General features: G+C 37.7%; 1 protein-coding gene across 1 annotated transcript; it reads left to right on the top strand.

Annotated features, from left to right (window-relative positions):
* The first annotated feature begins 23,861 nt into the window (after positions 1–23,861).
* On the top strand, positions 23,862–136,632 carry LOC140543797 (cGMP-dependent protein kinase 1-like). Its single transcript, XM_072667044.1, has 18 exons — positions 23,862–24,393; positions 34,354–34,520; positions 51,088–51,201; positions 83,740–83,845; positions 86,761–86,824; positions 101,260–101,337; positions 103,543–103,637; positions 115,585–115,650; positions 121,190–121,264; positions 131,450–131,546; positions 132,655–132,794; positions 133,192–133,281; positions 133,373–133,514; positions 133,632–133,795; positions 133,907–134,029; positions 134,153–134,215; positions 134,351–134,417; positions 135,026–136,632. The coding sequence occupies exons 1-18, from the start codon at positions 24,086–24,088 to the stop codon at positions 135,122–135,124; spliced, it is 2,058 nt and encodes a 685-aa protein (XP_072523145.1). The 5' UTR covers positions 23,862–24,085; the 3' UTR covers positions 135,125–136,632.
* The last annotated feature ends 493 nt before the right edge of the window (positions 136,633–137,125 follow it).

Genomic DNA, 137,125 nt, shown 5'->3' with positions numbered 1-137,125 from the left:
TTTATAACCTGTGGACATAAAAGTTCATCTACTTTCATCCATATATCAGCACATATTTCTCCTACTTTTAATATTTTGTTTGCAAATGATTAATTTCTGCTGTATTCATTAGTTCTAGACCAACTGTATTTTATAGAAAGGAGTTTTCCCTTGTTTCACGAGTGGCCCCCTGAAAAAATGGATTCCAGTCCTCCAGATTCCAGAGCATAATTCTTACTCTAGTCATGGACAGATGAAAGAGAAGAGTCTGCTGAATAAAGGGCAAGAGAACAGTGCTTGTTTACAGTATCTAATTTAATGCCAGTGAAGGTCTTTGCCAGGGTGAGGACAGATAACTTGATTTGGATTCTAGCGCTCCTGTGTGGTAGAATAGTTCACCTACTTGGAAACTGGAGAAGACATGGGGTACAAAGGGCATTGATCTTGATGATGGAACACAGTCCATCAGTGATTCACTCAGTGGATCCTATAGCTTAGTCTTTTAAATGCAAATGTGTGTAGTGGCAATACAGCCTAGGAAGCCTAACATTATAAGGGAACTGAAAATTATCACTGATAGACACCTGTAAATGTGCTGGGTTCAAAAAGTATATTGTTTAGCACATTCTTCTGAAAGAAAGGATTGTACAGCCACAATATTTTGGTTCAGTTAGGAAGAGAAGTGAATGAAGATTTCTGAAGCATTGTAGCTGGTACAGCAGAGATGCACATGTACTCACACACTGAGCGGCTTAAAATAATCCCATCTGACTGAAGTTTCATGGAGTGTGTGTGTTTGTCTGTGCATCGTGTTATGCAACTATTTCTGAATTAATCAGGCAGTCCTCATGGAGTGTAGATTATATCTGGCTTAGAGTGTCCACTGTTTACCACAGGATATCTCTGAAGCTCCTGCTACTATTCTTTTGAATGAGCCCCTTTAATGCCGAAAGCATTAGGTTAGCTTTCACCAATGTTTGACAATGTTTTATAACTGAAATGTAATCCATAAGGTATTATTTTTGATGCCTTATTTCTATTTCTATTTCTATTGTAAAAATACCTGTGCAGGTCAGCAGCAGCTGTTTTAAGTGTTACCACAGTGCCATTCTGTTCACGGCAGTGTTTGACTGGTTTTCATAGTGGTGCTCCAATGCTAGGCACTGAGTTGGCATCTGCATCTTTGAGAAATGCTCCTTACACAAGACACTGCACTGATAAGCTGCAGAGCTGCAGTTATATTGCATGTAATTCAGAGATCATGAAAGGCAATTACCTTCACTATTGCTCTGGTTCATATCAGCGAGGAAATTCAGTTTTTCATTTATCTGATTCAGACTGAAATTTATCTGAACTGCACAACTGGCACAACTTGACCATTAGGTGAAGTGTCAGTGGTTCAGAAATGGAATATGATTAGATCAGATCCTTACACAAAATAAAGGCAGACTATAAAAATGTAATTGTAAAATGGTTGGCTTAATGGTTCAAACAAGATTAGACTGACCTACTAAGAGATACATGTTCAGATTCTAGCTGCTTTTTCTTAGCTAATCTTAAAATCTGATTTTGACTTCCAAAAAACAACTTTTTTAAAGAGTTTGATTCAGAATTACTGAATAGAAGTCAAGAACACTATGTATTTTGACTGGGATTTTGTTTGGGGAATTTTCACACATTCTTCCTTGGAAAAAGGTTCTAGTTTTATGGGATTCTTGGGTTTGTGTGCACTGCTCTTGTGAGGTTTATCCTAAAAAAATCTATTTCTACAAGCAGTCCTCTTGGAACGTTTCCTTGGTCTTCCAACCTCGAAGCTGACCTTTTCTTGACTGCCATTTCATAGTTACATTATGAACAGAGGAAATACCTACCTGAAAAGCTTTTTTTTACTTTATTGGTATCAATGATTTAAATGTCACGGACAAGGCCAGCGCCAGCATCACTAATTCTGCAATGCTGGGGGAATTTGGGAGAGTTCAATTCAGTTTGTTGGTTCCCTTAAATGTCCACCTTAAATGTGGGTCATTGTCCTGTTTAACCATTAGCTGATGGCTTGAGGTTATGCTGAAGAATTCTTAGTTAGTTTGTCTTCATTTATACCATTCACTTTGTGCAAAGTATCAGTTCTAAAACACTCCAAGAGCATGTTTCACCCACCACCATGCTTAACAGTTGATACACTGTTTTTGGGGTTGAATGCCTCACCTACACCTACTCCTCTAAACATCTTTGTTTAATCTGACCAACAACTCCCTCCTTTGTCCTCTAGAAGTTTTTCTCTTTGTCCATCTGGCCAGCTGTAACATTTAGCCAGCAACACTAATACTGGGATAGCGTTAGACTTTTTGGTCTTCTTCCAGATCAATGGCAAAGTAGCTACACCTCCGAATAACTTCCGAATCTGAATAATAAATTTTGAACTGATACAATTATCATTCTCTTGGACTTGGACTTCTCCATTGTACTGTGTGTTGAACATTGTGTTGTGTGTTTTTGTCAAATAAATCTTAATCAAATTTACATTACGAAAAAGATATAGATATACTTATATACATAGTTTGATATAAACATCAGAACCATCATGGAATACCACAAATTAAGTCTATTCTGCCACCCCAGACTAAACTCCAATGACCTTCCTTCACAGGCTTCTATTGCTGCAGCATTAGGCAACGGAGAATATTAATATGTCAGAAAGGTGAACGCAAGGCTTTCATGCAGTGTTTATTGATTGGATGAGGCTAGATGATGAAGCAGATTTCTCTTTCTCTCTCTCTTTCTCTCTCAATGACTGTCTCAGTATTTGTGCATGCCCCCATTCCCTGCCTCTTTAGCAAAACCACTGCTATGATGATTTATATACATATAAAATATAATTTTGTCAATAATTTGTCAAAATCATTTTGTAGTCTGCATCAGACCACTGAACATTATCTTTATTATAATAAAAACATTTTCCTCATTAATCAGCGCTGTAGAAACTGATGCATTAGATGATCTGTTTAAGATCAATGCCTTAATTTTTTATTGTATCATTTTGTTATCTGATTGTCCTATTACATAAATCTGATATATGGTCATATGTGCACATAAGTCATAAATGATTGGGCATATATTTTAGACTTGTTTACATAAATCGTCATTGTTGGACAAAAATCATTTGGAAGATTTTTGTGTGACAGCTGTGATATCTTAACATATGGTTGAAATATATGTCTCATATATGAAAGTACACTAAGCAAGTACACTGTACACATGAGGGGAACTGTAAACACGTGTTATAATTTCAACTTGGTGAAATGTATGCAAATACCCTTAAATTAAAGTCTGGAATTAGTACTTTAATCACATCTGAATTTAATGTAAAATGTTACACTTGGAGTAAAGAGGCTTGTCAAGGTCTTTGTCCCAAACATTATATTAGGGCACTGTAATTGACATGTATTTGAATATGTGACAAATTCCATAGAAAAAACATACTTATTATTCTCCTGGAGGTTACTGAACATCATTATTAAAAAAAAAAAATTACAGGAGAGCAGAACATTTTGGTATATCCTGACACCAAGCAAAGATCAAAAGAACAGTAAATAACAATCAGTAGAGGGCAATTTCACTGAGCTGCACCCTTCAATTTATCATGTAGTTTAGTGAGCATGTGCACTTTGAGGGCTTATTACACGAAATCCAAGCCATCTTTTCTCTCTCTCACTCACTCTCTTTGAGAAATTAGGCAGTTATGCAAAATCTCCTGGCTGTGTGCCCTGGAGGACAGTTTCCCATCCTCAGCCTCTCTTTTCTTTCAGAGGAACAGGGAGCAGCTTATCCCTTCTGACAGTTTATTATTGCCGTGTTGAAAATAGTATGATAAAAGTGCCTTGACCTTTTCATGTTCAGACTCCAAGAAAGGGAAAAGCGAGAGGGTACCTTAGACAGAGAAAGAAGGAGAGAGAAATAGCAGGAGAGAGTGAGAAAGCCAAGAGAGAAAGGAAAGCTCTATACACAGAATCATTCACTGCAGAAAGGTCTGATGGCTTGGTTTACATTGTGTTGCTGCAAGTGCTTGAGGAGTTTGGGTTACTGGACTCATCTGGAGCTCTGCCCTTATGTAGTCTGTCTATGCTGTCAGGCAGGAATTTGTGCAGAAAAGCTGTTCTAGTAGCAAGAACTTCACATTTGAAGCAGACAATGTACTGCATGCAGAGTGGGGGCAGTGGGCAGTGGGCAGGCCCAGATTTGATCCAGTATCTATTTTTGTGAATCCCACACCTTATTTATATACAAAATATATAAACTTATAAAACACAAAAATACTAATACTGGCCTCCTTTTGCTCTAAAAACAGCCTCAATTCTGCTTGACATACTGTATATTCCACAAAATACTGGAAACATTCCATTTAGATTCTGGTCCATGTTGACATGATTGCATCACACAATTCAGGAGCACTTTCATCTCCCGATCTACCACATGCCAAAGTGTACTTGTTAACCTTGTTAACATATGTTCCTGAGATTAGTGAATATGGTACAGTTTTGCACACAACTTTAATTAAATTAAATTAACCCACACTGTAACATGATTACTTATCTCCCGTTCTACCACATGCCAAAGAAGATCCGGTGACAGGAAACCCACTTCATGTTCATGTTTTTTTACATTTGTTTACATTTTTGTTTAGTTTTAAGAGACTTTCGCTATATGATATGATGCATTATTATGCTGGAAAGTAGACACTAGAAGACGGGTAAATTGTGTCCATGAAGGGATGCACACTAGCCTGTGGCATTCAAGTGATACTTAATTGGTATTAATGGGCCCAAAGTGGGTCAAGAGAGCATTCCCTCACACAACATTTCCCCCACAGGGCAGGTTGGGTCCATGGATACATGCTCTTGGTACCACATTCTGACCTTGCCATCTATGTATAATTGTAGAGTGGTTATCTCAGTTACCATGGCCTTTCTGTCAGCTCTAACCAGTCTGGCCATTCTCTGTCGACATCTGTGATCAATAAGGCATTTCAATTTGCATAATTGCTGCTTACAGGATGCATCAAGTTTATTACACCATACTGAGTAAACCCTAAAGATTGTTGTGCCTGAAATTCTCTAGGAGATAAGTCATAGAAATACTCAAACCAGCCCATCTGGCAGCAGCATTCATGCCATGCTCAAAATATATATTTTTCTAGTTTTGATGGTTGATCACCTGAAGCTGCTGGCTTATGAATGCATGTTTTTATCTATTGCACTGCTGCTATACGATTGACTGATTAGATCATTACAATTAATAAATTGCTCAATGAGTTTACATATGTAAGGAATTCACTTGCATGTCACAAAATGGTATGGCAGGTGCGTATAAAGCAGTTCATTTTTCCCTCTGTGAGAACATTTATTGTTTAACAACCTTGTTAACATATGTTCCTGAGATCGCTGAACATGGCACAGTTTTGTAACACAACTTATTAATAAACCCACACTGTGACATGATGCTTTGTTGTTGTATTTGGTTTATAAGTAGTTTTGTTATTTTACATTCTGAGATACATTTTGGTGAAGTTGGTTGGGTGTTCTTGGGATGTTTATCATGACTTCAACAATGCAGAGATGGAGCCTTATGTATGTCTAGCCTTATGTATGTTTTGCCATATCATTACTTATGTTTGGCCATAACTTGGAATGGTGAACCCTGGAATGGTGTGGCACAGTCTTAATAAGCATTTGGCCCTGCAGTGGAAAAAAGGCCATGTTGCGCTGTCATGGACCACTTTTTTCCATGTGCTGTGTTTCTAAATAAGGACTAGGAAGTGCACAGCGTCTTGTAATGATTATATGACAGTTGACAATGTTGTCAGATGTGTCCGTTCTCACATTTCCACCCCGATTTCAAAGAGTAATAGAGCATGGATTTGGTCATGGCCGACTACATTTCATAATTTTAGCTTGATCATCTGATGTTTGACATGCAGTATGAGAAGGGAAAGCAATACCTGAATAAGTGCCCAAATAAGCTCCAAGTGAGCAACTGAAATTTTAGTCACTTTCGTTTTGCTGAATGTGCAGACCAGTTGGCAGATGTTCTCACAGACATCTTCAGCGTCTCCCTGAACAGTAATCCCAACTTTTCTTAAGACCATTACCATCCTTGTGCTGATGAAGTCTCCAGTGTCCTGCCTCACTGACCACCTGTTGCACTCCCTCTGTAACTGGGTCCTGATTTTTTTGACTAAGAGACTTCAATCATTCATGATCTGAAACAGCATTTCCAGCACCATCATACTGTGCACTGGTGCCCCCCATGGCTGTGTGCTCAGTGCACTGCTGTGTACTCTGCTGACTCATGACTGTACTGCAAAGTACAGCTCAAACCATATCAAGTTTGCTGATGACACAACCGTGGTGGGTCTCTCTAGCAAGAAAGATGAGTCACCTTACAAACATGAGGTGCAGCAGCTAATGAACTGGTGCAGAACTAACAACCTGTCTCTGTATGTGGACAAAACTAAAGAGATATTTGTTGACTTCTGGAGAGTACAAGGTGAACACCCATGGTGAACATCAACGGCTCTGCTGTAGAAATCACCAGGAACACCAAGTTCCTCAGTGTTCACAGGGAGCACTGACCTGGTCCCTCAACACCAGCTCCATAGCTAAGAGAGCCCAGCAGCATCTCTATTTGTTGTGGACAACACTGATCTGGCCCCTTAACACCAGCTCCAACTTCCTGCTGAGACTAAGGAAAGCTATTCTTCTATCCTCACCATGTTCTACAAAGGGATCATACATTTTGGTCAGGCTGAGATACAGAACCGTCATTGAAAGTGAAAGAATCATTTAAACTCACATGGTAGAGTAATATAGCAGGAGTACATAGTACATAATGCACTAAGCAGCATGCTGTACTTATGCTGTGGCAATGATGAAGATAGATACAGATATTCCCTCTATTACAGGTCAGGTCAAAATTATTTTCCAGTTCTTTTAAGGTAATATGCTACATAATGTTGCTTTAAATTATCCAATTTCTATGTCAGAGAAATACCATACAATTGTACTGATGACAAGCTCTACCTATCACAAACACGTCTTGCAGTTTCTGGTGGAGAATATACTGCCAGTTGCTTCCTGTCTCTGGGTGTGAGCTGAGAGAACTCCTGGGAGAGGTAGTCAGGCATGTGGAAATTTCTTATTGTGGGACACACAAATGAGAGAGGCGTTCAAAATGCAAGCTTGATCCCCTGGTAATTACAGCAAGTGCAGAAGTAATCTGTGACAGTGAGGAGAGAACAAAGTGAGCAAGGTAGGATGAGTGAGAGAGAGTAGGCCTAAAAATAAACACATTCTCATCTCCTGAGTGTCTTTTAATGCATGCAAACAATGAAAACAGCAGTGGGATATAACAGTTGGGGTGCAATGATGCAGAATTTCTTGGCTGATAATGATAACCAGTAATTAACACCCTGCTGTTGCCGATACTGATGCAAATACCTCCCATCCGCTTCTTCCTGATTAGAGTCACGGTGGGTCCAGTGCCTATCTGGAATCATTGAATGCCAGACAATTTAGCATAGCCAGTTTTAATACTGAGTGTATTTGGGAGGTGGGAGAAAACCAGACTACGCAGGGGAAACCAACATAGACACACCTTAAAGATGGCAGTTAATAAAGCTTATCATTGGTTTTGTTCTGGCACAGTTCTGACTGAGTACTGGGCCCATATCTGGCCCAAGCACTGTAAAATGAGCATATTTAAAAGGTGTAGCCCAGGTCTGAGTCATGTATGTCACCCAGTTATGGCTGAGTACCCACCTAGGTCCCTGGCCCAGGTGTGGTCCTGAGGAAGCCACACAGACCTAAAATGTTATGTAAAAGAGGATATAAAAGAGGATTTGAATAAACTAATATACAAAACAATATTTACATTTACATTTAAGGCATCTTATCCAGAGCGACTTACAAAAGTGCTTTGATATTTACCCAAGAAAAACCTTAGCTAGTTAGAATAGATTAATAGTTCAAAGATACCTTTAAGCTTTAGACATTACTAAGCAGAAGTCAATAAGGTGACCATAGTACTCAGCTATTCGCCCAAGTATTCTCTGAAGAGGTGGGTCTTCAGTCTGCGTTTGAAGACAGCAAGTGACTTGGCCGTTCGGACACCCAGGGGAAGCTCGTTCCACCACTTTGGTGTCAGGACTGAAAAGAGCCTGGATGGCGGGTCGAGCCGAGGTGCAGATCGGCTTTTGAATCTGGGTTTTGAATCTGATGCGGGAAGCAGCTACAGGAAGCCATTGAAGAGAACGCAGCAGTGGAGTGACATGGCTAAATTTAGGGACATTGAAGATGACCTGTGTCGCTGCATTCTGGATAAGTTGCAGGGGCCTGATGGTGCGCGGAGGGAGACCAGCCAGAAGAGAGTTGCAGTAGTCAAGTCTGGAAGTGACAAGAGACTGAACAAGCACCTGGGTGGCTTCTCTAGGCAAAATGTAAATTCCTCCCCCAAACACTGTCTAAAGCGCACAATAACCACAATGACAGCTGTACAGTTTACTAAAAACCTCCCACCCCTATCCACCTTAGCTTACAGACCAAACGGAGCTAGTTAAATTAACAAACGGTCTAGAAAATACCCTTCGATCAACCTTTGACAAAGTACCACCGTTTAAAAATAAAATGTTGAGGCAAAAAAGGCTCGCACCGTGGTACAGTGATCATACTCGTACCTTAAAACAAACAGTGCGGAAACTAGAGAGTAAATGGCGGACGACCAAACTAGAGGTGTTCCACTCTGCGTTGAAGGACAGCCCTAATAAATATAGAAAGACACTCATTAAAGCTCGCTCAGTGTATTTGGCCTCGCTGATCGAGAAAAACAAAAACAATCCCAGAGTTCTTTTTAATGAGAAAAGCCAGGCAGATACTCAACCCCAGATTCCAACATCTTTAACCAGTCATGTTTTTATGGAATATTTTAATAATAAAATAGAAAATATTAGACAACAAATCCAACCCTGCTTATTAAATCAAACGTGGCCGTCACCTGATGTAGCTGCTTTAGAACAAAACTTAGTTGTAGAACAAAGGCTGGAAGCCTTCTACCCACTTCCACAGCCTGAACTAGAAAAAAATTATTTCCTCAGCTAATTGTACAACCTGTACACTCGACCCAATTCCCTCTAAATTGCTAAAAGAAATACTCCCAATTATAATCAGACCCCTTTTAACAATTGTAAATTCATCCCTTTGCCTTGGGCATGTACCCCAAACCCTTAAAATAGCAGTTATAAAACCTTTAATCAAGAAAACAAATCTTGATCCCAGCGTATTATCTAATTATAGACCCATCTCCAACTTAACATTCGTATCTAAGAAAAAGCTGTGGCCCAACAACTCTGCTTAAAAATTACATGTATGAGAAATTCCAATCTGGATTTAGACCAAATCACAGCACAGAGACAGCCCTAGTGAAGATTACAAATTATCTCCTTCTTGCCTCTGATCAAGGCTATGTATCTTTATTAGTCCTACTAGACCTTAGTGCAGCCTTTGATACAATAGATCATAGTATATTACTAGAAAGATTAGAGAAAATGGTTGGAATCACAGGGACAGCCCTATCATGGTTCCAATCTTATCTAACTGGACATTATCAATTCGTAAAGATAAAAGATTTATCTTCAAATTACACAGAAGTAAGATATGGAGTTCCGCAAGGCTCAATTTTAGGACCGCTATTATTTACATTATACATGTTACCACTGGGCTCAGTTATAAGCAGACATGGCGTTAATTTCCATTTTTATGCAGATGACACACAGCTCTATATTTCAGCCAAACCTGATGATAAATTTAGACTACAGAAAATGGAGGACTGTGTAAAGGATATAAAACTCTGGATGTCACATAACTTCCTTCTTCTTAACAGTGACAAAACCGAGGTTCTCCTTTTAGGTCCAAAAGACACTAGAAATAAACTGCCCGACTTAATGTTAGACTTGGCCGATGCTTCCATCATTCCTAGTTTAGCAGCTAAAAATCTTGGTGTCACATTCGACTCAGATTTATCATTTGAGCAACATATAGCTAATATTAATAGAACAGCCTTTATGCAGCTTAGGAACATCTCCAAACTAAGAAACTCCTTATCACTCCAACACGCAGAAAAGCTAGTACACGCTTTTATTACCTCAAGGCTAGATTACTGTAATGCACTACTGTCAGGTTGTTCCAGCAGGAACCTCAATAAACTTCAGCTGGTGCAAAATGCTGCAGCCAGGGTCCTTACTAAAACTAGAAAATTTGACCATATCAGTCCAGTTCTATCAGCACTTCATTGGCTCCCAGTTAAATTCCGCATTGAATACAAAATTATTCTATTAACATATAAGGCCCTATATGGCCTCGCTCCTGAGTACCTGCAGGACCTTATTGTATACTACGAACTATCAAGACTACTTAGATCTCAGGGTGCTGGCCTCTTATTCGTGCCCAAAATTCAGAAAACCTCAGCAGGGGGAAGAGCCTTTTCTTTTTAAAGCCCCCCAACTCTGGAATAACCTTCCAGATAATGTTCGGGACTCAGACACCGTCTCAATCTTTAAATCTAAGCTGAAAACTCATATGTTTAGTTTAGCTTTTGGTAATTAATGTTTCTTAGATAAAGGTTGAAGGTCCAGGGGTTCGCGGACCCAGGGAATTGTAGTACACTGAGATGCTGGAGCTGTCGTCTCGCTGCCTACACGCGATCACTCAGGTTTGTTGACGGTGGAGCAGATAGATGCTGGTGTTTTCAGGGTGCACCCGTGTCCGTGTTACCTTCTGGCTCTCTCCTTTTAATTAGGCTGTTATAATCAGACCTGCCGGAGTCATCAGACATACTCTAATGCTGATGCTCAACATTCTCCGCCCTCCATAAAATTCCTCTCAGAACTAACTTTCTCTTTCTTTTTTTACATTTTCCGAGTAAATGGCCACCCAGCCCGACCTGCTGGAAGACTGCCCGCTGAGGTCCCCTCTACCTGCGTCAAACCAGCTGCCACCTACCAGTCCAGCCAGCGGGCCCCCCCACCCGCCACCACCCATGGTGTATTATTAAATACTAATTATTAAAAGCTTTGTGACAACAACAGTTGTAAAAAGCGTTATACAAATAAATCTGACTTGACTTGACTTGACTTCTCTAGAGAGGAAGGGTCGAATTCTCCGGATATATACAACAGCACAGTCAGTATACTGGACATTGCTATGTGTGGTGAGATATGGAAGGCTGGATATAATAAAAAATACTTCCATACAACTACTGCTTACTCATCATTTGACTCTGTTCTCCTCCTTCCTGTTCTGTAGCCATCCGAAACCACAATTTCATTATGGATTTGATGCTGTTTTCCGAAGCCTTCAATGTGACAATGTCCTTTTCAGCTAATGAACATACGCTGACTCATTTATCCCAGCTAGGTAACTAGCTAACTCAAGGATTAAAAATGCTGCTAGTTAATATAGTTATTGCTAATTGCTGAGTCAGTAATGTACTAATTGAACTGAAAAAATATCAAATTTATCTTCTTCATAAATTCACATTTTAAAATAATGACAGGAAAATAGCTATGGTAAGTTAGCAAGCAGTAACTAAATTGCTAACTTTATATTATAAATTAAAAATTAAACATATTTGATGTACCTTTGTTGTTGTTATATATATATGTGTGTATGTGTTTGTGTTTGTGTTTGTGTGTGTTTGCACACAAAACGTTTTCATGATAGAAAATGTCTTTCTGCAAATGTTTTTTTCTATTGATGTATCCAGTTCTATCCAGTTTCCAATAGGGTTTTAACCCTTTAAATGGTGAGCATAACCTGTTCAACTTCAGTAGTGCGCCACTCTTGAGATGCTAGACTTGGGCATTCGCAGCACATTTCTCCAATATCCTATTTTGGCAGAATGTGCCATGGATGAAGCCAGTAAAAAAATTAACAGATTAAACATGCTGGTATTACTGGCCACAAATGTACACAACAGCTCACATTAACCTATAAAGGTTTTAATGACCAGGTTTGTGTAACGGGTCAGCAATCATTTTTTTTAGCATTCCTCTAAGATTGTACTGTAACTGGTGAATGTCACGTTTGGTGGCAGAGCTGCACTGCAGTGTTATTACCACACTATGGCGGTAATAACAAACTGTAGTAGAAGTGTAGTAGAAGTAGAACTGAGCCAGTAGCTCTTGAGACAGGTTGAAATTCTTCAGCTGGCACATGAACTGCACCCTCTGCTAGGGTTTCTTGACTATGGAGTTGTAGTACATGTCCTACTTTAGGTCCTTGGTGATTGTAATTCCCAGTAAGTTTATAGCTCCCAAGAACTCCAAAGCTATCACAGTTTTGTAGAGGGTGGTGAGTGAGGAGATGATGGTGCAGTCCAGTCTGGAAAGTTTTGATTTCTCCAAATAACCTGTTGTACACATTTGTTCTGGCTGACACTTATGACAGTAGTGTTGTTTACAAATGTTTGACTGGGGATCCATGAAGGTTCAGTCATTTGTGAGTTTTTTTCAGCCTCACCCGCTGCAGGAAAGCAGGCATGCTGAGTTCAGAGAGTTTATTATGGAACTAACCATGGGACAATGGCCTTTAGGGCCAATCTGACTAATAACAAAATAGGATTCGTTGAGATCGATGTTGAACGATAAGGTGAAGCACTGCATCATTTATGGACCTGTTGGCAAGTCTCTCACAGGATGTAGTCATAGTTATTTAATGCTGTGGCAGTTGATTCTTTTGTGGGTGGGTGTTATTGTGGAGTGTTTGAAGCAGAAAGGTGCTTCACAGAGCTCCAATATTCTGCAAGAAAGTGGGTGCAAATTGGTCTGCACAAACCTTCAGACAAGAGGGCACCAGACACCATTTCCAGGCATCATCAGGGATTGGAACCTTCTTGACCTTCTGTTGCTGGAAAAACTGGCAAACTTCATCTTTGCAGATCTACAGTGCATGTTGGGTGGATAGCTGGCTAGCCTCACAGCTTAAAATCAAATGATTGGACTTATTATTATAAATCATAAATCATAAAACAATTATAAATCAGTTATAAATACTAGGTTTTGTGATTTTGTGCATATAGTTTATTAGGGGGTGGTGTGGAAGGCATGGAAATGTTTTATTTAGCTGACCCAAAACAATCAGTAATATAGCCTATTTGCAGTCATGGCCAAATATACTGGCACCTCTACAATTAAAAAAACACATCTCTCAGAAATGTGTTGCAATTACAAATGCTTTGGTATTTATGCAACGCACACAAAATTGTTTGCATTAAAACAACACAAAAAATCAAATCTGGTAGCATTCCACACAGAACTCCAGAAATGGATGCGGCAAAATGACCATCACCTTTTCAAAATTGTAAGGAATAATTGGATTTCAATCCTGAGATGCTTCTTTGATTTGTATTAGTGGCAACAGTAACAGGTGCTGGTAATATAGAAAGCATATGTTCAACCAGTTTAGGTGGAGAAACAGTGTTTCAATATTAGTAAACCTCAATCAACTTCCAAACAAGCGAACATGCAGCACATTTCTAATTGTAACAATATTCTGGGACAAGTGGTGTATTTTCTGAAAGAAGCAAAGGGGTGACAAGATTATTGACTATGACTGCATAGTAACTTGTGCACATACTTGTAACACCTTCATGTTAACTTTAATATATAAATACAGTGCATGTATTCTGACATGCCTTTTTTTGCTGTATGGAAAACCAACATTTTTGCTTTATCAAGACATATTATTTTTTATCTATTTTATTATTTTGGGCATTATTATCTTGCACTTTTATATAAATATTATGGATTATTTATTATTGCTAACAGGAATATCCACAATTAGGGTTGCATATATTTCTTGTTTCTCTGTCTTCTGTCCATTCTTTAATGTCTGTAATGTATGGTCATGACCATGTAATCGAATGCTTCTCCATGGATACATATACATATACTATTGTCCCAGAGCTCCAAAGCTTGCCCTGAAAACACCCCACACACACACACACACAGCTCATCCTTTTAACAGAAATGGACCAGCTAATGACCACTCCCTCCTCTCTTTTCATCTGGATGGCTTTTGCTGGACAGGCGCATGAGATAAACACTTATCGATTTTGCAACATCCTGTCTTCGCATTAGAGACACTCTACAGTTTCGACGGGAGAAATTGTATGCATTACAGGAAGGCCGGTGACTAATGTCTGCCAAAGCTCCAGTGAAAGCTGAGCCTCCCCTTGAGAGAGCTGAATGGACATGCACGCGTGCACAGACACACTTTCATTGGATGTGAGAGACAAGCCACACTCAATTTTTGTGAATTGCAGCAGGATTGTCTCCATGTGAATCTAAGCAGGCCAGACCGATTAGGAGTCAAGGTGACCTACCTAATCAGATATCAGTAGTTATCTGACTAAATAAGGCCATGTCTTCATTAGAGCTGGGTGAAATTTTCTTTTACATTTTTTTAAATTATTAACAGGGATCATTCATCAGAAACCACATTAACAGTTCTACCTGACAATGCAGTTTGAGACATACACTATATGGACAAAAGTATTGGTACAACTGGGAAGCCTTTCTACAAGATTTTGGAGTCTGTCCATGAGAACTTTTGCCCATTCATCCAGAAGAGCATTTGAGAGGTCACATACTAATGCTGGACGACAGTGTCTGGCTTGCAATCTCTGTTTTAGATCATCCCAAAGGTTTTTGTTTGGTATGATTTTGGTATGCTGAAGTTTTAAGATTTCTCTTCACTGGAACTAAGGGGCCTTGGCCTGCCCCTAAAAAATAAAACATTTCTCTAGCATTAGCCCCATTTATTTACACACGTATTTGCTGTAACACTTAACACTTTGCTGTATATACTGTTGTATCATCATTTGACGGCAGTATAAATGCAATAATTTTATTTTCCCTAAAAGTTATTGTTTTGTAAAAGTTATTTTTATTGATGTATTTTTCTAGATATTAACAGAAATATTTTCACATTACAAATGGCATGACAACAAAATCTGTGGGTAACAGACATCCCACATATAATGTATCCAAGCCTAGGGCTTTACGTTTTTGGGCAGTCTGGTGGAACAAAGAGAGGGGGAAGTTTTCCATATTCCAGACCAGTGGCTTTGTAAAGATTAACTTTAGTTACTGTTGGATGGCCATCAGGCATTCAGATGAGCCTTCAGCTTTCACTCTATGAAATATAATACATTAATGTTCAAATAGTAAAAAATGGCAGTTTGTATAAAGACAAAACAACCTCATCATTGTGAGCTACCAGAAAATAGACAGAAATTGGAAATTATATGATAATCAGGTGGTTTTCTTGTCATCTGTGAAATTACAGTTGTGTTGAGACAGGCATTGGAGATGAGCTTATAATAACATGCTGCTCCTTCTCCTTGAATTGAACTGCCTGAATTGAACTGCCTGATCCTGACACTCTAAAATACCCCATCTACTGAACTGTCAGAATGTAGTGGCTGTTCAATAACACACAGGACGAGGTGGAATTTGCTTCAATGAGCTTCCCTCATATAAAACAATTATGCATGGGTCATGAATGTTTTCAAGGTCACCCCAGAAGCATTTATGTCGTTCTTTGGAATGTACTGAGTGTGTGTGAGCTTGGCAGGGTAGACCGCTGCTCTAAGTAGAATCTTCCATTGATTTCTTTAGACAGGACATATCTATACCAGCATTTCCCAGTCCTGGTCTTGGAGTCTTGGAGTCTAAAATAATAGTCCCCCTTAACTCTGAACTGTAAAGCCGGACGCATCAAATTTCATTTGACTTCTTTTGACATCTTGATGTGTGGATTATACCCTCAAAGGCTAACCTTTATAGCACAAACAACCACATAACCAATCATTACGACATCATTTTTCATTGGCAGCTATCTACTATCTAACGTTTTCAGCATTATTAGCTGGATTTGTCAAATTAATGTGTGTTTACAATCCTCTTTCTAGGGTGTGGCTAGTCAGTTGCTAGGTTGTTTAAAGAACATTTCTAGGCAGTTACTATGACGTTGTTAAGCCAACTTAATGACAAGAAAACAAAGAACAATAAGTTGGCTTTGTCAAGGCAAATGGGATAGTTGTTAAATAACCTTAGGCTTAGGCAGGCAACCCAAATTTGAGTTATAACAACTATAGAATACATAAACATAAGTAGGCAACATTTTATATTTGGGTCTATATTGCTTGCTTGAAACATCTGTTTTAAGCAACAAGATCTCATAATATATACCACTAAAGTGTACTCAGAGTAATTCATAATATCTGCACACATTTGTATATAGTTTACAATTTACACAGAACTCCAGTAGACTGGTGGTGCTGTTTTGCCAAATATGCTTGATTTGCATCTTAAACGGACAGAATTGTACATCATACTATGGTTATTTTTAAAATTAGAGTTAGAGTAAAGGTTAGGTTATGTTTAGTCTACATTTAGGTATGAATTAGGTTTTGTTGTAGTAGGTTATGTTTAGGTTGAGGTGTAGGTTCGGGTTAAACAAATTCACTGGTTGCTTTGTAACAGTCTTTGGTCAAATCTTTTGATTTCTGCATATCTGGGTTGTGTCAGTAACTCGTGTAGATGCACAACAGTCCATCTATATTTAGTACACATTATACGAATCCTGAAATAGTCTTTTAGTCAAACATGTACAATTTCCTTGTGAGAACAGACTAGTGTCTCACCTATTGTCTCATATTCATCTTTCATTTCAAAACAAATGTATACCAGACTCAGTGGCCTCAGTAACGTTAACTCCATTATGTTTGACTGATGATGTGGTATTCTTCGGTTCATGAAACCTTCCTTTCATTCTTCTTACTCTTTTATTCCCATCTTCTGGTAGAAGTTACTAATGATTTTATCTGAAAACTCGTTCTAGAACTAGGCAGGGTTTTTACGATGTTTTCTAGTTTTTAGCTAATCTGGTTGTACTGTTCTTAGTTTGGATCTTAAAGTAAACCCTCTGTATTTATTATAATAAGAGTATCTCTTGATTGACACATTTGACAATGATGCACCTATTTCCCCCTGTCTTCACTAAGGAAAGTATTCTACAGTCACTTACCTTAATTGCCTTTTACTTCCAGGTCTTTTGATGTTGCTGATCACGTCAGTGCACTCCTTTTTTAAGGAACGTAGCAAATTGTTGATTCAGCTATTTCAGAAATTTCTGCTATTTCTCTTTCTATTTTTTCAGCCTAATGGCAGCCAACTTAACTTGCATTAATATTACTATTACTATTAATGTTACAATAATTATGTCACTAAATAAATACTTATGGTATGTATATAATCTATACACCACCACATACCACCAAAATACATGTGATGTGTATCAGGCTTTGCACTGCAGAGATAAGGGGGTGAATAAATAATTACCAAAACTTCTACTCGAAATCCCTGTAGAACCTACAATAAAATGCATTTGAGGGTAATATCTAAACACAGAGACATGCCCACAAAATAAATGTAATATGTATCAGGATTTGCTTCTATAAAAACAGGGGTAAAAGATGATGACCAAGACATTTGGACCAGAAAAAGCTTAAATATTTAAAAATGATAATTCTCTGTATCTATCTCTTCCTGTTGCAGGGGGAGAGATAGATATTTTCTATTGTTGAGTTTATTTACAGTAAGATTAGCTCTTTAAAAAAAAGAATATCACATATCACATGATGATGAACATGCTGCATCACAGAGGTATCTTTGGTCGTTGTGCCACACATGGAAATTACAGTTGAGGACTGTATCCCGTTTCGAAAACGGTGTAACAAGAGTTATGAGTCTTCATAACTGAACAAGACCCAAAGTCTTGAGTACTACACCACCAGCCTTGTGAAATGAACTGAACTGAATGCTTTAGGCGTAGTCAACAACAGAACAGAAACAACAGAAATCGGGAGAATAATTTGCTGCGCCCACAGTGTTGCGTGAGGCGCGTAAACGCGAAAGGGATTCAGATTCTGCCCGTGAGTCGGAATTCGGCACAACACCGGTACTAGCATGGAGCAGCACTCATGTCATCAATCTCAGCATGGTCTTCAAGTGCTGGGTCGAGTTACATGGAGCGACGTCACCAATCATAATCATATGGTAATTCGGGCTATTTCAGGCGAGCACCCTGGGCTCAGAAAGAAGGCTTTTAAAGTAGTTTTCTGCCCTGGGCAGTTTGTGCAACCTACCCTGGTGCAGCTGCTGATTGCTGACTTGCTTACTTGTGAGTGAGAGGGGGGGGGGCTGACCAGCCAGCTTGAATGAAACACGAACACTACCCAGACTGCCCAAAGGAGGAATGAGCATCATCAGTTTCCTCTAGCTAAACCTGACCGCATTTCCGACTGGAATCAAAGAAAAGCCAGGACTGTAGTGTTGGTTACCGTCCAGAAAGCAGCATCCTCGTTTCTTCGCGGGAGAGCAAAGGTCCAAAGTTCTCCCCTAAAAAACATGGAGGAAGACCTCGCCAAGATTCTCCTGCTGAAGGAGGAGAGGATCCGAGAGATGGAGTTCAGGCTTGCCGAAAAGGAGGAAGAGATAGCTGAGCTAAAGAGAAAGCTGCATAAGTGTCAGTCGGTGCTGCCCAGCGCTTCTATGATGGGACCCAGGACGAGGAGGGCTCAGGGCATTTCTGCGGAGCCCCAGCCCTTCACCTCCTTCCACCAGCTGACCAGCGAGGCGCTTCGGAAACATGCCAAGTCTGACAGGCAAGTCCACACTGCTCTACAGTCTTCTGTACCCGGGCTTACGTGTTGATGTTGTGTAGTCTACCAAGCCTTCCTGTCGCTTAGCCTGAGGAAAAGTCCGCTACTCACCGCCCAGTACAACCCTATAGGTTACAAAGGTGCTCACATCCCATCGGTTTCCACGTCTTTTATGGAAAGAAGTGCTGTGGGATTAAAGTTGAGCCTAAATCACAGACAAACGCAGGCACTCTTTTTCTTTAAGTGTTGCGAACAGAAGCTAATGGTTAGTCAGTGTTTAAAGGGTCTGGAAGCGATGTGTAACTAACCTCCATTTAACTGCTGACGCGCTGTACTCCTGCTGGCCACCGCAGTGTGTGGGGAAGATTTTCCCTCACTTTGAATGAGTCCTTGTTTTGGAGTCAACCTTCCTGCTTACATACCGTCAATACTAATAGCAGACGTGTTAGAGTAATTATCTGATTGCAATTCACCATTGTCAGCTGATGCACATAAAGTCTGTGCATGTTAAAGTGTTATTAATGTGCAAATGCCCATAGATTACAGATGGATGATGCTCTGTTCAAACTGAAAACAATCTTTGTCCACTCCTGGCCTTTCCTGACTACCCCCCCTATCCCCCCCCAGCCCACCCCCGACGACTACTCCTGGATCCTAACCTTGTTGAATATTTAATGTTGACGGTTAAATATTTAATGCCAGTGGAGCTTGCTACCATAGTTAGGGTGCTTTCAGGTGTGAAAATGTTTGAGGCTTCATAGTAGTCTTATGATCAACAAGTTCAGTTAAGGAATACCTCTGTATTTAGTGTTCTTTCATCATATCTTATATAGCTAGTTTTTTTTAAGCCTATTAGAGCAGTGATGTTGATTTTTAAGATGTTTCTTTTTAAGGTGACATTAAGTAAAACGTAATGCAGAATGCACATGGAAAGGCTTTCTCTGTTTGTATGTTGATCTAAGGGTTTTGATATTTCTCCCACTAGATGTCACTAAAATGCTGTGATCTTGAACATGTTGGTGGGTCAATTCTGAAGCCTTCACAGCAACCATACTCCACTTCACACAGACACATACAGATGGTGGTCTCCATATAATAGTGCATAGACATTTAGAAATGACTAGTGATAAATAACAATATAAATGTAAAAATATATAAAATGTAAATGTGAAGAATCTCTACTCAGACTGAACAGAACTGGACATTCTTTGTTGGCCAGCCTGGCCTGACCTAAATTAGGCCATAAAACGACAAATAATGGTGTTATTGGTCCCTATTCGACTCTGGCCTCTCTTGATTTGGACCTTGAATAGGTGTTCCTTTTCAGTCTTAGTTAAGCTGGTTAGAATCGCCACTGATTGGGCCCTAAAACCAGGGTCCATGATTGGTCCATTTTATGATTGTCTTGAACTGACTGTCTTAACATATTTTTTCACCATACCCTTTATCTGCAGCATTTGACTCATAACACACATTATAGAAGCCAGTGAGTGTATGTTAAATCAGCTGCGCATTGGCTGTAAATATAAGTGTATACCATACTTACTCACCAGTCACCATATTTACTATAGTTTTACTATTTCAAATGATCATGAATTGTAATCACGTACAGATGATGATGAAGTATTCCCTTTAGAATATGTAACCGACCTCTTAAAACATACATGGTAGGTGAATTTGCTATGATCTGCCCCTGGGTGTAAGTGTTAGTGATTATGTGTATGTGATACCCTACAGTGAATTGGTTCCTTGCCCTGGGGGAATTCCTGCCTTGTGCCCAATTATTCAATGTTGGCTTCAGACCCAGCATGGCCCTGACCTGGAAGAAGAGGATAAGAAGAGCGTAATGCAATATATTGAGAGAACAGGGATGTCAGCTTGTGTCTTACTGTACACTTTCTCTGTCTGTCCTGCCCAGAAATTCCTACTAGGCGTACTTGAGCGACATTGGTTTACGAATAAACTGTCAGTATAAGCAGTGCCATTTTGCAAGTAAACAGATCCTAGTGAGTAAAGAAAAGAGGCTGTTCTTGAATACACAATCCTGCGCTTTTGACAGACGCTGCCTCCCACTCCTGGCCTTGCATGTTCCAATTTAGATCTCTCTATATAATCAACAAGCTCCTTGAAAAGCACTTGAGAATGGAAAGTGCGTTATCTTGCTTGGACAGATAAAAGGCTCATGGGCTGCCTGTTGCCTGCGCCCCCGCGTGGCTCACACCATGCCGGCCCTCCCTACATTAGCATCTCTTGCACACTTGGCTCGCTGAGACACTTTGATGTGCATGTGGGTCTTGTAAGTCTCCTCGAGGATGGCAGAGCCCCTTAATTGGTCTTGTCCTCCATGATGAATGGGGTGGATTCAAATTTGTCTCTAGTGGAGCTCAGATGGAAATGAATTGAAGATGACTAGATAATAATCTGGTGAAAACAAAAATGAACACAAAGGACAAATAATTTCTCTATATTAGTACAATATATAAACACATTTATTTTTAGTATTAGATTTAGTTGATTTAAGTACAATCCCTATTAACTACAAGTACAACGTACTTGTTGTACTCACAACTGACCTCAAGAGGGAGCCTTTGCACTTTCCTTCAGATGATGTTCTGCTTTGAAGTTGTCGACTAAATGAGACCACACTCTGCATTAATGGAATAGCAAAAATACACAATTTTCCCATTCCCCTTTAAAGGTATAAAGGAGTTATAAAAAAGTAATGAACCTTACACCTCATCATTTAGCATAATGCCAGCAGATTGGCAACAGCTGGCTATGTTTTTTTTTTTATAACAGATAACAGTATGTTATAGTGTCTGAAACCATATAAGTAAGTCTATTAGAGTAGCAATATTAGCCTCATAGCTCAAGTACTAGTAGGAAATTATATACGTATCACCCCAAAAGTGCATCTTTGCCATTTGTAGTAGAAATTACATTTGTCAGCCATATGGTGGATGAACTGTAGGTCATACTAGCTCTAGTACATGACATTTTAATCAATGCTGACCGGAAAGCCGTGCGTCCAACCCTATTGACGTACCACAGTGTCGGCCATAGTCATACCTATATAAGATGCATCGGTGAAGGTTAAAGTTCAGAAGGATGTGACTGGACTAGTTTCTTCTGACATCAAAGCTACAATTGAACAAAACAGCCAGGTGGATTTGTAGTCCATAGCATCTTCACACAGACACTGCAAAGAAAATAACCTTGCTGCTTCCTGGAGATTGTTAGACCTCCTTGCTGATTTAGGGTAGTTCTAGTATAGCTGAACATTTAGTTCAGGCTTGGTATGTCCTGCCATTGCTATAGGCCCTAAGTAAGCGAGCAGACCTACATAGAACTTAGTAGGCTGAAGTTCTTATTTGTCTTCTTTTTTTAATTTTTTTTTCAATTCCATCTTAAATCTCACGCCAGAACTGCTGGACCAGTTATGGTGAAATAGAAAATTCAAAAGAGAAGCTGGTGTATAAGGCCGACTTTAGCGTCATAATCCAAGAAGATCCTACCGAGAAGTGTCAGGATTTTACTATACTTTCATTTTGCTGTACTCCAATATATTATTTATTCAAGGTTGTTTAAGTATGCTTAACAGGAATATCTTTATCTGTAGAAAAAGAGGATTGTACCTAGGTTTTTTTTATCTAGGGTTATAAAAAACATTTAGAGTCCACCTCTCAATTGTGTTTTCCTGTTGTACACTGATCTGATTCACATCAAGAAATGCTTCAGCATTAGCTTATGAAGTGCCATGTAGTAAGGCAGTAAGTAAGGAGCTTTTACAAACCCATACTACTCAGACAGAGTATATGGTTAGAGCTGGGAACCACTATGGGCCATATTAAAGCAGATGTATTACACAAAACTATGAAATACTATATTGTAGCTGTTTAAGGCTCTTCATACTAAACACTCAAGAAAGACTCTCAAGAAAACTGCACATATATTCACTGATAGTTAGTTCTTTTACAGTCACAAGGACAATACAATGTTCATAAAATATCCTGAACCTACTTTATTTCCGTTATGTGTAAGGCAATTGGACAGTTATTGTAATCCAGATACCAGTAAGCCTAATGACTCGTGTTGCATCAGCTCATCTATAGTACATGGCCAGATGTAGCTTTGAATAATTGAAGAGCGACTAATGCCTTATATTCTGTAAAGTACTGTAGCATCATTGGATGATAAATGATAAATGCAGATCCACACTGCATTTTCCCTATCAAATGCCTTAAATGACTGCATTTTGTTTTCCCCCTCACTTGATGGACCTTGGAGGATGATGTTTGTGTGCTTTTATATATCAAAACAGTAATAATAAAATGTTTACATTATGCTTTTTCCCCAAACCTTTTTTTTTTTAGAATTAGACAGGCTGGGTTTGTTTCTGTGCTTTGAAAATTAGCTCTGTTCTTGGATTACATTGCATTGTGCCTCATTCAAAAAACCTGAGCCTGAAGCATGAATGGAGAGGGCTAAACAGCTGTAGGCTAAATAGGTTTGAAAATGTATATGTTTGTAAATATGCTGATTTTCATGACATGTAGCGTAGCATGAACTGCATGGACCTGGCAGTGAATGGTATGTTTTGTGTTTGCACACTACAACGAATTCTAAATAATCAAAAGAGAGGAAGAGCTATTGTTGGGAAGCCTTTTCCCTGGAGGAAAATCGACCATACGCTGCTTTCAAGTTTATTTTTGTATTTTATAAATATTTTATACATATTTTTAATAACGTATTTATGTTGTGACTATGTCACAAAGCAGCTTTAAAGAGACCCAAGTAAGTCCCAAGTGAGTAATACAATACAATGTACAATAGACAATATTTAAATATATATTAAAAACATAATATGAATAGAAACGTCTGTCATATTAAATAAATCGTTAAAGAAAGGGATTTTAACAGGTGTTTTTGACAGCTTACGGTTTTTCCCGCCTGTATCCCGAAAATCCCCGCCCACCTGCTCTAGGATTGGAGTGGGCATGAACTCCTGGCCAATTGGAGATCACTGGGGGCGGAGCTGGTCGGAATCCGGGCGGGGGGAAAAAATAATAAACACACCGCGTTTGAGCCCTGCAACTTGTTACTCCACAGCAGAGGCGAAGTGCCTCGGTATGTTCGTTCCAGCGGTGCCGCTCTGCGAGAAACTTGCCTCTCCCACCGCGATGTGCGAGAAGCTGTGGTGCACTCCGGGCCTTTTTAGCTTTTTTCTTTTGCGGTTACCCCTTTCATCTTAAGTCGTTTTGAGGCGAGTCACGCTTCGCAATAGCTTGTTGTGCAGCCTTTTCAACGATCACGTCAACGCAAAGTGGAAAGGATGGGCACTTTACGCGACCTCCAGTACGCGCTGCAGGAGAAGATCGAGGAGCTAAGGCAAAGAGATGCGCTCATCGACGAGCTGGAGCTGGAGCTGGACCAAAAAGACGAGCTCATTCAGAAGCTCCAAAATGAGCTGGACAAATATCGCTCCGTGATCCGACCGGCCACTCAACAGGTCCACAAGCCCGCCAACGAGCTCCAGGAGCAGCAGAGGACCAAAAGGCAGGCGATCTCAGCCGAGCCAACAGCCCTGGACATCCAGGACCTCAGTCACGTTACGCTTCCATTCTACCCAAAGAGCCCAGAGTAGGTCTCTATAGTGTGTTCTGTATGTGTTCGTGTTTGTCACTCAAGGCTAGCATTGCTCTCCAGTCAAGGTTTGTCTAGCTAAAGTTCCAACGTTAGTTTATTCAAGTCTCCCCCAGAGGATTGCTCATACCTTAATGGTTCAATAAAATAGCATGAACTCTTTAAACCCTAAGGACAAGGTATCATCCACATCCACACCTCAGTCTTTTAAACATATAACATAAAATTACTACATAATAAGTCTATTAATAGCTTAAATAATGAAAACTCACTTGAAGGAGATTCAGGTTTTAAGAGATGGTTCTGCAGGAGTTAGACTAAAACATTCCTTTGCATTTTACTGACCCGGTTCTGTACAATATTGGTCAATTTGGGAACAATTTAGATAGTAATGGCATTAGTGACCCATATCAAACCATGTACCAGCTTGGAAAGGTGCAGACATTGGAGCACAGAGACCACCAAGGTACATGTTCCAGCTTATGTCTAAAAGCTGTCAGTTTGTACGGGTGGATGGCCAAATGCCAGTGACCAGTATCATATGAATGTGAGTGAATGTTAAAATACATTTACCTCTCTATTTCTCTCTCTCTCTCTCTCTCTCTCTCTCTCATTCTCTCTCTCCCTTTCTCTCTCACTCTGTTTCCCTTCTCTGCATGTGAGCATTTTCACAACTCCCTGTGTCTGTGTGACGTAAGTATCAACTTCCTCACAGACTGGATGCTGGCCAAGGGCATTATTTTTTTTTCGCCTCCAAGTTCTTTTGCATTTCATTCATTGCGCTAATCAGGAACACAGACAGTTGTCTGAAAAGCAATAGTGATTGTGGGTTAATTTAGCTTAGATCCTGCTGCTCGGAATTGTCTATTGTACAGTAGAGCTGCAATAAGCAGGCAGAAATAGGTGCCATTGTAGTATGTGATCTGCTCACTCAACCGTGACCTGTTCTTCTTGGGGTGTGTCAGTGAAAAGACTCCAGTAGTTAATGTAATTTAGTCCTGTGATATAAAGTGCTCTTGTAGATAAAGCCACAGAGAACAGAGCATTTCTTTTTCTAATTAGGTAAACCTTGCTCTTTCCAAACATGGCCGTAAGCTTTAATTGTTGGCAGAGATAAGTCTGCAAAAAAATAGGGAGTACTCCAAAACACATACTGAATCACTTCAGGTTGTTATAACTATGTAATGTCTTTCAAGTCAGGTCAACTGGCCTGATTGCCACAATGACAACAGTAGTATTAGATGGATGATTCAGTCCACTGCTACAAAGCAATGGATATCTGTTTTAAGTCCATAACAAAACGGAGCACCATATGAAGAGACACTCTGATCCTAAACCAGAATCAGATTTTAGAAATTCTTCATTTCCTGTAAAAACATACCTTTACTCACATGGAAGAGGACGAGCTGTACAGATTCCGGAACGGTTTAAACTGCATTTCTGTGTTGTATTATCACAAACATTAATAAAAACATTGAGAAACATCTAATTTGATGCATCAACACATTCTCAGGCTCCAGATAATTAAAGCAGCATTTTGGAGAATTGTTTTTTTTTTTGGAGTGTAATTCACAGCAGTGAAGACAAATTAGGATTTGAGTCCACCTTGTTTTTCTTAAAGACTTTAGATTGTCAGCTTTCTTGATGAAACTTTCACACACAATTGACTATGGCTTCTGTTGTAATAAGATCAGTAGTAGGGTGCTTTCATACCTACCTTCTTTTGATCTTGAGATGTTTCAGTTTTGTCTGAACCACCAATAGCAGGTGTGAAATGTCCCTTTAAGTGCAGTCCAGACCAAAGGACCAAAATTTGGTCCAGACAAAAGAGGTGGTCTCTTGGTTCGGTTTGTTTTGGATGATTTAGATGATTTAGTTGTTGCACGACAAGCATGTTCATTTATTGATTCGAAACTAGAGTTCTAGCTTGAAGTTGGTGCTGACATCAGACACACCCCCCATCTGCAAACCAGTCAATGTCAAGAATAGGGTGACACTGGCTATATCATGCCTGTCAATGTCTGCAATGTGCAATGTGAAACCAAAACTAATCAAATATACACATTAAAAAGAAACACAAAAATTTTTTGGACTATGGTCTGGACTTTCAGGTGTGAAAACGTATTGTATATTAAATTAGTGAATAGTGAATTTGAATTATTTGAATTACTTGGTGTGGTATGTCAGGCGTGTGGTACATGAGATTTATTCTAGCAATTACAAGCATTATATTCTGAGTAATAATTTAGTGGTTGGAAGATAATTATTATTTTATTAAACTTTGCTGTTGTTTTATTTTTAACTGTTTGGGGAGCAGAGAAAGGGGTGTTTGCTCTTGAGAACCATGTGTTAGCGGCCCTTGCCTTACAGTGTAACCTGGGTGGTCCTAATCTTGGGTAGCACTTACAGAAGCCATATATTAACAAGGCTGATGTGGTTTGTTCCACCCAAACAGCTTTAACAAAAAGCATTCCCCACCACTTCACTCTGTCCAGGCTGCGAAATTTGCAGTAAAAAAGCAAACTAGCAAGCAAAACTTTCTGTCCTGGCACCAAAGTGGTGGAACGAGCTGCCCCTGGGTGTCCGAACGGCTGAGTCGCTCGCTGTCTTCAAACGCAAACTGAAGACCCACCTCTTCCGAGAGTACTTGGACGAATAGAGTTCTATGGTCGCCTTATTGTCTTGTGTTTAGTAGTGTCTAAGCTTAGAGGTATCCTTTGAATTATTAGTCTATTCTAACTAGCTAAGGTTTTTCTTGAGTAAATAGCAAAGCACTTTGAAAGTCGCTCTGGATAAGAGCGTCTGCTAAATGCCGTAAATGTAATGTAAATGTAAAACTACACCCAACTGCACTTACCAAACACTAGCAAGGTAGCTAATCTGTCACTCTCTCTGCCTGTTTGTTGTCCATTCATTCGTTAATTGTTTTTGTCCAATTAATTGTGCCAGAAGTCCATATGTGTATTCCCTGGATGCACACCCAGCAGTATATATGACTTAAGAGATAAACAGAAATGCCACTGTGCTCTTAATCTCTCATGTATTATGTCTGTGTTTGTACGGAGTTTTTGCATTCCTACTATTTTTAAAACCATGTGGGTTGGGGGAAAAAAACTGAATTTGTTCTTTGGCTAGTGTCACAGCATCAGGTTGCAACGCCTGAAGGAGCATTTTGAAGCGTTGCAGAGACGATTGTTTTGCAGCTTGTCAGGGACCCTTAGGGGATGGTCTCAGATGCAGGATGCACACAAGAACCTTGCATTGTGTTTGCCCTGTTTCATTGGCACTGATGAGTGGAAAATGTCCTTCCTCTAACCATTTTCTCTGCATTCTGACATTGAAATAGTAAAAAATGTGACCCAATGACAATGCAATAACATATTTAAATGTCTGGTTATTTGATCTTCATTTTGTCTGGACATTTGATCTTCATTTTAACAATATTCCAAGAGTATTTTATGGAAGGTGTGCAAGGAAGAAACCATTGCTGTCAAAATCAGGATAAGACTTAAGATTTAATTGTCCAGTACACAGCCCTGGTCTTTGTCTAGATGTTGTCTGGCAAACTTTAGTGTTATCCTGATGTTTGCAGCTAATGTGGTTATTTGTAATATACCTTTCTTCAGCTTCATTTGCTTAGTTGCATTACCTCCATCTCTCAATATTGTTGATAATCAAATCCATATGTTTAAATATGTTAACAAGTTTTCATGGGATGTATGAAGTTTTTCACATGACTGAACCTGTCGTGTAGTGGGTTAAATAAAAAATGAGGCCACTCTAGCCTCCTAAAATATCCATACACACTTTCAGCAAAATGTCCGGTCCAAACAGTTTCTAGTTTGTTCTGTTTTCTGTACATCGAAACAGTGGTGGTGTGAAAGAAAAGGAATCCGTGACCTGCATATGCCACTATTTCATTACAAATAGTAAACAGTAAAAATGCACATACATAATCCAAGCAAAATTACCCTGCGCTTAAGCAGAACTGGCGTCTACAGCAATGGCTTGTGTTGAGTCAGTAGAAAAGTGATCATAAGCTCATGGGTTTTGGGTGAGGGCATTGTTCTTTCTCTCTCTGTCCAAGGCCCCTGTAAAGGTTTTCTTTTTTTCGGAATGTATCCATCCCTGAGAGCATACTTTCTCCTTTTAAGGCAGTTACTCGGAGTTGGACTACCAGGCCTTGCAGACATAAATCTCTTTTAAACAAAAGAGTGAAGGGGTGGCTAAGAAATACACTATAAACTACAGCCTGCGAAGAGACTAGACGGACTGCAACGCACACTCTGAGTGTCCTGACCTACAGTAGATGCCAGATTGTCTGAGGGTTATTCAGCTTTGGTTAACAAAGGCAGACTCCATCTGGCTAAATATCACATCAGCATTCCTCCATGCAGGCTGCCAGGATGCTCTAATGATGTCCTCTCAAATCAAAGGCTCTGATTCAATTTGTGGAGCCTGACTAGAGGTGGCATTTCATTTGCATTTGCCATATTCTGCCCCTTCAAAGCAGCTTTGGATAGCTTCTGATGGGGTTGGTCTTGAAACGCAAGCCAGCTCAAAAAGAAGCTTTGGCGTGCCACTGTGTTGGCCTTTCTGATCCTGCTAATGAACACAAAAGTTTCATGATGAGCCAGTATACCTGTTACTAGAGCTTGTGCACTGTTGCTTGCTTGAAGTGTTTCACCTTGATGTGATGCTTCATTCTTTCATAGTTGATCTGTGATCCATACGAATCAGCTCCCACGGTTCAGCACACATTTAAACCGCAGATTAGTTGCCAAAGTTATACCATAATAGTGTAGAGTATAGTTTTACTGGTGCTATTCATTTTTAGGAGGGCTGTGTCTTGGCACCAACCTGGTGATACAATATGTATTACGAAAAGGGGTTATGATTTGATATATTGTGATACTGTAAGCAGGGCAATATACTGTGATTTTTGTAAAAACACCATCATGCATAAAATCTGAACAAAAGAAGAAAAAAAAAACAAAAATAGCAGTGGGAACATGTTGTGAGTCTTGACAGTTATTATCAGAACTAGCAAACACCTCTAACAAAACACTAAACATGATTGGTCCATAGTTGATATGAGTATGACAGTGGCAGCACATCAAGCATGGTCACATCACTTTGGTGTGTCAGTAGAAACAAAGTTACATTAACATTTTACTTTTTTCCCTTTTTGCTGATCTGAAAAATGATCTAATCTGTGACTCAAAAATCATGATACGATCCAAACCACAGGGTGCGTAATTAGTGCCCATTAGTGCAATTCATATATTTTAGCATTATCATGATAAATTACATCACTGAGCACATGGATGTTGTCAGTAATTACCATATACAGTTCCAGTTACAGCCATACTTTAAAATATTGTCAGAGGATTTATTTGCAAATAATGGAGGAAAATAAGTATTTGGTCAATAACAAGAGTTCACCCAATACTTTGTTATATATCCTTTGTTGTTTTCTGTAAGTCTTCACAAGGTTGGCACACACCGTTGCTGGTATGTTGGCCCATTCCTCCATGCAGATCTCCTCTAGAGCAGTGATGTTATGGGACTGTCGGCGGGCAACACAGACTTTCAACTCCCTCCAAAGGTTTTCTATGGGGTTGAGACCTGGAGACTGGCTAGGCCACTCCAGGACCTTGAAATGCTTCTTATAAAGCTACTCCTTTGTTGCCCTGGCAGTGTGCTTGGGATCATTGTCATGCTGAAAGATCCAGCCACGTTTCATCTTCAATGCCCTTGCTGATGGAAGGAGATTTGCACTCAAAATCTCACAATACATGGCCCCATTCATTCTTTCATGTACACAGACCAGTCGTCCTAGTCCCTTTGCAGAGAAACAGCCCCAAAACATGATGTTGCCACCCCCATGCTTCACAGTTGGTATGGTGTTCTTTGGATGCATCTCAGCATTCACTCTCCTCCAAACACAGCGAGTTGTGTTTCTACCAAACAGTTCTACTTTGGTTTCATCTGACCATAAGACATTCTCCAAATACTCTTCCAGAACATCCAATTGCTCTCTAGCAAACTTCAGATGCGCCCGGATATGTACTGGCTTAAGCAGGGGAACACTTCTGGCACTACAAGATCTGAGTCCCTGGCGGCGTAGTGTGTTACTGACGGTAGCCTTTGTAACGTTGGTCCCAGCTTTCTGCAGGTCATTCACTAGGTCCCCCGTGTGGTTCTGGGATTTTTGCTCTCCGTTCTTGTGATCATTTTGACCCCACGGGCTGAGATCTTGCGTGGAGCCCCTGATCGAGGGAGATTAGCAGTGGTCTTGTAGGTCTCCCATTTTCTGATTATTGCTCCCACAGTAGATTTCTTCACACCAATCTACAATTTTGTTTCTGGTGTCCTTTGACAGCTCTTTGGTCTTCACCATAGTGGAGTTTGGAGTGTGACTGTTTGAGGTTGTGGGCAGGTGTCTTTTATACTGTTAACGAGTTCAAACAGGTGCCATTAATACAGGGAATGAGTGGACGACAGAGAAGCCTCTTAAAGAAGAAGTTACAGGTCTGTGACAGCCAGAAATCTTGCTTGTTTGTAGGTGACCAAATACTTATTTTCCACCATTATTTGCAAATAAATTCTTTAAAAATCAGACAATGTGATTTTCTGATTTTTTTTCTCATTTTGTCTCTCATAGTTGAGTTCTACCTATGATGTCAATTACAGGCCTCTCTCATTTTTTTAAGTGGAAGAACTTGCACAATTGGTCACTGACTAAATACTTTTTTCCCCCACTGTACCATGGTGATACTTTGAGACTGTGCAACGCTACCATATACAATGGTGAAACTTTGAAAAGTGGATACCGCCCAACCCTAACTGAATGAGTAAAATAACTTTTAATATAATTTAGTGCAGCATTACATAAGGTTAACTACTGAAATATGGAATCACAGTTTGTACACTTGTAAAAATTTGTAGTTTTGCAAAGTTTAATACGTTTTAAATGAACTGTTGTTCCTTTTCTGTTGTTCACACTACCATGCAAGTAACATATCTTTCACATATGAAGAAAAGGATTTGAGCCACTTTTACCTGCTGTATAAATAAAGTCTAACCACTTGTTGCCTTCTGAAAATGCATTATTGCTAACAATTACTGAAACATTACCACCAATTCATCTTGCAAACTACATGCCTAGCATACAGCTCCGGGAAAAAAGAGACGATCCTATATTATCAGTTTCTGTGGTTACTATTTATAGGCAGTGTGTTTAGGGAAATTATCATTTTCATGGAATTTCTTAAACCATGGACAACATTTTCCCTAAATTCCAAATAAAAATATTTATATTTAGAGCATTTGCAGAAGTGACAACTGCTCAAAGCAACTGCTCAATAATGCTAAGAATTTATTATAAAAATGATAATGCAAAGAAGTTATTATTCCAATTTAAACAACACAGTACTAATATTTGAACTTTGAGAGCATTAAAAAATCACTATGGTAAAATAACCTTGAATGCCAATCACAGCTTTCATGTCTTGGCATGCTCTCCACTAGTCTTTCTCATTGGTGTTGGGTGACTTTATGCCATTATATAGTATACAAATTCAGATAACTGAAGAAATTATGATAATGATGATAATGAAACTGATGAAATGCCTAGAATTAAACGTCTGTCATGCACGTAGAAATGCAAATTAAGAAAGTGGACTGTATAATCTCTCGTTCTCCAAACTTGGTAGCAACCCTAAACTGGGGGGTGAAAATGACTTGTGCATTTTGTGCTTTCTTCTACTGTTTCACATAGTGTACTGTTATAAAAATAGACAAAAACAAAAGTAAGGCCAATTATGGATGTTACAACTGTTTTTAGACTGTATTTTGGTGAAATAATAACATTTTAAACAGACTTTTCAGTTAAAATATTTATGTATAATCTAAGCTGGGACTGCATATCTAAGAATCTTAGAACAGAAGAGTCATACTTAGACAAATGAAGAAAAGGTTGGAAACTTGCCTGGGCATGGAGTAGTTCCATAAATCACCAGTCAGCATTTATTCAGGTCAGTGTAGTTTAGAATGTAGGCCGGGTTTCTGAGTGCATTCTTACAGAGATGAAGGTGATAAATGATTTATGGATGTGTGATTTGCTATTAAAAATATCTGTGGCTGTTATTCTTCAGTACATGGAACACAAGGAATAACATCCGCAGTGACAATAGTGCTATTATTTGTTACTATTGCAGTGGCTCTAGTTTGATAGAAGGAATTTGATTTCTTTTTTAGCACACAGTACCGCTAAGACTTTCAAAGGAAACTGCTAAAAGGGTAATATTCCCACTATGCAATCATTTATTTGGCCCTATTGTTGTCATTCTGTGTCTTCTTAAGTCTGACTTAGATTAGTTGGTTAGCATATTGAGTTCCATTTTGTGATGATATAATTGGACTACAAAGTTACAAGTATGCTTAGATACGTCCTCATTGTAAATACATATTCTTATTATTCCCCCAAATTGCTACTGCAGGCACAGATGAAGTCACTCATGAGCAGCTCAGTTACAGCTTTAAGTTGCAGCTCAGCTTTGGCAATTAACACAGTCGTGGGCAAAAGTTTGGACACATTTTGCGAAATTACAGTGACAATAAGCATACATCCTCTATACAGAAAGTATGATAGTGTCATCAGCCGCAGCAGGCTAACACTTTTTTAATTCATGTGCACCATTCAGCAGGCATTAACACACAGGATGAGTGAGAAAGCTGAATGCTTTCTAATGCACTGCATATAAAACTCATTTATCTTTGGGGTGCATAATATATTGCTGGCCTGTATTGTATAGTACTTGCAAATAAGTGGGAAATTAATCAAACCTACAAAATAAAGGTTCCTAAATGATTTTTTGGCTGAATGGTTCTCTGGAACTTCTCAGTAGGTACTTCTTCAAATCATGTTTAATATAAGAGTGTAAAGAGTTCTATTATAGATTCTTTATCTATTGAAGGCTTTTCTTTAAAGTGTATGTCTAGTAAATACAGGTTAGAACTTCCAGTTCTAGGAAAAACCTTCAGCTATTACAGAATCTCTAAAAAGGTTATTTACCCCTGCACTTTCATTTACAAATTAATTTCAAATCGAAAGAACTTACCACTGAAAAATTCTGTCAGCAGCTGAAGTTGTAGTTTGAAGTTTGTAAAATACAGTTATTGTATTAAGAGGTTCTGACACTCCTAGTTTGTTTTTTTTTATTTAATGAAAATGTATTTTATATTAATATTATTTTACCCACCACCTTGACAGCTTAGAAACTATACATTTGTGCATATCTGAACCATTCACCTTAATCCACACAGGACTCCATACGTTCCTAGAGTCAGTTTAAGGTTTGCTTAAGCACATGTTCCATTTCCAGGCCCAGAGAACATCATAATTCCTTCTAGTTGTGGGGAAAATGCTTTGATTTCTTTCAAGCAGATGGAGTGTTTCTTATTTGCATTATTGCCATAAAAAGAAAATCCAAGTCACCCACAGCATGGGCAGAAAAATACTGGCTTCTGAAAAGGCACCTCTGAGTGGCAAGTCCTCATGATACACAAACTGTGCTGTTTGGCCCTCAATCAGTACCAGTGACATAAAGGAAGGTTCATTCACTGATGAGAGGCATCACTGATTGCCAAATCTAGGTGTCAAGGATGCTGTCTGTTGTTGTTTTTCCTTTAAATGATCACCATCCCTGGAAATGTTTGCCCCATTTTTGCTTCGGAGGCATTATATGCAGACACTCTGAGTCTTCTTTCACTGAAAGAACCATTGAAATCCACCAGGATAACTGTAAAGACTAGGTTTATCTGTAAAGCATCCTGAGTGACTTTTTGTTAACCTTTGTTATTCTTCTATGATGACTTTTTATTTTCTGTCTATGTGGTCATGAGGTGGAAAAAAAAACACATTTTAATCCATAACATGTATTTTGTCCACAGGTCTAAAGAGTTGATCAAAGAGGCCATTCTGGATAATGACTTTATGAAGAATCTAGAGCTGTCTCAGATCCAGGAGATAGTGGACTGCATGTACCCGGTGGAGTATGATAAAGAAAGCTGCATCATTAAAGAAGGAGATGTGGGGTCTCTAGTCTACGTTATGGAAGGTAAGCAGAAACATGTAGACATCAATTGATTTGCGAAAAAACATCTGTAGATATTAAGGTTCTACATGTTTGTCTGGTACTTTGGTCTTGTAAGCCTAATGATGCTGCAAAGGGTTAATATTTACCCTAATCAACAATTGTTAGAATTTCACAAAAATGGATAAGTAATTTACTTTACTTTAAGTAATTTATAATATCCTTACTTTAATAGCAAGTTGTTTATTTGTCATGTCTCATAAATTAATTCAGCACTTTAGTTCCAGAGCCAATTAGCAGTGTGTGCAAGATGGCCTTGGCAGGCATTACAGAGAGGACTATTTTTTTTAGCTGTTATGTCTTTTGTTATTCTTTGTGAAAGGTTGGTCATCTGATACATGAAGAAATGTCACTCATTCCATGTTTACTCTTAATCTGTTTAATCCTATGTCAATTTTCCATTTGGTTCTGTGTATACTGAAAGGATCCTGTGCGCTTCCCCAGCACCTTTTCCAGGCTTTCAGAACCATTTTGAAATGGTTGATTGTGCTGATTAATGTCGAACAATATATTGTTTATTAATTGTTAATGTGACATCCAGCCTTGGCATTCAGTTTTTTTGTTTTCTGTGTGTAGTCAAACTAATAGCAGATAGTTTTGGGTGTTTGGATGAATCAAGAAATGTGTGCCATTTGTGTTTTCCAATCATATGAAAAATAATGCTGGCCACTTTTTAGCCAGTTAGTTAAAAGAGTTAACTAGGGTTAATCAGAAGGGTTAACTTATGTTTTCGATATAAGAAGGCAAACTGCAATTCGAATCTCTGCTGCATTATTTCTCCCACAGTCTCCATAGCTTACATGCCTCTATTTGGTAAAACTGTATCTTTGTCATTCTTTTACTAATTTGCAATGCAATGTGACAACATCCAGCTCTAGCTCTGACCAGAAGCTTTGCTAATTGTGAATTCAACACAAGCCTCTGTTATGCAACAGGTGCTGGCATGACTTGGATGTCACACATATGCAGTCTAAAGGATAACATAAAGTGATTTGAGAACCACTGATCACAAAGCAGAAAAAAGCAACATGTCTTAATATGGTATTAGTTGTTTGTTAAATTCAGTTTTTAGATGCAAGACAGACAAAATGCTTGTTCTTATTTGGCTTATTAGTATTCAGCAGTGTTGTCTAGATTCAGAATGGACCTGGAGAAGATGCTTATACTGATTTCAGAGTGGCTGTTTGGTCATGACCTGCTGTCCAACTGGGCTTTGCCGCTGATTGCACACAAGCGAGACAGATACCCTAATTTCAGCCCAGATAGGGACTATGTGGGGGCTCAGAGGGTTGAAGAAGGTCTCCCTTATCTACGGGCATCTAGTGGGATCGCCAACTGGAATAAGAGAGAGAAATTGGTTCTTGCTGAGGCATTTCAGCCATCTGATAGGATTCACCTCATGCGCACCCCACTGCTCTAGTATTCAGAGATAAAAATAGTCCTGAAACTTGGACTGAATAAATGAAGTACATGCTACTGTGGCTGTGTATGAGGTTCAGGTAGATCCACTGGGCTCCATCTACCAGGCTTTTCATAACAACCCCAGGGCGGTCCCCTGCAGGAAGCATGCTCTTTATTGCAAAACCCTTTTTTGCTGACACCCTGCAGGTAACTCTGTGCCCCCAACTGTATCTTGGTCTATTGTTTTCCCTATAGGCCTTTCCCACCAAGCAAAGTCTGGCCTTCTACCCAATAGGCTACAAATTTACTAATCCACCATGCATTGCTGCACTGTACTGGTTTCCACAGACCAGGTTGTTTTTTCACCCTGCCAAAGGCTTTCTACACAGCTTTGGCAGTAATGTGGCTGTAGACAAACAAGAGACATTATCCTGCTGTGCTTTCTGACTCCACTCTTCTGTTGCAGAGTTCTGGCTTTGACACATTCAAGCAGCAGGGTATACACCGGCCTCTGCTGTGTGTGTCATTAAAGGGGCTTTTCAGTTTACACAACCCCTCCAAGTCCTGAGTGTTTCCTTTACAGTTGTCTGTGATACCTTTTCTTCAATTTTTGCAATTTTTGTTTTTTCCTGTCACATTATTAGTTATGAATTCAGGATATTGTAGTGGAAACACTTTGGATTAACAGAGCACAGCTTGCATTTTAATGGTGTTCAAAGTAATTATAGTCTTGGATGAGCATTGAGCTGAACTGGATCATTGTAGATGTGGTCCAGGTTTTTTGAAGTTTGTCTCTATCTGGGTTTTGAGGTGCAATGAAATGATTCATAGCGGTTAATTAAAAGCCACAGATTCACACAGATTCCCACAGAACAGACACAGATTTACTTTAGAGAGAGAATATAGATGATGTAGATCTGAGTTATTGACCTTACAGTCTGAAGTTACTTATTGGAAATATAAAGCCTTACAAAATATGACCTCACCACCTACACACCAAAGACCGAACAGGGTTAATATAACCTTATATAAAGAGAATATATATATACAGTATATAGGCCTTGATTTAGATTTCCATTAAGTGGATAGCAGCATTAGAATTATAACTGATTCAGGTAAACTGATATCTGTGACAATCCAAAATTAATTTTAACTGCATGAAATAAACAACTCGCTTTTGTCATTTGCTGTGTTTTTCACTGGGTGCTTACGTAAAATCCACAACCGTGAACCTGTACTCTTATTATGTCTTCCATTTTATGAATTGCTTTCACTGACACTAATGATTAGAAACAAAGCAACATGCCGCTAGACTGACTGACTGTACATGACTGTAGCCTGACAAACCTGACTGTAGCCCAGCATAACTCTATAAACTACTCTAGCCCAGAAGTGTTGTTCATACCTGCTTGTAGCCCAATAGAATTTTGTATTCTGCCAAAAGAGTTTCTATTAAGAGTCTATGATATCCATTATCAAATCCTTGATTTTAAAAGTACAAATGGGGACTAGTTATGTATTTGTGAAATGATGCCTGAACATTTTGAATTGTCGTAACTGTCGAGCTTAAACAAAGATTTCAAACTCAGATAGTCTTTATTTACACTCTTAGCTTGTGTTGAACTGAACAGGAAATGGTCCCCCATTTTTCTCCCATCTGCTGTGCTAATGATGAAACTGGGCTATACTTAACCCGCATGGGACTTTTTTTTAAATAGGCCAGTGTGAGAGTTATTGGATTTCCTCTTCAGAAAAGCACAGATGCGACGGATCTGCTCTGGAAGTCTGCAAGTAACAGTTTAAGCACTTCGTCTGCCGAGCTGCCACAAACTGTCTCCGCGTGGTGGTGGTTGCTTAGCAACCTCCTGAATGCTCATCCTTGGTAATTTGTTTACATTTGAATTAACACATAGCACTCCACCACCACCACGCACACACACACACTGCAGTCAAAACTGGGACAATAGGTCTCTTTAGATTTTCTTTTACGTTTTGATCACTTTTTAATGATACCTTTTCATTAGGAAGTTACATCAGTTCAATATTACGTAATTAGCCTCTATGTGATTTAAGAGAGATATGGCTGATCAACCCAAGAGAGTTTTGATGTTTTTGCTTTGCTTCCACCCGTGTCAGAGCTACAAGACTAACTCGACTAACAAGAAGTGAAGGCTAACAATCTGCTATTAACATGATGCAAATTACATGCCACAGTTAGTTGTCACCGTTGTAATGCAGAGGAGTCCCATAAGGACTTGTCCATATGCTTGGTGAAGCTGAATTTAGCAGTGCTGTCATTTCTTTTCTTAAGTGAATGTTCCGCTACTGCATCACTGAAGTCATAATACATGGACCATCACTGATAACAGCTACAGATTCATGTTCTACAGATGCAGCCTTGCATTCACTATAATATTTGGGGTTGTTTTATTGATGATAAATAAGTCAAAGTGTGCAAATACAAGGTGTGGAACCGAAACATGAATCAATAACATGGCTTAAGACTGGCACTGATTCTGATGTATTATAGTCACAGTGGGACTAGAAAGCAAAACTGAATTTAAAAGAAAACAGATACTGTTTACTTTCAAAGGTTTTCTCCCTCTTGTACTGCCTACACCTAACTCAAGCTTGATTTACACAGTAGCTCTACTTTGTTAGGTTAGATGTCCACTTAAAGCAAAATAATGTGGCAGTTTTATCTTAAAATAACAGCTTCAAAATCATGTTGATGCTCTGACTTGTAAAAGAGAGAACAGTGTCTCTATTGTTGGTACTCTGGCCTTGTCACGCCTGGCACTGCAAAGTGTAATGTTTTTAAGGTGGGCAGGACAATGCTTATGAGAGCTATATAATGCTGCGTAACCCAACACATTTTTCTGTTAAATACTGTAGTATTTCTTTACTGTGTGAGTCCACATGCTTCCTTCACATCAGATGCCAGTTCTGTATCTCTCAGTTTGTCCAGTTCAGTCAAAATTACATCATCAAATGACCCTTTTAAAAACATTTTTGACTATTGTGAACCAATCCCATCCACATTGAGATACATAAAAAAAATCTTACCACCACTCGTAATATATGAACACCCCCACATTTACTACTACATTAAATGCCTAAAATTTAAATCAGGTGCACCACATTAGCTGCCCCTAATTAAACCAAAGACATTTAGTTTGGTTAGCTCTTAATGGATAAAGTGCGTATCACCATGGTGAGATCCAAAGAGCTCTCTGAGGCCTTCAGAAAGAGAGTTGCAGACGCCAAATAATTTACAAGTTTAACAAGTTGCACTTCATTACATTTTAGAAATGATTTTTAAGACCTTTCACAGGTTTAACGCGTTTGGTTTAGTTATTATCTTCATCTCTTGATGAAGATCAAATGTCCATATGTTTAAATATATTTAAAAAGACCTGGTATGATTAAGAGGTTAAAGCACTGGGCTGGAGATCATTTGGTTTTGTGTTTCCAATTGAAAAGTATTTTTAGCCATTTTAGATAGGTCAGTCAAGTGTTAAGAGAGAGGGACAAAGTGGGATGCTGGGATACTGTTCAAAGATACCTATAAACAGCTAGAGACAATACATACACTACACTTGCCTAAATGTCAGAAAAAGCACAATAAGATAATTAAATGCAATCACAAGCCTTTTATAACTGCAGAATTGGTGTTGAGTTGAGTGTTTGCAGCCTAATCTCCAACTTAGTAAGGCATGTGGTCACGACTTGGGAGCTTGTTCTCAACACTACCCACCCTCCATCCCCATTTTTTGGTTTAGAAGAAATTTTCATTATTATTTTAGGTTGTTAATTTTAAAGAATCTGACCTATTAAAACTGATGATCGTATTTCACACTTGACAGTAAATAAACAGTAAATAAAGTACTTTTTAACTAAAAGTGTTACTTAACTAACAATCTAAGTGTAAAATATATATAATATATATGAAAATGTTATAAGCCAATATTGTCAATGTTAGAAATATTTAGCCCTTTGTAATCAGGATTAGTATTAGTATCAGTGGTATTAGTCATATAACTTTGAAACATTTCCATCTGTGTTGGTGGCCAGTGTTTGGCATGTGGTGTTAGTTAAGTGTGGGAGTTGAATAATGCCAGCTGAACTTGTTCCTGGAGCTGGGCCAACCTTTTTGCTTTTTCAGCATGGGTTTTTCACTTAATTGGTTGGGCCCACTGTGGTAGACCTCTCACTTAAAGCTCAAGTGTCAATTAGATGGTCTTTGCCAACAGCAGGCTTCTCTAATACGCAGGCTGAATCCAAAGGCATGAAATGTGTTATTTTCTAATAAAAGCTAACCTAAGCTGAGGCTTTACTGCTTCCAAGAGACTGGAAGTATTAGCGAGGATTCACAGACTTGAGCTAGCAGAAACATTGCTGATGCCAATTATCACAGTGTTCTGTAGCTAGCACAAGAGTCCTGCTTAATGTGTTACGTTTTGATTTCCACTTGTTTCAGTGGATTATTTTCTTTTCGCTGCTTGAAATCACAAGAGATAGTGCTGTAAGTTGTCTGTTGTTGACAATAACCCAGGCGCACTGCATACCAATAAGCTTAATGCAAATGATCATAATGCAAGAAACTTAGCATGCCATTGCAACAATATTCAATACATCTAATTATATACTTGATCAAAGTTGTGTTGAAAGCAGTATCCTGTCAATATAGAAATATACATTTTAGTAAGATAGATTGTTTGTTATAAAAACAGTGCCTATTTATTGTCATTGGTTAGGCTTGTTATGCAGAGGGAATGAGTGCAAATTCAGCAGTGACATTTATTGTTCTGATTCTTTTACGTTTAGTTATAAGCTTCCAGATAGATGGATAAAATACCCTTATGATTATATTCATGTCATAAAATGAGTTATGAGTAAAGGGTCTGATTAGTAATTAGAGGGACCCATCAAAGTAATGTTTCATCTCTAAATGAATTTGATTTGTTTCGCATCCCATTTGCTCTTTGTCTTTTCATGTCCACTGACCCCTTCAGAGGTGCACCACTTATTACGCTGTGCTAGCAGATTAATATGGGTCATAACATTTTACTTTGTCATGTTGATGTGCTTTGCAGAATCTCTTACAGAGAATCTATTTGAAAGGACCTTAAATGAAAAAGGATGTTTCCAGATTTTGAAAGAAATTACTTTTATGATAACACATTACCTGAAGTCTCATGAAATGTACTGTATAGGAAGAAATCCATGTGTATTCCAAAGAGTTCAGTATAGTATGCATTTGTGTAGTATTCAATTAATGATTTTGATAACATTGTGGCAGTTATTTCAGCTGGTTATCTGGCAACAGCCAGTGCTAGATTTGGGTGGTATACCAGTAACAAGTTATAGCAATATTTTAAAATGACAGTGGGATCTCAAAATGGTGAGACTATTTTAAAAATATGTTTATGATCTATCAGATGTCTGTTAATAAACAACAATAAACAAAGCATAAACAAAAAATCTTAAAAGCAAGCAAATAAGCAAATTCCCCAGTGTACCACAGGGCAGGGGCACTATGGGTGCTCACTTATTGGTGATGTAAAACTTTGAAAACAAACATGCCTGCTTTAGCTGTGACTTTAATGAATTTGTTCAGTCCTTCCATTTAAAAAAGGGAACAACCTGCAAACCTGAGTAAAACAAGATACAAGATATCTGTAAGATGTGCCTAGAAACAGACCTATCCTGACATAGAAACATGTCTTAACTTTTTCAATCTAAAAATGAACCACCTTTAATTCCTTTGTGGTTCCCATGGATGCAGTGTGCCAGGTAAACTTATTAGGCTATTAAGTAAGTTCTAAGACCATTCATTTGACTTTTTGCTGTCAGATACGACTCAAATCCTCAAAAATGTGTAATTTGACCCTCAGCTGGAACATCCATGCTGCAATGTTTTGTTGTGGTAACTAAGATAAGCTAGACTAAGTCTAGCTAGCCGGTTACAGGTCCAAACACAACATGACAGAAAAGATACTATTTTCACTTTGTCATTTAAGCACACAAGTTTTCTCAATCAACACTTGTGTCAGATAAAGCAATTGCAGTCAGAATTGCACCTGTACCTTGCTGCGTGTCACTTCTCTAGCTGAGCTAGCTAGGCAGAGGTTTGTTTAGCAAGTTAGTTGTAGATCCAGCACCAAAGAAAAGGTTTTATTTCAGTGTTTGTTGCCAGTCACTCTTTTTTAAAAGTGGAGTTTTGGTCAGCCACAATCAAACTAACCAACTTCTCTCTGCAGCACAGTTTAGGTTTACTTTAGCAGTCTAATGTCTAAATGTTTATTGATTCATTTTCAATTGTGTGCAATATTCACTAACGGGACCGTTAGTTTGTTTTTGGTTTGAAATAAAGCAGGATTTGAAAACACAAAGGTGTAAAGTAGTATTATTCCTCCAGTAATAACCATGTAAGGCAGAAATGTTTGGAGACGATTTTATGGTATTAATCCTTCTGAACATTTTGTATACTTCTCTTATCCTTAAGATTCAAAATGACCTGAAGGCAATCTATGTACCATGGTGGTCTACAGCTTTGATGGAAATGTGATCAAAGGCGATGTTTCACTTTCTTTAATGTTGGGGTCACTTCAAAAACCATTACATTTTAAGATGAAAAAGTAACGTTCAGGAAGTTTTCTCTGCAGTTCATTTGACACCTGAGACAACACAAGGGTTAAATTTGTGGATACCATCAAAATTCCAAACTGCTTGACCATCTTCTGATTTTTGAGCACATTGTACTTGATCAAACAGAAGAGATAGAAGGGATCAAAATGAGTTGCATCCTTTTGAACAGTCATTCGGTGCCACAGGGTCAGGTTTGCTTTTTGGTGTTTATTATCGCTGCTATAAGACAGGCCTTTGAGAGTTAGCTCCAACACCAGCTCCTTTCTCTTAGCAGATCAGATAATGTGCAAATGCAGCCACTGGGATTTGCATTGCTGGCCACACTTCAGCTCCCACAGTTCATGAGGAAGCAAGTTTGCTATTAAGAAAAACAGTCGTCACAAATGATGTGCACCAGTTCTATGCCTAAAAACAAAACCTATGGGTAGTAATTTGAGCTGAGAAAAGGCCTGGCATAGTAAATAATAATAATAAGAAGAAATAAGAAATAATAAGAACTAAAACTTATTGTACTCTTATTACACAAAAACTGCATTTCTAATGCAATACCTTACAATTTTCAGTAGGCCATTTAATTCTCCAGTTGTGCAGCTGTCATCAATTTATATTAGTTAGCTCCATTATTTTTTATCCCAAAGGTGTTGGATGAAGCAGTGTAGTGAGAGGCAGGAAAGGAGCCAGTTAGAGTCTTTTCTACTTGTGAAGGGTTGTTGCCCATCACTATGTAAAAGAGTTTGAAGTGTGAGACTGCCAAACAAAACAAATCAGAATTTAGAATGTTACATTATATAACTTATTTACTAAAAATATAGTATTTTTACTTCTGTTTCAATTAGCAGCACATCTTAAATTATGTAAATGATGTGGCTTTATTATTTATACAAATCAGGGTCAAAATTTGTTTGAAGAAGAGGGTATCCATCTGATGTGAGTCCAATTGTCTGCCTCTGCATTCTGAAAACTGAAAGTAAGGACAACTGCTACTTATGTTGCAGGAATCAGAGCATTCTCGTACCTCTCTAAATGTGACTCCTCAGTTTTCATTATCTTTCATGTCTGCAGCTGCAGAGTGGGGAACAAGGATTGTGGAAACCTTCCATACGACTACAGTATGAATTAGTTTTTTTTGACAACCAAAACATGTTTAATGTCTAAGATTTGCTTCTTTAGTTTAGACTGTGTGCGGATAGTGGGAAATGGATACAGAAGCGACAATGTAGAATTTTAAACAGCAAAACATCTGACTACACTTGGGCTAAGCGGTAAACTCTTTTTTTTAAATGGAACGTTAGTATGAGGTTCTTAGAGGGAGGAATAGTGGGGATATTAAATTGCATGATTGACAGTCCTGAACAGGAGCGAACAGCAGCGTGGGTGGATTCGTTCCAGAGGCTAAGCCAGCTTGAGGCCTCAGATGACACCTGGGACTGGAGTGTGTCGGCTGGCCACAAGTTTGGAATGAATGTTATGGCAGCCAGAAGCTCAGTGAAGTGTGTAAAACCTGTCGGTTGGTGTCAGCTCTCCCTCCAGCGTGGAGACCGCAAATGCAGGTCAGCACTCACACTCGTAGCCAAGCAGCCACAGACCAGGTGGAGCTCTGACACAGGAGCGTGTTTGTGTCTCCTGACCGACTTTATGGGCCCTGTGGGGGGATGTTCCACGGTTCTTTACCTCTAACACATTAATGGAGCTTGTGTTTGTATTTTGTTTTTTGAACATTTTGCAGTTGTCATAAGAATACATGGCAGGATATTTCAAATATTGTTCCTTAAAGGAGTACTGCAGTGTTTTCCAAACAAGTCTCTATACTTCAGTTTTTTTCTTTCACTCAAAACTCAATTAAAGTCACAGGATAATTTCCGAATTCCACCAGTAAATGTTTATGCAAAAGATTCATTCATGTAAAACACTTTTATAAATTATTCATCAAATTTATTAGAGATGCACCCATCCGACTTTTTCTGTTCCAATACCAACACATACATTTTGCATTTTGGCCAATACCGATCCAATACCACTGTTGAATTAATAAACCATATACCTCACCATGTTTTCAACTGTACAGTTCAGCTCTCATCTCTCTCTCTCTATTGCTGAAAAACAGCAGAAACAGCAAAGCTGTGGCTTTTATAAATCAATTTGGGATTTAAATCTAGAATTTACTGATATTTAATGAAAAAACAAACATGTAATCTGTTGATTTTGGACTTATTTGGGTCTCAAAACAGTGTTTGTCCGTGTCTGCCTGCTTGTGTGCCTGTGTGTGTAAGAGAACCCCCGATCACCCCTCCTCTCTGTTCTTGAGTAAACAGAGCAGGCTGCTGAAGGCGATGTGTGTGGATTTAGGATGTTTTTTTTTAGCTGGATTACTTACTGATAATAAGATATAAAAAAATATCTTCATATTGCCCATATTGCCCTATTCCATGGCTATCTGTAATACTAGTGCTTAAATGCACCGTTAAACCAAAATAAAGCAACAACTGGCAGAAATAGGCTTCGACCGAAGAATTAATTATTTCTGTGAAAGAATTGTTCTGACCTACAAGGATGCAGTGCCTTTAATGTTTGAAAGTTGAATAGCGTCTTTCTAAGAACTGATTTGAAAACATTGGTGTATTCATTCAAATTGTTTTCTTGGTTATCGACTGTATGTTCCTGTATGTTTCCATTTTAAATTACACATACCTTCTGTTGGCTTGGGTTCCACCTCTGCCTCTGCCTCATGTTTTATTATTTTAAAAAATGTACTATGCTCGTAGACCACTTTAGGGCAATTTGAAATTAGAATGTGTTAGTGTCCAGTGTGTCAGTACCGAATATGACTTGTTAGTTACATTTTCCTGCCTTTCATCTTTCTGTCCAAAGCAGACAGCTTTTTAAGCCAGTTTGACAAAGCAAAGCCTTCGCTGAATAACCTTCTTTTCTGTGTGACATTAAATTCTGTATTTCAGGCTTGCAGCAAGAATAGGTTTTGAAAAGGACTGCTCCAATGGCAGTGATGCTTTTTCTACTGATTATTCTTTTAATCATAGGACATGGCCTAGATCCACAGCCGTGACAGCGTTCCACCACATATGCTGGTTCACATCCTGCCCTCTCCCCTTAAAGTGCTGTTGCCTTACTGCTGCACGGATAAAAGCATCAGGGGTGTTTATGTGGAATTGTGTGCATCCGTGCATGTGTGTGTAAGAAGTGAAGCTCATATAGCCTAGTCCCATCCTCACACTCAGGGGAGTTGAAATGGAGTTCACACAGCGAGTGTGAGAGATCTCTCCACCTCTCAACCTGCACTGCTGTTCTCTGAACTCTGTGCGGGTGTGTTTAAAGCCAAAGAAACTGTGGGGCATCAGTACAGGGGGCCACAGGATGGGCAAGGTGAATACACAAATACGGTCATACAATCATTGATGGTTGATCAGCCATGCCCCCAGTCCACCGGTTCACTGTGTTCCTGTCTTTACCTTACTAACTGTTTTAATAGGACATTTAAGAGTATATCTTCACTGTCATGCAAACATTTTCAACTTTACTGGACAAGGAAGAAACATTTTTAATGGAAGTTAATTCAGCTTAAAGATCTCATATTATTCCGTCTTAATATTTAGTCTAGTAATAATAGTTTTAGAAAACACTACCACTAAAAACTTACTAACATAGTTCCATATTCTCATTGGAAGTAAGTAAGTCATGGAAGTAAATTGGTCATGTTGCTGCCTACTTAGGTTAAAAGCCTTGCTTAAAGGGCCCAACAGTGGCAGCTTAGTAGACACAGGTATTGGACCCACAACACAGTCCTGGTATTCTAACCTCTCTTACCAGTAGGTTACTGGCCACTCACTGTTGCAGTGTACAAAAACCTGAATTTACCTTAATTCAGCTGTTTCTTTGAGTGCTTTATCATGCCATTAACTACACTTCAAAGACAAGCTCTCATTGGTTGTGGTTAGGGTTAGGGAGCACGGCCATTGTGAAGAGCTCAGCAGTAATTACAGCAGTGCACGGCACTGTACGGATGAAGTATTTGTTGTAGTAATATATTCTTCTTAATCATCAAACATGGTAGTTTTTCCAATTACCCTTGTGCCTGTAAAAATGTATAAATTATGTAAAAAGAAAATGGCTGTAATTTCTGAACGCTTGATGCAATATTTTTGTACTACCACTGGAATTAAAGCTAAAAGTCAACTTCAGTCACATCTTGATTGCCTGTCTTGATTAAAGGGGAGTACAAAATTACAAACATTATGTTACTGTCCAGTTTCTTAAGGACCTGGCTGTAGTATCTGTTATTCACTGTAACCTTTGCTTACCTTATTACTACTGCACACTGCAAAGGTTTTGCTTATTTCCACTCGTGCCCCATAGGACACTGTTACGTTAGGACCAAGTTAAGGATTGTGTTTATTTTGTAGCAGGGCTCTATCAAACACAGGAGTTCTTTAAGAACTTTTAAGCTCCTAATTTTTAACTCTTAACTTTTTTAAAGCTTATGCGATTTACTTTCTGGACCTCAAGTTTGCTACCTCTGCATCACAGAAACATCTGTATGTAAAATGGAAGCTATTATTCTGAAAGTATGCAGGCCAACTGAGTGGGAGTGGTTATTTGAGTGGGTTGGAACATTTTCTCAATGTGATGCAACATCAAGCAGCAAGTCCTAACAGTTTATAGAATCACATGTTTTCTGTGAAGGGAAACACAAAACAGCACAAAAGTCAAAGACAAAAGTCCTCACATTTCATAATTTCTCAGATAGTAGCTACAGTGATACGTAATTTATATGTGATTTTAAAAAGGAAAACAGCACAGATTTCTTCTCTATAACCTTTAAATGAATTAAATGAAATGTTAAATTACACCGTGGTTATGTTATCAGTATCAACTAAGACTTAAAGAGTTAAATAGGAAACATTAAAAGAGGTGCATTTTACTTAGTGGTGCCTATTCTTATAAAAATAGAGCCTTGTACATTCTGGAAATGCACCTACACTGTGGGACTGTACTGACATTGTCTGTCATTGACTGACACTGCAATGTTTGTCAGAGCTATCATTGGCCATTTTCCCTGGGTATGAGCTGAATAAAAACAAATTTGCTTATTACTTTGTTTACACTTTACATTATATGATTTTCAATCATGTTCAAAAGTGCACAATTAAATGCTTGTCTATCGCTGTATATGTCTTTTGTTTAAATACACACATATTAGGCAGCCTTGTAGCAGATAGTGGACTGGAACAGGCTGATAATAATATCTGCATGATAAAAACCTGCCTCTTTTGTGCTCAGTCCTACGCCTCCTATCATCCCGTCAGCCTTCTGAGATAAAGCTGTCAGACGATGACTGAAATCTAATAAATGTGTTAGGCACAGTGGATGACAGAAAATGGTGGGGGTGAGCAGTTTGATTGATCACTTCATGCTGTGCTCTAATACCCCTGCGTTTATATACAGGTGTTTAGTTTGCAGTTTGGAAGAGAAGCGTTCCGCTTGGTTGTTTTGAGGTCCACTGCTTAGATTTAAAAGGAGTGGGCCAGCAATTCTGGACTGCCAAACAAAACCACCTGTGTCCTATAAGACAGCCGTACTATAAGATCTGTAAGGTACACCTAGACCTGTCACAATAATTGTTTATGGGATAATAGAGTTGCCATCAAGATGATTTAAGCCCTCTTGCTAATTAGGTTTATAAGCTTAATTTCTAATAAACCAATCAAACAAAAACACCTTCATCACAAGCTTCTTAAGTACTTTTGCTGCTATGGCCTCCTGCAAATGTAATGTATAGCTGGACAGCGTTCCTAAGGAATCTTAGCACATTCCTCATGGCCAATGTTCACTGATATTTTTCAATAGGGTTCAAAGATTTTCTAAGTCAAGCGATTGTGATGGCCACTGGAATGCTTGGGGTCATTGTCCTGTTAAGGCAAAATCTCAAACATGCTTTTGGGTCAGTAGAGATATATCTTCAGTGTTCAGGCAAAGTTCAGGCATGCAGACCCTTAGCGTCTAGTATGCATCTTACTGTGCCTCCTGCCAGCAAAGGTCTTTCGCAGTCACTCCAAGATTTTTGACCACCTGCCTTCTCAGGAATCTGGTGGCAGTCAGTGATAGCGTCCTCTGTTTGCCATGTTAAGTCAATGCGGGGGGACGAGCCTGCTAGTCCAAGTAGTGTAGCCAGTGCTTTAACTTTGAACTTGTGAACTATACTTCCATCTCCAGGAATCTCTAGGAACATTCTGAGTCATTCTGAAGCCCTTGATTTGCAAATGTGTGCTCTTATGTGGGATTCTGTTCAGAGGTTGAATAATTCTGAGACTATAGTTGTCATTAAAAGTGGCATTTTTAGAAAACACTTGTTATATTCGTTGTATTGGGCTATTTAAATTGTTCTTTTTTGATTGGTATTTTGCAAAATGCTGAAGATTCTTTGTTTTCAGCTCAAAAATGGAATGGATGGGATGGTTATGTTTAAAATGAGATTTAGCTTGCTTTAAAATCTCATGTTTGGGTTGGGAAAAAGTTAAAAAAAAACCCAGTGAAGTAGAGAGCATGTTTAATTTGGTCAGTATTGCATTTCAACATTCACTCAACAGTGTTAAGAGTAGTGAGGGCCAGTGGTGCTGGAGAGTCTGCTCTAGCAGAGAGGCTTCGAGTGGGCTAGCGGATACTGGGTCAGGCTTATTGCAGCCTGTTTAAATTAGCTCTGCTGATAGCATCATGCCAGCAAAATGGGTATGCTTTTGGCATTCTCTTATATGTGACCTCTTAATGGGTCAGCAGAATTAACAGGGAAAGTGTGGCTGTGGTGTGTGCTATATCTACCGACTGCATTTCAGTCAGGCAGTAACCTGTCGGATGATTTTTGAGAACCTCCACAGCCATTAGAAACCTAGCTGGCTTAAATGTCACTGGTCTGTTTTTTCTTATTGGACCAACAATACGTAGTGTTGTCAGATTAATAATCTAAAATGGCTCAGTGACAATAGTGCAAACATTATTTGCAAGTCAACCAGCTAAAAGTAACCACATTTTCCTTTTTCTTTTTTCTATTCCATCCCTAGTCAATGTGTGGAAATTAAACATTATTTAATGTTTTTTGGGGGATTTTCATATTTAGACATAGTTTTTGCTTATACTATAGTAGTTTATCCTGCTTATTCATGTTAAATCTATTATGTTGTTTAGCAGGGTCTGCTTTTTGAAATATTCACAACACAAGGTATTTACAAAAAACTTTGTCAGTTTAACTAGTTTAAGAACAAATAATTTAAATAAATAACTGGTTTTAATATACTCACACTGATTTTATTCTATTCAATGAATTATTTTCACTGAACAGAATATTCACTTAAAGCAGCATCATGTGAGAATTGGTATTTTGTGGTCCTGGGCTCCCTTTACATTTGGAGTATAATTTATAGTAATAAACTGGAGTGAATACAAAAATGGCACTTTTGTGCCCCCCAAATCAAAGTACACTTGTGTTTGACAAATCGAGAGATGTAGGCCTCTGTAGTTATTTACAGAATTTTATTCAGAAATGACTTACAGGATTTTACACAAGTACACAAATAGTATAGTTGCTGGCATACAAAATGATTGACTGATTGATTGAATTATGAACTGTTCTAAGGAAAATATGCTACATAATTGTGCCTTAAAGTGTTTATTTCAGGTGAATAAAACCAGTTTAATTGCTTGTTACCACAAATAGTTTTAGGTTACCATTTTTACAGTGTACACGTATCAGTATTGTGTGTTTATACATCGAGAGATAAAAAGAGAAATTTGAGTTTTAAGCATGGGGAAAAAGATCCTGTTTTAGTCTAAAGGATACAGAAAAATTGCAAAATGATCTTGTGCCTGTTCAGTGGGTTGACAGACACAAACATCAATTGGTTCTTTACAGCCAAGGGTGTTTTTCTTACCCAAAATTGGAGCACAACATTGGTCCTTAGATTATAAAGATATAGCTAGATCAGTGGACTCTCTGTATCAGTGCTCCTGAAGAACTTTCTTCCCATAGACTTTGGATACAACTGTAATCTACCCACCTGATTCACATTAGTATTAATTACTGCCTTCAGTGATACTTAATGTGCTGAATGGGGTATGTGAGATTTTGGTTGAAGTTGAAACTACAGGATGGAAGTCCACTGGAGCAGGACCACTGAGCTACATTGTAATGTCTTTAGCCTGAAAGAAACTCATCAGATAAAATCATGCTCTAATTGACTGATCTTCCGAAATCCCATCTTTTTCACCAATGCCCCCCTTCAAGTCCCAGATCCTGCACTGGTGTCAGCTAGACTAATGAGAAGAGACTTTTATTGGAATGCATTAGCCCAGCATGGCCTGATCCAGAGAAAACCGCTGGCAGCCAGCAGGCTTCCATTTCCAGCCTGTCATGCTTGCTTTCATGGCCGGTGCGTCAGCAGGCGAACTGAAGAATGTGCTCTGTGATTGCTTTCAGATGGCAAGGTGGAGGTGACCAAGGAGGGCATGAAGCTGTGCACCATGGGACCGGGCAAGGTGTTCGGAGAACTTGCCATTCTGTACAACTGCACCAGAACAGCTACTGTTCAGAGTAAGTGACTGTGGCATGTTCAGTTATCTAACAGCTGTAGAGACGTAGCAGCCTGGAGTGAATGTATCCATCTAGCCACTTTTTACAGATTAGCCCTTAAAATACAGCTCGGAAAAGGTAAGCATTCACCTTCAAAAGAAACCATGTACTACACACACATATGTGCCCACATACACACACACACACACACTGGAAACCCCCTACAACTTCAAGAATACAGTTGGCTCTGTCAAGATTAAGTAACCATGGAAACGCACACATATTCTTTTGCTATTCTTTTGCTAATGTAGCTAGGGCAGCTACTCTCAAGAGGAACTAGTAACCGTGGAAACACACACACACTCAGACGCATGCACAGACCCTGGCACTTCTTTGCACAACTCTGCTAGACACATAATGAGATCTAAATCGAGGTGATCTCAATTCCTTAGTATGCAGCTATTACTTGGAGATGATTTGCGAAAAGTGCTTGTTTACCAAAAACAAGAATGAAAAAAGGTTTAAATGTATTATGAGACAAATGTATTATGATAAATAATTCAACTGTCTTTTCCTCCTATTGCTGTCCATGCTTCATCCTCATTATTATATATCTCCCTATGAACGTGACACTAATTTGAGTTTACAGAGAGCTTCAATTTTCCAGCAATGTTTAAGTGAATTACTCTAATTCACATCACAAAACATCTCAGATTCATCTGCTCATTACACCACACATTAACAGACAACACCGTTGCTCAGAGCAAGTTGTTGGATTCTTGTTACAGTCCTCTGCGTTTGTGTGCTCATCTCAAAACAGCCATTTCTGATGTGCATGCGGTATTAATTAATGTATGTGAACGCTAGTGCATTAATGCTAGCAGCCTCAGTGTGCTCACCGCTGGTAGGTGGAAAGTGATTCTGCATCTTTCTGTTGTATTTTGGGTAATGTTCGGAAGAATTTTAGTTTTATGAGTACTGAAAATACCCACAATATGGTAAAGGGGTATTTATTTCATTGAAGTGTTGCAGAATCTTAAAGAAACAAATTACACACATTCAAAGCAGCTGACCGAAAGCCATATTCCTGAAATGTCTTGTTCCTGAGATGGATCTTTTTTACTTTTACTGTCATTCTTGAAAAGTACTGGGACTGTTGTGGCAGTTGCTGAAAAATATGTATTTGAAAGCTCTTATTTGTGAGAATTAAGCCAATATGGGCAGTAGAAATGTAGAGCTCTTTTGAAGCAAAGTTTGTTTTAAAACATAAAATGTCAAAAACTAATGCTAACCTCAGAAACAACTAAATCTGTACTATTTGCACTAATCCTGTACTAAAGTATTATTTGAACTAAAAACTTAATTTAACTTAATTTAATGTAAATAATGTATAATGTAAAATAAAATCCTTTTTAGGGAACAAGTCATTGGTTAACAACTTGCAGCAATGGCAGAAAATTCTGCTCTGAAAATTGATGCGAACAATTTACAATTTCAAACCCTTTGTCTGTATAAAAGTGTTGAAACAGACTGTGTTACTCTTTATCACAATATTTTAATCAATCATTAAATCAAAATAAATAATAAAAGTAAATGATAATAACTATAAATTATAAACTTTTAATTATAATGATACAAATGTGAGAATAAGAAGAAAGAAGACAACACAATATGGTGCACACGACTGCACTGAGAATACAAGGTATTACCTATTAGGAAAATATGGTAATTTCTCAAGTGAGTGGAGAAAACTAAGGAGAGGTCTGGTTTAGGAAAAGGTCTGGCTGACCCAAACCTATTACAGTGTCAGCAGCTTGTGTGATAGGCAGCTCACATGACAACATCTTGTAGCACAGCTTAACATGGGACCAAGTCCGAGTTTCAACTTTTTAAAGAGAAGACTTGGAGCTGCAAGTTTGACAGGTGGGGTGGCAGTACGAAAGTCATTGCTACATTGTTAAACAAGAAAAGCAGGCTTGCCCGGACCATGCAACACTATCAGTGGACTACTGATAACATTGTGGGTGTTCTAAAACTTTTGACCGGTAGTGTGTTTGTATCAGCTCACTCTTGTGGGATACTGCAATGTAATTGAATACATATTACATCATATTGTCACACTGCCCACCTGTACAGTGTGTCCACAGGTCTGACATTTTTTTAACACATTGTGAGAAATGCAAGCTCAAAGCCAATGCAGCCATTAGTGTGACATCAGGAAGAATATTTTGGCAGCAGCAGCAGCAGCAGCTGAGGACAATTGTTTTTCTCATTCAGCTCTCCGCTGTTAAGGCAAATGCAAATTCATTCTCTCTCACTGTGTCTCCATTTATCTGTCTTTCTCTCCCTCCCTCCCTCCTTCCTTCTCTCCCTCCCTCCTTCCTTCCCTCCCTCCTTTTCCCTTTCTGTTTCCTCTCTCTTTCTCTGTCTCACTCCTTTCTTTCTGTCTATCTGCTCTCTTTCTCACTGTTTATCTATATCTCTCTCTCTGTAGGAGATATGATGAAACAAAAAGTATCTCCTGTGTGCACCCATTTTTTTTTATCTGTTTACTATTTTTCAATTTCAAAAAGCCTTGTCAAATGTGCATGCTGTTTATAAAATCACCCATACCTTTAACTTGAGTGGAGAGAGAGTGGGAGAAAGACAACCAGGCGAGAGAAATGTTGGAGAGCGCTTGTGATGACATTGTTTTGCAATAGTGTAACATTTTCCAGGTGATCTCCAGGCGTACCATTTTCTATAGCGAGCGAGGCTTTTTTAAAAACGCACACAAACAAGACACTCTAGCGCCCTTTAGATGAGTGTACGATGAATCATCTGCGAAAGCGAAGTGCCCTTATCATCCGAGAGGCGCTATGATAACTTATATGAGAGGTAAATAGAGCCTAAACTGTACACTTCTTATGAAAGCATTACAGCAACACTATGTAGCGTTATTGCCTTAAAATAATAGCTTCAGAATCATTGTGATGCTCCACTGACCTATAATATGGAGAAGAGTGTTGTTATCGTTGCTGCACACTGCAATATGTAACTCTGGTGAAGCAGGCAGGGTAACGCTCATGAGAAGTGCAAAATGTTGCGTAACCCGTATTTGTGTCCTAAAAAAAAAAAAAAAGAAAGAAAAAAAGTCTGCTTGCTTCTTTGACCTTCAGGGATCATTCCGCATCTTTTAGCTTGTCCAGAAAATTGTGTCTTTTAGTGATGGTTTAAAGCACAAAATACGCTTCAAACTGTGGGGGGAGGCCAAATACAAGAAATGCCAAAGTGTTGCTTTATTGCTGGTACTCTCGTTGCCCAAGCTGAATTCAGACTGAACTTTAATGCTGTGTTTCATCAGTTTGCATTCTTGGTTTTAAAGCAACAGTATTTTGCATTTTACCTTATAAATTTTGAATGGGGAAAATTGCGTCTATATATGCTCTGACGCTTTTCATATTTGTGTAAAATTGTGTAAAATTACTCTGTTGCATCAGTCTACATGCTTCTTTCACTTTCTGTGCTGCTTCTGTACCTCTTAGATTGTACAATGCACATTCTTGCATAATTCAGCTTTAAGTGTTCTCACACATTACCAGCATGTCCTTACTGGAAAACGTTTAATGACTGTACAACATTTACAAACCTCCAGGAACAATAAAACAGCAGCTTGATGACTCTTGTTCAAGTACATTCATACCAACATGTGGGGTGGGATCTTTGGAGCTGATATTGACAAAAGCTTTTTTAAACCAACACACTACATGCTGGGCAGTGAGAAAAAGAAGAGTACACATTCAGAGAAAGGTTAATCAGCAAAGGAGAGATATACCAACATAAAAGTACTGTTTTAGGGATAAACTGATTCAGGAATTGTGGATCAATGCTGATAGTTTTCATGTACATCTGACAGCACTAATGTGATGGAACGATTTCAGTAAAAGCAGTAAAAAAAGGGGAATGAGCAGCCAGGCCTTGGGATGAGACAGGAAGAGCTGCCCAGCCTGTAGTATGTGTAGGATGATGATTTAATAACATCTGGACCTTTCGATTTACGTGGGGATCAAATAGCCTGTGGACGCAGGGTATTTGAAGCATGCCTGAGTGCACCATGAATGGGACATAATAGGTCAGGAACATGTATGCTAGAGCATCCTAGGTCTTGAGGAAATCAGGATATTTTTTGAAAAATGCAACCAAAGCAGATTCACATCTAAGTGGAGCTAGATGAAAATTACGTCACCTGAAAGTACCTTTTTGATTGGATATGAGCGGAACTAAATCTGCCACAATGGACAACAAACAATATGCGTAAGAGTAGCTGTTGTTCAGATAAGGAAGCTATATAAACCACATGCAGAATCAGACTTATTCAGACTGCATTGGGAAACGCTGGCTGTTTTGCATTATGTATTAGTGCCTTAGTCTTTAAACTTCTTTGAAAACTTTATGTTTCATTGGAGCTGGAGGGATTTGCATCAAGAGCTTTTATTGAGTGATTGAGTGGTATAGACTAAAAACATCCCACACATGCCTGTGCCAATACATACATTTTTAAATGTTATACATTAGGTAGAAATGCACCTAAACATTTAGCTTTTTAGAGTTAAATATGAAATATTTCAGGTCCTTCTGATATGATTGCATAAAAAGTACTTTTCTTTTACTCAGATTATATGTACATAATGGTTTGTTTTAATGCAATGCCAATGTTCCTTTGATTTGATACAAAATAAATCTCAATTGCCTTATCATATCGCCAGGTTCTTGCCAACACACAACCCTATTAAACATAGCCTAAAAAAGACATTGAATTAACACTATTTTTATAGTTGTTTTATATATCATATGACGCCATTATTGCCCAGTTTGTGGAAAATAGTTTAATATAAAATTTCCCAATATCCTTTCCTCATGCAGTTCTTCCTAATTAGAATAGACTCTCTTGTACATACAGGCTAGATAAGCCCACTCAAAGCCACTGCGTGTCCCACCTGTTTCTCCGTTCCCTTTGATTTTTACCACGCTGCTCATTAGAGGCATTAGCAGCTGAAGAGAGAGAGAGAGAGAGAGAGAGAGAGAGAGAGAAAGAGAGAGAGAGATGTATTGCCAGCTGCTGCCGCTCGTTTGGCGTGAGTGCCGTGAGTGGCTTGTTGCCATAGAGACCTGTGCATTTTGAAATTCTCAGGGGAAACACCAACCCACCACTCCCCCCAACACACACACACCACCCTCCACTTTGGGTCATGCCCCTCCATTGTGTAAAGCTATCCTATTAAATATTACTTAATTACGACCTGTTTAAAGCGGTGCCTGTCACTCAAGTTAGAATGCAAGGGAATCTCTCTGATGCAACGCAATTGAAGAGCGAATCAATAATTTTTCCGAAAAAGGGAGAGTGCCTTCAACCACAGCCTTGTTATAATTACTGAAGCCTGGTAGGATTGTTTGAGTTGTGCTTGTCTGGTGTCTCTGAATTGTGTTTTTTGTAAATTTGTATGTTTATATTCCTCCGGACACAAATATGCACTGTAATAGTTGTGGCTGTAATAGTGAATAGTGGTTCTGAAATTATTCATGTCTTCCTCTCAAAGCCAGTGGCATTCCTAATACCTGATAAATACCTGCCAGACTCTGGGAAGCTTTGGCTGCTGTTTTGGCAGTGTAGTCCACCATTAGGGCTATTCTGTGAGCTTAACGGCAACAGTAGTCTCCTTTTTTTCCACAGAGCTTTTGTCCCAGACACGATGCCTTTTAGACGACCCCAAAATTAGACTCTTTCCTGCTGTGCTGGAACACGCCTTGACTTTTTTAAATTTATCTTCTGCTAGCTACATGTTTTTTCTAATCAGATGTTTTCTTTTAATAAGACATCCTGTTTTTTAGTATTTTATTTTACTGTGAGTCAGAAGTTTCCAGTAACCAGAAGCTCCCTTAATAAAAGCTATCCCACAGGCCTCTTGAGTAATATGCTTTAATTGCGCTGTTTTCTTAGTGTGTCACAGCTAAAACATTTCCTTAAATCTTATGGACAGAAAAGTAATCCCTAAAATGTAATGGACAGATCAGTTAGATGGATGGATCAACCCAATGATAGTGTTTCCATTTGATGGATCAGCTCACCATCTAAAGCCTAAGGGTGGCTAACAAGGCAAATAATCACAATATGTATTGTTTTTTATAGTTAATGATTTAGACAAAATTAAACAGAGGGAAAACAATCGAAAAATTAAAAACTAAACAAAAATAAAGACTCACATCACACAAATCAGCTACTTGTTACTTGCACTTTATTTAGTTACTATACACTGGTTGTTTTTGTTTACAGCTTTTGTTTACATCTTTTTATTATACATGCAGTTGTTCAGTGTTATACTGAACAAGACCTGTAATACACTTATGTTTGGGAAAACGATAGTATTACTACAAGTACACTCCTAAACGTATAGGTGCTATAAGATCTGCTATCATGTCACCAACCACTACTGACAACTTTACATTTCACAGTTTTAGACTGTGCAACTACACTGTGTGCAGAATTATTAGGCAAATGAGTATTTTGATCACATCATCCTTTTTATACATGTTGTCCTACTCCAAGCTCTATAGGCTTGAAAGCCAACTACCAATCAAGTAAATCAGGTGATGTGCATCTCTGTAATGAAAAGGGGTGTGGTCTAATGACATCAACACCCTATATAAGGTGTGCTTAATTATTAGGCAACTTCCTTTCCTTTGGCAAAATGGGTCAGAAGAGAGAACTGACGGACTCTGAAAAGTCAAAAATTGTGAGATGTCTTGCAGAGGGATGCAGCAGTCTTGAAATTGCCAAACTTTTGAAGCGTGATCACCGAACAATCAAGCGTTTCATGGCAAATAGCCAACAGGGTCGCAAGAAACGTGTTGGGAAAAAAAAGGCGCAAAATAACTTCCCATGAATTGAGGAAAATAAAGCGTGAAGCTGCCTAGATGGCATTTGCCACCAGTTTTGCCATATTTCAGAGCTGCAATGTTACTGGAGTATCAAAAAGCACAAGGTGTGCGAGACTCAGGGACATGGCCAAGGTAAGGAAGGCTGAAAAACCCTTGTTCACCTGATCTGAACCCCATAGAGAACCTGTGGTCCCTTATAAAATGTGAGATCTACAGGGAGGGAAAACAGTACACCTCTCTAAACAGTGTCTGGGAGGCTGTGGGGTCTGCTGCACGCAATGTTGATCGTAAACAGATCAAGCAACTGACAGAATCTATAGATGGAAGGCTTTGGAGTGTCATCGTAAAGAAAGATGGCTATATTGGTCACTGATTTGTTTTTGAATCTCAGAAATGTTTATTTCTAAATTTTGTGTTATATTGGTTTACCTGGTGAAAATAAACAAGTGAGATGGGTATATATTTGTTTTTTATTAAGTTGCCTAATAATTCTGCACGGTAATAGTTACCTGCACAAACAGATATCCTCCTAAGATAGCCAAAAAAAAACACTCCAACTTCAAAAAATATTAAGCTTTGATATTTATGAGTCTTTTGGGTTGATTGAGAACATAGTCGTTGTTCAATAATAAACAAATACAACTTGCCTAATAATTCTGCACACACTGTAAAAAAAACTAAAACTAAAAACTACATAATACACCTAAATTGCTTTTTTCCTCATCCCTCCAAAATCAATAGATTGATCATCTGTACAAATCGTCCTGATATATAGTCAGATCCACACATTGTCTTTATTTAAAGAATGTTCTTTTTACCGAATGCTCAAAGGTCAGTCATAGAGAATAGCCTTCCATTCACCTAAAACGCAACTTTCACCCAGCTTGTTAATGTAGCCCTCTTTTTCTAATGATTAAAAGAAGTTGCAGTTACATCAGTACTGCCCAGCTGAAATAGACAGAGCTGTGGCATGCAAGGCTGCAAAGCTAACACTCGCTTTACTTGGTCCTTTTTATAAGCTTCAGTGTAGCTTCAGACCTGAGCAAAGAAGTCTTTGTTGTTTGATTAAGGTGAGCTTCTCTTGATCCTGGCTCTTCATAATCGCCAGAAGAAAAAAACATCCTTTTTTCCAGCCACTGACACACAGAATGGCACGACCCCTGGTTGTCTGTAAAATGCCTTTTCTCTCTGATGTCGGTGGAGACAAAAATCTGCCGCATCACGGGTAAAATCTTGTATATGGCATCGTAAAGCGCAGTGCTTTCTCTGCCTTGCTTGCACTCGTGTTACAGCACCGTTAACCAGATATGTCTTTACTTTTTGTTCTCAAAACAGATTCCAGCCAGTGGGTCCCAGTGGCAAAGTATCTTTTCTCATTTTTCAACTGAAGTTTACAGCAGACATCAAGGATAACTGCTGAGCAGGATGACAGTTTTTTCCCAACTGTGTGGAGTTTTTTTGCTGTAAAGTGTGGGTAAATCCAGCGCTCACTGATTATTCGCGGGTGGCATTTACCTTAGTGCGACAGCTGAACTCTGCTGTCCATAGACCTTCAGAGGTCTAGTAGCTCTTTTATTAGGTGTGTGTAACAGTGCTGGTGACTGTGCACAGGTAATTACACCTTCTGCTTTCTTCCACTGCCTGTCGTCAGATGATGCTACCATTTCAACAAGCCGGCTCCCCTTTGGCTCAATATGTTGTGTATTACAGTGTGTCTATGCATATGGCTGTTCTCAGTGACGTTCCTGTATTGTAAGGTATGTCACCTCTCCACCTGTAAAACAGCAGAACAGCAGACATGTTTTCTTCTCTAAGTATCCCCAATATAAAGATACCCAGCTGGAGCCTGGCTGCGAGGATGTACTCGTGGAAAACTGAAGGCGAGCGCTCCTACTGGTTTTGCAGGGACTGGTGAAAGAGACGATGGCAGAGATTAACGTGAGCCGAGCAGTGATTTTGAAGAGCTCAGTGAAGTGCAGGTTCCTCTGAACCTCACAAAGACAGGTGCCTCTTTCAGAGATGAGCTTCATACTCCATTGGTATTTGACGTATGGTTGGATAGGAATGCTAGCACTTAAGTGTGTGTGCATGTATGTTGTGGCATCGCATTGCCCTAATTTATATTCTTCTCAAACCCTCATACACTCATGCATTCCTTAGACGCTGCCTACGTCATGGAGAGAACACTTCAGTAAACTTGTTCTTCTGTTTATTAGCACTGGTAGCATCTTTCATTGCAAGGAGCAGTGCAGCTCCATTCTAACAGGTTACATAAATCAAGCACTTGGGTATTTGGGAAATGCGGGCCATGATTACTTTGCACCTGCTGCCACCCTCTCTAATGTCTGCATTCCCTGATTGCATAGAAGGTGGAATTCTCCCCATCTGTTTTGGAGAACTGTGTCCATAAATTAAGTTTCAATGCATAAGCTACTATTAGAGCATTAGACCGAGTGAGGGGGTGACGTCACTTCATCTTTAATGTCTGTGCAAAGATTGTGACTATTTCTGTCAGACTTTAAAGGACAATTGTCATTTAATAGCGTGCTTCCTCACTATGACGCTGTATTTTTTTGATATGGTGAAAACTTTCAACAAAGCTGAAAGTGTGTCACAAATCTATTTTAAATAAACTCCTAAATAGTAAAAACTGTTTTACTTTGTTGGTTACAGCTTATTGTTACTCTTACTAAACAAATTAATTCTAGAACCTTGTTGCTGCAAATTCTCAACATAGCTTAGGGCAAGTAAAATAGCTTTTGTCTGTAGGGTATTTTTGACCTTGATCAATGTACTTGATTACCTTTTGAGTTTTAGATGCAACACTGGCTGTAAGGACAATTATCTAATCCAGTTGTGTATCTAAATAAATGCAGCCCATTATATTATTTTTTTGATTATTGAGAGAGAAAAACATAACAGATTGTGTTTATTCATAACGAGTCTTCTTTCCTAGGTATCATCCTAGCTATTATCTGTATCACTGAAAAGCAGAAGCTGCGTTGTGGCAACATCACAGTACACAAAGCAAGGTGCATAAAGGCATAGTTAAGTACGTTTGGCATTGAAGAACTTGACTGACTCGGCACAGGCCGAGGCCTGACCTCAACCTTTGGGATAAACTAGAATGAAGATTGCGAGCCAGGCCCTCTCGTCCAACATCAGTGTCTGACCTTTCAAATGCTCCTGGATGAATTGACACAGACACACTCCACATCTTGTTGAAAAAGCATTCCTAGAAGGGTGGCATCTGTTAAAGCCAACTCCATGGATGTTGAATAGCATGACATAAAAACTTCATGTGTAGGTGTCTCGATCATTTTGTCTATATAGTGTACATGTAACTTTTGTAACTGTTTTGTTGACATTATTCAACAACAACTGTTTTTCTTCTAAAGCAAAATTAATTTGAGGTAAAGATGATTACTAAATGCATTATCAGTGCATGATGAGGTAAATTGAAAGTTGACATAAGAAAATAAACAACTGTTATGCAATTATTACAGTTCTAAAGTTCTTTGTTGAATCGCAGAAACATGACAGTAAAATGTACCCATTACCCTGAAAAGCGTGTGTGACCTCTCAGATGAGATGCCCAATTAGGGTAAACAGAATTGGATACTAACATTAGCTTAGCATAAACACTGCATGAGATTATATCACCAAGCTCCCTGCTAGACTGAACTGTATGTTTTACATTCATATTGACAGATCTTTAAAGCCATTTACTCTTTGTATAATAAGATGTGAGCTTGCAGTACATTATTTCTGTTGTAACTGAGGCTCATTGAAGAACACAATGTGCAATGAATAATTATAGCTACAGCTATCTAGATACGTAGATAGCTTTAAACATTATAAACATATATACTTGCATATCCGCTTCCTACATGCGTCATCTGGGAAAACTGAGAAGTTGCTAATTCAGGATCCAGGAACACAATTTCACCAATATATAATTGTTTAAAAATGTATTTCTTGTAGTATTGTTGTCAAAGGGTTAACAGACGTTTGGGAGAACTATCTGTCATAACTACCTGCTTTCCTCTAGTTGAACGATCTTCCAAAACATGTTAATAATTCTCCTGCTGACTATTAAGAACTGATTAATGTTCAGGACTGTGTGGCCTGTGAGCACTTCTAAGGGTGGAAATCATTGAGCGAGAGAGAGAGAGAGAGAGAGAGAGAGAGAGAGACAGAGAGACAGAGAGACAGAGACTCTCTATTCTTGTAACGCAGGAAAACACCATCAGTCATGACTGCTAAATTATATCAGAGGAGAGCGCCTTGAGGATGCAAACATCTGAGCTTAAGACTTAGAATTCCTCAGGTGGTACACCTCCCATTTTCTTAAACATTCTTACTGAATACAAGTTCATTGACAAGCCAGCACATATTTAAAGTATTAGTAAACAATTCAGTCTCTACCTTTCTTACAATGGGTTGTAAAGTATTTTTCTTTTTTTGCTCTTTCTCCCATTTAAAATGTTAAAAGCTTTACACTTAGAAATAGAAATAGCACATGAGATTGTGGTGATAAAAGTATGGTAAACAAATGAAACTGGCTTAAATTTTCCACAGGTGATTCTTCAGAGTAGTTTCTTCTTTACTTTATTGCAGGTTTACGTATTCTTAGAGTTCTTTGAAGCATATATATATGTTATATATATATGTATATATTATATATAATATATTCATATATTCAGATTTATTTTCACATGGGGTACATCACATGCAAAAGTGTTGTAAATGCTCAAACTACTCAGTTATTCTGTTTGTGGGTTTATGGGAAACCCATTTAATCCAGTGTGTTGAAATGCTGCTCTTTTACTACTTGATTTCACACAAGTTAAATCAAGTCAAGGACAGTATGATCTCTTGTTGTGCCACCGTTTGCAGGGAGATCACTCTGGCAGTCATTCTAGTAGGTGTCTTTTGAGAGACACTGAACTTCTTGTTCATTCTCCATGACTTTTTATTCATTTTCATGTAATGACCAGACTGTCAGTAAACTCTCAGACTGTAAATAAACTTTCAGACATCCTCTTGACTGCTAGCTCACATTTACATGCACTGTATGTCCAAAGATATGACACCTGCTCATCCAATATTTCTTTTAAAATTAGTAAATAGGGAGATTTCCCAATTTCAGCAGTACCAAAATCATTTTTACAAAAAAGACAATTTTACAATATCTTAAAGGGATAGTTGAAGACCATTCAGCGACAACACCAACAAACTACACAAGGCAGGGATGAAATTATCACAAACCACTGACATTGACAGCAGAAATAATGAGGACATACTTCAAGTTCTAGAACAAGTGCAGGTTGGTCGTCTTCTGTATAGGTGTTGATGAGGTGAACCTGAAGCTTTCTAAAGCACATCCGCACTTTATTATATGTGAAATCGGATCAATATGTTTCTCCAGGCTCTAAGTGTGTAGGTCGAGCCAAGACTTAAAAAGTCTCTTAAAAAAATCTTATTGGATATGCGCCGACTGTGTGTTATATATCCATACTTTTCAAGCTGGCAGTGGAGGGTCATGTTTTGCCAATCTGCACACACATGTACAACCCACACACACAAAATATCTTAGTTTAAAACTCCATTAGTTGCACTGTCTGTCATAATTTACACCTCTGTTGGCTGGAGATATTTTGCCTTGCAGCATTGTGCCTTTGAAATGTCTCTTCGTTTCCAGTGCTAACACCATGTGCCCTCAAGGCCTGCTAAGAAGAACCATCACTTTTGCAGTGAATTACTATCATCCTATTAAACTAATTACAATATGAGCATAACGGCAGGAATTTATTAACTTAAGGAGGTCTGGGTGGAGGAATATCCCAGCAGGCTTTTCTGTGTTTGCTTGTCTGTCAGTTGAACTGAGCCAGTTGTAGACACAACAAAACTCCCGTCACAATTAGTTGCCATGGTGACTTGTAGAATGTGCTGTTCCAATACAAGATGTGAAGAGATGAAAGGTTTGTGGTTTCCCTTTTGATGAGATGAAGATCGAGCTCACATTGATTATAATATATCCTCTACTTCAGACACACCTTCAGACACAGGTATTACCCACAACCCCACTGCTAGAGTTTGAGCAGCTTTCTGATAAAAGCAGTGGACCTGGAACTTGCCGGTTCTCTAATGTTGGCAGAGCCTCCTCCTGGCCGCAGGTGCTTAGCAGAGATCAAGGGAGTGAAAAGGCGTCGTTTGACAGGCGGAATGCTTGAATCTCAAGGGAGCAGAGGTGCTTTCTCCAAAACACAGGCTAAAGGGGCATGGGGGGCTTGAGGTTCAAGGTTGCTATGGATATGCCTGTGGTTTTTGGGGGAAAGAAGCAGCTGTGGTGGGTGAATTTAGATGAAAAATGATGTGCCGGGTGTCTCAGAGCTAAGGCAGTTTATGAGCTTTTGAGTCCCCCAGCTCTTTGGGATGGTTACCTAGTAACAAGGCACCCTGATCTGATCTGAACACAAAGCACTTAAAATTTTTTTGCAATTTGGTGCATGGCGTTTACTAGATTCTTTCATTCTTGCTTTGCATTGTGCCACCACCAGTCCACCTATCTAACTAAGACCCTGTCCACATGTAAAAACTTTTGAATTCTGTTTAAACTCTCATTTCATGTGAGTAGTAACTGAATTATGTCCTGAAAAAGTTTACTCCCTAGACTCAAATCTGATAGCCATGTGGGACAAAATATACAAATATGCTTGTTGTGTGGCAATTACTGGTGTTTCAGTTGTACTGGGGGTGGTTTTGGTTGTTGAATGCATCTGGGACAGTGCGTCAGGAATGTGTTTACACTGTTATAACATGACTCAAATGCATCTCAGACCACCTCCTGAAGTGGTTTGAGCATGCGGATTGGAAGGTTTTGGCCTCCTGTCCACAGAAGCACACCCGTTTTAGGAGACTGAAAACCAAGGTTTGTTAAAATGTTACCCGTTATATGGGTATGAGTGCGGGACAAATGCGTCTGTGGTGGATGTGCTTACACTGCTATAACGTGACTAAAATGCGCCTCTTTAAGGGGTATGAGCGATCAGATTTGCACATCCACTTGAAATCATGATTGTCAAGATTCAATATGCAACACACAGTTTTAGATGACTGAAAACCAAGGTTTTCAAAAAAAAAGTTTCCCAGGGTAAAAAATGCAGATTCAGTCCAGCAATGTTCATATCACTCATCAAGATGCGATCTTAGAAATTTTAAGCACAGCATGATGATTGGTTCTAATCTGACTTGTTATTTCTAGAACTGCTGATCTGGGATTTGTAGCACAACAATCTCTCAGAATGGTGCAATGGCCAGTGGCTGGTTTGAGCAGAAAGAAAGGCTACAGTAACAATTGTGGTGGGCAGAAAAGCATCTCAAACCTTTTTGAAAGCTGCTTTGTCTAGAAGAGCTGTACAACTGATTGGAATTACTGAGGCACTGACAGACACCAATGTGGTCCAACAGAAGGGTGTGTGTCATGTGATCTTGTCATATTTGCATGCATTCAGAAATTTTTACTTCTAAAGTACTATTATATTTATTGAATAAATATTCTAATAATGTCCGTATGGGTGAGGTTGCTGCACTGTATTAAACCTAGTACGTAACCACAAATGTACACTGAGAATGGTATCAATGTTTAAGATAGACAAATACTAATTGTCGATAAACTAGCTAGCGTTTTACCTCAGACCTCAAGAGATAGTTGGCTGATTACAAATACAATACATTCTAAATGATGTTTAATTCTTTGTCTACACGTGCTGTAGTTGTGCTCTACTGTATCTGCTACCCAGAACCAAATGCCTCCTTATCTAGTGTGCCATAACAGAGACAGTACCATATAGCCAACTACACTAGTATTTTTATTCTTCCTTCTTTGGACTAAACTAAGATAAGAAACAGGACCAAAACTTAAGACACAAGTTCTACACTGCCCTCTGGTGGGGTAGACGGTCATAAATCTTAGTTGGAAAAAGAATGTGTTATAAGAAGCTAAATATAAATATTCTGTACTTTGATTCTGAAGTCCTTTCTGCCTTATTCATTGGCTCACAAACTATGTACTATCTTTTCAATTGGAAAGCGTTTATTCAAGACGTTTTTTTGCAAAATACATTTTGGCTTGTTTTTTTAGCAGACACTTTGCTCTCCACATCAGGATGAGTGATAACTTGCAGTCAAGTGTAATGAATGGACCCTTAATGTTTTTTTTTTTTACCTAGATGATATTGTTCCACTCATACTGGCAGAATTTAGCTGTCTTTACTCATCACCAGCATCTTTCAACATTCAAGCCCTGGAATTTCACAGACTGCTAAATATATCACATTTTGGTTGCTGCAAGTTCTACTGCAGGTCCCAAATGATTGTGGTTTATATTTCAGGAAGAAAAACCTCCATGGAGCTTGCTGAAAAAAAAATGGAACAAGATATATCTAACTACAACAGTGTAATCCTATGTTGTTGAAGATAGTGAAAAGATGGGAAAATCAAATCAGTTGATCTTTAAAGGAAATTTAATTAATTATTCAATTCAGTACATAAAAGATATCTAAATTTCTGTAGACACAGAGAAACAAATATATTCAATGTAAAAATAATCTTGAACATAAAACACTTTATTAATAGTAATTATTTTTCCTTGTATCTCAGGACTGCTAAAGAATTGACTTTTTGTACTGATGGTGCAGCAAACAATTTTCTCTCGTTGGAAAGAGGCTGGTCAGTCTCAGATTTTTGTTCCTATTGTTATTTCTATTGTTTATTTCTTTATTTCAAATCATCTTTGACATCTTACAGTAAATCCCCATAAATGTAAAACTTGCCTTGGCATGAATTACAGTTCTTCGATTCTGGTTTAGCCAAGACAGCACATTTGATGTTGCCGCCAAGCAATTTGCCTGTGCAGCTTTCTTTGGCATGAACCAACAAAATGTCTTTTATTGAATTGTTAAAAAGGAGAATATGATGAGCAATCCAGTTTGGCCATGATAAAATTTAATTTGGACTTTTTTCTTTCTTCTTTTGGATAACATTTCTATTTTTAAAGAACAAAAATCTTCATCTTTCAAACCTTGCAATCATCCTTCAAACCTTGAATAAAGAAGAGACGTGTGATAAGACCTTTGCTTGGAACTGTCTGGAAGTGGCCTAATATAAGCTGGGTAATGTTTTTAATGACTAATGGACAGAAAGATGTAGTCTTTAGCAGTTGCATACATAGAGCCTCATGTCTCTGTTGCTTTTAGTTCTACTTGAACAGCTTAACAGGCTGAGAGTGTTGGATAGAGAAGGATGGCAATGTGCTATTAGAATAGCAATAGTTCAAGTAGAACTAAAAGCAACAGAGACATGAGGCTCTATGTATGCAACTGCTAAAGACTACATCTTTCTGTCCATTAGTCATTAAAAACATTACCCAGCTTATATGCAAAAAAGGCACAGTTCTTATTTACTTTACTGTTGACTGGCAAACAAACACTCCTATAGGCGAATGAGGTAGTTTGCTGCTTTGGTTATGTTTATTATGATGTAATATGGTGTCATTTTGCCATAGTCACTTAGCAGTAATTTTTAGTGCCTAAACCTTATTAAACTATTATTGCAGTACCGCGTCTATGTGATGATTATGTGGGGGTTGAGCTCATCATAGGCATCACTGCAGTTATTATTTATTTATAAAATGGTCAGTTCCAACTGAAAGGGCTAATTGACTAAGCTAATTGACTAAGCTGTACTGTATATTGCTATATATAACTTCTGACTGATTTTCAAATGAGGATGGTATTTCAAAATTACGATGTGTCTAATCTAGTAGTATCAAAGTAGCTCATTTATTTATGTGCAATTAAGAGATCCACAGGGTGCAGGTGCTATAAGAGCTCACTGATCTAAAAACATGTAGGGATATAAAAAAAAAAAAAACAAGTTGCAAGTAGTGAGGTGCTGAGTTTGATTGAAAGGGAAAGCAAGCAAACCTAGAAGAGCCAGTATGCAAGATCTGCCTAAAAACAGTCGATTTGAGTTTCACGTTTACTCTTAGCCTGTTAGCTAATTTATCTAGTCCTAGCTGGTCTGCTGCGAGTCCAAACAAGTCATAACCTTTCTCAATTTATCTTTTTATAACTTTAACAGCAGTTGCTTGACTTTCTCAGACACTAGTTTTTTTTTATAACCAATACTTGTCAGTTTGTCAACAACAGCTACACTGAGCTGTGGAGCTAACTAAGCAAAGGCTAGCTTATTTAGTGGTCTACAGAAGAAACACCACAGGAAAAATGTTTATTTTCAGCTTTCTGTTCCTTCAACAACAGTCGCAGTCGCAGGACCATCTGCATTACTTGCACAGCTTTTGCAACTTTCTGACCACAGTACCACTGTATATATTTGGAGATTATATGACAGTATGAGAAATATGGAGACCGCCCAACTATACTCGACTGCACACTCTTTTAAAACTTTTTAACTTTTAAAAAAAAAGTTTTTAAAAACTTTTAACTTTTTTCATGCTTATTTGGAATGAAAAGTTGACATTTGGAAAAGCACGTATGAATAATTACATTAGAGATACTGCAGTACTGTAATACTGTAAACTGGCATTATGTAAAACTATTGTCTAATGCCATTAGACTGTTGATCTGCTTACCATTGCAGACATGTTTCAGTGCCCTAAACTGGTTGTCAGTCTCTCAAAGAATATCTCTCTTAATTCAGCATGTTACTTAGAATATGCAGAATATGGCTCTTTCCTATGTTAGCATATTCTGTACAGAAGGCTGCTCTCAAGAGATTGCTTTAATATACCTGAAGTATGTTTTCTTTTCTTTGCTCTTTTAATTGGAACTGACTCCAAAGCAGCCTTTTTGAGGAAGATGTTCTGAATAATAGGTTCTAAATGACTTCCCAATTACAGTTTCTATTAAATGGAAGGCTCATCCTTCATTAAGCTTCTTCAAGAACAGAAGTGTATATACTGATGTTCATAGCCTCCTTCTGTTTACTGAAAAGTCGATCCAATTAAGTAATTCTAAAGTTTTCTGTGACGTGTCTCTGAAATGGACTCAGTTTCTTCCTCCAACAGCTTTGCAGAGTTCTCTTTTTATAGAATCTCTCAAATCCCATTACAGATTCTTCTAGAATGTTTAGTCAGTGACCCCGTGAAACCTTTCAGACCAGAATGGACTTGTGGCCTTGGCTATTTTGTCACTCTCTTCTGTATTTTTCCTCCAGTAGTATGACCTTGGCAAACTCCCCAGACACAAAGTCTCAATCATGTCTCAGACCTTTTATGATCATCAGTTGGATTCAACATTGTTGGCTTTAGTATCTCTCTGACCAACAGCCTTATGTGCTGTCACATACGACGGGCAAATAATAGAAACCTCAGGTTGTATAAAACATTACCTCTTCATCTCATGTCCCATTTAATTTGAGTGATGGAAAGGCAATCTATGTGCCATGGGTTCTTTTTGTAATTTGTTTTACTTTGCCATGAATAACTTTAAAGTGGATAATCAGTAACAGGGTGAGGCTTGATTTAAGTTGACTGATCCGTCTCTCAGCTCTGGGCTTCTTTTCCGCTGTTTTGCATGCTCATTCCCTCACCCCCTCTGTACCTCGCAACATGCAACAAATCGCTTTTATTGAAGTGAAGTGACTGGCTTTCCTTCTGTTTTCACTGCTGCGTTTTTTTTTTTCACCAGTGAAGGGACACTAGCTGCGCATTGGACAGAAATTAACTTCACTATTTCTGATCGATGCTGTGTTCTCATTATGTTCAATTGGTGCTCGTAATGGTGGAGAGCATCTGCTTTTCAGTGGGCTTGAGGCCAACGACATTATTGCTTTAGTAAACATGTTTGTCATTTGGGAGTTAGTCATTATAGCATTATCGAAATGGGTAATTGCAGGGAAATTGAATTCTTGTAGAGTGGAAAGTTTTTTGGTTAATAACTTTCGATTAATAGTTAGTAAGTTGCGGGACTAAGATAGAATTTTCGAGTTCTGCAATTTTTACTACATCAAAGAAAAAACAAACAATGTGACACTACTAAATATATTTTTTCACTCTGACGTGGCCAACTTCATTAGAAATCTTGGATGGATGTCTTTTGCCATTTCTGTGATATGCAAATCATGAATACAGGCTCAGAGGTAATGCAGAATATTTAACCTGGCTGGATTTGTAATTGTCATGTATCTATTTCAAGTGCTTTCATGTGGTACTGGTACAACTAGGAGATTATGTTCAATGATAACATTTATGTAGAGATTGTCTTTCCTTGGGTCCAAAGATATTAATTTTTTAAATCCTGTGGAATTGTCTCGCAGCCCTTCATGATTAATTATGGTCTGGACTTGCTGCACTTTCACAAACCGGTGCCACATTTCTCAAATGCCTTGCAGCGGAATAATCATTGTTCTATTGGCTGAGGCTTAAAGTTATATTTTTTTCTTATTCTAATGATGTCATTCGTTGTGCTTTTGCAAAGTGCAGCATAGATTTGGCATTCACACTTCTGTTACTTTCATTTGAATACTTTTTTCTCCATTTTGTCATTATTGACTTTGCATTCTGATGGGATGAGTGTGTGCAGACTGTCCACGGATGTTTGACTTTTACACAGCCTTCATGTTAGTCTTTTTCTTGGTGAAACTGGAAATCAGACTGGCTTTCTGAATTTAATGATGGTTATGGTAAGCTCAATGTCTGGAGAAAAGTAATTGATGCTCCTAAAATTACACAGAAACTGCCATGTTTTGAGATATATTGATCTTGCCCTTTAGCCCAGTGTGAGATAATGAGCAAATGGTACTGTGTAAAATGGCCCCAGCTACTTCTATCCCTATTTATTTTTTTTATCCCTGTCTTTGTCAATTATGGGTTTTGCAACCAAAAAAGTCTACCTAATAGTCGGTCAAATTTATTTATAAATTGCTTTTTACAACCTGCCTTTACATGTTGTCACAAAGCAACTTTACAGGTCTTATCCAGGTATTAGGCAAAAGAGCAAATAAACCTGTAATGCCATTTGAGCGAGCCAAAGGCAATAGTGGCAAACAAAAGCCCACTGGAGTAACTGGAGGAGATTAAACACCTGGAGAACTAGTGCCAGGATAATAATCTCCTACTCAGTGTCAGTAAGACTAAGTAGCTGACAGTGGACTGCAACAAGGAGGAGGAGAGGAGCTACCACCCATCTGGATCAACAGAGCTGCAGTGGAAAGAGTGAACAGTTTCAGATCCCTTGGAGGTCACATCTCACAGGATCTGTCATGGTCTTGTCACATCAACTCCATGATGAAAAAGGCCCATATCTTTACCACTCTTTACCACCTCAGATGCTGAAGGGACTTCAGACTGCCTTCCAAGGTGCTGCAGAACTCCACTCCTGCACTGTCGAAAGCATCTCTATGGGGAGACCAGGCTTCCTGACCTGCAGACCATCTACAGCAGGCGGTACTGGACCAAGGCTAGGAGGATAGTAAAGGACCCTAGCCACCCAATAAATGGATTGTTTTCTCTGTTGTGGTCAGGGAAGTCCCTTTAGCCATTTCACTAAATATAATCACATATTATTTTAATAATTACTACCTCCTGCTTAGTTGTTTTGTTGCCCATCCTTTACACTTGACTCATCTCTCAACTCATCTCCGACACCAGTCCTCCCATCCTTACCTGTGTTCACACAAATGTGTGTCATGTGTCATGTTGCTGTGAGTAGCGAGAAGAAAACAGCCTAATGACAGGATCAATAATCCCAGCTAACTGGGTGATGGATCTGTTGTCAACTTCCCTGGGATTGGGCAGCCCTCTAATTGCTTGCCCATTAGCTTCGGGAGGTGGTGATGGTCCAGTGTGGTGATTAACCTCTTGCCTGTCCAGTGGAGGAGAAAAGAAGAAAAGCTGCTAACAATGCAGTGGTTTCTATTGATGGGTGAAGTCTTGACAACATCAGAAAAATTGTAACTGTACAAAGAATGGTGACTAATCTTGAAAGTTGGAGAGTACTTTTCACAACTTAACAAAGTGCTTTTACAAGAAGCGCCATTTGACTAATATAGCTGCTTACTGTTTTGGTGTTGTGGTGGGGGAGGCAACTGTTTACCATTAATGTAAATTGCTTCTTTGCTGTTTGCTACTACTGACAAATAAAAATTTTGCTAAACATAAACTACTGCACTTACTACAGGCTGTAAGGAATGTCACGATACTAGAAATCATGTAGTCAGTACCAATGTCACTAAAATTCTATGATTCTCAATACCAATGTTGGTACTACCACAAAAAAAAACAACAATTACAAGAACACTGAAAAATCCAGTTTTAAGTGGGATGGGGCTTTTGGTGAATGTAATTTTAGTAAAAAAGTAAAAAAAAAAAAAAAAGCAGCTATTTAAACAAAACAACCTGTCATGGCACAGCATGTCAATAGTAGTACTCAACCTGGACATTAAAAACAAACATATCAACTTTGTTGATTAGTGCATGAAGACCACTAGTATGCTAGTGAGCTCAGCACTGGTATATAACAATAAATCGCTATCTAGAAATCATTAAATGTCAGTAACAGCTTCAGCTCAGACTTTTTATCACTGAACTACACTATAAGAAGGTAAAACCAACACGGTGCTTCTAGTGGGTAGTCATAGCATTGCGTAGCATGACGTTTTTTAGGTATAATTAGGTCAGATCAGCGTGGTGCTTCTGATTTTAAGAAAATCATAGAGGTTGCTGCACATACATTGTGCTAATATGTGAGCAGGGATGCAGTGGAGAGTAAACACAGTTTATGTAGCTTTAACAAGACCAAACAAGCTATTTTTTGCCTTTCTGAACTCAAATCACAAATAATAACAGTAACATTTCAGGTTCTGAACATTTTGACTAAACTCTGTACTTGTTTAAACTCTGTTTTAATGCTTTCCCTGTTCCCAATACACCTGACCATGGTTGAGAAACACTGATCTAGAGAGATAGGACAGAGAGGAACCCATTCCACTAAATGGTCATGTACAAAACACAAATGTGTACAACTCATAATCTACAAAAAGTCTGTTTTTAAAAAGTTTATTTAAATCAAAAGCATCAATTTGAGATTAAACAGAAATTTGTCAGTAATATGAATTTTATTTTATAAATCAAGGTGATGTACATAAAATGCAGAAAATTAACTTAATGCCTTTTAAAATAGCAGTAGACCTGTGCTTGAGAATTGATGTCCTGTCAAAAAACTAGGGACTAGTCATATTTCTATTGTTTTGGGGAGAATTAATAGAATTCACTAATAACCTTTTTTCTACTTTTTACATTTGTCATATTTCGTAACTTGATGATAATCAGATGCTTGAGTACATACTATCCAGTTTTCCACTTTGAGTGACTGACATACAGTTAACACATTAACACGTGTCTGTGTTGAGCAGGTTGTTTGTGTAGGAGTAATGGTATGTGATCTTGATTGCATAGAGAGACCCAGGCCTCTAATTGTCCTTCAAGGCTTTATCTGAAAATGTAGAAAATATCAAAAGTCAGGAAGTTCCTGGAAGTCTCAGATGATCCAAAACATATCCAACACTCAGTTTGTCTGTTCCTGACCATTCAAAGGGGGGTCATTATTCCTCAAAATGTTACCTGCTATGACCTCCCTTAAGGCACAGACCCCTCACAAGCCTTTGTGTGGAAATATCAAGTTAAAACATCACAATCTAATAGAAAAGCAGTTTTTGATTATCATCACTGATCATCAACTTCAGAGTTGGATCTCCTGTCTCTTTACTCTGGCTGATCTCACGTACATCTCAGTTAGATTATTGTCTAATAAAAAGATTGCACATCTTTTGGACTGAAGTGCACATAGTCAGCAGAACAATTGACCAAATGACAGGGGCCTTGTCTGAGTGTCATCAACCCCAAGGATAAAACTGAATTAAATATAAAGCTGTTTTGTGCTTTCCTCTCCAGTGTGAGATAAGTGTCCCAAGACAGTGAACACTGTATAATTCTTTTCAGTGTTATAAACAGGTATTTTGTTTTTTGATAAAGGTAGGTCTTTTGTTGTTCTTATTATACAGTGTTTGCTATATGTATTATATACCTACTATGTTTCATCTATTGCTTTATTGTTGTTGTTGTTGTTTTATCACAGGAAACTCTACAGCTAGGGAAGGATATATACTGTCAGATAATTATTACTTTTAATACTTAAGTAAGTAATAATCTTATTAATCCTTGGTGTACAGACTGTTTTGTTCTCATTGCTCATTCAATATTAGAATTATTAGTCTATGCTTATGATTATGGTCAGAGAATGCTGATATAGCACATTCAACATTTCCACCTCAGCAGCACACTCTTGGCACTTGCCTGAACACTGACATATGTGACTTACTTTTCCTTCATTAAGGACTTTTGGTGTCTAGAAGTTGTATTTACTTGTGGCAAATGATTTTGATGATGTCCAACTTTTTAAGTTCAACGGGTTACTGAAATGCATTGTAAATAAGGTGGTAGAAATTAAGAACCGGTTCCAAATGATTGAGTCTGTCAGAAAGTTTTGCATTACAAAATTGTGCCTAAATACATTAAAGTCTGTGTCTCTACTGCTGAAAATAAAAAAGGAGAGGAAGAAGTGGTTAAAAGCAAGGATGTTTCATCTCATGTTGAGAAAAGGAACAGTGCACTGATTTTAAAGGGATACAAGTGGGTCTTATGATGTAACTCGTAAGCAAGTTATCTTATTTGTGCAGACCTACTGTAAATGACATGTTGTGACCAAATTGTGCTGTCTATTTAGTCATGACATTAGAATATAATTATAGCAGAATCTGAACTTTATTCAGTTGACGTTTCCTATGGCAATGTGTAGCTTCTGGTGCAATAAGTGTGCTGGTCAATACCAATTTTTTTTTATTATTTTTATCAATATTCTTGTCTCCTGCCATTTGGATTTGGATAAGCCCCACATTTTATATCAATTTTGTCCAACTGTAGACTAGACTAACTGTGACTAGATCAAAAGACTTTCACAAGCATTCTGTATGTAAAACCTCTGTATGTAAAATTATTATTTGCTCATGCCATTGCTACCTACCTATGAAAGAAACAGCAACAGCATTCTTGATAAGATTTTGCATGTCAAGTTGTACTCTTTTACAACACTGTGTGGTGTTGGCCCAGAGGAGGATGGCTTTTCCATTGGTCCATGTGTGGCACATCTCTAATTAGAGAATTCTATATGTTTAATTCATTATGACTTGTATATAACAGTCCTTTATGTAACAGTTACCAATAATTGCATTATTACTTGATACTTGATAATTACTTGATTATGTGATAATACACAGTAAACAGTGCACACTATCTATATGCAAATTACTGAGCAATAAATAAATGATCAACTAAATTTATGTGAGTTTGTGTAGTGGACAACATGTGATTCCTATGTAGGAAAGTCTCAATCAAGGTTTTTTGCTCCCCTCCTAAAGCTGACTGTTGGCTGATACCGATCCAATCTTTGTGTTTCTATAAATAATGCACTATTTTGTATTCAGAACAGTTTCTATAATCAGACATTCAAAACTGACTTACATTGTTTGGGAGCAACCTTGTGACAAATGACTGTTTTGAACTGTATATTGTTTAATATCTTGCATTCCAGTATGACTGACCTGCATGACCATTCAGCTCCCAGTTCCTTTACAATTCTGCAGTCAAATCACTTGTGTGTGTGCATTAGACGCCTTCCTGGATGCACCATTCAGGGCTGGTTTAGAACTAAAGAAAGGAATGTGGTTTTCTCACTAGTGGAAGTGAACATGTTTTGACTAGAAATCTTATTAGAACTGTTATTAGCTCTCTATTAGTATATAATAATTGCCCAAAGATTGGGCAGTATTCACTTTTTTTCCATGTTATCATACAGTCTCCAAATATTTATGTGGTATATGGTATTACTGGGGGAAATAGTTGCAAATATTGCTGATGGTTTATCAAATACAAAAGTTAATTTGCTTATAAAAATTGTTGATGATAAAAAAAAATAATGTTTAGAGAGTATAAAGTCTTATGTACCGAGTGAATGGTCTTTGAATGGTCTTTGGTGGTAATCTAATAGCCAATATGTGTTCTGGTGGGAATGAGATAATGGGACCGTATACTAAGTAGACACAGAACAGAAATTTTACATATCATAACATCATACATGTCATAATTTTCTAGCATCTTTCTCATTATGAGATCATTTTTAAATACAGTGGTATATCTTATTATACCTTAGTCCCATGCTACCTAGAGCAAATAACATGTTGCCAGTTATACTTAAATATGATACTAATTTGCATAGCAACGGCTTAGTGTTTGTGTATTATTATACCCAAAATGCAATTTCTAGTTCATAGCAGACCTCCCAGTTATGAACTAGTACATGTCATAATTAATAATGGCTTACATGAATAAAGCATAGCAAATAAACCATTTAAAAGTGTCTAATTAAATTGCATTCTTACCTGTGTCATTACAAACATGAGGAAAGAACAATTTCATTAGGTCTGTAGAGCAAGTACTCTTCAGTGCTCTTCTATCAGAAGATAATGACTCTGCCTGATTTTTGGGTGACAGAGTCTCTCCTGATCGAACAAATCAAATAAGAAACAAAATCAAAAACAGACCAGCACAGATGTAAAGCGAAATAGTTTTCTATCAAAACAGAGTACATGCAATCTCTAATTAACCAAGATTGATTTGTTTCATTTTCTATTTAGCGGTTAATTAGCAGAACAACCTGAAAGCATCAACTTCCATTTAAACTGACAACCTATGTCTTGTGACAAGAATGTACAGATAATATAAATTGATTATATAAATCAAGGCAATATACATTAAATGGACAAAAGTATTTGGACACCTACACATTACACTTTCATCTCAGCAATCAACGACCCGCTCTATAACTTTATGTGGTCTACAATTTCGTTGTCTGAGTTTCTGTGGTTTCTATGTGCTTTCACTTTTCAGTAATACCCCTCACAGTTTATGGTGTTACATCTAAGAGGAAGGAATTTTCACCAACTGATTTGTTGCGATGGTGGCATCCTATAACAATCCTACTAAATGAAACATGTGAAATCAATGATGTGTGTCCCAATATGTTTGTCCATACATCGTATGCAGTCAATCAGCTGTGACCTTTATAAATATTGTTGGCTGTAGACCTGTACTTGCTGATTAATGTCCTGTCAAAATACTAAGGACTAGGCATATTACTGCTGACATAGAGATAATTCATCAAATTACACAAATTACATCTACATCTTGAGAATTTCCCCACTGCGGGACTAATAAAGAACTATCTTATTATTTTTCTGCTTTTCACACATTACTGTCAAAGCCATTCATTTAATGCTAATTATATGCTTTTGAGTTCATACTTTTTCTGTTTTCCTTTTTGAGCATTTGACACACCGTTGACACACTGACACACATCTTTATTTAGCAGCTTGTTAGTTCATATGATTCTTGTCATGACCTTCAAATGACTTTGGTTAATTTTGTCTGTCACTTTCACATCCATGTGGTAGTTTCTGCAGCATCTCATTATTCAGAGATGAGGTATAAGCTGACAGAGATAAATTTCCCTGCCAGATTAATCTTATCTTCTGAAACTATCAGAACAATCTCCAGACTGAGTGTGAACATAGGCTTTTAGGCCTTGTCTTTTTTGCAGCCTTATGTCATTTGAAATATAACCCTGCAATGTTGAGTCTCAATCAGTCTTCTCATCGACACTTAAGTATTTGACTAAAGTGAAGGCTGTTATTAACTTATGTTACCATGAAAGGGGGCTTTTCTCCTAAACCTGTAAAAAAAATGGAATAGTAATGCCCTTTAACACCTCCTCAAACATAAGGTGGGATGATGACTAATTTCAATGCAGTTTCTCAATAGAATTGAAGAAAAGCAATTTCTGTGTGCTCTAGTCAAAGTCGGCTTTATTGTCAAAACTGTAAGATGTACAGGACACACCCAGGATTGAAATTGCGTTACTGTCAGGCCCATGGGACAAAAATAACCATCAAACATTTAAATAAACATTAAATAACACATAGTAATTGTATTTTATGAATTTGTAGGAATGTAAGAGTAGAAGTGTTTCCATAAATAAATAGAGGTCCCTGATATTGACATCAGAAGTAATGTGTCATATGCAGCAATGTACTAACAAAGTGTATGAATAAACGTATATGGATAGAGGTCCCTGAAATTACATAAAAACATAAAGTAACATATGCAGCAGATTACAAATCTGGGTATGGTAAGTGCAGATATAAACAGTGGTGCAAATTGGAGTAAAGTAATTCTTGTAAAGGAATTGGTTGATGAATAAAAAGTTGATCAATAAAAGTAAGTGTTCAGTCAGCCAAAACATGTCTAGTCTTCAAAGTTTGCATTGGAGCTCTTGAATTTAAGGTAGCAAAAAATAATGGAAACTTGAGGGGCAAATGAGTAAATGGTTTTTTTTCTATCAGAATTATTTGTTTAGTCTTTTGAACTCCTTTTGAGACCTTTTCTCTCCAACTCGAGCATTGCATTGTTTTAGTGTGCTAACTATGACCTACCAATTTTCAGACTAGGCAGAGAGGGCTAAGTGTTCTGAACTCTGATTAGACTGAACACTGAAAGGCTATAATTACCTTGTGTTGAATTCTTACATATATGTAACACATTAAGAATTGCAAATTGAAAGGACTGCATTCCTTTTAAGTAGTAAAACCAGTAACCATGGTAACAGTATTGGTTAACAGTACGTATAACACAGTTGACAGTAAGGACAACACACTGCCATAACAATAATGACATATATCTTTATGGGGCTCAGGTAGGTGTGTAGGTAGTAGGTAGGTAGTGTGTTGGTGTGCAAGTGTGTGCTTGTGTACGTGTGGTCTCCAAGGAAATATCAGCATTAATTTAAAATAAGCACTCTGAATCATTTTATGATGTCTCATTTTATGATTTATATTCAAAAACACATTGCTAAGGCTTTACTAAGTTTGACTTCTTTATATATGATTATGCGCACACACACGCATAAAAACACATAGATAGATTGCATATAATCTGGATGAACATTAACAATGAATGTGGGTTTTTGCCTCAGGGTAAAAGAAATTCCGTTACAGATCACTTGTTAACATAATTGTAACATAATCCAATTGATTACTGTATTCAAGTAATGTAATCAGATGACTTATTGTTTTAAAACTATATATTCAAATTCAGTTCATTTAAACTTGACATTATACTAATACAGGGTTGTACAATAGAAATATAGGACATGATACAGTAGTGCAAGACAAGACAAGACAAGAGACAAGACAATAAGTACAAAGACAATAAATACAAAAATATACAAATATGTGCATGAAGGCTGATGGAAGAGTTAAACAGGGGGTTTAGGAGTGTATTTTGAGGTGGACGAGTGTATGGGAACAAGTGTGCAAGTGCAGGAATAAGTATAGCAGCTAGTGTTTAGGTAGAGAGAACAGTGGACGGCTTATGTTCCGAGAGAAGTTTTAATTGAAGTGCCAAGTGCAAATAGTCCCTGAGCTAGTGGAGCTCAGTGTGGGTATGATAAGTGAACTGGAAGGATCAGAGTGATTAGTTGCAGACTGTGTGTGTGTGTATATTCGGGTTGAGGTTGGTGTTGCTGGAGAGGCCAGTTTAACAGCTTGCAGGAAGAAACTGTTCTTGTATCTGGTGGTTTTGGCTCTGATGCTCCTGTACCTCTTACCAGATGGCAGAGGTTAAAGAGAACAGAAAAGATGTTGACGGCATTCCTCCAACATCTTTTGTTGTAGAGGGCCTTTATGGATGGGAGGGCAGCTGCAGTGATGTACTGTGCAGTTTTCACCACTATCTGGTGGGTCTTGTGTTCAGCAGCAGTCACACTACCGTACTAGACTGTGATGCAGCTAGTCTGAATGCTCTCCACAGTGGACCTGTAGTAGTTGCAAAGGAGCTGTTGTGGCAGGTTGACTTTTCTGAGCTGTCGGAGAAAGAGAAGGTGTTGCTGGACCTTCCTGATAATGTGTGATGTGTTGTGTGACTATATTTAAGATCCTCAAATATGTGGACACTAAGGAACTTGAAATTGCCCCCTCTCTCCACCGCCATCTTCTCGATGCTCTGGCTGTGTACACATTGCTCCCCCTCTTAAAGTCAACAATCCGCTCCTTGGATTTGCTGATGTTAGGGGAGAGATTGTTGTCAGCGCACCACTCTGAAAGGAGCTTCACTTTCTACCTGTTTTAGAGCGTAAAAACAAAAAAATAAGATCTTTATGTAAATAACGTTTTTTAACACTTTACCAAAATGTTCTTCACACTCGCATTTTCTTTACAAAAGTAATTATTTATGGAACCAAAAGTGGTTCTTCTATGGCATTGCTCAAAGAAAACTTTGTTGCACCTTTATGTTTTAGGACTGCATTATATATACCATTGCTGCTGGAACAAAACCATATCTAAAGTGAAGTTTAAAATGAATACTAAATACAAAACTTAATAATGAAAAATCTGGCTGAAAAAAAAACTTAGACTAGCATGAATTCTATGTTTGTCAAAAATGGTCTTAGCTAGTCTTAGCTAGTGCTGATCTATTTGCATTATTTAAAAAGTTTTTGTCTCATTAGTAAGGATATATAAGATTTAGCTTACATGTTATTGGAATATAATTTTCGATAAAAGTCGATATACTATCTCATTTATTTTAATGGGCTCTTCTCGTTTGACAAACACAATGGATAATATTAAGTATTTTGGTATTGGGAAAAAAATTCAAAGTCAAAGACGTAATTATCGTGACAGACCTACACTGTGTTGCCAAAAGTATTTACTTGCCTGCCTTTGCACGCATATGAACTTGAGTGACATCCCATTCTTAGTCCATAGTTTAAGACCCTTTGCAGCTATTACAGCTTAAACTTTTCTGCTTTCTTTAGGAGTGTTTATATGGGAAGTTTTGACCATTCCCACTTCCAGAAGCGCATTTGTGAGGTCAGACACTGATGTTCGCTCATTCATGTCTTTATGGACCTTGCTTTGTGCACTGGTGTGTGGTCATGTTGTTCTCCAAACTGTTCCTGCAATGTTAGGGGCATGAAATCTCTTGGTATGCTGAGAGTTCCTTTCACTGGAACTAAGGAGCAGAACCCAACTCCTAAAAAACAAACCCACACCATAATCCCCCTCCATCAAACTTTACACTTGGAACAATGCAGCCAGACAAGTACCATTCTCCTAGCAAACGCCAAACCCAGACTTGTGCTCTTGAGTCCAGTGGCGGCGTGCTTTGCACCACTGCTTTTGACGGTTTGCATTGCTCTTGGTGATGTAAGACTTGGATGCAGCTGCTTGGGCATTAACACCCATTCAATTTTCTCTTCGAAAAGTTGGCGACCTCTGTGCACAATGCGCCTCAGCATCCGCTGATCCTGCTCTGTCATTTTACGTGGCTTACCACTTTGTGTCTGAGTTGCTGTCGCTCCCAATCACTCCACTTTGTCATAATACCACTGACAGTTGACTGTGGAATATTTAGTAGTGAGGAAATTCTATGACTGGACTTGTTGCACAGGTGGCATCCCATGACGGTACCACACTGGAATTCACTGAGCTCTTAAGAGAGGCCCAATCTTTCACAAATGTTTGTAGAAGTAGTTTGCATGCCTAGGAGCTTGTACACTTGTGACTTCAATTATTTGGATGGGTGAGTAAATACATTTGGTAATAAAGTATATCTAGTGCATGGTTTCTGTGATGTTTTTTCCCCTTTATATTCAAATGTTTCTTTATATTGGATGTGGAGTCTTTTAAAGCTGAGAGAATGCTTACTGCTGGAAGGCATCATTTATGTTGAACAGTGATATTCTTTTCTTTTTTTCTTTTAAAAATAAAGTTCTTTTGAAATTTCATTAGTGAAAGCATTTTAACTGCACATCATGCTGGGATGGCAGCCGCAAGCTTAAGATTCTCCACAGCTAGCTTCATTTGAGTTAAAAGAGAAAAGTTAGAATGAACAGTGGGATTTAACACGCATACTCACTAAATTATGGAAAAAACATAAGAGTAGTCATCCTCTTTAGGCTGTAATGTAAGCCCGTGCACATGCAAAGAAAGAGAAAGAGCAGTAAACCAGGGCGCAGCCGTGGCTTACAGGTTCATGCAATTGTGGTCACAGAGCTGTTAGGATATCAGAAGTGTTCAAGATGGACGTGGTTTTCTAAAATCAATTAGGTAAATAATTCACCCATTAATGTCTTGGGATAATGCTCTCATTTTTCTTTCACACCAAGCAAATTGGTCAAAATTCCTAGGCCTCCACTAACACACTAGACGCCAAATTGAATTATGCTATATCTAAGTAAATTAGAGCAGCCATTAAAGCAGGTAATTACAGTTAATGCTGGATTAAGTGGGAAGGAAAATACTTTGGATGAAGAAGTATTCACCTCTGACCTCGGCCTTACTCCTTTTTTTGTGGAATTTAAGTCACAGACCTACTTAGTTATGGCTCAAAAAATCATAAAGGAAATTTATTTTTCTTTATTTTTTATATTTATTTTTAAATATTTAGGAATATTTTGATCTTAATAAAATAAGTGGCTCTTGATAAATGCATTTTTGGAGACAGGTATGGCCACTGTACACACATACACATATCAGAACACTGATTAAAAATCTAATCTTTAAATCTTTAAAAAGATTTGAAATTATATATATATATTTGATTGGTTAAAGTTTGGACTAATATTACTGGAAAAACAAGAAAGGTCTGAAGATTAAGTTGACTTCACAGGATTCTGTAGATGCTTATGTCAAGAATGTAGCTTCACTAATCTTGCCCAAAAAAACATGTATCATCTGTATATTGTCTGTATATTATAAGTTGTCGTATACATGTATCACTATGCTGCTTTCAGTTACTGTTTTTACAATAATTGAAATATTCTTTTGATTTATAAGCCTTTTAGCACAACGGTATGTTTAGTTGTTATTTAAAATTCCCGAATCATGTTTGTGAATGTGGTTAATGTAGTTTATAACATTTAAACATGACATTATTGGTGGAAATCCCACCAACACTGAAACCTAATAAATAGAACATATAATCAAAATAACATGTTATAAAATATTTGACTCTAACCTAGACTAGAACAATACATTTATATATTTATATTTAGATATATTCCACAGAAAAGATTTGGTTTGGTAATTTTTATCAATAATGTTTAAATTGTTCTGACCAGAGGAGGATGGGTCCCCCAAGTTCCTCCTAAGGTTTCTTCCTCCAGCTCTGAGGGAGTTTTTCCTTGCCACTGTCGCCGTTGACTTGCTCACTGGGGGTCTTTGATCTTTCATGTCTTACGTTATTTCTTTTTTGTCTCTGTCTTTTACTAATTACTAATTATGTAAAGCTGCTTTGTGACGACAACAGTTGTTCACTTAACTAGTTGCAATATCACAACAGACTATATTTGCATTGATTGTTGTGTTGAAAACATTTTGTCAATATTAACAAGAGCAATTTGTTCTCTTCTGTTCATCTGATTATTCCTGTTTTCATCTGTTCCTCAGCTCTTACTAATGTAAAATTATGGGCCATCGACCGGCAGTGTTTCCAGACCATCATGATGAGGACAGGACTCATCAAGCATGCCGAGTATATGGAGTTTCTAAAGAGGTGGGCTTCTGCACTCATTCAACATTTTTTCCCCCATATCTGTCAATACCAGATAGCTGTCAACACACACCAATACAAATTAAAAAAGCTTTATAACTATGTTATAAAAACTGGGTAAGAAGTCCTATGGATTGTGACATTTGCTGAAATGTAGGTTTAATATTAGTGTTCTAAAAGGATTCCTTAGCATGGTGTACCTAAACACCTGTCATTGGCCAATGTCTCTTACATAAGTAGTGCATTGGTTTGACTTATGTTGAATTTCAAACTGCATTTAGTGGAAGTGTGTTTTTGATTATTGGAGTTGGTTTGAGCACATTCGTTCTGCTCATCTGAGCCTAATTCGTTCTCTTGCTCTCTGAGGGTGAACAAATATTGATTTTGACCCCTAGTTATTTATGAATAATGTAGAGCATGGCTTAGTTTTCAGCCATATCCAAAAAAAAAGAAATAACTGTCTGTCAAAAAAGGAATTAAAACCTTTGTTTGTAATTAATAGAACTAATAGAAAGGTTTCTTGTGAGAAAACAGTTAGGATGCTATATGCCCTAATTAATCGTTTCTGACATGGACTGGAATTCCACTCCTCCATGTAGAATTATTTTAGCTGTTTGAGGTTTTTGAAAGCACAGTCTGTTTTAGATCACCCCCATTGCCTAAACAGGATTAAGATAAGTTAAGATAAGTTTTTTTTTCTTTTGAGCCATTCCTTTGTGAATTTATTGGAATGTTTTGGGTCGTTGCTCAAATAAAGTTTATGGTTTGTGCCAAACATGTTACTGTGCCCAAATAATTAAACTGTTCACTGGCAAAGTTTAGTCTTTGCCAGTGAACAGTGAATTTCAGTGAATGGTCAAATATTCTAAAAAAGAGTTTTATCATGGGGTGTCCTCCTTTTTTTAGTGTGTGAATTAATAAGATTGTAAAAACATTTTAAGAACTGCTGGGAACTAATCACAGACAAATGATTAAAGTGGTGTATTTGAATGATTTTGCAAGGAAGGATGTTTGCATGATTAATGAACATTATTGCAAAAGGTTTTTTTAAGGCAACAGTTCGATGTGGAATCATAACTATATTTGAATTTTTAAATTTTCTTTGTGTGGTCTTTTGTAGCTGGTTATTTATTACAAATAATTTTACAAAAACCACTGTTTTAGTATTATATTGTGCTATATAAAACACGTAGGGCATGCTCATATTACCAGGCTTAATTTTTTATTATTTTTATTTTTTTTTATTATTTTAACCAGATTTGTGTCACTGTCACATGTTGTCTTAAAGCAGATACGTATCCAGTTTGCGGGCATGCAACATTTTGGATTTCATGTGTCTTTTTGCCTGTATGCATGAGCTTAATTATGTTGTTGATGGAGGCGACTTGCATAAACGTATCAGTGTGTGCATGCATGCCATTTCACGAACAGATTCATTCACAGTACAATCGGATAAAGGTCATTTACATTTATGAATGTGAAATGTCAAGATAGCAATATCCAATCGGAGCAAAAATCGGAACTGCTTAATGATGCTTGTAATTTGAACATACTCTTTGAGTGTAACCAACTATATAATCAGGTAATTAACAGGCTTTTCTGTAGCAGGAAATAAATGTATTAAGTTGATCGTGTCCGTTTATAACTAAATAATAAGACAAATCATTGCTGTCTAATGAAAAACATGTATTTCCAAAATTGTGACAATGTGCTTAACTTCGAATGTAAATTATTTTGAATTTATTCCAAGTAATTTAGAGCATTTCAATGTGTTCATTCATCCAACTTTTTACTTACACACTGTATAGAGCACCTACAGTATTCAAACGATGGAGAAAACAACATGTTTTTCGTTGGACAGCAGCGATATACTCCTCTAGTAATCCCCTATGATGTCAGATACTACAAAAGATGCTGCTGCAATTATCTCTTAATGGTAACCCAAGAGGCTCTTGAGTGACGGGCTAGTTGTAGGGTGCACACGTTGTTTTGCATCCAATCTATTCATGCCCACTCCTCATAAATAAACCATGTATTGAAGTTTATTGAACATATGACCTGTATGTGTTGGAAGATTTCCTGAAAATGTAAAATTTCATCAGCACACATTGCTTAGATTCTCTTCCTATAATCAGCATGAATTTCTTTAATGCACTAAAATAAGGATGCAAGCATCAAAACTGTTAAAACATTTTCCTAATTAGAGCATCTAAGCCAACACATAAGTATACATATAATCTGGGAAAATATATTCATATAAATTATATTCGTGCTTAAAATATACAAACCAGCTTTTATTTATATTGTATGCAGACACCCCTTCTATTTAGTGAAATCAGCTACTTTAGGATGCACCCTTTTCTGTCACAGGCAACCATTCCCCACTGCAAGTAGGATAAGCATCCCTAGTGTAAAACTGTGACTGAAGTCATAAGAAGCTCCCCCCCCTCATTGTGGCTGTTTTGTATACACATGTATAGACCACATGTCTAGGTTGATAGATTTTTATACTGAATATACATGTAAAACTACCAAATATTTTGCAAAAAAGTCAAACTTTAACCTGCGGCATTCTTTCTGTGTTTCTCATTTACATCTGACTGCTATCAAGTGTGGTGGAGAGACAATAGATTGATTGTCTTTATTCCTATTATATTTTCATGCATTCACTGCGACACCAACCTACAATTAAAAGACACCTTATATTTGACAAACAAAAAGTATTTATTAAACAGATATTTTGTTTCTGTGCGACTTGGATACAAAGCCATCTGTTTGACATGGACTCCTGGGTCAGTGTGCCTTTAATGCTGCATAGCTTAATGCAGAAGTACTCTTCCAAGAGCAACATGTTCTGTTGGCTCAGCTCAACAGACTTCAAACAACCCAAACCTGCTCTTTTCTCTTTTTTTCTCCAGTGTTCCAACATTCCAAGGCCTTCCAGAAGAAATACTCAGCAAACTGGCAGATGTACTGGAAGAGGTAGGCTTTATCAAGCTTTCCATATTCAATAGAAAGCAGAGGCAAACTGCTGCTAATTTTCTACTAAAGTTATTTTCACGTTTCATCACATGGTTATTTATGTAAAGTTTTAAAGCTGACCCTTATTGGCAGTATCTGTAGTGTACAGTTGATTTTAACAGTCAATAAATCTCATTAACAGTGGAAGCCAGTAAACAGTTGGGTTGTAGCACCTCTTCTGAGTTTTGTAATTGTCTGTATTACAGATGCAGTTGATAAAGTTGCCAAAATGCAATGTAGAATGGTCTACAGCCCACACTGTTCTATTCTGCACATTTTTGGTGCTTGAGGGGTGCATTCGTCTCTGAAAAGGCTTTAAAAGATGTGCAGTGCAATTCGTTTCCAGTCCATTAGAAACCGACTGTGAGTAATTGAAGCAATTTCCCTGCCGTTCCCTGTGACAAGCCACGTCATTCCATATGCAACCGCTAGGTTTCCAACTTTGAGAGAAGTAAGATGCTGATTGCCCTCATTTGATCTTTTTATATTTTTTCATTTTCTGTGAATTTAGATGAAGTTGAGGTAGCAAAATGTGTTTTTGTAGGGGTGGCTCAGATGCACCCTATTGAGGTAGAGTCATGCTGTCAAAGCCTAGACCGGCAGTGTCACTGGAGCTTGAAGAGTTAGGAGATGATGATCCTGAAAGCTTCAATCATCATGTTTCAGGAACAGATTCTATTTCCGGCTGTTGTGCTTGACATAAACACACAGTAAAGTGGTTTGTGACAGGGTTGTGGGCTTTCTATGTTCCAAAAATGCTTGTAAAATATACTAAAGTGATGGTGAGTGAGAAAGGATATGCAAAGAGATGGTGCTAGTTTTCACTGGGAAAGATGTAAGTTTTAATTAAATGAGGTGGCATTGCACAAACATCAAGTGAACACTACAGATAACTGCATATTAGTAAAACAGCATTTAAGAAACATGGTGCATGCTGTTTTTGAGCTTGCAGTTGCCAATGACAACAGATTAATCTTAATTATAATCAGTTGATTTCTTTTGACAAAACTGTAAAGGTTTACATATTAACAGCAAAATGTCAGCAGAATAGTCAGCAGTGCAGTGAGGTATTTATACTCCTTATGAAAGTAAATGTGATCTATTGTATTTCTCAAAAATAATAACACAATACAGTAATTATTTATGGTTTATATCCAGTCCAAAGTGCACAAACACACACTGTTTTTTTTTACATCAGAAAAGTAAAAGCTTCATGCCAATTGCACACTATAATATTCTGTTGCAGACAAGATTGCTGACAACCCCCCAGCTCAGTGACAAATCACTGCATGAATGGCTCAGTGACATGATTTGAGACATGAGTCTGCACGCTGTTACAGATGCCCAGATATTTTCAAACATGTTTGAAATTCTTGATGATGAATCACGTAGAGCTAACCAGCAGAAGCAATAAGGTGCAGCAGACAACAGACAAACCCCTTGCGGATTGTGGTGCGAGCAGCCAAAACAATAACAAACATTGCATATGGGTTAAAGAGGGTTTTTGGAGAAAATATGAGTGAATATAATGTGGTAGGGTTTGGGGCCTTTGTGTGAATATTCATAGCATTATTCTCCTCTGTGCTGGTCACTCGCTATATATGGAACAAGGAAATAGAGGGATATTGCCCTTATTTGATTTTTTATATTCACTGCTTTCTTGTTCTGCTAAAATATTACAGAAATAACAATTGCTGCAGATTCCTTATCTCCAGTGTAGCATGTGATGGACACTTCTCATGATTATTTGCGTGAGACAGTGGGATTTTGTGATCAGCTGCAGATCTCTCTGGTTGAAAGATTATGTGGTGTGTGAGCCTCATCTGTAATCATTTGTGCAGTGTGCACATTGCTCAGTGCACATAACAACATGTCACAGGCGATTGCAGTACACTGTTTCTTGAATAGTGTCCATTTGGTATCAAGAGCTCTCAAAATGATCACCAATTGAGTTTTCCTTTATTCATTAAACTGTTGCTAAACAAATTGTTACAAACAAACAACTGCCAAGGACAGTGAGTGATACTTGCAATGTTGCAAGCAGAGAGTGACCAAAAAAGGATCTCTTCAGAACACACTGCTAAGAGCCAGGGGACTCATTTACATGAGAAGTCTCCCCAAAACAGAAGTAAAGATTCCTTACAAGTCCACTTTAGAGAAAAAGGTTTATTAATAATGGAAATCCACCTATGAGAATGAATCACGTTCCTCTTTTCAACATTGTCTTTGCAAATTTCTTTCAGGAATTAGCCGCTTGTTTGTTTTTAGTAATTGTGTTGTGTGAAATGGAAATTTGAGTGATAGCCCTGGGGGATTATTATTAATTATGATGTTATCACTTGGATTAACTGGCCTGCATTGTTTTTATTTAAGAGAGGAATTCATGGTTGCAAGAAGGCCTTTTGAAACATTGTTCCTATTGTACCAGCATGTCTTTGCTTTCAGAATGTCTTATCTTGTGCACATTTCTCTATGGGCATCTTCCATAACACTTCACAGTTCTTTTAAATCACAGTTCTTTTGTGTTTGCCTGATAAAGTATGAAGTATCAGCAGCTGATGTATTGTTCATCAATAAATGGAAAAATTGTATTATGATTGGTCTGATATAGGCAGCTGGTAATAATTAGCATGCTGCTTTTAGCTCACACAAGCACTGGCATATGTGTAATGACTATACTGGACAAAGCTATGTAGATAACACCATCGCAGTTCAGTTATTTATGCTGTTGTGATTCGCTGAACCTGACACTTCATGTACTAATGCATATAAAAAAATAGGACATTGTGGCTGTGGCATTTTTTTACTGTCACATTTTATATTCAAGTGACATATTTCAGGCCTTTTTTGTTTACATTTGTGAATGTATCAGTAAGTCATAGCTCATGAAAATCCGAAATCCAGTATTAGAATATTAGAATGAGATCAAACAGAAAACAATGTGCACAGATATGTCCAACTGTAAATATTTATTTGTACACTCAGGGTCCAGGTTGCTTTCAGAGTGGCCTTTAGCTCAGAACTCAGCATCTCCATTAAGCCTGTCAGCATAAAGTGCTCTAAAATATCCTAGTAGAAGGCAATGTTGGCTTTGAACTTGATGCACTGATACCAGCCTCAGTCCAAGTTCTTGAATTGGCTTTACTTGACAATCCTTTTAAGGCTGCGGTCATCCCTGTTGCTCTTGCACCATTGTCTACCATATTTTCCCCTTCCAGACACCTTTCCATAATACGCTTTGAGACAGCACTCTGTGAACAGCCAGCCTTTTCAGCAGTGACCTTCTGCAGCTTATGCCTCTGCCTTGTGGTCTTCCGGACAACTGTTGTCAGCAATCTTCCCCATGATTTGTGGTTGCATATGCTGAACTAGACCAAGATATACACAGTATTTATACTTTTTTGTTTTAATAGTAATTTACTTGAACCTAAAATGAAATGTTCTAATAATGTAAGGTACTGGATTTCAGATTCATAAGCTATAAGCCATACTGGTCAAAAGGAAAACGGCTTTACTTTATGTGTAATTAATATAAAATATGACAGTTTACCTTTTTTTAAATTAAATTATATGATACATTAATGATGATATTTACAATATCCATTTTAGCTGCACTAGTATGCATTGTTGTTTAGAACCTGTGTATAGAACTATGTTTTTAAATGCAGTGAGATTTTATTGTTGGTATTGATAGGTCTTGACTAATATTCATCATTATGGGCACAAAAGTTCTGTATTTGGTGAATTCCTGTTTCTTTTATCCTGTGTTTCTGCTATGGACCGTTTTTCTTTCATTAACTCTGGAGCAGGAACAGCACTGTCAGTAGGATATCACATGGCAGTTTATTAAATGGTGCTTAATGATGTAACAGAACTTAGAAAAGAACAAGAATAACTAATGAGCTTTCATTTTGAAAAAATATCATTTCATTTATGAAAAATAATGAGCTTTCATTTTAGACCTAGAAAGGTATTACTGAGTCCAGGGGCTGTGCCCTGTCCTGGCACAAGAAATTGAACAGACACTGAATAAGTTCTAGCCAACATTATTTATTATTTTTTCCACACAGTGTGTGCTCAAGATCTTGTTGAATCAACATCTCTCCACTAAACTTGATAAATGAACCCTAAAACAATAATCTGTTCAAAGGAGCTTAAGCCACTGAAAAAGATAGTGGCCTAAAAAATAATTGAGGTATTTTGTGATTAATGCCAGTACTGTCTTCTATAAATGTGGAGACTTCTGAGTTAGTCACACTCTCTTTCAAAAGGCTGGTTGGGTGGTAATAAGGTATACCACAGTATTTAGAAATTTTGTCTCTCCATGGCAATTCAAAACTGCGACATGTATGAACAAATATCTGCTTTGTGTGTATCTTGTACATCCTAAAAACACCACCATGTAGGGATAAAGGTACATTCCATGGATCAGCCACAACCAGAACATGTTCATTACCGGCTGTTAAATTACTCCTAAGAATATAAACTCAAATTTGTGGTGTCAGAATCGAGGATGATTCTCTAAACGTGTGTAATTTGAGCCTCAGTTAGCTAGGACATGGTCTGTACTTTGGTGTCTAGCCTGCTAACAGAGGCTTTGACTTATCAAAGCCTAGCTGGCCAGCTACAAGTCGAACATAATCTGTTGCAGTACGACATTGTCATTCCAGCACCAGTTGCTTGACTTCGATCTTTGCAGCAGTAAGCATTTAGCTTAGTTTTTAGACAGATGGTTTACAGTGTAAAATTGTGCATGATGCATACTTAGTTTGTGACATTTTGAGCAAACTGTAGTCTGCATTTGATTGTTTTGGGGTTTTGGTATAATAATATAGGATGATATTGCATGGAAGCCACAAAAACAGAACAATAAATTTGTGCTGCTTACGATACTCACCATCCCTTGTAATATAGTCTATAATATACATATATATATTGCATAACCCTATGGGCAGAAATATTGAGTCACCTACACTTTACATCTTAAGGAGCTTTTATGGTATTCTACATTGTTTGGCATTAATATGGGGGTCCCATTCATCCATTAAAGCATTTGTGAGGTCAGACACTGATGTTGGACGAGAGGGCCTGGCTTACAATCTCCATTGTAGTTTTTTCCAACAGTGTTTGATGGGGTTGAGGTCAGGGCTCTGCTAGAACAAAAAAAAGGGCCTTCCCCAAACTGATTTCCATGAAATTAGAAGCATACAGTTGTCCAAAATGTCTTGATTATGGCATTGACCAACCCCTGAAAAACAACCCAATATAATTATCCCTCCCCCACCAAACATTAGCAGGTTTAACAGGTGGTACAGTGCAGTTATGCTTGTAACCATGGCATTGAGCGCCTGGCGCACAATAGTTGTGCTAATGTTTAATTTCCTGCAGTTACTAAGTTAGCAGAACTTTAGCAACTTTTAGGCACTATGCATCTCAGCACTTGCCGACCACGCTCTGTAACGTTTCATGATCTGCCACCTGTGACTGAGTTGCTGTGGTTCCTAAACACTTCCACTTCCTAATAATAGCACTCACAGTTGAATATAAAATATCTAGAATTTTTATTTTCATCTAGCTAGATGCTTGATTTTATACACCTATGGCAATGGAACCGAATAAATGCCAGTGATTAAGAGGCGTGTCCCGATAGTTTTGTCAATATCATGTAGCTTTATTTACATGATTGTAATGTTTATATTATATATTGTGTATATTACCAATAGTAACAGCAATAAAAAATTACAATAACAGAAAAAATAAAATAGTGACAACAAAAATAAAGTTATAAAATAAAAAATAAAGCAAAAATAGTTATAGAAAATATATTTATTAATACAATTAAGATTTTGGAAAATGTGCAAAACAAAAATTCTTTAATATTTGTGTATAAGTTTTGTATATATAATAGGACTTCTTTAATGTCAGACTACTATCACTGGGCTAGTAGTGCTTTGTACCTATGACAATCAAATCGATAAATGTATGCTCTCTTTTTAGGGCCAAATAGCATTTTAGTTTACTCGAGTTTATTTACTTCTTCCAGTGTTCCAGAAATCTGTTCTTATTTTGTATGAGCTGATTGGCCTTTAGACTGGGTTGGAGATCAGTGCTGCTGTGTGTGATCATGCACACTGCCTCTGTCTCCCTCTTCATCCCTCTCTATACAATCAAATCGGTAATTAAATACCTAGCCAATAATATTATGATTTTGCTTAAACTGGCAAAAAATGTGCTATTACGAGTGTGTCAATAACAAGTTATTTTAAATGAAAAATAAAAGATCAATTGGCTTTTACAATAAAGCAAAAGAAACTTTAATCAGGCGCAGAGTAACAAATGCTGCTTTACTCAGTTTGAAAAGTGTAGAATTAACTAAAACATCAACTAATCAAAAATACCTTATGCTGACTTAAATTGTTACATAATAGTATTTATTATTCAAACTTGCATTCATTAAGCATCAAAAATATTGTACATCATATCCCCTGTTGCTTGGGCTTGAACGTGTGGATGAGATCAAATTCCTAAAATAGACAACTTGTATAATTAGCTAATAACAAACATAGATCCTAAAATATTCTGCTTAATTAAGTCCTAATGGATTTTTTTTTATTTGGACAAGAAATTGTTCATTTAATTACTTTATTTCACTGTTTAAAGAATGCTAGGAATTTGGAGATACATTAGAATTGCGTCTGGTTCAGGTGCAACTGTCAGGCTCTGTCAAAAAGCAACAGGCAGACATTAAGTGTTAGATCCTCCTGAAATGGCAGAATGTGGCCACTTTCAGCAGCCCAGTCAAATGCTTGACATTTCATTTGCACCACATCACCCTGATCAAATTTCACATTTTCTCTGCTTCTTTGAATGGACGTTTTAAATCAGTCTCTGCCCCAGCCGTATGCTTTCAAAGTATCACTCTAAAGAACCTCTATAAGCAAATTATGTACTGTGAGTCAATGAATCATTCTTCAGAATCAGTGGTCACGTTACAAAAATAATGTCACTGATTGACGAATCCTAATTTTGTATTCAGTAATAAACCTGGCTGTAAAATGCAATGTGCAGCACTTGAAATATAATTGCCACATTCACTTTAGAGTGATCAGGATTGCAGGCCAAAGGTAAAGCAAGGCATGGTGTGTTTTTGTTCAAATACAAATATAATCCACACCATTCTCTGCCAGTTTGACATGATCCACAGCATGTGTGAATCTAAACCTAAACCCTTAAAGTATGTGTTCCCATTTCCAGTCATCATTTAACTTCATGATTCTGCTACAGTTGGAGCATTTCTGTGAGGATTTGAATGCATGCAGCTACAACTTAAAGTCCTACTGCATCCTACTTTTTTTTTGCAATAAATCAGTAGTATTGTATTGTTTCTTTGCTCTATGTTTGCGTATTTGTTTGAAGAATTTTAGCATATTGCTAATGTATGTAGTTATGTAGTCTTGCGTAGTGTTATGTTGCTCTATGTTCCACCAAGGTCCTGGAGAAATTTCCTGAATTTGCAGGAAGGTCCTGAATTTGCCGACTATGAATGGCATAAAGTCACCCAACAGCAATGTGAAAGACCAGTGGACAGCCTACAAGGCATGAAAGCTGTGCTAAAGCTAATTCACATTTGAAAAACGCTTTTGATTACTGGGGAAAAAAATGTGTCAGTATCAGGTAAGACTAATTGCTGGAAAGACAGTTTAGGGGAGAATAATAGATGAAAAATTTGTTTTGTCATTAAAATTTAAGGGGATGGGCAGAGATACACAACATACTACAGCCATCCAGCAGAATCACTAGACTTATGATGGCTGCACTTTTGAGAGACATTGTGTGTAATTTTAATAAGACGGCAATCACTAAAACCCATGGGGAGAAGGAAATTACACCAAATTACATTGTCACTTTTAATAAATGGTGCAAAATGCATATTGTTTAATAGAGCTTTGCTTTGTTTTGACAGCATAAACCAGCACACTAGAGAGAACTGGAGTGAGCAGTACTTCCCATGTCAGTCTGAATTTGTACATTTCATGTCAATTTACTTGGAAATTGCCCCCTGTCAAGATAACTTGGACATGGTTGTCAGAGTGACCAATGAAATGCTTTGTTTTTTCGATGTCTCTATCTTCTGTTTGATGCAGTACATCTAGTTTATTTTTATTTAGAACATGTCGATGGGATTTTGTGTAACTTTTGATTTGACATAGATTTTTTTCATCTACTGAATTTTTAATGGCTTTTGCCCAAACAGTGTTGTCTTCAGTCTCTCAGCGCATAAAAATACCAGCATAGCAATGAAACAGAAAAGGCTGTTCAGTGACTTTTTGATCTTTGTGTCTGAGCCTGTATTTCCAGTATTTTGGTTAGTACTGCCTGACATAAATGTGTACCTTCTAAAAAATAAAGCTGTGAGTTGCAGCATGGATGTGGAGATGTGGGGTGTTGGGGTTGGCTAGTATAAACACACACGTTCATGTCCTTGTGCATTAACAACACTCTGTCAGATAAATCAGGCTCTGAAAGAATGATGAAGTGCATTTCACTGCAAAGTAAAGTTTAGTCTTTATCTCCAACATATGGGTTTGAGTGCAATAGTGGGCGGGCATTCCCACAGTGTTTCTGGCCTGCTCTGAGCAGAGCAAGTCCAAAGGTCAGTGTTTTCCATCTGATGTGTGAGGCACAATTGTGCCGAGTGAGGAGGGGAGGGGAGACGGAGATGTATTTGAGAATAGAGAGGCAGGGAATAATCGGGAGTGGCTTCATCAAGGAAGCTTGCTGACCCCTCTGGAGGTTTTTTCTCACACTACTAGAACCTATTTTAAACATTTTATCTATATATGTATGTCCCCTGAAATCTAAAGACATTTTTTTAACATTCAGGAACAATGTGTAACAAATTGTTGAGTTCAGACAGAAATCCTCAGGGACATCTGAAAAAATAAACTTAACGTCTGGATGCTATAAAAAGCTGCACTGATCCATTGCTCTCTGACCAAGATCTTTACCAAGAGAGAGCGAGGCCAGTTATGCTGTCTGGATCAGACCTCTGATAATTTGACCAACGCTTAGATAGTTGCGTCACTCTGAAACCGTTGCGACAGACTGTCTGCAGTAATATATCTCTGTGTCGCGTCAACATAAAACAGGCTAAACCACCATAGACTTATTGGGTGGTCATGTAAACATGTACTTGGTTGTAATATCATGTGAACTATGTATGTGTGTCCGTAGACTATTTGAACTGGAGAGCGAGTGGTTTGTTTCTCAAGTTTAACTTTAGTGAACTTTGCTTTCAAACCTTGTCAAAATTGGAAGGAATTTTATTTTCCATCATGCAGCCTTCCAAGCATCCATAAAGGGCATAGTTTTCGATTTGGTGCAAAGAGAGGCCCTTTGACCCTAGATTGGTGAGGCAGCTACTAAGAATAAGCGTGATACCTGTTCAAATGGCCTGGCTGCTCTTCCACCAGCAGACTCACTACTTGGAGTCCGCCCTTTGCTGACCTCAGCAGATGTGCCTTGGCCACATTGAATAATGGAGGAGATGGAAGATGAAGCAAGCAGCTGACACACGTACCTGGGCTTTAGAGAGAGAAATTACACAGAGACATGCAGCCTTCCAATTACTGCCTCATAAGAGCGGATTAAAAATGCGAAGTGCATTATATATCCTATTGGGGGACATTTATTTATTTGATCAAATTAAATCATGGCAGTAATGGTGCCATCTTTATTCTTATTTTAAACTTGTGATGTGGCCAAAAATCCAATTACATCATTTTCCTTTTATCCCATGTGTAATCAATCGAGCAATAAATGTTTGCTTTCCAGTACTTAAAAATATCCATCTTTTAATGGGCTAATCTTCTGTATAATTTAAACAAAATGCTTCCATTACTGAATTGCAACCTTTATTACCTCATTGCTAAGTATATCCTGATCCATATAGTGGTACACACTCTGAACTGATATATTTTGGTATTTGGCGCCTATTTATGTGAAATAATCATTTTGTAGTGTTGTGAATGTGCTACAATTAGGTTAAAGCCAATAAAAATGTGTGGTGGTGCTCTCGCTGGTAAAACAGAGCATTTCCACAAGAGTAAAGATGTGGTGCAAGTGTATTTATGGGTATAATACAATACAATGCAATACAATATATTTGTCGTTAAACAAATACAGTGAAACTGGGTTGGTTTGGCGCCGTGGTCAATAATTAAGTGGATAAATAAATGGAAAAAAGCATATTAAACACAGTTAAAGTACTGGAGCCATGTGTTTTTTTCATCTTTCACTATAAAACACTCTGCAGACTTTACCTTCTGAGAGCGTTTCTCACTCCTGTTGTGAGTGATTTGTGCTATTCGTGCATAAAGGATAGCAGAGAGTGCTGTTCTAGAAAGGTCAAAACAAAAATTGGAACTTATTCTACCACTGGCCAGAGTGTAGTTTTTTTTTTTTTTTACAAAGTTATTAGTTCAAATGTGGTTTTAATAACATGGTAATTATATAATCATGCCAGGGCTGTCTGTAATTTTATGTTTTAACAGTGACATTTTAACAGAAAATGCTTAAAAAAACACTGAAGATCACTTTATATACAGGTGAATCTGAAATGAAGTAATGCTGGATTTGCCTTCGGGTGATCCGTTTTTAGGCTTACCCAGAAGAGGTCTTAATCTTTATCTGTAACATTTTATTTTACTTATTTTTCATTTCAGTTCTTCATAGAACAAGTTTTTTTGTATAACAGTATTTAATCCCCAAACCACAGCATACATTTTGTTTTTGTTACATTCAGGACGTATTCAGATTACTAGTACAGCTGTAATACTGTGAAAGTAACACACCGCCACGTCATTGTCACTGCAGTGATGAGAATAAACCACTACAAAAATATGTGCTCTGTGGTGGTCCCTAGGGTCCTGACCATTGAAGAACAGGGTGAAACGAGGCTAACAAAGTATGCAGAGAAACAGATGGTCTATAGTTTGTAATTATTGAACTACAAATTTATCCTGTAAATATGTACATTGTTGTTTTTTTACAGTGAAGATTTGCTTCTTTAGTTTTGCGCTGTAACTACAAGGCTAATATTGTTAGCAATCTATAGCGAAGTTCAAATGACTTTAGGAAAAAAAAATTTTTAGGAAAGTACATGTAAAATGTCTCCCTTTCCAGAACAAAAAACTGCATGTGAGGTGGAGCTCTTTTAAACTATTTTGTTTTCAGATAACAATTATTTATTATAGAAGTATTAAGCAAATATACACAGAATAATCATGGATTTTCATACCATGATATACTTAAAACCGATATACCGCTGGAACCCTATTGTAAAATAAATTTTACAATAACTTATTTCAACTTATTTGTGTGGTTTCTGACATGATTCCATTATCTAGAAAAAAATAAAAGTACATTGCATCCTGCGCAGTGTAAGAGTAAAAGTAGGGATGATGACATGCCTTAAACAACCATAGCTATTTCTTTCTTAATTAAGTACTGACTGGGCTGTTGGGTTGTTCCAATTTTGAATGGGTTTTAAAGAGCAACCTAAAAGTAAGGTAATGAGTAGTGAAATTACATTTTTCGAAAAGTAATCCCATTATAGTTTGACAAAAGAAATTTGTAACATTCCTTTTTTGAGTAACTGATTCTGGAAGAGTCCTTTATTTTTCTACAAAATATGAAGCAACCAGATTTAAGAATGCCAGTTTATGCTACAGATATGGCAGCCTGTGTGCAATCATTTCATCCATCAGCTCCTTTAGTGGACATACACGTCAGCTTGCTGTCATGCTGTAGAAACAGGAAATTAGTATGTGGTGTGAATCTGTCTGGGAAAGTTGCTTATTCACCTGAAATCATTTATGGGTATTTTTTGGTTTGTGGGGGGGACCACATAGTACTTACTGATTATCCATATTTCTTTCACAAAAACCATATTAAGTGAAACAGGAGCATGGCACAAAGGATACCATATACACTGAACAAATCAGTCAGGCCTCGACCCAGCTGACCCTGTTTTTATTGGAGGCAGTTCAGAGATTTCATTAATTAGCTGCTAGTGGGCTCTCTATCTATGCAGCATTATCAAGATTGGATTTCATGCACTGAAGAGCGGTTAGGGAGTACGAGCCATACAAGTCCCTAAATTAACCTTCTGTGAGTGTGCTTTTTTCCTCCTAGTTCCTCCTAATGTTGAACATTGGAAAGCTGTTATGGGATTTGAAGAAATCTAAAATAGAGGACTGGTTTTAGCCTCAGTTATCATGATCATGATCACCATGATGTGCATTTTTTTGCTTATTTCAGTGCTACACCTTTGGAATGGTGACTTGCAAGGGACTATACTAAAAATGAAAGAAGTTCCATTTTTGAGTTATTGTCAGCAAACAATAATCAAGGTACATGTTGTGTAAAATCTGATTGACTTGTGTGACTTTTCTTTATCACGTTGTAAATGTGATGAATGGATTATTTCCAAAATATGACTTATTATATAAGTATATATATATATATATATATATATATATATATATATATATATATATATATATATATATATATTATTATTATGTGCATGTAAACACACTCAATATTAGTGCTATGCTAGTATATTCTAGTGTTTGAGAACAGATTTATAGGTTCATTGTAATTATTAGAAGTGTGTTGATGTCTACTGATCCTGGGATGCGTTATTGCTTCTATTGACTTGACAAACAACCGATGAAAGAGGCTTGGTTCATTATTGGCTTATCAATATAACACAGGTTTGTGGTAGGGTTGCACAATATATTGCTTATAACACCATTGAGCCAGAGATCCTGAAGGTCAAACTGTCATAGCTATCAGTCCCAGATCCCATTTGCTGGTGAATTGAGTACTTCTTTACCGGGCTTAGGAAATCACATCTGGACCCTCAGTACTACATTTCCAAAATGCAAAAGAATGCGCAGTATATAAGTATGGTAGTGGATTTTAGACCCTCACCCTCCTCACCATCCATTACTTTGTGGTTTCTGTTCTGGAGTCTTGGGCACCACCATATCCAGGGATGAATATGGTTCTGTGCTACAGGCTCTGATAATCCATTCCTACACAGCAATCATTAAGTCCAGCCTCACATTTTCCATAACCATCTGGTTTGGATCGTCCATCTCAGAAGAACGAGCCAAACTTCAGTGCATAATCAGAACAGCAGAAAAGATCATCGGGTGTACTTTGTCAATGCTTCAGGACATTTACAACAGCAAAGTCTTGAAGGTATACTTGTCTAGTCTGTGTTTAGTCTGTTTGCCATGTTACATCTGTGCACCAAGACAGATTCATTGTACATGTGCCATACTTGGGGAAGAAAGCGATTCTGATTTGATATTGTGATTGCACTATAGGCCACAGTTCTGAAAGCTGTAATATGCAAATGATACAAAATACTGAATGCTGTAGTGACCAAACACAAAGGTTCCTGATAAAGACCATGGTGCCACCACACATACTTTTGAGATGGTGTCTGTGCAGTGTTAGATTTATAGTGTTTTGGATTTTGCTGTTAACTGGTCAACTTCAGTCCAGCCTCACCTTCTGAACTAGGTAGTTCCTCCTTGCTCTGATGCTACATTTTTAGAGACTACCTTATCTAGTGAGTGCCTGGATGGTATTATGCAGCTTTTATGTCCCCACTGTTGATCCATAAAAAATTAAACAGTGCTCACTGTGATATATACACACTTGGTTATTACATTTGAACCTTTGGAAGCCAACTTTGTCCTCATTATGGGTACTCATCTTTCATCTGAGTTAATAAGGAACGTTTGCAGCACAGGCTTAAGCAAACGTCATTTTCCACTTATTTATTGTGGAATATAAAGTTTATCTAATAACTGATTCATTTTCTTAATAAATTATCATTTATTGTATTTATTTTAAAAATCGAAAGTGTTTTATAGACCCAGGCAAATCAGATGACGTTTAAGGTGATTGAATATATTTTGCAAGGCACACCTTTTTATAAGTCATGTCAGGTTATTATGACATATGTAGCAATTTAATTCCAGTGGTGCTTCCCAGCCGAAGTATATGGTAAAAAAATGGATATGGTTTGAAGCAGAGACAAGAAATGCTAAACATGCTTATATCATCAATGCAGTTTAAACATGCTGTTGTTTATCTTCAAGAGTTCCAAGAGTTCTGGTGGCTGGTTAAGGTTGCTTTTAATTAGCTACTCAGGGTCACATTGGGAAAATATAATTTGCAGTTAAGCTGTTAAGGAGTATATTGGTTCTGAAGAGGCTGTTTGCACATTGTGTGGTGTCTTGTGGGTTGCAAACATCTGTCTCTCTTTCTCTCACTCCCCCTACCTCCCCCTTTCAATCTTTTTTCTTTTTCAGACTCACTATAACGATGGCGAATACATCATTAGACAAGGGGCTAGAGGAGACACCTTCTTCATCATCAGTAAAGGAAAGGTAAGGTTACTATCAGACACAGTGCCATGCAAAGGTTTGGGCGCCCCGGTCAAAATATACATTACTGTAAATAGCTAATGCCAGGTTCACACTATACGACTTCAGCCCCATCGCTGATTTTCAAGTTGCCTACTGTTTTTGGAGATTGGCAACAAAAGCCTTGGGTTGGAGGCAAATCAGCATTCACTTGGCGCTGGCCCTAACCCAATATCTAGCAGGTTTAATATCAGGACTTGTCGCCAGCTTTAAACCCAGGAGTGTGAAAAGTGTTGTGAGTGCATTGAGTAGCTACAGAAAACAAGAGCGCAAGGCTTACCTGACAAAATGTTTTTTGGAGAGCAGTTCAGCTTGCACCTCTTGAGGTAGTCCATTGTGGGGGCTGGGGTGTTTATAATCTTTATCCTGCTGTAGAAGTAGTCCTCATTTCATCTTTAGCTTACAGATGGTGTGATGCTTGCTTGTAAAATCTGATGGTATATAATGAAATGTATTCTTCACTCTACTAGTAAATTGTTGTACCACTGGCTGCAACACAAACCAAGCATGGTCAATCCATCCCTGTGCTCTGTTCTTTTGAGGAATTTCTAACCCTTGTTTCCAAGTATGGCTTTGCTAATTCATGGACAAATGTCCACAGGACTGTATTATTAAATGCTTGTTTCAGGCTTGTTTAGATGTTTCTTAAAATACTTCTAATTTGAATTGAGGATGCAGCAAGGGCTTCTTCTGATGACTCTTTCATGAAGGTCATATTTATATTCCTGAAGGGGGCTTTGCTTTTCATTTCTAGCAATTCTGCAATCAGTTTTTTTAGAACGTTTTCTCTTGTCTTTCAGAACTAAGCTTAATCTCCTTTGTTTTCAGGTATTCCTATTTTTAAATTAAATGCTATGAAGGGACCTCATGACTGCTGATTGTTGGGACAAGGTTTAAGCAGTTAGAGTATTTATGAAGCTTTAAAATTTGTATCTCCTGACCTTTCCTTACAATGGTTATGAAAAAGCCATAGCCCTAACAAGCTTATTAAGGTCTAAGAAAATTCCTCGAGGGCTCAAATCTCTTGGGGTGACCAGACTTTTGCAAAGGGGCTCCTTTTCTTTTGTTCATCTTTAAAATAATATGCTAATCTTGCTTAAAATGTTGAATGGAATGTTGCATATTTAACAATATGCCTTTTGGAAATCAGTTCATCTTCTTCTTAGGTTAACATTTACTAAAATTTTGACCTGGGGTGCCTAAAATATTAACCTGTACGTTGACAGCATTGCATGTATGATTTGGCTGAGCTCCAAGCTCAGAACTGCTATCGTCCTTTGATCATCACATCAGACCTTACAATCACAATAATAAATATCCGGGGTATTCCTAACCATGAGATCTTGGCACTGGTGTGTTGCAATTGTGTCTCATTGTTTATATTTACTGTTAGCTATGAGATACCATATGTTACATATACTTGCTTACTGTTGTATACATTTACATTACTTAAAAAAAATGCTGTTGCTAGGTTACAGATGAATATAGTAATAGTGCTGCTATCGTTCTGATATCTGCAGAGATTCGCACTTACAGAATGCATCTCAGCAAATCACATTGCCAGGCTGGAATTTACGGTGCCAATATGTCATGGCATAGCATGACCTCAAAATAATTATTTCACTACAGTTTTCTTTTTAAAGTTTATTATTCAATGTGAGACATTGATGTCACAGAAATTGACCATGCAATACTTATTTACATAGCTCTAATTTAGCCTATATACTATTTATAAGCCCTGCGGCATACTGATAACTTTTGGATTGGATGGATATTAAAATGGGAATATAACTTTTAGCTGCACATTTGACAGTTGTGCAGTGCATTTAAATTCAGTATCAGCAGATTTCAGTAGATTCAAAACTGAAAGTCCAGCAGACCCTACAAGCCTTCATTATGGCTAATATCCTTTCTTCTGCTCATAAGGAAGTAGAAGAAATGTCACAGAATATGTTCTCCAGACATGGTGTTTTTAGCATGCTTGTTACTTGTCATTTTAAACTTGCTTTTTGCTATTGACTGGCAGTCATTGTTAAGTAAAGAGATTCAATCAGGGTCATTATTGAGATATTTTGCCACTCATGCAATGCCTCAGCCAATCACATTGCAAAGTCAGAACTGTGGTTAATAGATTGTTTTAACGCTTTAATCAAGATTTCCTGATGACAGGTGAATGTTACCCGGGAGGATTCGCCCAGTGACACTCCAGTTTACTTGCGTGCTTTGGGAAAAGGAGACTGGTTTGGAGAGAAAGCCCTTCAAGGGTAAGTAAAGGTCCATGTATGAGCCCCTGCATAAGGCTACGTGAATGTAGAGAACTGGAATTAAGAATGATCAACACCTGGTACATAGTTTACTGCAGAAAGTGAAGCTGTTGTAAACACATGTAATTTGTACGAATATTTGCAGAATATTTAGAGAAGAAAATATGAGATTTGAGATATTTCCACACAAAATGAACATTTCGTCAGAATGCTCATCTGATTGTTCCTCTGATTGTTACTCATTAAATGGTTGATTGTGATTGAACGAGTAAATGAAGTGCCTTGTGGATTGCGCTATTGATTGGTACAGAATTGATTTTGTGAACTTTCCCCCTCCTAATGCTATCTTAAAACGGCTTCGACTTAAGGATTGCCCCCAGAAGATTTCAGTGGCATTTTTCAGTGGACAGCCATGAACATCAATTATGTGTTCAATGGATCATTTGCTCCAGGTACAAGCCTAATGGACTGTTAACTGGAGAAAATCAAATACTTGTCTAAACAAGACTGCTGCTTTTAGATGTTCTCAGTCCCGACAGGAAAAAAAAGCTTAGGTAGGTAGCCTAACTCTTTAAATGGATTAGAAGTTGGCAGGGAATGCAGTATCTTTTTTGGGTTTGAGTGGAATCTGTGATGGCACTGTCTAACTCTCTAGTAAGAGACATATAAGGACACAACTGTAGAAGAGAAGCACTTAATTGAAGAGCAGACAAAGCCAGCAGTGTCAGAACAGTCAGCCGTCTGCCAGTTATGAAATCCATCTTTCATCCATCCAGCTGTATGTTCATAATAGCTGGTGCACAACTCTAGCATTCGGCAGGAAGTAATTCCACTATTATAGTGTGCACACAGAGCCATATTATGTTTTTTATATATTGTGAATCTGGTGGTTGTCCTTCACATTTGAATGGAATCTTTTAAAATTGACTTCCATTGAAAGATGTTTTTTCTTTGCCCGTAAAGTTACAATTTTGCATACAAAGGTTTTTGCATGACAGTGACGATATGGTACAGCTGTGGTTGGATGCCTACATCCACTTGTCATGGACATGAATGTCATGACAATTTTGAGCTTTTAGTGATTTTGTAACTGTTCTTCTTCTGGGGCAAAAGAAGGGTACTACGTACATCTTTAATAAAAATGGGTTTGTGTTTTCCTTTCTCTAAAATCAGCACAGAGTCAAAAATATAAATGCCCACTTAGTTTATTTATTCAGTGGAGCTGACGGTACAGTATTTCTTGACATTCATGTCCATGTGTATGTAAACTTCCAACCACAACTGTAGATATATGACAAAGTGCAAAGGTGTCTTGATGTTCCAGTAAAATACACAAGCAGTGCAACTACAATTAATGCATAACTTATTAAGCTTTACCTTATCACCTTATTTAGTTCTTCTAGCTTAAACAATGACAGATAGGAAACAAAAACAAGGAACAAAACAAAAACAAGTCTGTGTCAAGACAAACTCTGGTGGAGTTGTGAAAATTAAAACATGCTTTCTGGGCAGACTGTATCCTGTTGTGTGCCTGGAATACAGCACAAATATTATACATACATTTGGCCCTAATGTGTTAAGATTTTTGGCTCTTCGTCTAGGTGAGATGGACAGTGACAACACAGCAAGTGTGTGTGACAACAGATACAGTAGAGACACCTAGTGGAAAACAATGTTTTGGCTGCTGGTAGTAACAACAGTGGTCCATGAAAGCTGATTTTTTACCCGTTACTTTAATGCACCATTTTTGTGTTTTGGTAAACACAGGTAATGAAAGCTTTTAGTGATCCTTTAATCTGTGCAGTCAGGCGTCTGGATGGTGTTTTACAACTGTGTTGAGATGCATCTACTCAATGACCCTGGAGGAGAAGTCAGCAAATGCATATTGAATCAGTGAAGACCTGGAGATCACACACATGACTACACAGACACACATATACACACATATACACACATACATTTTTTTTTTAACACATGGGTACATGGGTATATTCCCAGGATTAAGTCACTGAATGAGATACTGAAGGCACTGGTTCTTCCAGGAGCTTTTATTGATTCCGCAAGACATGGAATCAGTATGGGGGTTGGGAACTTGGTGATGAAAGCTGCAGTCAGAGAGGTAATATAAACCTTCACTCACTCCTGTGAGGGACAAAACAAGGGACTAGCTTTTCCAAAATGTCTTAATCCACCTTTGTAGGGAGAGCCTTGATTTTCTCTTTGTCCAAGTGGTCCTTTACTGCTTGGGTAGGTTAGTCATTTTGAAATGCATTTCAAGCAGCAGCAGTAGTTGGCTTTAAGCCAAAGGGGCTTGCCTTAGCATGTTATTACTATATTCATCCGATATACATTTGCCATTATGTTTTAAAATATTTAATGCAAAGTAACTTCTAAAAGGTAAAAAATGAATGCTCTTTGTTGGCTCTTATAAGGTGTGACTACAAAAACTTTTAACATTTAAAAGTTGAGTTTATTCAGACTTTGTTATGGTATGTTTAATATCAACTTAAAATATTTGTAAGAAATTTTTTATCTAGGTTAGTGCATCTGATATAGCACATTGGTAGGGTTATCCTTGCTTGTGGAAATTATTATGTTATGTACATATAGTGAGAGTCTTTCTCTCATAAAGTGAGTGGGATCACCATGGAGATGCCATCAGAAAGAAGGTTGCAGATACGTATTAATCTGCGAAGGAATAAAAAAAAAGATTAGAATTAGAAATCAGATGCTTAAGGAAGTCTCCAATAATCCTAAAATGTCATTGCGGGACCTACAGGTAGCATTTGCCACAGTTAATGTCAAATAACATGCATAGAGATAGAGAGGGAGTATGAATTTTCTTTAGAGCTGGGAGAAAGAATGATTTGAAGGATCTTATCTGGATAAGGCTACAGAAAAAAAAAACATTCCTGCTGCACTAACAGGTCCCAAGAGCACAGTGGCCTGGAAGAGGTTTGGACCAACCTGGACTCTTAATCGGGGGAGAGTGGCCTTGGTAAGATTATGATTCTGATCAAACCAAGATTTTTTGCCTCAATTCCAAGCATCACAGCTAGAGGAAACCAGGCACTGCTTATCACCTGCCCAACAACATCCCTACAGTAAAGTATGGTGATGGTAGCATTATGCTGTGAGGGTGTTTTTCAGCAGCTGGGACAGGAAGAATGCTTAGGGTTGAGGGGAAGCTGAAAGGACAAGGATGTTCTTAATGAAATCCTTATCCAGAGTGCGTAGAACCTCAGACTGGGCCAAAGGTTCACCTTCCAACAAACACAGCCAGCACAACACAGGAGTGGCATGGGGACACCTCTGTGAATGTCTAGCCAGAACCTTGACTTGAACCCAATTAAACATCTTTGGAGAGACCTGGTGAAATAAAGAGATTCTGATTCTGAGATTCTGATTCTGAAAATGCTGACAGACATCCTATTAGGGCTGCACAATATATCATTTCAATATATTGTTTGAACTAAATTATTTGTTAGAGGTTTCTTGTCTTGAGAATAGTTCATTTCTTGAGAAAAGTCCAGTATGTGAAATGCATCATCTTTTAGAATGAGGGAAACATGTTAAAACAATAGAGTTTCTGCTGACAAGCAAATCAGGCAACAATATTTGACTGTTTGAATGTTTGGTCTGTTTAATTTTGACTATATTTTGTTATAGTGACTATATTTTTATCTGAGTTTTTAGCTCCTTACATTTTATCAGTCACAAAACAGTTGGACTCTATCTCACCTTGCAATCTCATCAGCAACACATTCAGAAATGTTGGCTTTCTTCTCTTTAACTCATTTAAGTGTATCCCATATATTCCAAATAATTGCAGTGCTTGCATGTTTATTTAATAAAGTTTTTCGACACAATTCTGCCCTTTTATGTTGGATGCACAGCATTGTTGCATCAGAATGACAATAACATGGCTAAAAGAATCTTAAACATGTAAGAGAAATGATCATAAACCCATCATGCACATGAATGTAACGGCAGTATTAAGCATTCAGTGATTTTCTTTAAACTGTTCTTTTTCTGTTGCTGAAAAAGTATAAACAAAACAAAAACAAGCTTTACTTTTTGGGGGGTTTCCTGAAATCAGCACAGGGTCCAAATTATATATAAAATGTCAAAAATGTCCTTACGCCCACTTACGATTATTAATTCAGTGGTGCAGAAAGTACCAAAATGTCTATTACATATAACTTGCCAAGGCCTTAGTGATAATGACTTACTACAGTTCATAGTTTGTCTGTACCCACATTATAAATGACTTGTTTGACAGCACTCATTGGATTAACCAACACACAGTACAAAAGAAAAGTCAAAGAAGCTCAGTGCAGATCTGAAAAGGATGATTGTAGACTTAACCAATTCAGAAATGTCTCTTGGAGACATGGATTTAAGAAAGTTCATTGACTGAGATGCTACAATCCAAGAAAGCATACCATAAATCCAAAATCAACACTATCAAGCACAACTTGTGTTTTTAACTGACAAAAAAGTTTAGCATTGGACATGACTTGTGTTTGCGCATGGGAAAAAGGTCTATCAATTGTATGTTTAGAAAATTAAAGTCAGACGTTCAACCCCAAGAACACTGTCCCAGTTGTTAAGCATGGTAGTGCTGAAGGAAATGGTACATTGCACAAAGTAGATGGAATAATGAAGAATTTGGGCTACCTCAGAATTCTTCCTGAGGTAGTCCTGAGCTCAAATATGTGTATTAAAAGTCAGGAAACATGCCAGGAAAACAAAAAAAATATCTACCAATTCTGCAAAGGAAGAGTGGTGAAATATTCAGTCTGAATTCTGCCAGAGGCTTGTTGATGACTACTAAAAGCGTGTAGTCCAGGTGCAACTTGCTAAAGAAAATGTAACCAAATATTAGGTGTGCTATATGTATATTTTTTACTATTTTGTGTAATTTTTCCAGATTTTGACCATGTGTTGATTTCAGAAACCCCCAAACAGATAACTTTTGGAGAAACAATTTATTTTCAAGACCAGTACATCCCTTTCCCTTCTCCAAAAGAAGTACTCATCTGAGTAAGAGACAGTGCCAGAGTGCTTTAATCCCCTTAAGTCTGGAGAGTGTGTAAGTAGTCTGCAAGCGGTAAAAACTGAGAGACACAGAGAAAGAGAGTGAGAGAGATTTTGTGTGTGTGTGTGTGTGTGTGAGAGTGAGAGAGAGAGATGATGCTGTCCCAGTTGTGCATTACCTGCTAAGATCAAAAGGGAGCAGTGAGGCGCGTAGAGGGCTAATAAAGGCGCTTGCCTGGGTGAGACATCATCCAGATGACATGAAATTTGTCAAATCGCTTTGCCATTGCTGAGAGAGACGACTTTAAGAAAGCTCTCGCAAATGTATGTCAGGAAGTTCATTTTAAAAAGAAGTGATGTTCCGTGGAGTGTTGTGCCTGTCACAATCTGGTGTCGCAGTTTCATTTTAGAGTATGACAGTTCTCAGTAGTGATGACTCAAAGTTTAAGTGAAATTTTCATTTTAAAATATAAAGTAGTGAGCTGGTTCTGAAAAAATATGTATACAAGTTAATAATAGTAATAATATAAAAAAAAACATATATAACTTACAGAATATTACATTTCAGGTGATATTTTTATAAGACATTGAATAAACCACAAAACATGGGGTTTCCATGGTGTGTGATTAAGATTGTTATTGTTCTAATTGTATTGCAATATTACAATGTATCATCCTGAGTGTATCTATTCTGGTATCATCAGTTCTTCTAGAAGACTCAATTGCATACAAATGTCAGATTTATACCAATTATTGACAGCATGTAAACAACAACAGTGTATTAACTGCACAGTAACAAGTAGCTGATCAGATATAAGCCCATTTATTTTGAGAAATGGATTTATTGCTTGTCAGTCTGTGTCTCCATGATTAAGCCAACATAGCACACTTAATAACTGGCTAGAGAACATTAGCCAAACCCATTTGCCCGGCTAAGAATTGGCTTGAATCTGAAGTGTGTGCAAACATGAACATTAGTCAACAGAACATGCTATGTGGATATTATGTGAAACACTGTCCATTTTTATGCGTCACACCACATCAGCGCGTGTATCAGAATTGCTTCTGATCATAGTAACTGAGGTCCATTCATGTGTTAACTTGTAATTACAATGTTTTTGACTGCACTGGAAGGCCATCAGATGTTTGTTCTTTCTACTTTGTATCAAAGCCAGTGTCTTCTTAAAGACACTGCTCCTTTGATGGCTGTAAGCTCAGTCCCACTGATGGGAAACTGGAATATGCTGTGTGGTTTATTAGTTTTAGGTTAAAGAGGTGTTACTCTCTCAAACGTGTGTTCTTGATCTTAGTCTGTTTGATCTCACCTTTCTCGCCCCCTTTTTAATTAACACACAATCTTACATGTTTGATAGTTGCCCTGTGTTTTAGCAAATCAATCAGTGCTTTCTTTTTCGCTTGTCCAGCTTGGCCTTTCATCTTAAACGATATTTTGAGAGTTACATTCTGGCTGTCCAGGTCTATTTAAGATTTTTCCTGAACAATACCTGTGATGTTGTGGATTAAAGGCTTCTCATGCCTTTGATGTTAAACAGGTTGTATGCAAAGTGAACTTTCATGTCCCCATTTAGTTGTCTTGTTTGCCGAAACTGATTTAATTGTTGCCTATTATGGAGAAAGGTAATTTTATTGCATGGTATCTTTGGTCTGGTTTATGGTAAGTGTAAAGTGTTACACTTTTCACCAATAACATAAGTGTACCAATCTTTTTAGTTTTGCAAACGAAATCTTTTTGCTACTTTACAAACCCTAGTTGGCCCTGACCTTGTTGGTGAATGCTGTTTTTAGCTGCTTACACTTACATACCCCATATATTTTTACTGATGTCTATCTAAATGTGCAAAGAGAAATGTACATCTCTGATGTTGTTTGGATACTCTCTACAGCTCTTTTGTTTAATAATCATGCAGTTAAGATAGTAGTTAATTAATGGCTTTAAAGAAGATCTCGTCCCGTAAACCTGCAGTTGTTTGTCTTTGCCTGCTTAAAGTGCCCGTTTGTGCTTTACCTTGTTTTTACCTCTGTTCTCTCCTTACATGTGCTTTCTTTCAGTCAGATTGACAGAGTTGACCTTTTCTGTATGGACTGGGCTGAGTTGGTGTGATGTGTGCTGACCAAGGCCAGACATTTAACCGATCACTGGGGCATGCTGTTCAGCTCAGTTTCACTCACCATCTCTTTTATTTCTGAACACTAACTTCACTCTTTGATTGCACACCCACGAAGGCAGCAAGGTTTTGAGACCTCAGGGTTGCTGTTCATGCTGCTGCATGAAACTGACAAAATGTGTGATTGTATTTCTGCATATTGTCATTGCTCGCACATGCCTTGTAGAACAATAACAGCTACAGATGTGATGGAATCGTGAACAAATGAATTTACCTTTGTTGGATTTAATTAACAGAAACGGATTGGTCAAAATGTTCACAAAAAAAATGACAGATTATCTGTGTGTTAAATAGGTGGATTTTTGTTATTCAAAGCTTAATATTAGCATTGCAAAAATTAAGTGCCACAGTCACAGTAACATGTGATGTTTAAGTTTGCATTAAGGAACATATACCTGTAGTACGGTAGTCTTACAATCTTACGTTTTTTTCTGTTCTTCTTTAAAACTTACACTAAATACAACCTTGCAAAGTACTGAAACAAAAGCAAACACAAACATTTTCTTTTTTTTTTACATTCCCATCATTTACTACATCATCTACTGAAATAAATTCCTAAACATTTATAACGTAAAATTAGCATTTGTAATAGCATTACAAATAAATACAAAATGTATTTCTGTAATTACAAATTTTTTAATGTTTAAAGTCATCCAGGAATGCCTAAACATTCTGCTCTTTTGGAGTTTAGTAAATTCACCTTTAAAAAAATTTTTAATAGTTGTCAAATCTGGTGAATATCAGTCATTTTATCATCTGCTGATACTGATGTGATTTTGTTATCATGCATTTGTTATATACTTCTAAACCTAAAAGTAAAATATATGTTATTTGTGTTGTCTGAATTTGAATTATGAATTTCTCAAACATTTTATATATTATAGTATATTACATTCTTTATTTTTAGTAGATTTAATTTTATTGTGGATTGTAATAATACATAGATAAGTATGCAGGAATATTGATGTTTTGTACTTTGATGTCTTTCAGTAATGTAATCTTTAGGTGTGAAAAGGTTCTTTTTATAGATAATGGAGCCAGATTAAAGAGCTAATTAGGAACAGTGATTAGTAAGCAGCATCAGTGCATTAGTTAACAAACATCCTTGATTTGTTCCATCCCTTCCTAATCTAAATGCACAGTAACATTGGGTTTTTCAATCACAGTGAACAGAATGATAAACAGGTTGTCCAGTCAGGCACATCATGCCTTAGAGAAGTGATGTTTTTGAAGAACTTTGATTGTTGATCAATCTGCAGATTATATTACATTGGTTCAATACAATATACTGCAATACAGTAAGCAGGGTGATGCATTGAGTTTTTTTAATAAATATAATTTTTTATTTTATATTGTACAGTTAACATATTTCACGGATTAAACACAACATAAAATGAACCACTGTCTATCAGAAATCTTTACACATAAACTACTAGTTATTTTTTATGACCATCAGAAAAACAGGAATAAATGAGCAGAAACACAGTTGGGTCATGCAACAAGACAATGATCCACAGAACACAAGCAAATCTGCAATGGTTAACAATGGTTAAAATTTTTAATTTTTTTCAACTTTCATACTTTCAAAATGCTCAAAGCCCTAGTCAAAAGCCATGACCTAAGCTCTATTGAAATGTTATGACAGGACCTAAAAGCCTACAAATGCCACTGAGCTGAAGCAGTTTGAAGTGACCAAAAATGTTCATTGTGAGACATAAAAAAACAGCTATTTTCTGACAACTACAGAAAATGATTGGTTGCAATTATTGCTGCTAAGGTTGGGGACTTTTAACTTTCATTTTCTTCTTTTATTTTGTATTGAAAAAAAAGATTTGACAAGCCATTTGGCATACCACTTGATGTTGTGCAGTGAACGTTGAATGAGTAAAGGCCAAATGTATGATGTAATTCTCCTTGTGGGTGACACTGATCACACCCTATTAGGTGGAGGACTGACATTAGTGAAGTCTCCTCACTGGGAGCTATCTAATTTCACACTTCTGCTGTGCTGCAAAGTGCAGCACTGGAAACATAATATCTAAAGAGGGACTAGCTTGAGGCAACGTAGTTTCACAAAGGTGCTACTCCTTATGTCATCATATAAAGACAGACCTGTAGACAGCAAGATCTGGTGATGTTCATTGGTGCAGTCCCTTGAAAGAGGCAAGAATTCACAGCTGTTCTCTCATCTTTGCATGTTGGAGATCCATATGGCGTTTTCAAGGATGAGAGTGGAACATATGCACCATCCACTCTCAGTATTTTTTGCTTCTTCATGCATCACAGCCCCCATTCTTCCGAAATCTGAATGATAAGCTCATTTAGTTTGGCTTCTATGTAGAAAGCTCTTACAAGGCTCCCTAGACTCATGACAAGACTTTCTGGTTACCAATGCTACTGAGGATATGTCCGTAGCGATAGCTTACTTTCAGACCGGTTTTGGAGTTTTGGAAATGCAGCACAAAATATATTGCTTGTTTGTCTTCTATGGACCTTCCACCTAGTAGACATTTGGTATGTGGAGCTGTAAGATATTTGAGTACCCCTGGTAAGAGGACATTGGGTTCTCTATTTTGTGTCTTGGTTCCTCTCAATATTTCGCTTCAAAAGGGTTGGGTTCAACTGTCTACCTCAGCATAAATCCAAGCCATGTGCCTTCAACTGTCCAGTTTTGGCGAGACTCAGCTTTTTGTACTTTACTGACAGAAGTGGATCCTGACATGCTGTTGTCGTCCATTGTATTTTTTTTCATTTTCTTATTAATTGTAAATGAATACAGAGTGGTTATCTGTTATCTGAGTTACTGTAGTCTTAACTTAGCTCAAACCAGTCTGGTCATTCTCCGCTGACCTCTCGCATCAACAAGAGAAATCAAGAGAAATTCTCTAGAGCCAAAAATCCCAGGGGATCCAGAAATTCTTAATCCAGCTTGTCTGGCACCAACAATCGTGCCATGCTCAGTAGATCTACAGGTGTTACTAATAAAGTACATGGTAAGTGTACATTTCTAGAAACCTGTTATGTCTGGTGTAAAAAGCGGTTTACAGTTAAGTTGAACAGAAACAAGACAAGACACATTTTAAGGGGTTCTTCCTTGATTTAGATCCCCAAAAGATACATTATATCCAATAACACACATTGACTTGGTGGATAATTTTGATATCCCCAAATTATAGTAGAAAAAAGACAACAGAAATAAAAACTCTGCAGAGCTGATGACAACAGGGGTGCGAAGAATGTTATCTTAGAGAACACATTATGTGGAGGAGTGTATCCCATTTAGATCTGCTTTCACTGTGCAGAATATGAACTGCTGGCAATGTGCCTGCAGTAAATGACTGATATTTGTTAATTCCACTAGAGCAGTTGCTTCTTGTCTGACACTTTCTCTCAACAAGTATTTAAGAACAGCATGTGTCTAACAACAGTACAGCAACCCGCTGAGCAGATCTGACAAGAAAAGCCAGCAGCATTGCATCACAAGTTCAGGAATTACATAAGAAACCCATCATATATTATATTACGGGTTCATAATTAGGTGCAGTTTGACAGATGCCTTAGTCTTTATTCTTTATTTAATCCAATATCAGAACTCCAACCAAAATGATTATTGGCCCTGCCCCTTGGTCCCTGGACTGACTGTGACTGTGTTTAGGCTTATTTAGGCTTAAAAAACACTAGCTTGTGTTAGTGTGTATGTGTGAGCGTAACCTACATGCCCACCTGCCCACGGTACTTTAGTGCAGCACAGCTGCTGGAAGCCGTCATCCAGAGCAGGAAGAAGGCCAGGGTTTCTCTGCGCCTCCTCATTCTCCCTAAACACAGCCCATGCAGCAGCACCACACAGCACAGTCCATTTCAAACCAAGAGGATTTCAGCAGTCTGATTCATTCAGTCATGGGTCCTTTCGAATCTCAGTTCAACTCCATCGACACTTCATCAGAATGCAGCGAAGAAGACTCAGATGGCAGCTATACAGAGTAAATTCATAGTTACAACTGTTCTAGCTGGTTTACTGTGTGAGTAATTGAACAATGCTCAGTGTTGATACTAAACAAATGACGGCACATTGTGTGATTACGCATGTTTGTCATCCATTTGCATATAAGAATTAGTGTTGCATGTTGTATTGAAAGTTCAGTGATCATTTCCAAGGAACATGTTGAATCTGACCTAATTTAGATGTTTTTATAAGAAAAAAAAGATTTAATTAACAGATGTTAATTATCTATTCAGATGTGTATTCAGATTTGTTTTATGTATTGTTTTGAGCATTGTTACATTGTTAACTGTATTTATTCAACTAATAACTTGTACCAATAACTATACTATGTATCATTATCAAGTAAGAATTGTGGCATTGTGACAATCCTTGTAAGAATATAAGTGCATGTGATTTTATAGGGAATGAATATAAGAGGTTATAGTAAGTTAGGTCCTTATCTGTCTCTGTTTTTACTGATCAAATATATTTCCATTCCAAGATTTGGTGCTGCTAAATTCATTCTAACACATTATTGGCTGAATTGTTAACTCATTTATATTTAAAAAAAAAGATGACTCAGATGTATGAATATTGCTTGTTAACTGCAATCTCAGGCAGTCTCAGATTATCTTATTTTCTTCTTGCCCTAATGAAGTGGCATCCACTGGGTGCAGTGGCTCATAAAACAATTTTGGCATGGTGGCGACTGACGTTTTGTTGTTTTCTTTTTCCACAGAGAGGACATTAGGACAGCCAATGTCATTGCTGCTGATGCTGTCACCTGCCTGGTCATTGACAGAGAGTGAGTTTCTTCTATGTGTGTTTAATCAAATGATTGGCACAAATAATAGTGAAGACTTTTGTGTCCTCACTATTAAGTGCTTTTTTCAGTACTGCAGTTTAGCAACAATTAATTAAATAAATTAATTAAAATGTTTGTCTACATTTGAAGCATTTCATCAGCTGATAAATAAGAGATTAAATACTTGGAACTTGTGCTATAGAAACATGTTTTTTATCTGCGCTCAATCCAATAAACATTTGGTGACATAGATGAAGGCTAAGCCCAGACTAAAACAATTTACTATGGTGATTGACTATTAATAGGATGGACATGATGTTCAGGGCTGGATTTCTCAAAAGCATCTTAGCACAAAGATGGTTTAGTGAGAATCACACAAAGTAGCAAGGGTGATCTTATTACTTTGATGCGTTTAGTAAACTGGGTGTAGATCAGTAGTGCAATCAGAAGTCTGGTGTCCTGTTGACAACCTCTTGGGACTCTTGTGTAACACAAGTTCTATGTATGCGGATAAAATAACATTTAAGGTTATGAAAAGCACTCAATCAGAAGTACCACTGGCCAGCAAATTTTAGTAACCTGCAACCAATGATCCAATTAAGGTGAACTGGGTGTGTTAGAGCAGGGTAAACATTACATGCTGGGCAATGGAACCTCAGGAGCAAGACTGAGAACTGCTGGTGGTTGTTTGAGACTTTCAAAATGATCTTCACACTTTAAAAATCTTTAGAGATTCAAGTCACCAGCAAAATGTTATAATGACATCTTTTTACACACAAGCAGAACACTTGGGCCCAATTCAACCTAGGCCACTAAAATAACAAAAAACAAAGCATGCGGCCTCATTTAGAGTGCCGCTGTGAATGTTAGGGAACAGCAGCCCTGGGTGAAATGCCTTGCGCAGCATGCTGTACAGATTTTGCATCTCCACGGACACAAAAACCCCAGGGTGTCTGAACCTACCGAGCACCAAGGCGCTCCTAAAAATAGCTACCCCCAACCACTGTCTGACTCCCCAAGGAATGTAGCTCCACAGGGGGAAAAACAACCATTAACGCGGTCCCATCAGCAGACTCCGATAGGTTTATGACAGGGCCTTTAAAGTGTGCTTGTTTTGGCCAGGATGCTGCGTGTTGGCGCTCACGCAATGAGGTAATTATTTGAGCTGAACCAACTTGTGCCTCCAGTTTCATGTCAGAACTGTGGGAAGTATCAAATAAAGCATGATAACGTTACGCCTCTACATGTCCAGAGGCATGATACAATAAATTAGATATTTATGTGGTCACTCTCACATCTGAGTGTTTAAGGAAGCTAATTACATCTACAAAGTCCAGAATAAACCAAACTGTATGCATGTTAAAAGGATAGTTATAGGACAATAGGTCAAATTCCATGTTGTCCAGGACTTTTTTTAAAGAAATAGTCCAACAAGCAATTTTATTGTACCTTTAACCCAAATATAGTCAATTAACCAAGATATGTTGAAAGCCTGCAACTGTAGTTTTTCATTGACGAAATGAGGGCTGCATACCTAAATCACGCCTGAATTGCCATAATTGACTGTGTATGTTGTTTAAAGATAACAGTGTCATACAGTATCGGAAACATCATAAGCGACTTGGCCAAAACTATTGGTGCCCCTGGAAATGAATGACCTTTCTATCAGAAAATGTATGACCTTTGCCAGAATTTGTTGCAATTACAACTGCTCTGGTATTTGCATTCCTTTTTATATTTATTTTGTTTGCATTGAAACAACACACAAAAGCTGAGAAAAAAATCAAACCTGATATAATTTCACATGCAAATCCAGAAATGGACTGAACAAAATTATTGCCATCTTTTCAATATTATATCATGTGATGCTTCTTTAATTTGTGTTTGTGACTCCAATGTTCCTGGGTTTCCTGGGTTTCCTGTGTGAAATGTCATTAAGAAGTTCACAGTCCATGACACTGTAGCTAACCTCCCTGGACATGGACGCAAGAGAGCCACTGTTGACAAAGAGACATAACAAAAGCCACAGTCCTGTGGGCAGATAATGATTTTAGACAAAGTGCTGGAGTGGCCAGCAATGAATCCAGATCTAAATCCTATAGAACTCCTGTGGAGAGAGCAATTGGGAAAAGGCACCCTTCAAATCCTGAGGTTTGACTCCTGAGTTTGGCAAAATGAGCATAAACTCATTTATGGTGATTGATTTCAGGTATTGTTTCCAAAGAGTGTGCTACCAAATAGTAAGCTGAGGGTACCAATAGTGTTGTTCATTTCTGGAGTTTGGTGTGATTTGTCTTCTTTCTCAGCTTTTTTGTGCTGTTCCAATACAAAAAAGGAATGTGAACATGTGAACACCAAAGCAATTTGAAATGTCCTAAGAGAACTGGGGTAATTTTTTGAAAGAAGTACAAAGGTGCCAATATTTTTGGCAATGGTTGTATGACAATAGTCTCCTATCTCCAATACTAACTTCAATACTAAAGAAGCAAATGTAAAATGTGCTTTGAGAAAGAAGGATAATGGTCAGGGGCCTTTGCTGCCCTTGGCATGTTTCCAGTTAATGTTTTATTGAGAGGCTAAGAATACAACATCAACTGGGTCAGCAGTACCTGTTGTAATATTTGTCTTTAACTGTTCATCTCCCAGTCACGTTTCAGAGGTCATGTAACAGATGCTTCATGTGACTTAAATAGCTGAGGACTAAATTGAAAAGTACCTTGCAAGCTAAATAGATGTTTTTAAATACAGATTAAAATATATTGGTTTGGTGTTTGTTTATCTTATGTCTAGGAATATTAGTATACCCATGTATCTAAGCTGTAATAAAAATATAAAACACTCAAACCCATGTGTGAAGGAATAAAATCCTTGCAGCAGTAACAAAAGCTAATAACGACATCCCTGGTGCCTAACTTTACCCCTGATGCAAATAATTCTAAAAGGCAGTAACGTTTAATATCGATTGTATTGCTGACCAGATGCATTTCCGTGTTCTGTAACTAACCTTTAGTTTTTATACTGCATATAAACTACAGTATACACTATTCCATGTGATCAGAACATATCCTCATATGGAACATTTCAATTGAGGATTATGTAGTTGCCAATACTCAGATAGTCTGAAACTTTTTGCCCATGCACACACACACACACACACACACACACACACACACACACACACACACAATGTCCTGTAGGACAGTGGTGCCCCCAGTGGTAGACCCATATTACTGAACCAATCAGTGAAGTTGAAATTGGAGGTTTAATACATTAAATACAAACAATAAAACACTGCAAATAAACACTGTCAGTGTTGTAGCTTAACCATTACCTCACACCTCCTCAAGAAAGCCCAGTATTTTTGTTGAAGTAAATCAGGTAGCTGCTGGTAAAAAGGTAACATCCATCCAGTGGCTAAAGGTCGCAGAGAAGTCAATCAAACTTACTTTTAACAGCATTTGTACTTAGTTTTAGTATTAAAACTATTACAATTACTTAGTATATTCAGTGCAGAGATAAGTAGCTTAAAAGCCACTTGCAAGGCTACTTTAAACTTGCACAGTATGTTTGTGTGTGTGTGTGTAAAAGCAATTTAGATTCATCTGGGTTTCAAATGACATTTACACTGATTGTACCTGACAGTGTTTTTATTGCAAACCAGTGTGCTAGAAAAGTACATTTTCAAAGGCAAAATTCATTATTTGTCAGCAGACCTTTAAAAAAAAGACTGATACTGCATTTAGAGCAGTTTTTTGGGATAAGTTGTGACTAGCTTTGCGTACTGTTTCAGAAGAATTTATTTTAGTCTTTCTTTCTGGCAAATGATTCCAGTTTACTTAACTATTCCTCTTAAAGCTTTTGTCTTGTGCCTTGTGCCAGTATGTAGCAGCCTTGCAGTATCTCCATGTATTTTACATCATCCATTCATTCCTCAGTTTTAGCAAGATGCCCAGCCCCCCTTAACTTCCATACTTTACTGTTTGGATTGGACAGTGTTATGTTTGTGCTGCTTGCTTTTGAATTTTGTCCAAACACATACATTTTTGTTTTATCTGCCCATTAAAACTGTATCCCACATCCCACAACTCTAATGTATTCTGACATATTCCAGATGTGCATAGATTTTTTTCCAGTAATATTTTTAATCTAAGCACCTTCCCACACAGGACAGTTGTATACAGATGAGTTGAAATTATCAGTCAAACTCAGTCTCAGCCACTGAACCCTGTAGCTTATTTGAAGTGACCGTCCAATGGCCCAACCAGGCCATTGTCTATAAAAGACAATACATTATACCTATCTTATACCTAAGTCTGATTATCAATACCATTTGAAAGTTCTTATTGTAAATGACTCAGTCTTTTCCCAACTAAAACAAAAACCCAGTTAAAATAAACTAAATTAGTATTCAGTGATAGTCATCAATGAATTAAATGTCATTTGTAGATCCAGATTTAGATCCATTTCCTCAAAGTTTAAGAAATGACAGTAATGACACATGCAAAACTGGCCTCAGGTAAGGCAAAAATGGTATTGTCTGTGCTGCGCATGATGCTGCAAAACAGATGGCTGGAAAGGGAAAAAAACTCCCAGATGTCTGCAGATTCTCAAATTGTGATAAATGACTCAAGCATAAAAGGGAAATTAAATGAAGAGCATTTTCAGAGCATCACACTCATGAGCACTTAGGATTTGCATGCTCTGTAATCTCTCTTAATTTCAGAAAAGTTACTGACAGATTATCTGTTAAAAGTGCACAGATTGTTTTCGATCATCATTATGGTTGATCATCAGCGTGTTGATGATGTTATGTAAGTAAAGAGCTTGCAATGAATTGGCCTTAGCTTTATTAGGCGTTCTGAACTGTTATTTGAGTCTGATATTATTTTATTAAATAATATTATCCATATTTTTTTTTGTATAATAAGCAATACTGCTGTGCAGTGTCAAATCCAGGGTAGTGAGTCAGAATGGAATTACTGGTTCCCGATTTTCCATTTGATAGAACTGCATCATTACAGTATGTGTAAGCAGGCTGCATATAACTATGGCATTTTGCTGTGTCTAATATCTGTTGTATTTATCATATTTTGATAATGATAACAGTCCTGGAGGAATATCATTTCACATTTTACATGCAGATGTGACTTGACTTGAGGCAGTATGCATGCACAGCATATGCTTTGCCAGTAGAGATGGACTACCATGGCCAAGTGAACTAACTCAACTCAGCTCGAGGCTATAATGTGCTTTAATTGAGTTCAAGATGTTCTTTTAAAGTAGGGCAGGCATGCCTTGCTGCAGGATGTGGACCAGTTGAACTAATGACAGTGTCATTCAGCTCATATTTGGCCAGTCTGCCCTGTGATTTCAGACTGGCTGATCCAAAGTCTTGTTGGTGTGTGCTTGTAACATTTGTCTAAACTTCAGATGTCAGAGCTGGCATGTTATGCATATTAGACTGACAAATTTGACTGAGAAAATAAACAGTCTACTTGTCCGGCAGGACTGTAACTACAGTCTGCTCTCAATTTTGCAGTTCTTTCAAGCACTTGATTGGAGGTCTGGACGATGTCTCAAACAAAGGCTACGAGGATGCTGGGGCCAAAGCAAAGTAAGTAACTCTCTCATTAACTTGACATTGTTATAGCCAGTGGTATAAAGTGAAACCTGATTGCAGATACAAGCATACACACATATTGTGAGCCCACTGATTATTAAGACCAATTGTCTCTCTTGTAATCAGACAATTCATATTTTCTTTTAATAAGTCTGGTCATGTGGCTTATGCTTTGGGTCTAGATCAGGCATGAAATAATTAGTCTGCAACGCTCATTGGATTTTCATGTCTGGCCGTATCTGACCTGCTTGCGGCTATAATTATCCTTGGTCCGAGGCTTTCAGGAAAGAGAAACTCAATCTGACTTACGGAAGTGCTTACGGAAGCTCTTTCTGAATTCCTTCAGTGCTTATAAAGGCCGGAGAAATGAAACATTTTCTGATCGGTTAAATTTTCCTGACCAGTCAGGTTATAATTTTCATGTTTGACACAAAGAAATCCCACCTTACTATACTGCCATCACAGATTTAAGACCTTAAAAAGTGTCAATATAAGTACCATAAAAGTAGGAAGCAAACATTGGACAACAAACATGTCTTGGTCATTAGAGAACTTTCATGGTAAGGATTAAATTAGTTTTATTTTCACACTATGTTTATATATATATATATATATATATATATATATATATATATATATATTTGACTGTTTAGACAGAAATTGTGCCTGTTTGACTTTTCTTTTATGTAAACAATCAGGTCCCAAAAGCTTGTATTGCTAGTTTTTAGACCACAAATCTCAGTCAATCAGGCAAGAATCCCTGATGCGGAAAACCTGCGATTCCCATGAGCTTAAGCAGTGAAATCCCAAAATCACAGTGACTTAATAGATATACAGGCACTGATTGAGCACAACCGCAAAGATGAAGTGGAGGCCTCAGTTTATCTGGCTGGAATTTTATGCTGTGTTTTATCCATTTGCTTCTAACGGTTCTGCCGATGGTTAGGCCTGTTGTGGCTGTTAGTTTATTTGCATAATTTATGGGCCATTGCCTTCTATTTTGCCTTTAATATGAAATATTTTACAAATATATATAGCCTTCTTGTGACAGGAGTGAACCTTTAGAAAAAAAAGCAAAAACTTGTGCCTGGCGAGTGAAAGGGCATCTGCTGGTGTTAGAGCACCCCCTTCTGGTTTCAGGTATTTAGACACTATTTAGACAGCTTCCTAATTTTCATTTTTCTGACTTTCATATTTTAGAATCATTTTATACAGGCATATACACAGTAAAATCAGCGGTGTTAAATCAAGCACTACAAAGTTCAGAAGAGTTTGTGTAACATTGTACACTGCAAGTGTTTTTATTGTTCCAGTTCAGCTATATTGCAATGTCAATACTGAATTTCTGAATGGTAGTGTAGACAGTGATCATCTGACTGTAGCCTCTTCTCCTCTAGCTATGTGACTCTGCGTGTGAGTCAGGTTGCTATGGCAGCTGGTCAGTTGTCTAATCCATGCCATGTTTTGTTTGGGTGCTTATTCAGCTTCTCATCATATTAACCAGCTCAGTCTTGTGACTCATGCATTGAGGTTATGTTAAGAAAACACCCTACGCCCACAATGGCAGGGCTCCAGCGGAGCTTTCTTTTGGATCATTAGTTACTAGATTTTTATATAAATCTAGGTACAGTAATATTAAATATCAGACTTAAAAAAACAAGTGGGAACATGTTTACAATGTATTTTGCTTTTTTTTGTACATTGTGTAGTTTTAGAGATTCACAGGTTGCTAGCAACTACTAGATTTTCATGTAATCCTTAACCTTTTGTAAAGATGATCTATCTGATTTTGTTACTGGCCAGGTCAGTGATTAGTTCTTGGCTTGGTTACTAGAGCTGAGCCTACTACGACTGAACCCACAGTCAGCATAGCACTTTCCTCTGTGCTTTGCCAGTGAAGCAATGGGGACACTCTGTTCTGGGCCCGCACAGGGGAGACACCTTATACTGTACTATGCCCTGCCAGCCTTTGACTGCCAGCTTTTGCATTTTTTTCACTTCTGCAAGGGTGTGTGGGGGTACTAGGAACATGCCTGCGTGGCGTGTGTACTTAAACTTATTTAAAATGCTGTTGATGGGTAGAGGTGAGCCACCTATACATTACAAAGTCTGCAAAATCCGGTAGGAAAGACCCTTTTGCAGACTCTGTAGTCTGAGAAACTGTAAAGCTCAGGTTTTAGAGAATGATTGCCTTTAAAGCAATATCTTATAAAGAACCTATTGAGAATTGAGAGAAATTCTCCTCTGCAACAGAATATTTTGTTTTAAAGGACTATAAATAACAATAAACATTTTTTAATAATTGATTTTAATATAGCATCTACAAAATAATTATATGTCACAACTATAAATACATTTATATTATTATTATTATTATTATTATTATTATTATTATTATATTATCTGTTAAATGTTGAAAATGAAATGTTGAAATAGGGTATACCATATCTTCACACCCTTTCAAAGGAAATTCCAAAGATTTTCTTTTTTCGAAGATCCTGAGGATGTCTGACCTTAACAGTTTTTCTATACATTTTAGCCTAGACAGTTTTTCGAATGTGATATAGCTTGTTTCATGTGTGAAGGGGTTATCCTATTGAGTGAATATCAGCCTTAGAAACACACATATAAGGTGGACTTCAGGGAAAAAAATAAAAAGCATATATGACAGCATACATTTATGTGAAAAAAATAACTCATCACGTTTAGCTCTTTCTCAAGAAATATGGACAAGCAACATCTATAGATAATGTTGATCGAGTTGTAACAATAAAACATTTGACTTTATCATTTACTTAACAAAAAACGGTGATTCATACTGAAGAAATAGTTAGAACACCCTTGGCCCTGATAGCTGTTATTTCTCCCTTTGGCTGAAATAACTTTAATTTGTCGTTTCCTGTAACCATCTACTGGAAGAAAGCACCATATCATATTACCCCACAGCATTGCAATAGAATTAAGAACCGGCCATTTCAAAACACTGCACTTCTGTTTTTTGAGCCATTCTCTTGCAAGGCCCTGCTGCAGCAAACTAGCCCCAAACCATGACATTTCCACCTCCATGTTTCACAGTTTACAGGAGCATTTAACTGTCCTTTGTCTGATTATATGTCTTGTTTTGGTAAATTCAGTTTTTTCACATGACTGCATGTACAGATGGATATGAAAACTGAAGGTGGATAAACATGCAGGAGGTCACTCCTCATACTGACATACTGAGTTGTTTCCTCTGGGAATTGCCTAGCATAAGCACCTTCTATATGCAGAAACAGGGAACACCTCCAGAAGTGAGCCAAACCAGAGTTGCCAACCATGTGACGCACTGCACTAATTTGTGATTGGCTGTCCACAGGTGCATTGCTCAAAAGCAAAAACTCTGTGGTTGGTGTTTTTGTAGAACTTAACAATGATATGTCTAACTTTAACATTTTACCATCAATGTTTGCATAGATTACAAGCTACACAGTTGTATGCAAGACGTTGAGCACCCCTGTCTAAAATACTTGTTTTGCTGAAATATATAGTCTATTTTTTTCACTATTCCTCTTAGAAAGCTTTTTGGTCATCTTGCATGGGTCGTCTTGTTTGTACTGCATGTTAAAGATCTACCCAGCTAGGATTTCTTGAAGTAATTCGTATTGGACATAATAGATTCACCCTTTATGCAGTACAAGTTACAGATCTGATTAGAGGAGCCCATGAATGTTGAGAGAGAAGACCCTTCAATGTTTAAAGAATTTCTTTTCATCACCTAACCTGAGACTTTACAGCCGTCTTAACTTTTGCACATGTCACAATTACTGTTCATTTTTATTACTTTAATTTAAATGTAAAATAAATATAAATTAACTTACAGAAAAGAGAAATACAATAGGTTGCTACAGAGTCTAGGTTGGTTTTACTTTTTATTCACTTCAAAAAGTCTACTGCAATTTGGCTGGGCTGAATGACATTTTACATACAACTACTGTAACATTGACTTATTGTCCACTGAAATATTATGCATTATTCTGAAATGCATTGTACACTAATTCATACGAACAATGCTGCCACTGGCTAGTATGAAATGCATCTTCTGACTTCAGAAACCAAATCTTGTTACGGTTATGTAAGCTGCTTATTTTTGTTCTTGGCTTTCATGCTCAAGTAAAGGCCAACTGACCACCATATCACTGACAGCCTCTTCACAGAGTCAGTTATATGTTGGAGCAGTGACAGGAAATCCCACCATCTATACTTGAGCGAGGCACTGTAGTGCCACTATACGTGCATGTATTGCTGTCTAAATGTGTAGTTGTTGATCTGTGTACATGTACCTAAAGGCAACTAACTGTGAATAACAGGACTTAAATGAATGGCCTTCAGTATATAATTCCAACAGCAGTCCCCACTTTGTTTCCATATTGGAGAAGCATACAGAACATAGCTTCATAACAATGTTTCACACTTCTCTGACCCTAAAATAATTCCATATGAATTCATTTCTCATGCTTGAGAATTCATTATTTCTAGCTCAATAAAAATATTCTGAAATTTGTCAGTTGCTTACACATTCATGTTTGAATGTAGTATAAATATTTTATTAATTTGAATTTATGTTATATATAACTAATGTCTTCTTTTTTATTTTTGTTTTTTATTTCATTAAACCTGTTGATACAGAGTGTAAACTAAATTTATATATAGTTTATGTATTATTGTTTTTTGGAAGAGAATTTGTAAAAACTAACTGGTTTGTGCTTCTAACACTCCTATTTTTATCATTTCAGCTAATCTGTGCTGCTCTTTTTGCTGAAAATAGTTTAGAGATGTTTTACCAAAATGTTTGTAATTTCTTGACCAATGGAAGAAGGTTAGAGCAGTCAAGATCTTGAATCCAATGATAAAGAAATGTTTTTTTGAAATACTTAAGTGTTGGTATTTTCAGTATTTAACTCCTGTATTTGACCGTTACATAGTCAATATATCTCAGACAACTTTAATTTTACATTGTGTTACTTCAGTTCTTTGTTTTGCTATTCCTGTATGTGTCCAACTCCAGTTTCAACAAAGGTCAGTCACAAATCATATGACAACAGTTATCTGCAGAATGAGGGGAGCCAACAGAGACAGCGAAACTGAGATTGGTAGGGGGTCAGTACTGTTAAGCATTTAAGTTCTGCTGACCATCTCTAATAATAGACTAAACATAATTACCATTTATGGCCAAAAAATAGACACTGAAAGTACTTAATGGATAATGTAGCACCAACTGCTAAAAAAAGATATAGACCTAAAGTATTAAGGCCTTTAAGCAATGACAATGTTGAACTGAAGTTACCATTTTTTTAAATGCTAGAGGTGCTGCAGTGGGAGATACTAAGGGTGAGCTAATGGAGGCAAACTTGTTCAAAATGAATTTCTAAACTATATTATTAACTGTGAAATGCACAGAATAAAAAAAACTAAATATACTGAAAGAATAGAATTTTTTATTGACTGTTAATAAAGTAAACTTGAAGAAGTGGCAATTCAGGGGAGTTTAGGATGAGGAAGGAAACTTTAACTGTGACCATGTCACAAAAATCAGCTTTTGAAATGTGCTGTAGAACATCTAGACAATCCAGATAAGTTTTGGAAACAAACTGCAAAATGATAGAATGGAATAACGATCCAAACGTACTTTTAAACCGCCATGGACAACCCAAAAAGACACAAACTAAAGCTTTGGAATGGCATAAACATCACAGTTTGTTTTTTGTTTTGTTTTGGTTTTTTTTGGGGGGGGGGTAGACTTTAAATGAGCAGGCCATAGCCATATAGTATTTTGTGTTAGATTCAGATTTCCGATATTAATGTCTAAATAAAGCGTTAAAGCTACTGCAATTCCAAAATTATTAAAGGATTCCGCATGATTATTAAGAACTGTGGTGCTCACTAAAACAGTCAGCAAAATACAGTATGACAAGGTAAAACCCAGCATATGCTGACCAAGGCTTTGAGTGGCCCTCTCAGGTCAAGGGAACATAATCATGTCAAATGCTGCATTGTGGAGAAACACCTGGTCAGGCTCTCTATTGTTTTCTGTCATTTTTTTGCATCTGCTCATTGTTGAGCATAAGGTTAAACCCCAGCACTCGGCCAGGCTTAGCTAATTACTGACCCATGAGAAAGCTGGCTTCTCCTGGACTAGAGTTAGGACTTTCAGACTTGGGGCATGTTTTTACAGCCTCATTCACAGAGGTAGAAATGTTGAGAAGTGGCCATTTCGAGATGGAGGAATGTGAGCAAATATTATGTCGTGGTATGGCTTTCAGCCTCAACTTTACCCGCTTTCCAAAAGGCTAGAAACTGTGTTAAGGTTTTAGCATTTCTTTTGGGAAAATATGGCTTTCTGGATTAAAGAAAAGATTAGATCAAACAGTATATCTAATCATAACTTTTCTGCACAACTAGAAAGACAGACAGTGTTTTGATGATGACTGTTTTTGTGTTTTGAGATCGATTAAGGGTCTATTGACACGTTTAAAAACTACTTTAATGATCTCAGCCATTTGTAAAGGGAAATTGGGGACTTTTTTGAAATGTATTTCTGATTTAATCATATATGGTCATATATGGAAAATATCTAGACTATAATTTAAATACCATTTACGGGTATTTAAGAAGGCAAAGTGATTTATCGAGAAGTAGCTGATAAATTTTGAGGCATTTCTTTTCTGGAAGAACCTGACTATGTGAAATCCAATTATGGAAATTAAGTTATGTTTAGCTGGGACTGTATGTGTTCAACTGGGAGTGGAACTATGGTAACTATGTTTTGTCCGTAATGTGTAGTTGTTGGTTATGTGAAACTAGTTTATTTACATGCTCACTCTACTCACTAGCTCAGATGTTCTGTAGATGGAGAAAAAAGGACAAAAGTACTTGAGTAACATTTTAAAAGCAACTCAGAGTATAAGGGATGATATACTTTGTTGTATATGTCTTAGTTTGTTTAAAGAAACCGGTGAAAAACAGCTGTTATTATTATCATTTTCTTGCAGTTATTTGATGAATCTGGCTTTAAAGGGCTAAATCCAACAGAATAAATACAGAAGCACAAAAGTCTTAAAAATCACAGACATTGTTCTTTATTTGACAATAAATAACACATTGAGTTTGACGTAAATGTGTGATTTAGCTATACCAATTGCACAATGCTAATTTGGTATAAGAGAAAAAGTTGTTTAAAATAAATTCATCACTAGATTGATATTTTAAACATAAACATTAAGTACTTTGTCACTTTATTTGTAAGCAAAATAAAAAAAACATCTTTAAACCCTTACAAAGCAGATTGTTTTTATATCCGTAAATACAGAATATTGAAAATGGTTGCTGCACTGCAGAATCCATTGTAATTAAGACGTGTGTGTATAGTTTAAAGCTTCTCCGAAAGTCATAATGTGGCAGGTAAGCCCATCACTCAGTGCGCTGGACTTGTTTACTGCTGTGTTAAAGTGTGCCTGGTGTATATGGGTTCCCAGGGGAGACTGCCGCCAATGTGGGCTGCCAGCGCAGTGGAAAATCACCGTTGCTCGCGACACGACACCAGTTGTCGGCAGCTCTTCTCAGAATCCTCGCCTTACATATCAGCTGTCATCAACTCCCAAGTGGCAGCATGTGATGCTGGGTCCTCTTGCCTCTTTTGGACTTTAGAGCTTCCCCTTTGTGAGCTGGCAGCTTTCAGGGATAATGACTGTAACCATGGTGATGTAAACAACCCAGTAAAGAGAATGTAAATCTGATAAGAAGATATGTAAATAGAAATGATCCAGAATACCTTGGAATAAAATCATTTTACATTTATTCCACTGAAAGCTTTTTTTGTGTGACAGCGACGATATGCTATAATATACAGTATTTTCTGAAGTAAATGTGCATGAAAAGTGACCTGACAAGAAAAGATGCAAGCAAGCCTCTATTATAGAGTTGGTAAAATAAAATAAAAAATAAAAAAAACACTGCAGACATCTGTACCTGTATCAGTGCATGTGCAGACAGCTGTATATGGCATAGCTCCAGGGGCTAGCCACCACTTTTATTCTCAGGTTGTCAACTACTTCAACAACTACAGTGTTTACAGTAGTTACTGTAGAGAATATTGCCCTAATTTGTGGCTTAATACATTTACATGCAGCGTCATGCACTTTCCTACACCTGTAACATGATTAAATAATGTTACAGAGGTAGGTAAGTGTGGCATAGGAGTTTTACACAAACTCTTATTCCATAGGGCTTGGTCAGGGAACATGGAGGGCAGTGAGGTAATTCTATGACTTCTTAGTGTTTTATCATTAGATTCTCTAGCACTAAGAGAAAATGACAGAAGAGAAAAAGGGTACAGAAAAAACTTTCTAATTGTCTTTAATTCCACTCGTGCATGAGTATTCCAACAGCGACTTGAAAATTACTTCTTTTAACGCCTGTGCCTTATTATCAATCTTTGCTATGACTAACCTGACAGTTTTGGGTTTTTTTGGCTAGCATGTGTGAGTATATCTGGATGCTGTCGTATAGTCTGACAGAGTGTGCTGCCCTTTGCATGTGATGGGATGTTTGTCCCACCCGAGCATGAAGCCATTTTGCTGATATTGCATCTTTGCTGGGTCACATAACTGCTGGGGTACTCTGAGGTGTTTTCCCTCCCATAAATGGCACATGAGATAGTTGTCCTTCCCTGTGCAGGTTACTTTAGGTGCAAAGGTAACACCTAACTCAGATATTTCTAACCTGACCCATTAACTTTTAATACTTACTTTCAACATTGCCATTTAATGTTGGAAGTCCAGTCAAGGACATAGAATCCCAATTACAACTGTTACCTGTCCTAAGTCTGAGAGCTGAGATGACAACACCAACATACTAACTGTATTTTTGTTATATTTAATGATGAACAAAATTCTTCCACCCAGCACTGATTATCCTATAATAATTTTGCCCAGCATTTGCAGTTCTACAGCTATAGTTGAAGCCCAATATGAGGACAGGAATCATATCAATAAAAATCTAATTCTAACTTTAAGAATCAGAATAACATACAATATTGTCTTGGAAATGTCCAAGATGGTTTATACCATTAACGAAAGCCATAACTGCAAAGAACTGAATATTTAATGATGTCTGAACCCAATGATACGTGACTCAAACAGTTAGGTTTATTTGACAGTAAGATATGTAAATCTGGACACTGCATTGTGCTTTTACATACTTGGGGCTCATGACCAGTTTCATGTTCATGCAGAGGAACATATGTGTGAAAGACATGAATTTCCATGTCATTGGAAAGTGAACTTTAAGGCAGCAATGATGACTGATACTGGTTGGCAGAGAAGCAGAGGTGTGAAAGGCATGCTAACTGGGAGAACCTTGACCCATGTTCACAAGCTAAAAATACTGTGGGGATCATCGGGTAGGCAGTACTAGTGGAAGCTTCTACTCGCTGGGGAAACACTTGGAGTGCATTCTGCCACTGCAGTGGTCTCACCATTCATCAGTCGTCTCAGCATTCGGAGAACATTCTGTCTGCTGCTTAGGCTGGATATCTGGCTTTGCCAGTTTTTTGTGCCATCAAGAGATCTGTTTTCTGTCCTTCATTTGCCTTGACTATGGCTACTCCACAGTTCTCTACAGAGTCCAAGAGTCCATTTGAATTTTGCATCATTTTGAGTTTGCCAGACTTTGAGTAGCTCCATAGCCATCAGAGACTAAGCTTGATGCAGGGAGACTCTGGGTACCTGGACAACGCTATCTTTCTCCATACTTGGCCGACACTGTGCCACAGCGCTCGAAATGTAAACTGGAAATGGCGCATTAACTCTGCTTTTGAGAGGGGTCTGTCGCTAGCACTCTGTCGAACGTGTTCGTGAAACAAGGAAAAAGGGGTGTTCCACAGTCCAGATACTGTAAGATCCTTGTTGCAGTATTACTTGGCCTTTTGAAAGCCATCCATTTGACATTGCAGCATTATTTCTTTTGGTTCGACCAAGAGCAAGGCAAAATGCGTGAGCTGCTTCCTGCCCCAGTGCGGGAGCGGAGAGAGAGGGAGCGAATCAACAGCCTACCTGCCTCCATTCCTGCCCTTCTCACATTCCCTGTTACATATACAGTTCACACATCTAAGAAGTTCCCCTTTTTCCACTTTAAAAAATGCAGATACGAGGCGGAAAACGCTTTCTTCTCCAACCTGAAGCTGGTGGACTTCAACATCATCGATACCCTAGGAGTAGGAGGATTTGGACGCGTTGAGCTGGTAGGATGGCTAAAGCTGGGCAACAATTCATGTGCATGTTTCATTCTTATTTATACCTCTGAATGCCTCCTCCTGTGGTGTGTTATAAATGCTTCCCCTATCATTAGCAGCAGAACAGGAAACAAATTGATTTTTCAGGTCCACTGCTTTATACTTTCTCCAACCTAAACACAGTCCTGTACCCAAAACAATTCTCTATTTGTATAACATGCATGTTATTCTACGCTGTAGAGGTTCTCCTGTCCTGCATGTTAATGTGCATAGGTCAAATCTAGGAATGTTGCAGCTCTATTCAGGGTAACTTTCCACTACTAATATAAAAGACTTGTTTATAGGTCTGTTCTCTGGGACATTTAATCAAAATGCCTTGAAGCACACCAACGTTCATTCAGTTTATCTGCAGCTCAAAACATAAATTTGATTTTACATTTCAAGATGAAAATAAAACTGTTATGTCATTTTAGGGGTGGCAACCTTTGTAGTAACTGAAATAAACAACTAATCTCATGTACACAGCATGTGCCTAAAAGTATCTATAATCTCATCTATGGACTAACAGATCTATAGTATCTGTTCATCCATATCTTGGTAAATACATACTGTTTGCAAAAAGCAGCGTTATATTGTAACATGCTTGATTGTAAGCCCTCCCCCACATGCCCATGCATGTGTGAAAGAGCAAGAGGCATTGAGACAGAGAGGGAGACATGGAACATGGTGCAATGCGGACCTAGAGATTTAATGTCATGCTATGTTGTAAGGAAAAGCCCAGTAGTCTGGCCTAAAGAGGAATCCCCATGTCCCAGGCCTATTTTAGGCCCTGTAGCACCACAGTAAAAACAAGTGGCCTTTAGACAGGACGCATCATGTTCACCAGTAGTGCTATTCCTTTGCTCGGTAGTTTGGAGATTGAATGACCCCTGACATGCAAGTGCTCCCTTTGATACGCAATGTAAAGAATCTGATGCCAGAGCCATGAATACACCATGACTCATGTTCTATAGTTAGCCCCGGCGTCTGTGAAATGTAAGGGAGTTAGCACTGACAGTGTTTACAAAATATTTGGTTATACCCTCATTCCAATGGCTCTCTTTGGCTTTCACCCCAGGTCCAGCTCAAAAGTGAGGAGACCAAAACATTTGCCATGAAGATTCTCAAAAAGCGCCACATTGTGGACACAAGGCAACAGGAGCACATCCGCTCTGAGAAACAGATCATGCAGGAAGCCCATTCAGAATTCATAGTGAGGTAAAAAAAAATGTTTTCTTGATATTTTCTGGTCATACATACCTTGAGTTACTGAGTAATTTACATGAGGTCATGGCAATAGAATGATGTCATCGTGTACCAACAATGATTGACACCAAATGAGGATACTGTCTAGATTATAATCACCACTTTTATTAAATAGCATGTGCATGTGATATTCCTTTTTACCACTTAACTCTAGACTATTAATGGGCATTAATAAGCCTATGATGAAGCCATATATCTGTTGTGTCTGCTGGGACTCACATCTGTGAAAGCTGGTAGTCATAGCTTTCTTTTCTTATTAGCAATGTTGTAATTTTTGAGTAAATGATTTTTTTAATGACTGCAATCAGCATTCTCACTAACATGACTTTGTACTTCTTGTTTGATTCAGATTGTATAGGACTTTCAAAGACAGCAAGTATCTGTATATGTTAATGGAAGCTTGCTTGGGAGGAGAACTGTGGACCATTCTTAGAGACAGGTGATGTTACTGCTTTCTGACATCTACACATATATTATTTCAGATGAATTGTTTGGTTCTAATCCTAACATTTCCTAATTTTTGCCTGCAGAGGTTCATTTGAAGACTCCACAACACGGTTTTACACTGCCTGTGTGGTGGAAGCCTTCGCATACCTGCATTCCAAAGGGATTATCTATCGAGATCTCAAGCCTGAAAACCTCATTTTAGATCACAGAGGCTATGCCAAGCTGGTGAGCTACAATGTCTTACACACCTTTATGAGCTTTCTTATCAGAGCCCTAAAAATGTGATGGTTAGATCTGAAGGGTTTCCTTGAGGTCTGACCTCATAGGTTGATTTTATTTCAGGTGGACTTTGGGTTCGCCAAGAAAATTGGATTTGGGAAGAAGACATGGACTTTCTGTGGAACGCCAGAGTATGTAGCCCCAGAGATTATTCTCAACAAAGGCCATGACATCTCAGCAGACTACTGGTCATTGGGTATCCTCATGTATGAACTGCTGACTGGCAGGTAATAATTGCATGTTTATATTGAGAATTTACATATATTTAAAATGAAATCTTTAACCTAACAGTGGACAATTAATTAAAGTCTCTGGAAACATCTTTACTTTTATTGCAGTCCACCATTCTCAGGACCTGATCCAATGAAGACATACAATATCATTTTGAGGGGTATTGATATGATAGAATTTCCAAAGAAGATCACCAAAAATGCTGCCAATCTAATAAAGAAACTATGCAGGTTAGTGTGTATATGATGTGTGTCATTTGCTGGGCATGTGGTAAATTATGGCCTTTAGTGATCCTGTCAGTCTGACTGTGAAGCCAATAGTTGCCTGATCCTAAAAAGTCATATTTTATACAGGGACAATCCATCTGAGAGACTGGGAAACTTGAAAAATGGAGTAAAGGACATCCAAAAGCACAAGTATGTAGTATGAATTGTGTTGCACATTACTATAATATACTATTATATTATATTATATTATATTATATTTTGTTATATACTATTTTGTTTATTACTGTCTTATCTAAACCATAATCTCTTCTCTCTCCTTCATAGATGGTTTGAGGGCTTTAACTGGGAAGGGCTGCGCAAAGGAACTCTCATCCCTCCGATTATCCCTGATGTGAGTTTAGAACTGTTCATTTTGCATCACATCTTTACCACTGAGTGCTATGAGTGCAGACTTGTCCTATGCTGATAAATTGATTAATTTATTTGAAAATTATTAATTAAAATTCTCCCAAAATGGCCCCTCTTTTCTTATATACAACTTTCAAACTGTGATGTAGCTTCAGTAATCTATGCTATCATGGACAGAACTGTAATGATAGTACATAAAACCCTAACTAACCCTAATAAAAACAAATATTTTTTTAGTTATTATGCTCTTACTTTAAACAATGTAATATTAAATGATGTGCACAGTAGATTATTATGAAGAATTAACTAGACACATGTACATTTTGTACATGATTCATTGTGTTTCTTTATTGTCTGGATGACTACAGTATTAATTTACAATGTAGAAAAAAAATACATATATATATATATATATATATATATATATATATATATATATATATATATAATGTTTATTAAATGTTATTATGATATATATGTATAGACATGTGTGTATGTATATGTACATATACATATGTCTATTTTTTAAAGCTGCTGATCAACTTTAAATTTTTAGCCAAATAATTCCTTTGCTTCTAAATCTTCCACCAGGTGTCATCCCCCACCGACACCAGTAATTTTGACAGTTTCCCTGAGGACAGTGAAGACCCGCCGCCTGATGATAACTCTGGCTGGGACACTGATTTCTAAAACTGGGCCATGAGAAGTGCCCTTATCAGCCCGTAATGATTGTGGGTCAAGACCTTCTGGACATTGCTGTGTTTGAGTGACTGCTGCTTGAGAAGGCGGAATAAAAAAATTTTAAAAAAAGGAACAATTCAGCTCTGGGTCACCATGATGCCTTCCCCAACGCTGCTCCGACTTCTGCAGTGACACTGGGACGTCCCAGCTCCCTGCAGCACTCCACATGTACCATAACCATCCAAGCCCCATTGGCTCCTGTGTGCTAAGCCTTGGCCTTCTCATACAGGCCTAAAGGCAGACAGCATTATTTATCTGTACTCATAGTGCCCTTACTCTTCCATTTCATTTGCCTTTTACTGATTGCACAAGCAGTGCTATCAGCTAGTGCGTGGATTGCACTTAAAGAAGTGAGTGTTGAAGAAGGCTTGTTTTTTTTTTTGCTTCAGGCTCTGATACTGATGAGATTCCATTATTTGTTTTCAAGTTAATTTGCCACTTTAATATGATGATATGTATATATAGTTATTACTTTTGAAATAAACTGTCCCCTGCCACATCGGATTATACACAGAAGTACTGTATATGATGCATTTTGCAAGGACTCATGTTCCGTAAGCTAGTGAAATGCCTCTTTAATCCTTCTTTTTTTAATGTCTTTTAATTTTTTTTATCGTCTTTCACACCTTACTCATAACGGTTTGCTACTTTTATCTCTTTAAACCACATTAACACACATACACACACACACTACATTAATTTGTGCACTCATTTGCATTATACTCACTCAGACTTAGGCAAAGGTCAGTGCCTACAAGTTTCATACCACCAGGGGGCAGGGCTGTGACAAACACTAGTGACCTAGAATGCCAGTGTGAAGACAGCAGTCAGCACACAGGGAATCAGCCAAGAATCAGCCAAGAACATCTTTATGTAACATGCTATCATGCTGCTATATGATCCACCCATTCATGGTTGCCAACCATGTATATTTCAAGCATGACCCTTCATCCTTGAACATAACACAGGCCCACAGTCATCTAAACAACGACTAGAAGACCGCCTCCTGAAGGCTAGTGATAGCTTGAACAGAAACTACTGTCCTGGAAAACAAATTATGGATTTTTATTTATTGTAGGACCAGAGGTAAATATTTATGTACATATTCAGTGCTAATATTTTGTGATACGTAGGAAAGAAAGAAAACTTTATTGTCTGAATAAACCCAGCTATATTATTTAATATGTTTTAAATGTGTTTTATCTGTATGGTATTTTGTAGAATCTCTTCATCCCCTTCCATCCAACACATGTTGGAGACTGTGTGCTTGTACCAGTTTTTGGCATTATTGGAAGTGCCTTAACTCAGTGGCATTCGACATAGACCCCACATTTGTTTTGATGCTGCATGACTAAGTCAGAAACCTCAAAAATGTAATCGTTACTTGTTTGTGGCTTTTTTTAAGGTTCAGCGATTTATATGCCTTTTTCTTACAATAAAAGCATAATTGGAAGCAATGTTGTTGTCCAGTTTTCCACTTTTCTGTGTGTAATGCAGACACTCTAATGCTACTGCTTCATGCTCACTTTGAAAGTCCAGCTTGGTTCTAAACTCATAATGACCCCACTGAGAACACTGAGCTTTGGTTTTTAGCTCTGAGAAAAAAAACGACTCATATCAGCTGGTGATAATGATTTGTAAACAGCTCTCTTCCCTGCTCTATCCAACACAGATAAACTTGGAAAACGGCCGCCCCTTACCAAGCACCATCTCATAGACATCAAAAGACCTAGTCACAGGGGGTGCAGATGACATTATTGACCCCTAAGTAACAAAGCATTGGTTATGAGTCACTAGTGTGTTTGAAGGAGGCACAGTTAAAGGGTGTAAGGATCTCCTCTCCGCTCTCCCCAACACATCTCATTGAACCAATCAAGGATTTCTGTAGGTAGTAATTAGATACATCAGGTGGGGTCGATATGGGTTGGAAGTAAAGTGGTGGAGCATGAC

The sequence above is a fragment of the Salminus brasiliensis genome, chromosome 22 (assembly GCF_030463535.1).
Source record: "Salminus brasiliensis chromosome 22, fSalBra1.hap2, whole genome shotgun sequence".
In the NCBI taxonomy this organism is placed as follows: domain Eukaryota; kingdom Metazoa; phylum Chordata; class Actinopteri; order Characiformes; family Bryconidae; genus Salminus; species Salminus brasiliensis.
This window is presented reverse-complemented; position numbering and strand designations above follow the sequence as displayed.

Excerpts from the sequence above, each read along its gene's own strand:
- LOC140543797 (XM_072667044.1), top strand. The coding sequence starts at position 24,086 with ATGGGCACTTTACGCGACCTCCAGTACGCGCTGCAGGAGAAGATCGAG. Across the intron at positions 101,338-103,542 it reads TCATCATCAGTAAAGGAAAG|GTGAATGTTACCCGGGAGGA; the intron begins GTAAGGTTACTA and ends TCCTGATGACAG. Across the intron at positions 115,651-121,189 it reads TGCCTGGTCATTGACAGAGA|TTCTTTCAAGCACTTGATTG; the intron begins GTGAGTTTCTTC and ends TCAATTTTGCAG.